We start from the raw sequence: 144179 nt of genomic DNA, 5'->3' as shown, positions 1-144179 counted from the left end.
ACTCCACTTTTTCCGTCGGGAAGTTTCCCATATACTCTTGGCTTGTTTTTGTGCAATCCTGTGAATAATGTCCTTCTCCTCCACATGAGTAGCATGCATTGGATAAAAATCTGGTCAGACCTTGTTCATCAGGGTCTTCTATATTTTCATTCATCACAGGTTCTTCTAGAATCTTCTTCTTGAGGGTTTCCTTCATTGCATCTTTCTGCTGCTTGACAGCTTGTTGCACCTTGGGGTAAATGTGACATTGAGCTGGGTAGTGGGTGATTCCTTCACAAAGGAAACAAGTCACCTGACTACTTGGGCACTCCTCAGCTGGGTGATTTTCTTCACAATGAGTGCACCCATCTTTGTGTTCTTCCTGGGTGTGTCCTATTTCTCCACAGATCTTGCATGCACAAGTCTTCTCCTTTGGATTATCATAGCACTTCTGAATGAGAAGGGATCTTAATAGAGTCTTCTTGAATTCGTCCCAAGTTTCTGCTCCACTAAATCCTTGTATGGCATGGTGCATTTTCCACCAGATAGCAGCACTTGGGGTAAAGTACTGGAGAGCGTGTTCCACTTCATACTTCCTTGAGATCAAGTTGCTCCTGAAGTGGTTCTCCATGTTCTGAATCCATATTTCAGCCTCCAGCTGGGTCATTGGTCCAGAGACTACAAGTCCAGCTTCATACTCCATCTGGTAGGGTTGAGGTTTTGGGGATGAGACGGGTAAGAGAGGGAGGGAGATACACACAATACAAACAATAGTTTTTGAGAATAGGTTTTATTTGTGGCCGTCGGAAAACACACACCAATGACGGCTCACAAATCATCGTATCTACCATGGGTATATAACAGGGGTTTGAACTTCTAATGGTCATATAAATATTCGAACGCTTCAGGGTCTTCGAATTCGTCGGGTCCTGACAGTCTTCAATTGGTGCAGCTTCAATTCTTCAAACGCATGGTGAAATCCTCTTTACTTTGAAGTAGAACTCCGTTGATTCATCATGAGGTCAAAGGGGTAAGGGGATTGTATAACTATTTGAGGTGAGAGAGAACATTTGAATAAATCAGAAGAGATGAGAAGTGAAAGGTGTTCTCGAAAATAAGATTTTTGAGAGATCCTATCCTAAGAAGTTTCCAGTTTCTAGGGTCACGTCCTACAGTCAACATGTGCTCTGATACCATTTCTTTAGCGACCCGACTCAAAATGAGTCAAGCCTCTGTGTATCTGTGCCATCCCTGGATCAGTATGCTGGCACACACAGTACATCAATGTATATATCAAAGTGCAATCACATGGAAATAGCGTAAAACTGATATATACCTTAAATATCTCAGCGGAAGCAGTCAAGGGAGTGGAGTCCCAATAAACACCAACGGCAAGTTGAGTGTAGACCGTAACCCTGAATCGTACTCTTACTCGTCGAAGAAAAATATTTGCAACATAAGACGTTGCAGCCGTGTAGGTCAACATATTGAATATGCCGGCAAGTCACATATGAGAGGGGGTAAAATATCATCTATACTGTATGCATATATGCCAGGTGGGGTTGTAAGTTTTTAGTTTTTGCATAAAGCAATTTTTTCCTACAACAAGAGAAGGCTAAAAGCAAAATATTACTACTTTGTTGGTTGTTAATGAGATGGTTCCGCCAACCAGTTCTCATACCCAAGTTATCAGTATTACCCTCATCAAATATATATAATGGTGTTGAGAATTCCAGATAACTTCAGTTCCTTTGGCTCAAGATGTCCATGACCATGGACACGGCTAATCGATTAGGTTTGAGTACTCTGCAGAGTTTTGCACACGTTCCCCACAAGATTTGATCGCCTTCGTTTATGTCCTCGCACATCAAGGTGTTTGAAGACCGGATGATCAAAAGATGGTCTTTCAACGGGTCCCTCTGAATCCCTGTCGGTGCCCATCCAATCCTACCGTTCTTCTACATCTGCTAGCACCGCCTTCCTAGAGTTACCACGTTGTCCAACCAAGCCAAAGCCCATAATGACCTGTGGCTGTGCAGGTAAGCCTTGGGTCTTGAAAATATCCGTCCGTCTCTTTGAGCCTGGGTGAAGCTTTCCGCAAGATGTCATGGCACATCTCCATGCATCCCGGGTCATCCACTAGTTTCTCCAGGGAGCCGTTCAACCGTCCTTCACCCAGAGTTGCATTGCATCACGAGGTCTTGAAAATCTTGACTTAACAGGTCTTGGTTATTAAATTATTCTCGCATCACTCGTGATATGCACTCAACCAGAATCCCGTCTACTCAAGCATAACAATATGAAATTTGTCGTCCCGGGCCAAGTAACGGGGTTGTTGGGCGCCTACCACATGATACTACAATATGTAACCATAATTTCCAAGTACCTACTCAGCATGTAATTGGGTATAGGATGGTAGAACTACAATGCATAAAACATAGGTAAGACATGATCAAATGACTTGCCTGGTGAGGTTGATGAAGAAGAATTATCGTTCTCGAGAAATAACTTGATAGACTATTTGTCACTCTCCGATGAAATCTATATAACAAACATATCATTCACATAAGCACTCATACTAGCAATCATTCTAGCAATCAAAACAAAAGAGAGAGCGAATAAGAATCCGAAAGAAACTTCAACTAAAACTAGGAGTCTTCTACTACATCAAACACTAAATAGTTTTTTTGTTCTAACTGAAAATAAAACTTTAAATAACAGAGAACTAATATATAAATTTAACCAAGATAAAATAAAGTACTTTTCACAAAACTATTTCAAAGTATTTCCAAACGGGAGTTGAAACACTAGAGAAATCAATTGCAAGTTATTAGGGAACTAGAATTGATTTTCTTGATAACAAATAAAAATAAAAATAAAAACTTGTTGCAAATCTACTGTTAACTAACAGAAACAAAACATAATATTTTTGAAACAAAAATAAAATACTTTAAAAACAACTAAAGAGAGAGCTATAGTCAAAATCCTAAAAAGAAGTGAAACAGAAACTGTTTCACATGAAAAAATGAGTTAAAATGCCCAAACAATTTTGAAATTTTTACCACTGATAAATAAGATCACTAGTGATCACTAGAAAAAATAATTAATTAAAAATCTATTTTTAAACTCCTAGAATAAGCAAAACAAGGTTTAAATTAAATCTGATCTAATTCAAATTTGAAAATTTCAAACATAGGCAAATAATATGTTTTCGAAAACTACAGGAAAATTGTGATCTAATGGAAAAATAATCAACCTCATTGGAGTTGTGGATCAAAAGTTATGAGCAAAAGCAAATTTGATCTGCCTCTGTTTTTTGAATTAACACTGAAAAACTGAATAGCTAATTAGTGAGCGGGGGTCCACGTGGCGTGTTGTGATTGGCTCTGGGGTGTGCGTTGCATGGGCTAAACAACGGATGGCTGCTATATAAGAAACCGCTTCGGATAAACTTACTAATAAAAATAACTGCTGGTTCTTTTAAAAGAACCGAAGGTGTATCTTCAGATCTAATCTCACGCGTAGGATTTTAATTGAACGGCTAAGAGAGGGGATGTGGTTGCTCAGAGAGGTGGCTGCCGGTGCTAGCTCTCCTCTGGCGAATAGGGACGTGGTGGTCGACGGGGACGAGGCTCCGGCGAGTCTCCGGCGGGTCCGACGGCACCAGAGGATGGCGGCGAGGCTCCGGCGTCCGAGAGAGGCGATGACGAGGCGAGAGGGAGCCGATCTAATAATTTTTTTTAACATTCCAAAATTTGGGATGTTACATAAAGTATCTTGGACATCTTCTTTGATTGTGAGCCCCCATTAATTATTTTCAAACTTGATCAAGTAGTTGACGTTGGACAAGCAAGAAAACGTAATGGTTATGTTTGCTTATATTCACATAGAAGTTATATTATCATGGATCCTCTAACATGTGGTGCTTGCTTTAGGTCATTTGATAGACCAAATATTCGCACTAAGTAGAGATACTACTTGTGAATCCATAACCTTTGAACCTAGTTTCTTGCGATGAGAGTCTATCGTACCTACCCATGGATTGAATAAGATCCTTCAAGTAAGTTGTCATCAGTGCACAAAGCAATAAAAATTGTTCCTAAACATTTATGATCTGTTATTGTATGGGAAAATAATATTTATATGATCTTCTGATGGTGAAGAAATAAAAGCGACGAACTGCATAATAAAGTTTGCTATCACAAGGGGCAATATAAAGTGACTTCCTTTTCATTAAAAGATTGCATATCCAGAAATAAAAAGAGCATGCCAACCTTTGCTTCCCTCTCGGAAGGGCCTATCTTATACTTTTATGTATTTATACATTTACTTTTATGCAAGAATCAATAATGTTCATTCCTATTTGAAAATATTAATTCTTTAGTTGGCAAGCATCATGTGGTGTGGCAAGATCCAAACACATATATCTAACTGGATATATGTGATCATGATTCGTTATTGTTGACATTATCCCTGAGATAAATAAGTTGGGAGGTGGAACATTAAGCCCTATCTTCCTATGTGTTTGATTGAAACTGCTTGTTCTAAAAGTATTCCTTGAGTGTGAGCAATCATGGAAGACTAAATGATAGTTGAGTATGTGGAATTTTCTAAATCAAAGCTCTTACATAGACCCTTCCTGAAATAAGATGAATTGTAACTGTTTGATGACGGAAAATGTAGTTTACTAGTTTTCAAGAAAGTTTATGGTCTATACTTTAACATGTGAATAGGTTGTTACTTGATCATGAGAAGTTCTATGAGAAAATAGTTGTTGTTTTATGGTGCTAGAAAAAGTGACATTGATTAAATTTATATACTATGCTAGCATTCAGACTTCATAAAGTATTTCTTTTATCATTTACCTAGTCGAGTACGAGTAGCAGTTAAGCTTGGGGATGCTGAAACGTCTCCAATGTATCGATAATTTGTGAAGTATTCATGCCAATATTCTACATATTTCATATACTTTTGGCAACATTTTATATTATTTTTGGGACTAACTTACTTATCTAGTGCCGAGTGTGAGTTCCTATTTTTGTCTGTTTTTTGTTTTGCAGAAAGTCCATATCAAACAAAGTCCAAATGCGATAAAAATTTATGGAGATTTTTTTGTAATATATGTGAATTTTGGGAGGAAGAATTAACACAATATGGTGCCCGAGGGACAGAGAAGCTAACAGGGTGTGACCAGGGGGGTGGTTGAGCCCTGATACCTTTTGACCATCACTTAAGTTGGTTGGGGTCATTCTTTTGCCGCAAGAAAGATAATTTTAAGAAATGGTGAATGGCCACAAGCAGCATTAAAAACAAGAGATAAACATAGATAGATAGATAGATAGATAGATAGATAGATAGAGAGATCCAATCTCGGAGGGGCTCTCTCCCCTACGGGAGCCATGGAGGGCAAGGACTGATAATCCCCAAGTACAAGGAATCATCGTAGCAATCTCTAAAGATGGAAGTGGTAAGTATGGAATGTTGAACCCACAAGGAGCTAAAGGTAAGATCAATATTCTCTCAAGTCCTATCTGCCACCGATACGACTCTACGTACACCAAACATTAGCTTCAATCTAGTAACGGGAAATAAAATTGCGTTGTGGGTATAAAGATGATAGATTTGCATGATATTGGAGAACAAAAATATGAAAATAGTCGCTACCTAAAAAAAGCTAGAATATATTGCAAATAGCAAGCATGGAATAATGATGGTATGGTTTGCGGAATCATCCTAGACAAGTGATAACAAGATCAGTAATCATTATTATAATTTAATTTGAGGGTGAGGCATGAGCTAACATACCTTCCATAATTGGATCATATGAACTTATGATTGGACCTCTATCAAGCATCCACGACTACCAGAAATCATTGAGGTAAACTCAACCATAACATTAAACATCAAGTCACCTTTGCTCACATACGCAACAATCCCCTTACTCGGGTGTAAGCTTCTGTTACTCTAGTCACCCACTATAAGAGAATCATGAACATATTGCAAACCCAAGAGTGAGAATTCCCTCATGTGTGCGTGACATGAAGGGCACCATAGGACAACACCAAAATAAAACATACACTCAAATCAATCAAGATCATCAATCAACCCAAAGGACAACATAAATCTACTCAAACATCATAGGATGGCAACACATCTTTGATTAATAATATGTGGCATGAAACAACATGTTCAGTTAGGGGATTAAAGTGGGGTGCACGAGAGTGGACCGCCATAGATGGATGAGGGAAGGTGGTGGAGACGGTGATGTTGATGAGGACGATCATTGCGTCGATGGTTCTCCCGCTGGCACTCCGGCGCCACCGAAAGAGAGAGTGAGAGACTCTCCCCCTTAGGCTTCTTCCTACATGGCCTCTCCCTATATGGGGAGAGGTTCTCCCCTCTGGTCCTTGGCCACCTTGGCTCCCAGAGGGGCGAGAGCTCCTTCGGGATTAGATACCTCTGTGTGTTTCTCTCTTGTTTTCGCCATTGTTTTCTCTCCGCATTGGTTTTTCGTTGATATTGAGAGTTCCCATGGTGAGGCAGAGAGTCTCTCATAATTTCTGAGGGTTTCTCTATTTATAGGATTTTTTTGGTGTTGGAATCACGCAAGAAAGAATTACGAGGGCCCCACAAGCCATCAGGGCCCTTTGACCCCCCCTCTGCGCGCCCTGATTGCTTGTTTTCCAGAAAATTCACCAAAAAGTTTCGGGCGATTCCGAGAACTTCCATTTTGTGCACACAAAAAATGTCACCATGGCAATTCTGCTGAAAACAGCATTAGTCCGGTTTACTTCTAATTAAACCATCAAAAGTGCATCAAAGCCATAGAAAAGTATTGTAAACATAGGTGAATATGGCATGAATACTTCATAAATTATCAATACGTTAAAGATGTATCAGCATCCCCAAGCTTAATTCCTACTCATGCTCGAGTAGGTAAATGATAAAAGAAATAATTTAGGAAGTGTGAATGCTAGCATAGTCTATAAGTTTGATCAATGTTACTTCCAATCACTTTTTTCTAGCATCATAAACACGAACTCTTCTCTTATAGAACTTCTCATGATCAAGTAAGAAGATATTCATATGTTAAAGTATAGACCATAAACTTTCTTGAAAATTAGCAAATTATGTTTTTAGTCATCAAACAATTACAATGCATCTTATTTTCAGGAAGGGACCATGTAAGAGCTTTGATTTAGCAAATTCTAGATACTCAACTATAATTTAGTTTTCCTGATAGCTAACACTCAAAGCATATTTTTAGAACAAGTCATTTCAATCAAACACGTAGGGTAGGGGCTTAATGTTCCGCCTCCCAACTTATTTATCTCAGGGATAGTGTCAACAATAATGAATCATGATCACCTATATCCAACTGGATATATGTGCCTCGATCGTTCCCTACCACATGATGCTTCCCAACTAAAGGATTAATAGATTGGAATAGGGATGAACATTATTGACTCTTGTATGAACGTAAAAATAGAAAAGTAAAAGATAGGCCCTTCGCACAGGGAAGGAGAGGTTGTCATGCGCTTTTCATTTTTGGATTTGCACTCTCTTAATTAAAAGGAACGTCACTTTATATTGCCTCTTGCGATAGCAATCATTATTATGCAGTCTGTCGCTTTTATTTCTTTGCCATCACAAAATCTTACAAAGCTTATTTTCCCTTACAATAAAATATCATCCATGTTTAGGAGCAATTTTTATTGCTTTGTGCACTGATGACAACTTACTTGAAGGATCTTATTCAATCCATATGTATGATGGACTATCATGGCAAGAAACAAGGTTTAAGGGTTATGGATGCACAAGTAGTATCTCTACTTAGTGCGAATTTTTGGGTCAGAAAAATATCCTAAGAAAGCACCACATGCTAGAGGATCCATGACAATATAACCACTATGTGAATACAAGCAAACATAACCATTACGTTGTCTTCCTTGTCCAATGTCAACTACTTGATCAAGTTTGAAAATAATTAATGGGGGCTCACAATCATAGAAGATGTTTAAGATAGTATATTTATATGTGAAATCTCTCTTCCTTAAATATTCTTTCATGAATTGATCAAGTGATCAATGTTATGTTTGCTAGCCTCCAATAAATTTTATTGCTTATACTTTTAGTATGTGAAGTCACTACTCCCCATGGGACAAGCATATGAAGCCTATATAATTTCATGTTTTATGAGATTCAATTCCTTAAACATTTTCTCTTAGGATATAAGTTAAGGACAAGAGTTATCATCAAACTACTCTCAACAAGATATAGGTGAAGTTCATAGAGCACTCTTCTATGAATATAGAGATACCAATATCCAAGCTCAAAATATATAAGTGAAGCACGCGAAGCATTCTATAAATCCATACTCAAAATATTTAAGTGAAGCACATGAAGCATTATATAACTGAAACTAGGATTATATCATACCAGCATGGTGCATAAAATAAAAGGGAATAGTAAACACAAAATATTCTCCAAGAATAGCACATGTGAACGAATGAAAACTTAGGATAAACATTGGCTAACAAATAATTGTTAACGAAGAGAGGTGGGATGCGTAGCATCCCCAAGCTTAGATTCTTGAAACTTCTTGTAATATTTACTTGGTGTGCCTTGGGCATCCCCAAGCTTGAGCTCTTGTATCCCGTTCAAATCTCTCATATCCCGGTTTCACCTAAGTCTCAAAAACTTCATCCACACAAAACTTTAAAAGAACTCTTGAGATAGGTTAGTATGCATAAGAATAAATCTATACCTCATGTACTACCAAGACAAGTTGCATAACCATTTTGAAATGTTAGGTACTATATACTATCATTTCCACAATTTATATCAACCAATATAAGCCATGAAAGCTCTAGGATAAGTAGATAACAAAACTATGACAACAATATATCCAAACAGAATAGTCTGTAGCAATTCATTTAAACGTTGTAGTTTTGTATGTCCAAAAATTCTAAAACTTTAGGAAAAGCTAACGACTTGGTATGCCAATACTGTATAAAACTTTCAAAAACTATGCACGTTCTAGTAAAATCTTATAATTAAAATACTACAACAAAAGTTTCTGTTTTTATATAGCTCACCTCACACAGGCAATTCAAGCATTCTAAAGGAAATACCTGGAACTTTTTAACATTCCAAACAAGATTATAAGTAACAACAAGCAAATAATAACAAAATAAAATTACGCTCTATGCAAAACACATATTATGTGACCAATAAAAATTTAGCTCCAAGTAAGATATACCGATAGTGTTGAAGATGAAAGAGGGGGTGCCTTTCAGGGCATCCCCAAGCTTTGACGCTTGAATATTACTTAGATATTAACTTGGTTTTGAATTGGCAATCCACAAGATTAGGTTCTTGATGCTCCTTATTCTCCGCATATCGGTATCTCACCCAAAACTTGAAAACTTCGATCACACAAAACTTAACAGAAACCTCGTGAGATTCGTTAGTATAATAGGCAAATCATACACTTTTGGTACTATTATAAATTGATTCATATTTAGTTATTGCATAAGGTACTGTTTCTAACTTCTCCATGGCTTATACCCCCCTGATACAATCCATGGGATCATCAAAACAAGCAAACTATGCAAGCAAAAACAGAATCTGTCTAAAACAAAATAGGTTGTAATGATCATCACAAATATCAAATTATGTAACACAAACAATTCTAAAAAATTAGGTGGACGTGGGAAATTTATTTGTAAATGTGGTGTAAGAAATTCAAATCAAAAATATGTCCCATTAAAATCATAGAAATTCTGCACTAGACGTCAAAGTTTCTATTTTTTGTAGTGCATCAATTATACTCATCATCCAAATCATCATAAGGGCTTTACTTGGCACATTATTGAAATCGGACATACAAAACATGATTACTACAATAGCTTAATCATGTGAACCCAAAAAATAGAAAGTTTACGTGTTGGGTTGTCTCCCAACAAGCGCTTTTCTTTAAAGCCTTTTAGCTCGGCATGATAATTTCAATGATGCTCACATATGTATAGTTGTTGAAACATGCGAAAGAGCATCATGAATATTATGACAATCACATTATTTTTATGGTACAGTGGTATATACAAGGTGATAATTATTTTTAATGAGAAACTTCCATGAAAAAATCTACATTTTTTCCATGAGTATGAACACAAATGTTCAAGATCGACCCTCACTTCTCCAATGCATAGCTTTCCAATCGCTTCTCTTATAGAAGACATGTAATATTACTGTGTTTTTATTTTATTTTTTTATTTGTTTCTCCCACAACTAAATAAATAAAATAATAAAACATAAACAAAGGAAAAAAAAACTACTTAGTTATAGAAGCAAACAAGCATACACGAAAATATTAACCCCACGCTATTGCTCCCCGGCAACGACACCAGAAAAGAGCTTGATAATCTCCAAGTGCAAGGAATCATCATAGCAATTTACAAAGGTGGAAGTGTGCTACTTCTTGAGCTTGCATTGGTTTCCCTTGAAGAGGTAAGGGTGATGCAGCAAAGTAGATAAGTATTTCCCTCAGTTTGTTGAGAACCAAGGTATTAATCAAGTAGGAGGAACAACCAAGACCCTAATCTTAGCACCTACACAAACAATCAAACACTTGCACCCAATGCCAAAAAGGGGTTGTCAATCCCTTCATAGTTATTTGCCAAGATGAGATGCGAATTAAAAGTAAAATAATAGTAAATAAATGACAACAATATATTTTTGGTTTATAGATGTGAAAGTATAATATGGAAAATAGACCCGGGGCCATAGGTTTCACTAGAGTCTTCTCTCATGGTGGAAAATAATACGGTGGGTGAACAAATTACTATCGAGCAATTGATAGAGAAGCGAATAATTATTAAGATATCCAAGGTAATGATTATGCATATAGGCATCACGTCCGTGTCAAGTAGATGGAAACGATTCTGCATCTACTACTATTACTCCACACATTGACCGACTCCTGCCTGCATCTAGAGTATTAAGTTCATGAAGAATAGAGTAACGCATTAGGTAAGATGAAATGATATAGAGGGATAAACTCAAGAAATATGATGAAAACCCCATATTTTTATCCTCGATGGCAACAATGCAAGACGTGCCTCGCTCCCCCTACTTTGTCACTAGGTGAGGACACTGCAAGATTGAACCCAAAACTAAGCACTTCTCCCATTGCAAGAATTACCAATCTAGTTGGACAAACCAAACCAATAACTTGAAGAGACTTGCTAAGATATGAAATCATGCATATAAGAATTCGGAGAAGATTCAAATAATATTCATAGATAATCTGAACATAAACCCACAATTCATCGGATCTCGACACACCGCAAAACAGTATTACATCGGGTAGGTCCCCATGAAGATCATGAAGAACATGGTATTGAAGAACAAAGAGAGAGAAGAAGCCAGCTAGCTACTAGCTATGGATCCATAGGTCTGTGGTGAACTACTCACGCATCATCGGAGGGGCAATGGAGTTGATGTAGACGCCCTCCATGATCGATTCCACCTCCGGCATATTACCAGAAAAGGCTCCGAACAGAAAAGTATTTTTTTGGTGTGGTTCTGGTATTGGGGGAATATTTGGGAATTTATAGGATGAAGATTAGGGTTAGGAAGCCTGCAAGGGTCCCACAAGCCAGGGGCGCCTCTCCTAGGGCGCGCCCTGTAGGCTTGTCGTCTCCCGACAGGTCTCCTACCCCCTTTTCCACGTCCGGCATGTTTCTTCTGGTCCAAGAAAAATCATTCCGGAGATTTTATTCCGTTTGGAATCCGTTTAATATTACTTATCTGCAATACTCAAAAACATGGGAAAAAATAGAAACTGGCACTAGGCTCTAGATTAATAGGTTTGTCCCAAAAATAATATAAAATAGCATATTAATGCATATAAAACATTCAAAACAGATAATATAATAGCATGGAACAATAAAAAATTATAGATACGTTGGAGACATATCAAAGTGGTAAGTATGGAGTGTCGAACACACAAGGAGCTAAAGGTAAGATCAATATTATCTCAAGTCCTATGTGCGAGAGATACGACTGTACATACACCGTACATTTGCTTCTATCTAGTAACGAGAAATAAATTTGCGTTGTGGGTATAAAGAGGATATCTTAGCATGATATTGGCGAACAAAAATATGAAAATAGTTTGTGCCTAATAAAGTTATAATATATTACCATATATTACAAATAGCGAATGTGGAATAATGTTGGTATGGTGTGCGAAATCATCCTAGCCAATTGATAACAAGATCGGTAATCATTCTTGCAATTTTATATGAAGGAGAAGCATGAGCTAACATACTTTCCGTACTTGGATCATATGAACTTATGATTGGATCTGTAGCAAGCATCCACAACTATTAGTAATCATTAAGGTAAACCCAACCATATCATTAAACATCAAGTGCCCTTTACTCCCATACGCAAACAACTCCCTTACTCGGGTTTAAGCTTCTGTCACTCTAGCCACCCACTATAAGCGAATCATGAACATATTGCAAACCCTATAGCAAGAATACCATAACGTGTGTGTGGCATGAAGGGCACCATAGGACAGCACGAAAATAAACATACACTCAAATAAATCAAGATCATTAATCAACCCAAAGGACAACATAAATTTACTCAAACATCATAGGATGGAAAAAAAATTGATTAATAATATGTGGCATGAAACACCATGTTCAAGTAGAGGATTAAAGTGGGATGCGGGAGAATGGACCGCCATAGATGGATGAGGCAAGGTGATGCAGACGATGATGTTGATGAAGACGACCACCGCGGTGATGGTTCCCTCGGTGGCACTCCGGCGCCACCGGAAGACTGGGGGAGAGAGTCTCCCCCCATAGGGTTCCTCCTCCATGGCCTCTGCCTAGATGGGGAGAGGTTCTCCCCTCTGGTCTTTGGCTGCCATGGCTCCCGGAGGGGCGAGATTATATCTCTCTCTCTCTGTTTCTCTCCTATTTTTGCTACTATTTTCTATCCAGATTGGTTTTTTGTTGATACAGAGAGTTGCGGAGGCGAGGCGAAGAGTCTCTCCTAATTTCTGAGGGTTTCTGTATTTATAGGATTATTTTGGTGTTAGAATCGCGCAAGGAGTTACAAGGGGACCACAAGCCATCATGGCCCTTTGACGCCCGTGGGCGCGCCCTCATGGCTTGTGAGAGCCTGGTGGGCCCCTTACGATGTTTTTTTGCTCTAATGTTTCTCATATATTCTGGAAAAAATCACCTAAAAGTTTCAAGAGATTCCGAGAACTTTCATTTTTGCACAAAAAAATGACACCATGGTAATTTTGGTGAAAACAGCGTCAGTCCGGGTTAGTTCTAATTAAATCATAAAAAGTGCATCAAAGCCATAGAAAATTATTGTAAATATAGGTGAATATGTCATGAATACTTCATAAATTATCGATACGTTAGAGATATATCAAGGACCAGAGGGGAAAACCTCTCCACATCTAGGGTGTGGTCATGGAGGAGGAAGCTTAAGGGGGGACACTCTCTCCCCCTCTCTCCCGGTGGCGCCGAAGTGCCACCGGGGGAATTATCGTGATGGTGATCATTTTCATCAACATCAACGGCTTCAACATCTTCCTCATCTCTTTTCAGTGATCCACTCTCCTGCACCTCGCTGTAATCCCCAATTTGAACATGGTGTTTCATGCCACATATTATTCTTCAATGATGTGTTGCCATCGTATGATGTTTGAGTAGATTTATGTTGATCTCGATTGGTTTGAGTGTATACTTTATTTTGGTGATGTCCTATGGTGCCCTTTGTGTCGCGCACACGTGAGGGATTCTTGTTGGAGGGTGTTGCAATATGTTCATGATTCGCTTATAGTGCGTGGCTAGAGTGACATAAGCTTACACCCGAGTAATGGGATAGTTTCGTATGGGAGTAAAGGGGACTTGACGTTTAATGTTATGGTTTGGTTTACCTTAATGATTTCTAGTAGTTGTGTATGCTTGCTAGACGTCCAATCATAAGTTCATATGATCCAAGTACGGAAAGTGTGTTAGATTATGCCTCTCCCTCATATAAAATTACACGGATGATTACCGATCTTGATATCAATTACCATACCATCATTATTACACACTCCCTATTTGCAATATATTCTAATATATTCTAACATTTTTTAGGCAGCGACTATTTTCATATTTTTGTTCTCCAATATCATGCAAAGCTATCCTATTTATACCCAGAATGCAATTTCATTTCTCGTTACTAGATAAAAGCAAATTTTCGGTGTATGTAGAGTCGTATCGTGTCACATCCCTGGATCCCTAACTAGGGTTTAGTATCCGTGCTCATCTTTTCTTCCATTGCATTCAAGAAATTGAAACAAACTCCAAAGAAGTGGTGAAACTCAAACCAAAAACCCTAGCCACTTCTTATTCAAAGGAAATTCAAATCTTGTCAAAATCAATGAACCCAAAATGGCCTTCTTAAAAGTTCAATATTTCTGATAAATATTGAAAACAAATTATCACGGGAGAAAACTATTTTTAAATCACTTTTGGCATTTTATTTAAAACCAGCAAGTCCCTTAATTCAAACTTATATTTGAATTCTAAAATATATAAGTTTTCAAAAATGTTGAAAACTTTATGGGTGATTGGAAATATTCCAACTAACACCCCACATTTTTCAAACTAATTTTAGTTTTGATTTAGTGCCAAAAATAAATGACAACAATGTCAGCAAGTAAAATAGAAAACAAAAAAACAGAAGAAAAGAAAACAAACCTAAACTACGCTCACCTGCGAGGCCTAGCCCACCAGGGGCACGGTCGTCTTCTTCCTCTGCCTTCTAGCAGAGGAGAGATCGACCACGGCGGCCACCTCCACCTCCTGCTTCGCCGTGGCATTCTCCGGTGCCCCCAGGACAGCGCAACAACGGGGATGACTTCCCCGAGCGCGTCCCTATCCATCCCCGCTCTCCATTCCTCCCCTCCTCTCGGTTTCTTTCCTCTCCTCCTGCCGCCATTGACAGGAGCTTGAGCTCGAGGAGCCCGAGCTCTCTGGCCACAGGGAAGCCCCCCCCCCCCCCCCGAGTGCTCCATCCTCTCCGCAACGTTGAGCTCGACGCGCACGTCAACGGAACCGTCCTCCCCGAGCCCTGCAATGCCCCCAGTGCCGCCGTCTTCAACCTCCGGCCGCCGACAAATCGACGATGGATCGTCGACTACAACCCCTCCCCGAGCAGTCTGAGCCCAGCTTCGTCTCCACCATGAGCTTGCGAGCATTTCCCCTCTGTTTCCCCTCTCTCTCCGGCACTCTAGCCACGGGACCGACAAGCCCGAGGTCCGGCAGCCGCCTCGGCTCGTCGCCGGCATGATCCGGCCACCTATAGCCCCTCCTGATGCCCGTAGTGGATGGGGCCGAGCCTGGGGATCATCCCAGTGCTCTCGGCACTTGATTCCGAGCACCACAGCAAGATCTGGTGCATCTCCAGCAAAGATCCGCCGCGGATCTGGTCGCCGCCGGTCAGTCTCCGGCGGGGGACGACGTGGCCGGCCTAATCCTGGTGGTTTAACGCTAATTAGCCACTCACAATGGGCCCTAGGAGTGGGTCAAACCCACTTAGGGGCTGGTCAGCGCGGGATTAACTCCTGAGACACTGACCAGTGCCCCCCACCTGTCAGGTTTGACCTAATCAGGTCGGTTGACCTGCTGACGCAGTGCTGACGTGGTTATGATGAAATAAAGATATTTTCTGATTTAAAAGAATTCGAGAAAATGCCCAAAACTTCTAAAAATCATAGAAAATAATCTGTAACTGCAATGAAAATAATTTATATATGAAAAAGTATCAGAAAAATCCAAGGAATCTGATTTTGATATTTTCAAACATGTTTGAAAATGTTAACATCACCAAACAGATTAAATGATGATTAGGATAACCTTATTATATAAATTGGGGTTGGAATTTGAAATCCATTTGAATTCCACTTCAAATATTATGACCAAACCAAGATCAAGCACAACCAGCAACCCAATATACCATCATAACGCATGCTAAAACAAGATTACCTGAGCATCAGGTCGAATAAATTAAAAGAGTATTTGAAAATACCTTGTTTGAAGTGATATTTGAATCTTGATTCAAATCAACTTCAACTTAAGAAATTGTAGCTACATTAGCCTACCACCTTTAATTTCCATGCCATGCTCATGCATCATCTTGTTGCATATGATTGTTATTGATTGATATTGTTTTACCGCTAGGCCCCGCTCCTCCGGATTCCACCGAATATCCGACTGGCGGATATTGTCCCTCTGCTGAGCAACAAGGCAAGCAACCAATTTTGATCATCCCGATAAATCCCATGTTCGCGCTCCTACTTGTATTTCTTGCATTAGGGCAAATGCTTTCACTGCTTTTACTACGTTAGTTGAACCCACTTCCTTTGCATGACCTGTCCTTGTCACAGTGAATAGCTGAACCTTGCAACCTAGCATACCTGGTAGATGCTTGAGCCATGATGTGCCTTATCCTGCTATGCATGGTATGCTTAGAGTTGTGTATGGTTTGTCATCTGGGTGATGAACAAAATTGTGAGAATGTGTTCAGTAAGTAAAGGTTGTGTGATGAACCTGATTTGGTAAAGGTACCGGTGAAAGGCTATGTAGGAGTACATGGCGGGTTGTTTCATTGGAACCGTCCTTAGGAACTGAGTTCCGTGTATGTAATCCAAGACTATATACTACCACACGTTGGGATACTTAATTGACCCTCTCGACTTATTAATCGCTTAGTACTCGGTCCAGGAGTTGCAAGTAGATTTTGGTCTTTATAGTCATGCTGGAGGCCGTGCGTAGCACTGACCTGAGAGGTGGGCTATGATGCGGTAGGCAGTGGTACGGTGTACCAAGTGGCACCCAGATGGTGGGCTTGGGAACCCTACGCACATCGTTTGGGGCCGTGGCGGAAACCTCGGCCGGACTTCCATACGGGTTACCCTCAGATAGGCGATAGACCTGGACTAAGTATTAGCGTGGTTAACGGTGGTGGCTGACTTCCTCGCTGGGCTTCCGATTGAAGGTTGCCGAGGTGCATGACGTGCACATGGCGATAAGTGGCGAGAGCGTGTGTGAAGAAGTACACCCCTGCAGGGTTATGATCTATTCGAATAGCCGCGTCCGCGGATATGGACTACTTGGAGATATATGTTGTTCATAGATAACTTTAATGGCTACTCATAAAATTGTCAAGATAAGCGAGAGTGTCGTGGACGGATTTTCCGTATGGAGACGGAATGATTCCACGATGGAGTATTGTTGTGGTGTTAGTGGACTCGTGTGCGAGAAATCAAAGTTGTCAAAACTATTTAAAAATGCAAGTTGTCTAGCCACGAGTCAAATGCTGGCTTTCCGCATGAAACCCCACAATTCCTTATTGATACATTGCATGAGTAGATAGCTTATCCTAAAGTCTTGCTGAGTACTTTTGTACTCACGTTTGCTTAATAATTGTTGCAGAGGTTGTTAATGACCCTAATGGAGGGTTCAATCTAGACATCGACGACGATGAGTAGATGGTATCCCAGCTACGATTTGGCCCTAGGATGGGTCTATAGATAGTCAGGCCATGTGCCTTTATCTTTCCATCTGTCTGTAGTTAGACAGCTTTACTCTTCCGCTGGTTTGTAAGAATTGCGTGTATGACTTGTGATGATGGGTCGTGAGACCCCTACCTTGTAATATTATGTGTGTGGCTCTTCCGAGCCTTCTAAATAAAGTTTGTATGTTTATGGTTATGTTGTGATGCCATCGATGTATCTATACATATAGGTATGCCATGCGTACGTGTGTTGTACTTGATATGTATGGGGTTCGATTACCTAGTCGTAGGCTTAGGAGCACTCTTTACAGTGAAATGCCCCTTTGTGATCCAACGAGCCATGGTAGTTCGCTACTGCTCCGGACACATTGGTTGACCGGCATTTGTCCTTCTTAGCTGCTGTGTCTGTCCCCTTTGGGGAATATCACGTGATGTAATGGAGTCCTTTTAGCTTGCTATGACTCGTCTACATTCTCTGGTGACCGACACCTGCTTTGCTGGGTCATGTATGCCTGTCCCTATGCGGAACCGCCGCTTTGGTTTATGACTAGACATGTCGATCCGGGTTCTTTGTCATTGGATTGCTAGTGACACAATTGCATACGCGAGTCAAAAGGCGCAAACGGTCCCGACTAAGGTAAGGCTGCAGCCGTGGGGATAACCGTGCGTGAGACCGCAAAGAGATGCGATGTGTTACAGGCTGTATTCCTATGGCTTAGGATCGGGGTCCCGATAGCGTTGGTATCAGAGCCTGACTGACTGTAGGATTACTAAGCCAAACTGGTCGAAGTTGAGTCTAGAATTGCTTTAGTTATATATAAGGGAATTGTTTGTGGAAGGGAACGTAATACTCTTGCTTCTCTTCTCAAGTTATTCTATTCTGGTCATCCTCGTCTTTTCTGCGGGGATTAAGGACTAGGTCACTTACCTTCCCTTCGGCTCGTGTTTCTGATCGGTAGACTAGAGGACAACTGGTCGAGAGTTATTCCGGGTTTCTTTTATCCCTAGGAAAAGTAAGTAAGTATTTATGATCAGAGAATTGAACTTGATAGTTGAGTGGTTACGCTATCCTATTTTTTTATGGGTTGTCTCAAAATTATTTTTGAGCATTTACAGCCGTTATGCTGCCCAATTTTGTCTTTAGAGCTCTAATGCTTTTGCATTACTATCTATTTTCAGATGCGTGGCCGTCCTTCTCGTCAGGTGGTTCGTCTCACTAGGTGCATTGATGTGTCGGGTCATACGACCATGCTAGTGAGGATGATGGCAGTGTCCGGTTACCGCTGGTACCCAGAGTACACAGTGGAGGAGCAGTACCAAGATTTTAATCAGAGCCAGTACCTCTGCACTGTTAGGGTATTTCCAGATTACCCTGGAGCTGAGGAGCCAATCCATTGGTCTTATGGATTGGGGGTCACTGTTGACATGGCAGTACAAGATGCTGCCTATTCAATGCTGACCATCATGAGGGCTAGACATGCACTGCTGCAGAATTCAGAGTTCTGCTATGTTCCTGCCTCTCAGCCAGGTGAAGAAGGATACCTTAGTGGTGTCTACTTTGATTCCTCTATGGAGGATCCGCTGTTGCATTCCACTGCTGAGATGCTAGAGAATAGAGACAGGGATGCTCGTGCCCTTTGTATGGAGCTCTACGCTACACATGCCCGTCTGTGGACGGCTTTGACGCAGCTGGCACCGGTAGTCCAGAAAGGGTATGGAGATATGGAGATCCTGAACCCTCATCTTCCGGCTCATGTTGACTGGCCTGCTATAGGAGGAGTCACCCCTCTTCGGGGACGTCTACTACCACCAGTCAGGGGACCAAGGCCACATCGGTGTCCTTATGGATCCCAGGGGTTTCAGGCTGGAGTGTTTCCTGATCCGCAGGTTGAGCTTCCAGGCCATGGAGGCAATCTTTATGAGATGTTCTATGCAGATGCCTGAACCGTGAGTGGAAGGATAGTATGGTAGTAGCTGTACTTTCACAGTCCTGTGTGACTTGTGAAGTATGCTTGTGTCGTGAAATGAATTCCGGAGGCATAGATAAATAATGTATAGGAAGCTTGGAAGCCTCTGATGAGTAGTTTCATGTTTTCAGTAGTTTGCTCTTCGGTTAAGGTTGTACTGAACTATGTAATGGTGTGTATGAACCATGATGTATATATAGCAGTTGCTTGTTACCATGTTGTTCGGATATTCATTTCCGCATTCCATGTGTTCAGTGCATTCTTAATCCATAGCTAGTATTGATGTTGATATTGGTCTAAGCTGTGAGTTTGTTTGTCAGGATGGTGTTCACCAGGTTGAACCGTGCCCCTGCTCATGAGCAAGGCGAGGGTAGTCAAGCATCGCAGGAGGAACTGCCTCACCCACCCTCTCTAGCGGAAGTTATGCTTGAGGCAGAGAGAAACAAAAGGGAGACCAACCGTCTGTTAGAGCGTATTGAGCAAAATACGGCTCGTCAGCCTAGGAATGCTACAGTGTCCCTCAATGACTTTGTGAAGCTGAATCCTCCAAAGTTCCATCACTCCGTCGATCCCCTCGACGCTGATGATTGGCTGTGTAGTATATCACGCAAGATTCGCTCTGCGAATGTTTCTGAGGCCGACAAGGTGACCTTTGCGGCGTACTTTCTGGAAGGACCCGCCAATCTGTGGTGGGAGAACTTTGAAGCTATGTGTCCTGCTGAACCAGCAGCCACATGGGCAGACTTTAGTGCAGCCTTCCGTCTGCACCATATTCCAGAGGGCCTGATGGACAGAAAGAGAGAGGAGTTCTGTGCATTCACCCACGGAAAGTTGACCGTGGATGCCTATAGCCGCGAATTCGGTAACCTCGCCCGCTATGAAACAGAGGAGGTGTCTACTGATGCCAAGAAGCAAGCAAGATTCCGTAAGGGTCTGAGCCCTAAGCTTCGTCGTGATTTGCGCCTCCACGAATGTACAAGCTTCCAAGCCCTGGTCAACAAGGTGATCAGTGCCGAGACTGGTCATACCGACTATGAAGCCACAAAGAAGCACTCTCGTGACTTTGGCTCGTCATCTGGTTCCGCTTTTCCAAAATGTAGGCTGTGGGTTCCAAATAGTTCTCTGCCGCGAAGATACACTCCGAGGCCATCCTTTGTGGCGCCTCAGACGAATCAGACCAACCCTCCAGCAAAAACCTATGGTGGTCCAGCTAGCAATGCTCCACCACGTGCCAATCAGGTGATCTGTTACAAGTGTGGAGAACCAGGGCACTATTCCCGAGAGTGTCCTCAGAATGTGGGTGCCAAGCAACCCGGAAAGTCCGTTGGGCAAGGCAAGTCGGGCAAAGCTTATTATGTAAAGCCAACTCCTGCACGTGGCCGTGTGAACTATCTTTCAGCAGAAGAAGCTGCAGAGGATCCCGACGTCATACTGGGTACACTCCTTGTTAATCATCACCCAACGTCTGTTCTTTTTGACACTGGGTATTCTCATTCCTTCATTTCAAAAAGTTATGCACACTTGCATAACATGTCTTTCTGTGATATGCCAATCCCATTGGTTGTCCAAATCCCTGGTAGTAAGTGGCAAACCTCCAGGATAACCTATGACAATGAAATTCTAGTAGACAGGCTAGTTTTTCTAGCATCATTGATAGCCCTGAAATCTTCGGATATCAATATCATCTTGGGTATGGACTGGATGTCAGCTCACTATGCCAAGATTGATACTCATTCTAGAAATGTTCAGCTTACCCATCCCTCGGGTGAGATAGTCAATGTCCCTACTCGAGTTGCCAAATGCCAAATCTATTCCCTCAATGCCAACCCTCTTCCAGAACTTGAAGACATTCCGGTAGTCCGTGACTTCCTAGATGTTTTTCCAGAGGAACTGCCAGGAATTCCACCTGACAGAGATGTAGAGTTTGTGATAGATCTTGTTCCGGGAACCGTTCCAATAGCCATAAGAACATATAAGATGGCACCCCTGGAGCTAGCCGAACTAAGACGCAACTAGATGATGCCTTGAATAAAGGTTACATTCATCCTAGCTCTTCTCCTTGGGCTTGTCTCGTCCTCTTCGTCAAGAAGAAAGACGGAACTTATCGGATGGTTGTAGATTACCGACCAGTTAACCTGATCACCATAAAGAACAAGTATCCGCTCCCCAGGATCAATGATCTGTATGATCAGCTCGTTGGATCCTCAGTCTTATCAAAAATGGATTTGAGGTTGGGATACCATCAAATCAAGATCAAGAACGTGGACATTCCAAAAACGGCTGTTGTCAGTCGTTATGGCCAATACGAGTACACCATCATGTCCTTCGGTTTAACCAATGCCCCAGCCACCTTCTCTCGCTTGATGAATTCAATCTTCATGGAGTATTTGGATAAATTGGTTGTAGTATACCTCGACGATATTCTCATCTACTCAAAGAACGAACAAGAACATGCCGAGCATCTAAGGCTGGTATTGATGAAATTTCGAGAGCATCGCCTTTATGCCAAGTTTTCAAAATGTGAATTTTGGTTACCAGAAGTGACCTATCTAGGTCACGTAATGTCTGGTAAGGGTATTGCTGTCAATCTCGAGAGAGTTCAAGTTATCCTTGATTGGACTCAACCTGAATCGGTTAAGCAAGTTAGGAGTTTTCTTGGTCTAGCGAGCTATTATCGCCGCTTTGTCGAGAATTTCTCCAAGGTTGCAAAGCCTCTAACTGAACTCCTCAAGAAAGATAAGAAGTTCGAGTGGACACCACAGTGTGAGCATAGTTTTCAGGAACTGAAAAGACGCCTAACTTCGGCACCTGTGTTCCTACCAGCAGATTTCTCTAAGGACTTTGTTATCTACTGCGACGCCTCGCAACAAGGATTAGGTTGCATTCTCATGCAAGATCGTCATGTGATTGCATACGCATCTCGACAATTGCGTCCACATAAGGATAATTATCCCACACATGATCTTGAGCTTGCAGCTATAGTCCATGCACTTAAAACCTGGCGACATTACCTTCTTGGTAATCGTTGCGAATTATTCACTGATCACCAAAGTCTGAAATATATCTTCACCCAGCCGGATTTGAATCTCAGGCAAAGACGGTGGGTTGAGTTGATCACGGATTATGACTTAGGGATAACTTACACCCCGGGGAAGGCCAATGTTATGGCTGATGCACTAACTCGTAAGTCTTATTGTAACAATTTGATGCTACAACGAGGTCAACCACATCACCATGAGGAATTTCGGAAGTTAAATCTTCATACTGTTCCTCAAGGATTCCTTTCTACCCTGGTGGCGAAGCCTACTCTTAGGGATCAAATCATAGCCGTGCAAGCATATGATAAGGGTATATCCCAGATCAAGGAGAATATTGCTAGCGGAAACGCTAGGGATTTCTCCATCAATGAGAAAGGCGTTGTGTTCTTTTAGAAACGTTTAGTGGTTCCTAAGAGCAAACGTCTGCGGCAATTGATCCTTAAGGAGGCTCATGATTCTCCTCTCACCATTCATCCTGGTAGTAATAAGATGTATCAGGACCTACGCCAGAGGTTTTGGTGGACTAGGATGAAGAGAGAAATTGCTGAGTTTGTTGCTAACTGCAATGTTTGTCGTCGAGTTAAGGCAGAACATCAAAGACCTGCTGGCACCCTTCAACCTTTAGGTATTCCTGAATGGAAATGGGATAAAGTTAGTATGGATTTCATCACCGGATTTCCCAAGACCAAGAAAGGAAATAATGCTATCTTTGTGGTCATTGACCGTCTCTCCAAAGTAGCTCATTTTCTTTTAGTTCGTGAGAGTATAACAGCTAGCCAGCTAGCAGAGTTATATCTCTCTCGAATAGTGTCTCTTCATGGTGTTCCTTTGGAGATTAACTCAGACCGTGGAAGTATCTTTAGTTCTCGCTTCTGGGAGAGTTTTCAGAATGCTATGGGGACTCACTTATCTTTTAGCACTGCTTTCCATCTTCAATCAAGTGGTCAAGTAGAAAGAGTGAATCAAGTCCTAGAAGATATGCTCCGAGCTTGTGTTATATCGTTCAGTATGAATTGGGAGAAGTGCCTTCCATTCGCCGAATTTGCCTATAACAATAGTTATCAATCAAGCTTGCGCAAAGCCCCTTTTGAAGTTCTCTATGGACGAAGATGTCGAACACCTCTTAATTGGTCAGAAACCGGAGAGAGGCAACTCTCTGGCACGGATAATATCCAGGATGTAGAAGAGCAGGTTCGCATTATTCGTGAAAAGTTGAAAATAGCCCAGTCTCGTCAAAAGAGCCAATATGATCGTCATCATAAGGCCGTGACCTCTGAAGTTGACGAGAAGGCTTACCTTCGGGTTACACCTTTAAAGGGTACCCATCGATTCGGTATCAAGGGAAAATTGGCTCCTCGTTACATTGGTACTTTTCGCATTCTTGCCAAACGAGCAGAAGTTGCCTACCAATTGGAACTTCCTCCGCATCTTTCCAAGGTTCATGATGTCTTCCACGTCTCGCAACTCAGGCGTTGCTTTTCGGATCCTATCCGTGAAGTGGACCACAAAACGCTTGATCTCCAAGATAACCTTTCATACCGAGAATACCCTGTGCGTATTCTTGATCAAGCTGAGCGTACCACTCGACGTCGAAACCTCAAGTTTCTTAAAGTTCAATGGTCAAATCATTCCGAAAAGGAGGCAACATGGGAAAGAGAGGATCGTCTCCGACTTGAGTATCCCGCGCTATTTCCGACGACTTCTAAATCTCGGGACAAGATTCTTTTGAGTGGGGGTGAGTTGTCACATCCCTGGATCCCTAACTAGGGTTTAGTGTCTGTGCTCATGTTTTCTTCCATTGAATTCAAGAAATTGAAACAAACTCCAAAGAAGTGGTGAAACTCAAACCAAAAACCCTAGCCACTTCTTATTCCAAGGAAATTCAAATCTTGTCAAAATCAATGAACCCAAAATGGCCTTCTTAAAAGTTCAATATTTCTGATAAATATTGAAAACAAATTATCAGGGGAGAATACTATTTTTAAATCACTTTTGGCATTTTATTTAAAACCAGCAAAGTCCGTGAATTCAAACTTATATTTGAATTCAAAAATGTATAAGTTTTCAAAATTGTTGAAAACTTTATGGGTGATTGGAAATATTCCAACTAACACCCAAGCATTTTTCAAACTAATTTTAGTTTTGATTTAGTGGCAAAAATAAATGACAACAATGTCAACAAGTAAAATAGAAAACAAATAAAAGAAGAAAAGAAAAAACCCTAAACTACGCTCACCTGCGAGGCCCAGCCCACCAGGGGCAGGGTCGTCTTCTTCCTCTGCCTTCTAGCAAAGGAGAGATCGACCACGGCGGCATCCTCCACCTCCTGCTTCGCCATGGCATTCTCCGGTGCCCCCAGGACAGCGCGACAATGGGGATGACTTCGCCGAGCGCGTCCCTATCCATCCCCGCTCTCCATTCCTCCCCCTCCTCTCGGTTTCTTTCCTCTCCTCCTACCGCCATTGACAGGAGCTTGAGCTCGAGGAGCCCGTGCTCCGTGGCCATAGGGAAGCCCCCCCTCCCCGAGTGCTCCATCCTCTCCGCAACATCGAGCTCGACGCGCACGTCAACGGAACCGTCCTCCCCGAGCCCTGCAACGTCCCCAGTGCCGTCGTCTTCAAGCTCCGACCGCCGGCAAATCAACGGTGGATCGCCGGCTACAGCCCCTCCCCGAGCAGTCTGAGCCCAGCTTCGTCTCCACCATGAGCTTGCGAGCATTTCCCCTCTGTTTCCCCTCTCTCTCCGGCACTCTAGCCACGGGACCGATGAGCCCTAGCTCCGACAGCCGCCTCGGCTCGTCACCAGCATGCTCCGGCCACCTATAGCCCCTCCTGACGACCGTTGTGAATGAGGCCGAGCCTGGGGATCATCCCAGTGCTCTCGGCACTTGATTCGAACATCTAGCAAGATCTGGTGCATCTCCGGCGAAGATCCGCCGCAGATCTGGTCGCCGCGGGCCAGTCTTCGGCGGGGGACGACGTGGCCGGCCTAATCCCGGTGGTTTAACACTAATTAGCCACTCACAGTGGGCCCTAGCAGTGGGTCAAACCCACTTAGGGGCTGGTCAGTGCGGGATTAACTCCTGAGACACTGACCAGTGGCCCCCACCTGTCAGGTTTGACCTGACTAGGTCGGTTGACCTGCTGACGCAGTGCTGACGTGGTTATGACGCAATAAAGAGATTTTTTGATTTAAAAGAATTCCAGAAAATGCCCAAAACTTCTTAAAATCATAGAAAATAATCTGTAACTCCAATGAAAATAATTTATATATGAAAAAGTATCAGAAAAATCGAAGGAATCTGATTTTGATATTCTCAAACATGTTTGAAAATGTTAACATCACCAAACAGATTAAATGATGATTAGGATAACCTTATTAAATAAATTGGAGTTGGAATTTGAAATCCATTTGAATTCCACTTCAAATATTATGACCAAACCATGATCAAGAACAACCAGCAACCCAACATACCATCATCATGCATGCTAAAACAAGATTACCTGAGCATCAGGTCGAATCAATTAAAAGAGTGTTTGAAAATACCTTGTTTGAAGTGATATTTGAAACTTGATTCAAATCAACTTCAACTTAAGAAATGGTAGCTACATTAGCCTACCACCTTTAATTTCCATGCCATGCTCATGCATCATCTTGTTGCATATGATTGTTATTGATTGATATCGTTTTACCGGTAGGCCCCACTCCTCCGGATTCCACCGAATAAACGACTAACGGATATTGTCCCTCTGCTGAGCAACAAGGCAAGCAACCAATTTTGATCATCCCGATAAATCCCATGTTCTCGCTCCTGCTCTTATTTCTTGCATTAGGGCAAATGCTTTCACTACTTTTACTACATTAGTTGAACCCACTTCCTTTGCATGACCTGTCCTTGTCACAGTAAATAGCTGAACCTTGCAACCTAGCATACCTGGTAGATGCTTGAGCCATGATGTGCCTTATCCTCTATGCATCGTATGCTTAGAGTTGTGTATGGTCTGTCATCTGGGTGATGAACAGAATTGTGAGAATGTGTTCAGTAAGTAAAGGTTGTGTGATGAACCTGATTTGGTAAAGGTATCGGTGAATGGCTATGTAGGAGTACATGGCGGGTTGTTTCATTGGAACCGTCCTTAGGAACTGAGTTCCGTGTATGTAATCTATGACTAGATAGTACCACACGTTGGGATACTTAATTGACCCTCTCGACTTATTAATCGCTTAGTACTCGGTCCAGGAGTTGCAAGTAGTTTCTGGTGTTTACAGTCATGCTGGAGGCCGTGCGTAGCGCTGACCTGAGAGGTGGGCTATGATGAGGTAGGCAGTGGCACGGTGTACCAAGTGGCACCCGGATGGTGGGCTTGGAAACCCTGCGCACATCGTTTGGGGCCGTGGCGGAAACCTCGGCCGGACTTCCGTGCGGGTTACCCTCAGATAGGCGATAGACCAGGACTAAGTATTAGCGTGGTTAACGGTCGTGGCTGACTCCCTCGCTGGGCTTCCACTTGAAGGTTGCCGAGGTGCATGACGTGCACATGGCGATAAGTGGCGAGAGCGTGTGTGAAGAAGTACACCCCTGCAGGGTTATGATCTTTTCGAATAGCCGCGTCCGCGGATATGGACTAGTTGGAGACATATGTTGTTCATAGATAACTTTAATGGCTACTCATAAAATTGTCAAGATAAGCATGAGTGTCGTGGACGGCTTTTCCGTATGGAGACGGAATGATTCCACGATGGAGTATTGTTGTGGTGTTAGTAAACTTATGTGCGAGAAATCAAAGTTGTCAAAACTATTTAAAAATGTAAGTTGTCTAGCCACGAGTCAAATGCTGGCTTTCCGCATGAAACCCCACAATTCCTTATTGATACATTGCATGAGTAGATAGCTTATCCTAAAGTATTCCTGAGTACTTTTGTACTCATGTTTGCTTAATAATTGTTGCAGAGGTTGTTAATGACCCTAATGGAGGGTTCTACCTAGACATCGACGACGATGAGTAGCTGGTATCCCAGCTACGATCTGGCCCTAGGATGGGTTTGTAGATAGTCAGGCCATGTGCCTTTATCATTCCATCTGTCTGTACTCAGACAGCTTTACACTTCCGCTGGTTTGTAAGAATTGCGTGTATGACTTGTGATGATGGGTCGTGAGACCCCTACCGTGTAATATTATGTGTGTGGCTCTTCCGAGCCTTCTAAATAAAGTTTGTATGTTTATGGTTATGTTGTGATGCCATCGATGTATCTATACATATCGGTATGCCATGCGTACGTGTGTTGTACTTGATATGTATGGGGTTTGATTACCTAGCCGTAGGCCTTAGTAGCATTCCTTATAGGGAAATCCCCCTTTGTGATCCAACGAGCCATGGTAGTTCGCTACTGCTCCGGACACATTGGTTGACCGGCATGTGTCCTTCTTAGCCGCTGTGTTTGTCCCCTTGGGGAAATGTCACATGATGTAATGGAGTCCTTGTAGCTTGCTACGACTTGTCTACATTCGCTGGTGACCGACACCTGCTTTGCTGGGTCATGTATGCCTGTCCCTGTGTGGAACTGCCGCTTTGGTTTATGACTAGACATGTCGATCTGGGTTCTTTGTCATTGGATTGCTAGCAACACAATTGCATACGCGAGTCAAAAGGCCAAAAGGTCCCGGCTAAGTTAAGGCTACAGCCCTGGGGATAACCGTGCGTGAGACCGCAAAGAGATGCGATGTGTTACAGGCTGGATTCCTATGGCTTAGGATTGGGGTCCCGACATATCGGTGGCAGATAGGACCTGCCCGAATATTGATCTTACATTTAGCTCCTTGTGGGTTCTACACTCCATACTTATCACTTCCATCTTTGGAAAGTGCTGCGATGATTCCTTGCACTACGAAATTGTCAATACCTCATCCGCTTTTAATAGTATTGGCTTTCCTATGGAATCAAATGTGATTTCTCGCACAATTCAAAAAGTCGAGTCTTAAAGCTTGTTGCCAATTGATGTTCCAAGCATCTATGGGGTCTCCTCAAAATCCTTTGCCAATCCGTTCATTGAACTCTTCCTGAAATATACTTAGTAGAATCATTAGTCCAATGAAATATATGTTGTTATTAATTACCAAAACCACCTAGGGAGAAGTTCTGCTTTCAATCTCCCCTTTTCGATAATTGATGACAACATATAGATCAAAGCTTCGATAAGGATATAAACAACATATAACATTGTCACTTTGAGAAGTATGTGATAAGTAAGAGCTCTTCCTAAATTTGTGCATTATTTTAAATTTGCATTTGAATGCAAATGCACAATCGATTAGGATCATGGGAGACTCTTCCATGTCACATACATCTTGGTGGTGCACATAAATGATATGAATGGATTACAATGCACATAACACCAAACATGAGTGAATGATCATAATATGAATATCAAAAGGATATGAAATAGTAACATCAATCACAAAGCATATGATCAAACACCACAAACTTCTAGACGAACAAAATATAGGCCAAATGTTTTAAAAATGAGAAGAACAACCAAAAATCAAGACTCTCTCTCGAATCCCTATGATCTATACAAATTCTCCCCCTTTGGCAACAAGTCACCAAAAATCTCGAAGGTATAGAGCAAAGCATCATTATGGTCATGGTCTCCTCATGCCCCTCTTGATTTTATAAATCCTCAAATATCCCAGAACCCAACGTGACCCACCAAAACACTTTTTCCGCCATTGAAGTCTCTGTTCCGTCGTGTGCCCATATGGAGTCGTTTTCATGTGCCGTGCCGGAGAAGGAATCTATCACGGAGGACCTATAGATCAACCTTGTTGATCCATGGTGATGTGTGAGTAGTTTACCACAGACCTACGGGTCCATAGTTAGTACCTATATGGCTACCTCTCTCTCTCTCTCACTCACTCACTCTCTCTCTTAATCTTCAATACAATGATCATCGGATCTTCACTTTGATCTATCTGATGTAATTCTTTTGTGGAGTGCGTTTGTTGGGATTCGATGAATTGTGGGTTTATGTTCAGCTTATTCATGATAAAGATTTGAGTCTTCTCTGAAATCTGTTATGATTCTTATTTGCATGATTATTAAAGCTTCGTAAATCTCTCTGATCTATTGAAATAGTTTGGCCAACTAGATTTATATTTGTTCAGTGAGAGGGGTGCGTTGTAGTGGGTTCAATCTGGCGGAGTCCTATATCCCAGTGACAGAAAGGGACAAGGACACATCTTTGTATTATTGCCACTAAGGATAAAATATGGTTTTAATCATATTGATTGAGTTCTTTGTCTACATCATGTCATTGTTCTCCAAGCATTAGTTCGTTTACTTAATACTCTAGATGCATGCTGGATAGCGGTCGATGGGTGGGTAATAGTAATAGGTGGAGGCAGGAGTCGGCCTATTGCCTTATGGACGTGATGCCTATATATACATGATCATTGTCATGAATATCACATAACTATGTGCTTTTCTACCAATTGCCCAAAAGTAATTTGTTTACCCACCGTATGCCTACAACATGAGAGATGCCATTAGGGAAAACTATGACCCCCGCGTCTATTCACTTATAACTTTACAAACGCTACAATTACCTCGATGCCTTTATTTACTTTGCAGTTTATCAAATTTCATGCACACGCTTTAGTTGCTTGTCAAATAACGAGTCCAAGGGGATTGAGAACCTTCTTGCCCGCATCGGGTGCAAGTGTTTGCTCCTTTGTGTGCAGTCGCTAAAGACGTGGGTTGGTTGTTACTCCTATTGGTTCAATAAACCTTGGTTCTCTACCGAGGGAAATACTTACCTATATTATGTTGCATCACCCGTTCCTCTTCATGGAAAACCCAACGTAGACCACAATCATCATTCACGAGAAGTCCTTTGGACTCGTGGAGTTAACACTAGAAGTGCTGATGGAGGCACGATAGAAGTAATTGTAGGTGCAGACACCGAGGGTCTCACATCCTAAGCAGGCACAACAGCAGATTGAGCCTGAGTCCTAAACTGATTCTCAACTGGCAGTGTGGCGATCTCATCCTCATCATCTGAGCTAGGTAATGGAACAACATCTAACTCTTGCTTCAGCTGATTGACCCTCGTGGTCAACTTAGTCACCTCGACATCAAGGTAATGAAATTTAGCCTCCACAATCCTCTCGAGACTCTTCTAGTTTAGCATAAGATCATTGATGTTCTTATCCATACCCTAAATGGTGCTGATAAGATAGTCCAACTGATCACATTTTGTCTTGAACACTCGAACACTAGTGGTTCTAGCTATCTCTGCGTGTGCCTGAGTCTCAATATCAGCGTGTGCAGTCGATGAAGTGGGATGAGAAGGATCCATCACCACAACATTATACTCAAAGTCTATTTGGAGGAGTAGGTGTTGCCGATCAAGTATATATTGGCTCTTTCAAATCCTGGAGTTGATGAGCATCGGAATGTGGGGAACATATCCACAAGATCTCTTCTGATGAATAGCTATTCTCTTGGTGGTTGATATCAACTACACAACCTTCTTCTTGTAGACTCGTGTTGGGCCTCCAAGCGTAGAGTTTTGTAGGACAATAGAAAGTTTCCCTCAAGTGGATGACCTAAGGTTTATCAATCTGTCGGAGGCGTAGGATGAAGATGGTCTCTATCAAGCAACCCTGCAATCAAATAACAAAGAGTATCTTGTGTCCCCAACACACCCAATACAATGGTAAATTGTATAGGTGCGCTAGTTCGACGAAGAGATGGTGATACAAGTGTAATACGGATGGTAGATATAGGTTTTTGTAATATGAAAAATATAAAACAACAAGGTAAAAAATAGTAAACAATGAGAAAAACGTTGTATAAATGCTTGCAAACAAGGCCTAGGGTCCATACTTTCAATGGTGCAAGTTCTCCCAACAATACTAACATAGTTGGATCATATATAAATCCCTCACGTGCGACAAAGAGTTCACTAAACTCCGACGTCACAAATAGCAGAGAACGAACGAAGAAATTATTGTAGGGTACGAAACAACCTCAAAGTTATCTTTTCTGATCAATCTATGAGCTATCCCTATAAGTGTCACGAACAGCCCTAGAGTTCGTACTAAAATAACACCTTAAGATACACATCATCCAAAACCAAAATGTCACCTAGATACTCCAATGTCACCACAAGTACCCATGGGCTTGATTATAAGATATGCATGACACAATTTCAGATTCATCATGTTCAATCCAACACAAAGAACTTCAAAGAGTGCCCCAAAGTTTCTACCGGAGAGTCAAGACGACAACATGTGCCAACCCCTATGCATAGATTCCCAAGGTCATGGAACCCGCAAGTTGATCACCAAAACATACATCAAGTGGATCAATAGAACACCCCATTTTCACCACGGATATCCCATCGCAAGACATATGTCAAGTGTTTTCAAATCCTTAAAGACTCAATCCGATAAGAAAACTTCAAAGGGAAAACTCAATTCATCACAAGAAGATAGAAAGGGGAAAACTCCATATGATTCATCTATATTAATAAAGCTCGCGATACATCAAGATCATGCCATCTCAAGAACATGAGAGAGAGAGATCAAACACATAGCTACTGGTACATACCCTCAGCCTCGAGGGTGAACTACTCCCTCCTCGTCATGGAGACTGTCGGGATGATGAAGATGGCCTCCGGTGTTGGTTTCCCCCTGCGGCAGGGTGCTGGAACAGGCTCCCGATTTCTTTTTCGTGGCCATGGAGGCTTGTGGTGGCGGAACTCCCGATCTAGGTTTCTTTCTGGGGTTTTTGGTATTTACAGGAATTTTTGGTGTCGGAAACACGCCAGGAAGGTTCCCGAGGAGGTCACAAGCCATAGGGGCGGGGCCTATGGGGGTGGCCCCGCCTAGCAGGCTTGTGGCCTCCTCATCCACTTCCTGGCCCAGCTCTTCGCTCCAGTATTTTTATATTTTCCAAAAATATTCTCCGTAAATTTTCAGCTCATTTCGAGAACTTTTATTTCTGCACAAAAACAACACCACGGTAGTTCTGCTGAAAATAACATCAGCTTGGGTTAGTTCTAATAAAATCATACCAAAATCATATTTTGTTGTAAACAAGGCATGAATACTTCATAAATTATAGATACATTGGAGACGTATCAGCATCCCCAAGCTTAATTCCTGCTCGTCCTCGAGCAGGTAAATGATAAAAGAAATAATTTATGAAGTGTGAATGCTTGCAAGTGCACAAGTTTGATCAATTATATTTCCAATCACTCTTTCTAGCATCAATATAAACCATGAACAATAGCTCATCTCATATAACTTTTCATGATCAAGTAACAAGCTATTCACATGTTAAAGTATAGACCATAAAGTTTCTTGAAAACTAACAAACTATGCTTTCAGTCACCAAACAGTTGCAATTCATCTTATTTTCAGGAAGGGTCTACGTAAGAGCTTTGATTTAACAAATTCCACATACTCAACTATCATATAGTCTTCCATGATTATTGACACTCAATGCATATTTTTTAGAACAAATAGCATCCATTGAACATAGAGAAAGATAGGGGCTTAAAGTTTGGCCTCCCAACTTAATTATCATATAGATAATTGTCAACAATAATAATTCATGATCAAATATATTTTTATGGATATATATGTTTGGATCTTTCCCCACCACATGATGCTTGCCAACTAATACTTTGAGGTTGTAATAAGAAGTTAACTCAACAACAATAGTAAATAACATGAAAGTAAATGGTTTGGCCCTTCGCAGAGGGAAGCACTGATCTGCATATGTGCCAGAGCTCGAGCTTTTAAAATAGAGATGAATAATAATTTTGAGCGGCATGCTTTCATTGTCAACATAACAACCGAGAGATCTCAGTATCTTCCATGCTACATACTTTATAGGAAGTTCCCAAACAGAAAGGTAAAGTTTTTACCCCCCTCCACCAATCAATCACACTCCACGGCGAGCCAAATCCATGGGTACCATCCATAGAAACAACAATCTCGGGGGAGTTTTCTTTCATTATATTTTGATTTGATTTTTGAGCATGGAACTGGGCATCCCGAATACCATCCACTTTCTCGTGAATGATAGTGAATCAACACATATCGTGGGAATAACCCACCTAGCATGGAAGATACTGACAACCCCTAGTCACTACATGAGCGATTCGGGCATACAAAAGATAATATTATTTGAAGGTTTAGAGTTTGGTACATGCAAATTTACTTGGAACGACAGGTAAATACCACATATAGGTAGGTATAGTGGACTCTCATGGCAACAAACTGGGTTTAAGGGTTTTTGGATGCACAAGTAGTATCTCTACTTAGTACGAAGTGTTGGCAAGCAAAAGGTTCGAAACAAGTACCACATGTTGGATGATCCATAACAATATAACTTCTATGCAAATATACCCAAACATAACTCATTAAGTTGTCTTACTTGTCCAACTTCAACTAATTTGCTCAAGTTTGAAAATAATTAATGGTGCTCACAATCATGGAAGATGTCCAAGATAGTATATTTATATGTGGAATATCTCTTCCTTCAATATTCTTTCATGAATTGTTCAAGTGACCAATGAGGTGTTTGCTAACTTTCAATAAATTTTACCACCTATACTTCTTATATGTGAAGTAATTACTCCCCATAAGCATATAAAACATATATAATTTCAGATTTATGATATTCAATTCATTCAACCATTTACTCATAGGATATAAGTGAAGCACGAAAGTAAATGACAAAACTACTCCAAAACATATAAGTGAAGATCAATGAGTAGTCAAACGATCGAGTAGCTATGTGAGGGCTCTCTCTCAATAAATATTTTCAGATCTTAAGTATTTTATTAAACAAGAAGCAATAGAAAAACATCACACCAAGAATAGCATGCATCATATGAACGAATTAAAAATTTAGGCTCAACATAGGCTAACCGATAATTGTTGATGAAGAGAGGTGGGATGCGTAGCATCCCCAAGCTTAAATGCTTGGGACTTCTTGAAATATTTACTGGGGCCTTGGGCATCCCCAAGAGTTAACTGTTGAATCTCGTTCAATCCTCTCATATCATGGTTTCACCTATTCTCAAAAACTTCATCCACACAAAACTCGAAAAGAACTCGTGAGATAGGTTAGTACACATAATAATAAATCAACGCTTTATGTACTACAAAGACAAGTTGCACAATAATTTTCAAACATTAGGTACTGCATACTATCATTTCCACAATTGATATCTACCAATATAGGCTATGGAAACTATAGGATAAGTAGATAACAAAACTATGACAGCAATCTGTCCAAACAGAACAGTCTGTAGGAATTTATGAAAACAATGTACTTCTGTAACTCAAAAATTATAAAAATTTAGGACATTCTATAAATTTTATATGCAAATAATGTGTAAAAATTTCAGAAACTTTCCACGTTCGAGTAAAATATGACAATTCAAACACTCCAGAAAAAGCTTATGTTTTTTACACAGCACACATCAAACATGCAATGCAAGCATCCTAATGCAATTGTTGGAACTTTTTATTGAAAAAAAGATTATAAATAACATCTAACAGAGAACAACAAAATAAAATGACGCTCCAAGCAAAACTCATATTATGTGACGAATAAAAGTATAGCTCCATGTAAGATATACCGATAATGTTGAAGACGAAAGAGGGGATGCCTTCCGGGGCATCGCCAAGCTTAGGCGCTTGAGTCTTCCTTGGATATTACCTTGGGGGTTCCTTGGGCATCCCTAAGCTTAGGTTCTTGTCACTCCTAATTATTCTCCTCATATCGGTGTCTCATCCAAAACTTGAAAACTTCAATCACACAAAACTTAACAAAACTTCGTGAGATGGGTTAGTATAATAAATAATGACGATTCACTTAGGTACTGTCAAGACAAGATTCATAATTGTTCCCACATGATACCTACTGTATTCTACTATTCCCATAATTTATATCACTGAATATAAGCTATGGGAACACTAAAACAAGCAAACTATGCATGCAAAACATAATCTGTCAAAAACAGAACAATCTGTGAAGATTTGTAGTGTAACTATACTTCCATGTCTCTAAAAATTCTGAAAAATAGGAAAATCCACGCAATTTGTATATCAATCATCTGTACAAATTTCAGATCAAAATCACGTTCTAGTGAATTTACAAAATTCCTGGACTGAGAGCAAATGTTTATGTTTTGGCACTGAACCAAGTCAACTATCATCCACACTATCCCAAAGGCTTTACTTGGCAATTTATTAAAATAAAAGGCATAAAACATGATTGCTACAGTAGCTTAATCATGTGAACACCAAAAAACAGAAAGTAAAAGTGCTGGGTTATCTCCCAACAAGCGCTTTTCTTTAAAGCCTTTTCCCTAGGCATGATGATTTCATTGATGCTCATATAGGAATAACAATTATAACATGCAAAAGAGCATCATGAATCTCATGACAAGCACATTTAAGTCTAACCCACTTCCTGTGCATAGGTATTTTGTGAACAAACAATTTATGGGAGCAAGAATCAACTAGCATAGGAAGTCAAAACAAGCATAACTTAAAAACTTTTAACACATAGAGAGGAAACTTGATATTATTGTAATTCGGACAAGCATATGTTCCTCCCTCATAATAATTTTCAGTAGCATCATGAAGGAATTCCACAATATAACCAACACATAAATCATTATTTTCATGATCTACAAGCACATAAATTTTACTACTCACCACATAAGCAAATTTATTCACATCAATAGTAGTGGGAGCAAACTCAACAAAATAACTATCATGTGAAGCATAATCCAATTGAAAATTAAAATCATGATGAAAAGTTTCATGGTTATCATTATTCTTTATAGAATACATCTCATCACAATAATCATCATAAATACGAGGCATGCTTTCATCATAATAAATTTTCTCATCAAAACTTGGGGGACTAAACATATCATCTTCATCAAACATAGCATCCCCAAGCTTGTGGATTTGCATATCATTAGCATCATGAATATTCAAGGAATTCATACTAACAACACTGCAATCATGCTTATCATACAAAGATTTAGTGCCAAACATTTTAATAACTTCTTCTTCTAACACTTGAGCACAGTTTTCCTTTCCATCATTTCCACGAAAGACATTGAAAAGATGAATCATATGAGGCAACCTCAATTCCTTTTTTTGTAATTTTCTTTTATAAAACCAAACTAGTGAAAAACAAGAAACTAAAAGATTTAATTGCAAGATCTAAAGATATACCTTCAAGCACTCACCTCCCCAGCACTGGCGTCAGAAGAGCTTCATTGACGGGATGGGAGTGCCGCTTACCTAGCCTCCCCGGCAACGGCGCCAGAAAAGAGCTTGATGTCTACTACGCAACCTTCTTCTGGTAGACTCGTGTTGGGCCTCCAAGCACAGACTTTTGTAGGACAATAGCAAGTTTCCCTCAAGTGGATGACCTAAGGTTTATCAATCCGTGGGAGGCGTAGGATGAAGATGGTCTCTCTCAAGCAACCCTGCAATCAAATAACAAAGAGTCTCTTTTGTCCCCAATACACCCAATACAATGGTAAATTGTATAGGTGCACTAGTTCGGCGAAGAGATGGTGATACAAGTGTAATATGGATGGTAGGTATAGGTTTTTGTAATCTGAAAATATAAAAACAACAAGGGAAGAAATAGTAAACAACTACCAAAATGTTGTATAAATGCTTGGAACCAAGGCATAGGGTCCATACTTTCACTAGTGCAAGTTCTCCCAACAATACTAACATAGTTGGATCAGATATAAATCCCTCATGTGCGACAAAGAGTTCACTCCAAAGTGACAAATAGGGGAGAACAAACGAATAAATTATAGTAGGGTACAAAACCACCTCAAAGTTATCTTTTCCGATCAATCTTATGAGCTATCCCTATAAGTGTCACGAACATCCATAGAGTTTGTACTAAAATGGCACCTTAAGACACACATCAACCAAAACCCTAATGTCACCTAGATACTCCAATGTCACCACATGTACCCATGGGCTTGATTATACGATACGCATCACACAATTTCAGAATTATCACATTAAATCCAACACAAAGAACTTCAAAGAGTGCCCCAAAGTTTCTACCGGAGAGTCAAGATGACAACATGTGCCTACCCCTATGCATATATTCCCAAGGTCATGAAACCCGCAAGTTGACCACCAAAACATACATCAAGTGGATCAATAGAACACCCCATTGTCAACACGGATATCCCATCGCAAGACATACATCAAGTGTTCACAAATCCTTAAAGACTCAATCTAATAAGAAAACTTCAAAGGGAAAACTCAATTCATCACAAGAAGATAGAGAGGGGAAAACTCCATATGATTCATCTATATTAATAAAGCTCGTGATACATCAAGACCGTGCCATCTCAAGAACACGAGAGAGAGAGATCATACACATGGCTAGTGGTACATATCCTCATCCCCGAGGGTGAACTACTCCCTCCTCGTCATGGAGACCGCCGAGATGATGAAGATGGCCTCCGTTAATGGTTTCCGCTCCGACAGGGTGGCGGAACGGGCTCCCGATTGGTTTTTCATGGCTGTGGAATCTTGCGGCGGCGGAAATCCCAATCTAGATTTCTTTCTGGGTTTTTTGGTATTTATAGGAATTTTTGGCATCGGAATCACGTCAGGAAGGTTCCCGAGGAGGTCACAAGCCACACGGGCGCAACCTAGGGGGGTGGTCGCGCCTAGCAGGCTTGTGGCTTACTCATCCATTTCCTGGCCCACCTCTTAGCTCCAGTATTTCTTATATTTTCCAAGAATATTCTCCGTAATTTTTTAGCTCATTCCGAGAACTTTTATTTCTGCACAAAAACAACACCACGGTAGTTGTGCTGATAACAACATCAGTACGGGTTAGTTCTAGTAAAACCATACCAAAATCATATAAAATTATTGTAAACATGACATGGATACTTCATAAATTATATATACGTTGGAGACGTATCAATGGTCTTAACAATTAGATCCATCACTCTAATCCTGGTGTGGTTATCCACTTGATGCAACATTTTGATGGAATAGCCTCGAATCTTGTTGTCATTTGGACATTAAAGTGTGCCTCATAATTATGCCGGTGGTAGTCACACGTGCTTGCAGAAAGTACATAGAACCAAATTTGTGGGTCTTCAGATATTTCTTGGGGATTGGTGTGTACATGTTGCTCATAGAGTTGTGATTCATCTTAGCATGTGAGTACACATCCAAATCTCCTTCTTGCACCTTTGGGGCTCCTAAGATGGCAGCCCACTCATCAATTATTGACTCATATCTGGTGTCTTCAGTCATACACATGATCTTTCCATGAGGATAAAAGTGAGCAGTGGAATTAAATTGCATGATCATCTCATCATTCCAGGTAGTCATCTCTCTACTAACAAACTCTTCAAGATCTATGAGCCTGAAGTTCTCGTGAACATGGGGACGTAATTCTCATTGGACTTGATGTACTTCTAGTCCACATATCCCATGTCACTGACTGTTGGGTTCTTGTCTAGCAATAGTCTCATAAAAGTCCTACACTTACTTGGTGTGGAATCTCGCATCCACATCAGTCCTTGTCCTTACAACATATGGATCATTGGATCTCCATCTCTCGAGACCTTGATCCTTCCTTTCATTAATGTTCTCTCCCACTGGATGGTCATCATTGTGTTCTAGGACGTGAGGTCTCGGTTACCTCAAAATAGCAGTCTCCTCATCTTCCTTTGTAGCATCGTTGGAGGTAGAACCCTTGTTCTTCTCGGCAGCAGGGATGTCTCCGGTGGTCTTCTTGGGCTTCGAGGCAGCTAGCTTGGTCTTGGGAGCTGAGGGATTTGCCTTTGAAGTAGACTTGCTAGGCATATTGACTCCTCGCGAGTGCGTTGGTCTCCCTCCAAGCTTAAAGGGTGATATAGCACATCGATGACAAGTATTTCCCTCAGTTAAGAAACCAAGGTATCAATCCAGTAGGAAGATCCACAAGACTATGTAAGCAGCATCTGCACACAAATAACAATTCCTCGTAACCCAATGCGTAGAGGGGTTGTCAAAGTAAGGATAGATTGACAGATGCAAATAAGAGTGATAGCAAATAGAACGCAACAAGGTATTTTGGGTTTTTTGATAATATAGATGTGAAAACAAAAGAGCGAATAAAGTAGAAAAGAAAATAGCAAAGTAGAGATTTTAAATAGATGATGTGAAGTAGATCCGGTGGTCGTAGGTTTCACTAGTGGCTTCTCTCGAGAAAATAGCAATCGGTGGGTAGAAAAATAACTGTTGGGAAATTGATAGAAAAGCAAATAATTATGATAATATTCATGACAACGATCATGTATATAGGCATCACGTCCAAAATAAATAGACCGACTTCTGCCTGCATCTACTTCTATTACTCCACACATCGACCGCTATCCAGCATGCATCTAGTGTATTGAGTTCATGGAGAAATGAAGTAATGCCTTAAGAACGATGACATGATATAGACAAGATCTATTCATGTAGAAATAGAACCCATCTTTTTATCCTTAATGGCAACGATACATGCGTGTCATGTCTCTTTCTATCGCTGTCGTGGTTTTTTCACGACAGATGTCCTTGTGAAAGAACTTAATACTGGAGCCATCGCACCTTGGTGGCGACTCAAAGGGGGTAAGCGGGAGAGACACGGCGATTTACCCAGGTTCGGCCCCTCGAGAGGAGGTAATAGCCTACGTCCTGCTTTTGTGTGTATTGATGTGGATTCGATTACAAGGAAGGCGTAACTCGCCTAAACCTAGCACTCGATGATTTCTAACCTATCCTCTGTCCCCCAGGACCTTGCCTTTATATACAGTCGATTCCCTAGGGTTTACAAGGATTCCTTCCTTTTTACAACTCGTGACCATTGCGATCTCTAAATCGCCATCTTCCAAAGCTGGGAGACCTGCCAAGAGCCATACTCATCGTGCGACCTTGATTCAGCCAAAACGAGGCCCAACTAAACACTTAGATGAGTCGCCCAATGGATAACCCGGCCCAACTAGGGCGGGTCATCCACAGGTTACATCCCCAACATTAGGCCCCAAATTGACTTGAACCTTTCTTCTTCACGCCAATACCTCTGCTCCATTGAAGGCGATTCATCCCCTATTTTTCTTCATTTGTCAAGAAATTGCACACCCGCCATCGCCCTTGGGAACTGACAACCCCTTAAGTCGCCAGATCATCACTAACTGGCCTTTTCTTATTCCTCTTTTTTCGGGAAGATCGCCACAACTCCAACGGATCCTTAGCGCATTATTATCCCGAAATTTTCGGCGCACATTTATAGCGAATCTTTTATCCCCCGGCGGTTCCCACTCATGGCGCCTCGATTCCAGCACCTACCTTGATAAATAGGCCGGGGGGGACATAACTGGCGCTTCCCACCTACCAGTCGTGTCACCTTCCTCCCCACCGGCGCAGCGAGAAAAACGCATAGTCCCGAGGAATCCGTCGCCGACCGTGCCTTCGGCCTTCACGCGAGGAGCTTCGGTGCTGCCTGTGGGCTTTCACCGTCGTCCATTCTCGTGCCGCAACCAACACATCCGCCATTGTCATCGTCGACTGCATCGCCGTCGGTCACCTCGCCATTCACCACGAACTTCGCCGTCGCCGGAAACCTCTTCGCTCGACGGGACGCCCGTGCTTCTCCAGCAAACCCCATCACCGTCGGCTCTTCTCACCCAACAACATCAGGTTAGGCTTCCACCTATCTTTAGGAGTAGATTTATTCTCCGCTCGAACTTCCGCCATTGCCGTATTCTTGAAGCTCCTTGCATATAGATGCTATCTGCTCTGAATCAATTAGCACGAGTATTGGTAGGATAGCTTATGTTCCGAATACTTTCATCTACTCGCTGCACTCGTGAATCTTTGAAAATAATGTTTTCACCAAGCGAAGGGCATCATCTGATAATAAACTGTCGCGACCAGTCATTTTCTCTAGGTTTTCGCGTCTGTCTGGTAGATCCATTCCTTATTTACTGTTTGCAAAAAGTTGTTTATAGTCTTCATCTCCTGGTACTTCAAATGAAACGCCCTTACCGTCTTTAGAACGTAGTCCTTAGGAGTAGCCACACTTCCATAAGTCGCCATAGTGACCCAACTCGGCCCTTTGAACTGGCGGGTCAAAACCCTTCCTTAATCAAAGTACTCGGCGGGTTAAATGAACTGATTTCATCCCATACAGTAGGTGTCCAAGGCATGTAATATCATACTTTACTTATTTGTAGCATGGGCGCCGTCTTCAAGAGTGACTGGCTTCCTACCAAGGTCGATGACTCCATATTAGCCGATTATGTGAAAACGGGCAGTTTGGATCCTCAGGATGTTATTGGCTGGCGCACTGGGTTCGGAGAAGATCTCCCTAACCCCAAAGAAGGGGAAATAATCGTTTTTGTTGAACACCTGGAGCGAGGTTTTAAGCCGCCCGGATCAAAGTTCCTTAGGGATGCCTTAACTTTCATGAACGTCCGTCTCCAGGATCTGGGACCCAATTCCATAAGTAATTTGTGCCAATTCCAAGTTCTCTGTGAGGCTTATCTGCGGATCGAGCCTTCTGTCCCTTTATTCTGGCATTTCTTTCATCTGAATCACCAAACGGAGTTCCACAATGGCCCCAGCTTGGAACTTGGTGGCGTCAATGTCCAACGCCGTAGGGATAGCCCATTCCCCTCATTCACCATGCCTAGCCATCCCAAAGAATGGGGCGAGTCTTGGTTTTACTGTCAAGAGACGTCTCCTGCTGGCGAGAACAAGCTTCTGGGTTACAGGCCAACTCGCCTTCCGACCAACTTCAAGCTTCCAGACAAGCTTACCGAGGAGGAGGAATCGGAATTCATCCCAATACTATCTGAATTAAGATCTTTGACGAACAACGGTCTTACCGGGGTCGACCTAATCTGCTGTTGGGTTGAATGGCGTATCCTCCCTCTCAGCCGCCGGGATGGTCTGATGTGTGACTTTGATGGCACCCTGGATCATCCTCAATGCTATTTCCGCACAGCCTTAACGGAAAAGAATATTGTTACCGTTATCAAAAAGCTGACTGGCGAGCCTGCGGGGAAATGCGGCCAAATCGGCCTTAAGCCTTTCTGCAAAATTAACCCGGCGCCCAAGGTAAACAAACCTAACCCGCCTTTGGTCTTTATTCTTTATGCTTCATTTGTATTGTGGTTTCGTAATATATGCCATTTCAGAAAGGCGATAAGTTCTGGTCCAGGAGGCCCAAAAAGCAGGCCGTGAAAAATGTCAAGCCGCCCTCAAAGAAAACCAAGGGTAAAGGCAAATCTGCTGCAGCTGAACCATCCGAAGTTGACGAATCTCAAGTCGGCGATGCACTTTCGGAGGTAAAAATTCGTTATCTTTTCACTCGCCACCTATTACTGTTAGCCTTTGTATTTATATCTCTCCCTTCCCTTGAAATAGAATGAAGATAACGAAAGCCAAGAGGACTCTGTTGAGGTAATTTCTGTTTCCTCCGATTCATCTCCTTCTCCACCTAAGCCGGCCAGGCGAATTTGTGGGAAAGTTCCCTTCTCACATCCAAATGCTTATTTGGAACCAAATTTCCTATTGAAGAAAGCACAGCATGCCTCAAACCGGAAAACACAAAGTCACTCCGACGATCTGGTGTCTGGCTTACCAGCAACGAACAAAAGAAAGCCAAGCGAGGTACTCTTATGAGTAGCCATTCTTCATGTTTCTTTGGATCATGTTTGTAACCCGCCTGTATTATTAACGTATAATTCTTTGCAGAACTCTCCTCCCACTTCCGGCGACTCAGTGATGTCGACACTTCCACGAATGATTCGAGCTCTGGGGTAAGTCTTTTGATAACCTTGCCTTGACTTTTGAGTGTAACGATCTTTTTCAATTCCTTAACGTGCTTATTCCCTTTTTTCAGGGCACAAGCCAAGAAGAGGAAAACCAGTGGATCAACTCCTGATGCAACTTCAGAACCCACGAAAGAATCAACTCCGACTCAAGACAATCCGGATCAGACTGAGCCTGCGACTCAAGTGGATCTTCCTGAGTCGCCGAAGGAAACAATGGATGCCCCTAAGCCGCCGAGCCCATTGATGACAACAGAAGACCCAGATGCTGTAGTTATTACTGGCTCTGGCTTTTCTAAACCGGCGGCGACAGTTTTGTCCAAACATGTAGCATCCTCCTCTCAAGCCATTCCCGAGTCTGGGCTCTCCAAGGCGAAACTTTCCGACTATGCAAATTTGGAGGTTAAGGAACTCTGCTCTGGCTTTGCAAGTCGCCTGGAGGCGAGCTATGAGATGGAGAAAAACCTGCTGAAGATGTTAAACAACAAACATGAGGTAAATTTTATTATACTTATATTATTCCCATTAACCCCCAAGGGCCGGGTCATCAGTAAAAAGATGAGCCGGGTCTTGAAAATTTAGAAAAAACTTCGCGACCAGTAACCCCTAAGGGCCGGGTCATCAGTAAAAAGATGAGCCGGGTCTTGAAAATTTAGAAAAAAAAACTTCGCGACCAGTAACCCCCAAGGGCCGGGTCATCAATAAAAAGATGAGCCGGGTCTTGATTTTTGTATAATTTCACCTGAAAAAATTATACATTAGCCCCCAAGTATCAGGGATATTGCTTTGCAGTAATTCTGAGACTTGCCCTTATTTTAAACTTTCAATAGGAAAACCTTGCTCAGACCGAATCGACGCTGGGCGATTTAAGGAAAAACTTAGCTGGACAACAAAACGCCCGAGCTAAGTCGGAGGAAAAATGTCAATTGGCCTTAGCCGAACTGGTAAAACTCAAGGCCGAGTTGAAAGAAGCCCAGACTGAACAAAATGCCGCCTTGAAGAGGGCAGAGAAAGCTGAAGCTAGGCTGGCCACTGTACAACAGGAATTGTCCGGCTTAAAGCGTCACATCTCCAACATGACGCAAGCCGTCTTTGGTAAGCTTTACTTAAACCTTTGATCTCCTCCTCTCTTTTTTGTTTTACTTATGATAAGTCGCTAATCATCATGATTCAGGTCCAAGAGCCGCCAACCTTCAAGAAGACTGTGTGTTGATGCTGAAGGCGATTTACACGTTGACAGAGCAATTGTACACATGCAGTGTCTTGACTGTTAAAGCTGTGATGGGTGCCAAAGAACCTATCACTTCCATCAAGAAGGTGCTTGGCTACTTATCCACACTTCCCCCTCAGATTGGCGAGTTAACTCGGTCAGCCGCCCAGAGAGGTATTCTGACTGCCCTGATGCGCTGTTTGGCATATGCTCCAGAAATCAACGTAGAAGAAGTAGCCGCAGGCTTTCCTCAGCTCAAGGACGATGGGTCCGAATTTGTTGAAGAGGACTATCAGCGAGTCGTCAAGGACTGTCGGCTGGCTGCAACTCAACTTGCCGCAAGCCTTGACTTAACAAAATACCAGGCGGCTTATGATGGCAGAAACAAGAAGGTCAGCCCGCCAACCTTCGTGACGACCAGCCTAACTCCTCGACGACCCAAGAATCCTTTCGACTTGGAAGCAGACCTGGCATCAATTCTGACTGATGAAGATGACTTTGCTGCTTTGGCCAAGTGCAATTGGGTATTGGGCGACTTGCAAATCGAAGTCGGCCAGAGCTCACATCAGGATGATCCCGAGGCGCCAGCAAAGTAAATTTTATTGAATTTGGCCTGAGAGCCATGTAATAGGTCCTTTTTCCGTAAGTCAGTACTGTTTTTGATGATACCTCTTGCAAGAACCTTTATATCGTCCTTAAGGCAATTTGAAATATTTGAACCGCCTTTTATAAGTCTTTTATAGCGCTTAATTCGCCATGGATGAAACAATTCTTATCACCCTCCTGTCTTAAGCTTTGAGAATAGCATATGTGAAAACAAACAAACTATAGATATTTTCAACAAGCATCAGAAAGAAAAGGCTTAAAACCTTCAGGGCTATGCCACAACGAAAAATAGCAACAGCAATTTCGTCGGCTCATAAGGTCGCGACAGGGGGAGGCGAGCCAAAAAGCTTGCGCACCAACCCTAAATGCAGGTTTCGTCGGCTCATAAGGTCGCGACAGGGGGAGGCGAGCCAGAAAGCTCGTGCACCCACCCTAAATGCAGGTTTCGTCAGCTCATAAGGTCGCGACAGGGGGAGGCGAGTCAGAAAGCTCATGCACCCACCCTAAATGCAAGTTTCGTCGACTCATAAGGTCGCGACAGGGGGAGGCGAGTCAGAAAGCTCGTGCACCCACCCTAAATGCAAGTTTCGTCGGCTCATAAGGTCGCGACAGGGGGAGGCGAGTCAGAAAGCTCGTGCACCCACCCTAAATGCAGATTCTGTCGGCTCATACGGTCGCAACAGGATGACACAATTTGCTTTTCAATGGAGAAGCCCCCAAGTCGGGGAATATTTTATTACTTCATAATGAAACCGAAAAACTTACAAAGTGTAGAGCTTAAGAGCTCAAGTGTAGTAAGGCCGCAAATGGGCAATATTCCAGGGGCGAGTCGACTCGGCCTCCGGGGTCGGTCGATTAGGCCGAATGTCCACCAAATAATAAGAGCCATTGCGGAGGTTCTTGCTGACGACGAACGGCCCTTCCCAAGGGGGTGCCAACTTGTGCATACCTGCTCGATCTTGTATTAGACGAAGCACTAAGTCGCCTTCCTGAAAGGTCCGACTCTTAACCCGGCGACTATGATAACGCCGCAGATCTTGCTGATAGATAGCCGAACGGGCCGCAGCCAGGTCACGCGCCTCTTCCAAGGCATCCAAAGAATCTTGACGCGCCAGCTCATTATCTTGCTCCACATATGCGACGACTCTAAGAGAGTCATGCCTTATGTCAGTAGGGAGAACAGCCTCTGCTCCATAGACCAAAAAGAAAGGGGTGAATCCCGTGGATCGGTTCGGGGTGGTCCGAATACTCCACACTACCGAAGGTAACTCTTCAACCCAACACCATGGAGTCCTTTCCAGGGGAACCATGAGTCGGGGCTTGATCCCTCGCAAGACCTCCTCATTCGCCCGCTCTGCTTGCCCGTTGGATTGCGGGTGAGCGACTGCAGAAATATCAAGTCGGATATGTTCTCGACGACAAAAATCCTGCATCGCCCCTTGGGACAAGTTAGTACCATTATCAGTGATAATACTGTGCGGATATCCAAACCGGAAAATTAGCTTCTTCAAAAATTTGATCGCTGTCTCCGCATCGCAAGCTCCAACAGGTTCCGCCTCAACCCACTTGGTGAATTTATCAACTGCCACCAATAGGTGAGTCTTCTTGTTGGAGGACATTTTAAAGGGACCAACCATGTCCAGCCCCCAGACCGCAAAAGGCCAAGTAATGGGAATCATTCTCAATTCTTGAGCCGGCACATGAGCATGCCTCCCATAACGTTGGCACCCCTCACACCGGCGAACTATGTCTTCTGCATCTGCATGAGCCGTCAGCCAAAAGAAGCCATGACGAAAAGCCTTTGATACCAAAGAACGTGACCCGGCGTGATGTCCACAGTCTCCGGAATGAATGTCATTTAGGATCGCGCATCCTTCTTCAGGGGAAACACATCGCTGAAACACCCCAGAAGCGCTCCGTTTATATAACTCGCCATTAATGATGACCATGGATTTGTTGCGTCGAACGATCTGGCGAGCCAAAACTTCGTCGGTGGGTAACTTGCCGCGAGTGAGATAAGCCAGATAAGGGAGAACCCAATCCAGAGTGACACGGAGAGCCGCCACGAGCTGAGACTCGGGATCCGGTATCGCCAATTCCTCCTCTGAGGGTAAAACCACGGATGATTTATGCAAGATATCCAGAAAAACATTAGGGGGAACCGGTTTTATCTGGGAGCCAAGTCGCGAGAGGGCATCAGCTGCCTCGTTGAGGCGCCGGTCAATATGGTCCACCCGATAGCCATGAAAATGACCCGCCACATCAGACACAGCTCGTCTGTAAGCCGCCATCATGGGATCCCGAGAGTCCCAGGTACCCGAAACTTGTTGCGCCACCAAATCGGAGTCAACAAAACACCTGACTCGCGTTAGGTTCATCTCTTTTGCAAGTCGCAAGCCGTGAAGCAAAGCTTCATATTCCGCCGCATTATTAGTGCAGGGAAACATGAGTCGGAGAACGTAACAGAACTTATCTCCTTGAGGGGATACTAACACCACACCAGCCCCCGAGCCTTCCAGCTGCCTGGACCCATCAAAGTAAATAGTCCAGTAGGTAAGGTCAGGCCGGTCTTCCGGAGCCTGTAGCTCTGTCCAGTCGTTAACGAAATCAACTAGCGCCTGGGACATGATAGTTGTGCGGGGAGTATATTGTATGTGATGAGACCCAACCTCTATCGCCCATTTGGCGATTCGCCCTGTTGCCTCCCGATTCTGGATGATGTCTCCAAGGGGAGCAGAACTAACCACTGTAATCGAGTGCTCCTGAAAATAATGCTTAAGTTTTCGACTCGCCATAAACACCCCATAGACCAGTTTTTGCCAATGCGGGTATCGCTGTTTGGAAAGAGTTAACACCTCGTTGATAAAATATACCGGGCGTTGCACTGGGTATTCCTTCCCTTCTTCCTTTCTTTCAACGACCACAACCACACTTACTGCCTTGGAATTTGCCGCGATATACAGAAGCATAGGCTCCTTTTCAGTTGGGGCTGCCAGGACCGGCGGGTTAACCAATTGGCGTTTCAGGGCCTCAAGCGCCTCGTCTGCCTCATTTGTCCACACGAATCGATCGGACTTCCTCAATAATTGATAAAGAGGAATCGCCTTTTCCCCTAGGCGACTCACAAAATGACTTAAAGCCGCAATGCGACCCGCCAGTCGTTGAACTTGATTAACATTTGCCAGCTTTCCGAGAGAGGTAACCGCTTCGATCTTGTCCGGGTTAGCCTCGATGCCGCCCTCCGATACCAAGAAACCCAACAGTTTTCCTGCAGGTACACCAAAAATGCACTTGGTAGGATTTAGCTTCATCTGATATACCCGTAAATTGTCAAAAGTCTCCTTAAGGTCTTTCAATAGTGTCTCCCCCTGGCGGGTCTTGATCACAATATCATCGACATAGGCATGGACGTTGCGACCAATTTGGTTGCGAAGACAATTCTGGATACAGCGTTGATAAGTCGCCCCCGCGCTTTTGAGTCCGAAAGGCATGGACACATAGCAAAAGGCCCCGAAGGGGGTTATGAAGGCCGTCTTCTCCTGATCCTCTACGGCCATTTTGATCTGGTGATATCCTGAATAGGCGTCCAGAAAACACAATCGTTCGCATCCCGCCACCGAGTCAATGATTTGATCGATGCGGGGAAGAGCGAAGGGATCTTTGGGACAAGCTCTGTTGAGATCTGTATAGTCAATACACATACAGAAAGTGCCATTCTTCTTGAGTACCAACATCGGGTTAGCCAGCCATTCGGGGTGAAAGACTTCCACGATGAACCCGGCGGCTAAAAGACGGGCGACTTCTGCTCCAATCGCCTTGCGTCGTTCCTCGTTGAATCTGTGAAGGTACTGCTGGACAGGTTTGCATTTTGGGTCAACGTTAAGATGGTGCTGAGCGAATTTTCTCGGTACACCAGGCATGTCAGAAGCTTTCCATGCGAAGATGTCCCGATTCTCACGGATGAATTCGATGAGCGCGTTTTCCTATTTAGGGTCCAGACCCGTCCCAATGGTGAACTGCTTGGATGAATCGCCAGGCACGAAATCGATTGTCTTAGTGTCATCCGTTGGCTTGAACTTGAGGGGCGACTCAGAATCTGTAGTTGGCTTCTTGAGTGGTGACATGTCCGCCGGGTCAACATTGGCCCGATGGTGTTTGAGCTCTTCCGCCGCACAGGCGACTTCCGCATAAGCCGCGTCCCCTTCTTCACATTCCTTTGCGATCCTTCTATCTCCATCAACTGTGATGGGTCCTTTGGGACCGGGCATTTTGAGCTTGAGGTAAACATAGCATGGGCGAGCCATGAAGCGGGCGTAAGCCGGTCGCCCGAACAGCGCATGGTAGGGGCTTTTCAGTTTGACCACCTCGAAGATTAGAGACTCCGACCTGTAATTCTGTGTAGTTCCAAATGCCACTGTGAGCCTGACCCGGCCAATGGGATAAGCCGACTTGCCCGGGACAATTCCGAGGAAAACCGTGGTTGAAGGCATCAAGTCTTTCTCCAATAGATTCATCCTCTGGAAGGTGTCGAAGTATAGGATATTGATGCTGCTGCCACCATCCATTAATACCTTTGACAGGGTGTAACCCCCCACTTGGGAGGCCACGACCAACGCCAGATCGCCCGGGTTATCTACTCTTGGCGGGTGATACTCTCTGCTCCATGTTATGGTCTGCTCAGACCAATGGAGATATCTGGGGATCGCCGGCTCAGATACAATGTACGCCCGGTGACTTACCTTTTTATCTCGCCTGCAAGCATTAGTAGTGAAGACGTGGTACTGCCCATTACTTAGCTGTTTGGGGTTGCTGCAGAAGCCCCCATTATCATCCTGGTCCTGTGGAGCCCCCTGTGGAGGCGGCTACTGGAAAGCTCCCGGCGGGTTGTACCGCCGCTGGTGGTGCACCGGGTACTGGCCGCCGCCTGGCTGCGGGCCTCCGTGAGCCCCCTGTTCGGGAAAGCCGCCGAAGGGGTTCTGTCTTTGGTTGGACGCGGCGAGTTGGTCCTGGCGCCGGTCTGGATCTTCGTTTTGGCTCTTCTTGGCTGCCTCCGCCCGAAATTCTCGCATCACGAAACAGTTTTCCCAAGAATGACTCGCCGGGCCGTCAGCCGTGGCATGGTGCGGGCAAGGGCCCTTGAGTAGCTCTTCATAGTTACGCGGTCTTTCCCACTGAAACCTCGATTCTTCTTTTTGCCGTCATTAGCATTGGTGTTGGCGACCAAGTCCGAGGGCTCCTCCTGCGGTCTACGCTTGCCATTGGTCCCCTGATTGTGACGGTTGCGCCCCTGGAAACGGGTGTGATTTTCGGATGACTCGCCCTTTTTGGGCGAGTTAACCTTACCATCCTTGCCAGTATCCTTAGTATCATCGGCCTCGGCATATCTAGTGAGGGTGTCCATCAGTTCGCCCATGTCTTGGACCTTCCGTTTGAGTCGCCCCAACTTCTGCACTAAGGGCTCGTAATGACAATTGTGCTCGAGGATAAGCACATCTTGTGCCGCCGTAATACCATCTGACGAATGAATAATTTTTGCAACCCGCCATGACCAATGGTGGGCCGACTCATCCGGGCGCTGAACACAGTGTTGTAGGTCGACAATCGTCATCGGACGTTTGCAGGTTCCCCGGAAGTTTTTGATGAAACGCTCTTTTAACTCGGCCCAGGACTGGATGGAATTGGGAGGCAAGTTTTTCAACCAAGTGCGTGCCGACCCCTCGAGCATCATCGTGAAGTATCTGGCGCAAACCGCCTCGTCTACGTCGAGCATGTCCATGGCAATCTCATAACCCTCGATCCATGACGCCGGTTCGAGGTCTGGTGTATAATAGGCACTTTCCTTGGTCCTTTAAAATCCTTGGGCATCCTTTCGTTCCGAAGGGCCGGGGACAATCATGGTACCCCAACTCGCCCTCCGCCCCCGACGAGGGGGGCCGGGGCGTCTGGGATGTTCGGGAGATCTCGGCCCGGCGGGTTGCGTTCGGGCGGGTTGTCCTGCGGGAATTGTCGCGGCCCACTGTTTACGGCAGGCTGGTCATCGGGCCTGCTCCTGGTATAACTTGCCTGAGGGGTGGAGTGCAACCTCTCGAGGCTATGCGAGAACTGGGCATTTTGAACCACCGCCGTCTTCAACATCTCGATGGCCTTCCTTGCTTCTATCTCAGCTGGGGTGTTGCCGTGAATCTGAAGAGACTCCAGGTGGCGAGTTGCGGCAAGCACGTTATCCACCGGGTTGGAGAAGTGGCCTTGAGGTGTCCGGAAACGAGGAATTTGATCCTCAATCGGCTGAGCCGGTGGGTTAGGTGGACGGCCCGGTCCTCCTGCCGGGGCGGCTCCCATCCCGGGGGTTCGTGGAGTGTCGAACAAACGGGTCAGATTAAGGTCATGGGGCAGGCGACCCTGGTGTCTCCGCTGATGGACGGCGTCGGACGCGCGCTGCTGTCTCTCGAGCCGCCAGTTGTCAGTGTTTAAGCACATTCTTTCGGCCGCAATTTGGGCTTGTCGAGTCTCGATCCTGGCGGACTCCATCTCAGCATCCTGGTGGGCCTTTGCTACCGCCTCTCTGAGCTTTGCTAACTCTGCGTTTATCTCCTCTTGGTTCTCTGGTGTGAGGGGAGTCGCCATTAGTCTCGTGATTTCCGCCGCAAAATTCACCAGGACTGCGGCTGGACTTCTGGACGTCTCGTCGGTCCCATCGCCTCCAGTAAGGTTTTGCGTGGGCTGAGTCGCCCCAGCCATGTAGATGGCAATCTGGCGGCGGGTTCGGTCAAGGACTTCCAGATCCATGCCCAGCGACAAGCCTCCGAGACCATCCCCATGAAGAGACCGGATGGAATCTGAGTCGCCCATGGACGATTCATCATCCGAGTTGACCGGGGTAGTTTCCTGAGTCGCCAAGTGCTCTTGCTCCTCCGATCCCTGCGTGAACCCCACAAAGACCGGGCGAGTTAAATTTTGCGTTATGACTGGGCGGACGTACCTGGCCGGCTCGACGATGTCGGTGGAGATGTCCGGCTCAGGAACGGATGATCCGATCATGCCGATGAAGATGTTGATCTTGCCGAAGGGGACCCTGTAGCCAGATTCAATCGAATTCGCTTCAGGTCCCCATCGCTGGTTGTCGATGTAGGTTATCCCGCGGCGGCTCCGAGTCATGAGCGTCGTCGCATAACTCCCAAACCCTGGTAGGGCTCCCTTTGAGAACTCAACTCCGCCGTGCATAGGCCCCACGGTGGGCGCCAACTGTCGTGGTTTTTTCACGGCAGATGTCCTTGTGAAAGAACATAATACTGGAGCCATCGCACCTTGGTGGCGACTCAAAGGGGGTAAGCGGGAGAGACACGGGGATTTACCCAGGTTCGGCCCCTCGAGACGAGGTAATAACCTACGTCCTGCTTTTGTGTGTATTGATGTGGATTCGATTACAAGGAAGGCGTAACTCGCCTAAACCTAGCACTTGATGATTTCTAACCTATCCTCTGTCCCCCAGGACCTCGCCTTTATATACAGGTCGATTCCCTAGGGTTTACAAGGATTCCTTCCTTTTTACAACTCGTGACCATTGCGATCTCTAAATCGCCATCTTCCAAAGCTGGGAGACCCGCAAGAGCCATACTCGTCGTGCGACCTTGATTCGGCCAAAACGAGGCCCAACTAAACACTTAGATGAGTCGCCCAATGGATAACCCGACCCAACTAGGGCGGGTCATCCACAGGTTACATCCCCAACAATCGCTGAGATTGAACACTTCAAGATCGAACCCATGACAAAGCACCTCCTACCATTGCACGATAAAAATATCAAGTTGGCCAGACAAAAACCAAATATCAAACAAGAAATACGAGGCTATAATAATCAAGCATGAATATGTTTTCATAGATCTGATCATAAACTCACAATTCATGGGATCCCAAGAAACACACCACAAAAGAAAGAGTTACATCATATGAATCTCCAAGAGACCATTGTATTGAGAAACAAAATGAGACAAACAGTCATCTTGCTACTGCCTACAGACCCGTAGGTCTGATATGAACTACTCATGCATCATGGGAGGAATACCAATGGAGATTGTGAACCCCTCCATGATCGTGTTCTTCTCTCGAAAAGGCTCTAGATTGGTTTTCGTGGCTTTGGAACTTGCGGCGGCTGAAACGATTTTTCGTCGACTCCTCTTGGGTTTCTGGAATATTGGGGTATTTATAGAGCTCACACGCAGTGAAGAAGCTTCCATAGGGTCCTACTAGACACCAGGCCGCGCCACAGGACTCTGGCGCCCTGTGGTGTCTAGTGGCCCTCCTGGGCCTTGGCTGCTGCTCAATCTTGGCCCCCAAGTTTCCTTCTGGTCCAAAAAAAATCTCCGTAAAGTTTCGTGGCAATTGGACCTCGTCTGATATGGATTTTCTGCGAAGGAAAAGTAGCAAAAAATAGCAACTGACACTAGGCACTATGTAAATAGGTTAATCCCAAAAATTGAAATAAAATTTCTATAAAATGATTATAAAACATCCAAGAATGATAACATAACAACATACAACAATCAAAAAATATAAAAAAGGATTATCAATTCTTCCACAGTTGCTTCACGGTCCGGTTCCTTTCCATCACCAAAGTATTCACCTTGCAGACCAACACGAACAACATCCCAAATGGTAGGGTTAAGAGAAAGAATATGCATTTTCATTTTATGCTTCCAAAGAGCAAAGTTTTTACCATCAAAATTTGGACCTCTAGAGTGACAATTTCGTTCACTATACGCCATACTATCCTAGGTTGTGAAACCAATGCAATGGAGACCAAAGCTCTCATACCACTTGTAGGATCCAAAGTATGTCTAGAGTGGGGTGATTAGACTACTTGACCAAATAAAAACTTACCCTTTTCCCAGTTTTAATTGTGGGAAAGTTTTACCAGTTGTTGTATGTCAAACACACCCTACACATGCATGTCTAAGAGTATAGCAGCGGAAAGTAACGACATGCACATATAAGTAGAGGGTAGGGATAGGAAGATGAAATGCAAAGGTTGACACAATGATTTTTGGAGTGCTTCTGGTAGGTGGTGCTATCGTACGTCCACGTTGATGGAGACTTCAACCCACGGTGGGTAACAGCCGCACGAGTCCACGGAGGTCTCAACACATGGAGGGTCCATGGAGAAGCAACATTGTCTATTCCATCATGGCTTACATCCACGAAGGACTAGCCTCACTCGGAGTAGATCTTCACGAAGTAGGCGATCTCCTTGCCCTTACAAACTTCTTGGTTCAAATCCACAACACGTAGTAGGAGGCTCCCAAGTGACACCTTACCAATCTAGGGGGCACCACCCTCCAAAAGGTAATAGATTCGGTAGAATGATCAACTCCTTGCCCTTGTGCTTCAAAAGATAGTATCATCAACACTCAATCACTCTCTCACAGATTTGGCATGTGTACAAGAGATTGATTGGGTGGAAAGCAACTTGGGGAGGCTAGAGATAAAGTATCAAATGGATGGATTGGAATATCTTGATCTCAACACATGAGTAGGTGTCTCTCTCTCAGAAAAATGGATCTGACAAATGTATGTGTGCTCTGAGTGCTTACTGTGCGAATGAGAGGTGGTGGATGGGTATATATAGGCATCTCTCAAAATCTAACCGTTACAATATTATTGCCCAACTCGGTGAAACCGAAGTGAATCTCGGTGGCACCGATTTGCACAAAATGTGGCAACTTTCGAATTCTCAGTGAGACCGATATAGGAATATCGGTGGTACCAATATGGTGACCTAAGGAAGTTCCCAAATCTCAGTGAGACCGATTCCAAGACTGAAAAATTCTGCTTCTTTAAAATGATATAATAGAAACGTGGTCATTGGTTTTCGGTGGCACCGAATGGAATGTTGGTGGTACCGAGATTCTAGGGTTTGGCAAATGGTTCTGTGTAGTGGAAAGTCAGTAGGGCCGAATGGAAAAACTTGGTGGCACCAATTTTGATGTTTAGGCTTTGGACAATGAACTTTTATGGGAGAATTTCATGAGTATTTTTGGTGTCTATCTCCAAGCACTTGAGCAATGAGATTATCATAGTCACCTCATGCCCTTTTAAGAGTATTAGCTTTCCTACGGACTGAAATGTGATTTCTCACAAATATAAAATCCAGGGTCTTGTAGCTTGAAGCTTGGCCAATCCTATTCCTTTCCTTGTATCCAGGGGTTCTCCTCACAATCGTCTAGAAAATGCATCTTTGAATTTTTTTAAAAATATACTTGGATAAGATCATTAGTTCAGTGACACATATGTTGTGGTTAATTATCAAAACCACCTTAGGGGTAAGTTGTGCTTTGAGGAGCAACCAAAGATTTTTCTCCTCCTCTAGCAGATTCACGAGCTCTCACCGCATCTGGGCTTGAATACTCCTTTCTCACAGTCTTCCTCTTGGAAGTTGGATCATCTGGGATGAAGTCTTCATCCTCTTCATCTAAATTGAGCTTCTTCCTTGCCCTGGTGGCTGCCTTGGGCAAGCCGTGAGAACTGGGGGTGCCTGGGTCCGACAGTCTCCTCTCAGGACTAGTGCGTGAATCAACTTCCACACTCTTCTCGCTGTATGCATTCTGGCTGTTCCCAGAAGCTCACATACTGACAAGCTGACCCTATGAATAGATATAGAGGACTAGGAAAAGACTAGCATCACAAAACATAGACCATTTGCAAAAATACGAACTCAAAATCTTAGTCTTAAGTTTCTGATAAGTGGATTTTAGGTCCATGGAGTTTAAGTTTTTAGAGTCTCTGAGATAGACTATCTATTAAACACAAACCTGGTCACCCTTTTTGATTTCACCAAAAATAAAAACTCGGTCTCACTGAGACAGTTCTCAGAAACCCTAGACTCTGAATTGATGACATTGATCTGTACCAACTCGATGACTCTAAGACACATAACGGAGACCTAAACCTAAAAAAAACTTGTTCAACTAATCTAATGGAATCTTTCTTTGGATAGAAGCATTGAAAATTGTGGTAAGATGATGAGTTGAGGTAGAACTTGATGAAGTAGTGCTAGTAGTGGCCTTGGGAACCCACTTGACCATGGCTTGGGATTCTTATTAAAATGAGTCAATCTCCTCTTGAAGCTTTTCCTTACTGAAAGGACATGTATGTCGCCCAGAGGAGGGGTGAATAGGTGCTTTAAAACAATTACGGTTTATGCTTGAACAAATGCAGAATAAAACTAGCATTTAATTAGTCAAGCACAAAACCTAAAACAACTAGGCTCACCAATGAGCACCAACAACTTATGCTAAGCAAGATAAACAACTAAATGATAGCAAGATATATAACAAGAAACCATATGGCTATCACAAAGTAAAGTGCATAAGTAAAGGGTTCGGTAAAAGATAACCGAGGCACGGAGAGACGATGATGTATATCGAAGTTCACACCCTTGTAGATGCTAATCTCCGTTTGGAGCAGTGTGGAGGCACATTGCTCGCCAAGAAGCCACTAGGGCCACCGTAATCTCCTCACGCCCTTGTACAATGCAAGATGCCATGATTCCACTAAGGGACCCTTGAGGGTGGTCGGTACAAATGGCAACCCTTGGGGACATCACCGAGCCCATAAAATTTGGCAACCCTTGGGGGCGGTTACCAAAATCGTACAAATTGCTCGAGGTAATCTCCACAACCTAATTGGAGACCCCGAATCTTTACACCACAATGACCGAGCTTCGAGTCACCACCAGATGTCTAGGGCACCAACGCAACCAAGAGGAACAAGCTCTAGGATACCAAGTACGCAAGAGTAATAAGCTTCTCAAACTTCACTACCACGTATCACCGTGGAGAACTCAAACCGATGCAACCAATGCAATAGGAAGAAAACAAGGAGTGGTCAAATTCCTCATCCCAAATTTCATCACAACAACAAAAGCTATGGAGGAATATGAAAGGAAGAACAAGGAGCTCACAAGAACTCCAAGGTCAAGATACAAGGGTTTCCCCTCGCATAGAGGAGAAAGTGATTGGTGAAAACATAGATCTAGATCTCCTCTCTCTTTTCCCTCAAGAACTAGCAAGAACCATTGGGAATTGAGACTTAGCAAGATCGAAGAAGGTCAATAATGGGGTGCAAACACAAGATCAAAGGATAGGAACCATTGGGGAAGAAGACCCCCTTAAATAGACCCCCCCCAAATCCAACCGTTATGCACTCAGACTGTGCATGAGCAGTAGTACCGCTCAGGCGAGCGGTACTTCCGCTCGCATGGAAGTTTCAATCCACAACATGCAACATAGAGGCTCTAGGAGACGATGGAGACGTCGGAGCGGTACTAACGCTCCCACCAGCAGTACTACCGCTAGGTGTTGCAAGTGCGGGTGAAACTATGGTAGTGGAGAAAAGCAAGGCAGTACTACTGCACAAAGCGTACTACCGCCCATTACTGTCATTATACTACCGCTGAACAAACAACAAAATATAAGCGATACTCCAGTAGTACTAAAGTTATGCAGTATCGCTGGAGCGGACGAGGGAGTCCGGGACTAAGGGGTCCTCGGCCGCCGACCTATCTATATGGGTCGGAATCATGGGCTGCTTTGTGACTATCATTGAAGGGTCGGACTACGAGATGACGATGTGTTCAGGATGGAAGCTTCCGAAGCCTTGGTGTGTGCTCCAAGGCAAGATTATAATATCAACATGTTTATTCCTTGTTGTAACTGACCATATGGATGCCTAGTCACCTAGCCATGGGATACCCGGCCCGGTCGGCCCAACCTGACCCGGCCCGAAAAAGCCCGACCCGACCTTGCCCATGGGCTGGGCTTGGGCAAATATTTTGAGCCCCTCGCGCTCACCGGGCCGGGCTCGGGCCTAGAAAAACCCAGTTTTATGACTACGTTGGGCCGGGCCGGGCTTTTTCGGGCTCAGGTCGGGCTTGGGCCCAAAATCTAGGCCCGACGGTCGGGTCGCGCCGGGCCGGGCTCGGGCCTACGTTTTGTACCACGAGTTTTTTTGGCCCGGCCCAAGACCCGGCCCGACCCGAGTTTTGCCCAGTTATAATCCCTAGGTACCCGTGGTGTCTATATAAACCAGATAGTGTTAGTTCGTATAGGACATCGACAACATCTATAGTCCCAGGGCTTAGACCACAACATAAGATCTCGAGGTAGATCAACTCAATAATCGATACTCCATCATCAATATAAACAAGAGCAGGACGTATGGTCTTACCTCCATCAAGAAGCCCCAAACTGGGTAAACATCGTCTCCACTATTCCTATTACCATTGATCCAATATCCACAACTCAGGATCCCCTACCCAAGATTTTCCGGTTTTGACACTGACATTGGTGCTTTCATTGAGAGTTCCGCTGTAGGGTCGCCAAATGATTGATGGATCGCCTAATCATCAACAGTGACATCTTTAAAAGGGACGTCTTTGTCTCTAGACAGATCTTTGCATTCGGTAGCATCATGTTGCATGATGATCCGACCGGCCATCTTGGCCTGGTCAGAAACCTTGCCCCCGATCATCAGACCAAGTTTGGTAACCTAGAGTTTGCTGCCAACTCCCGAGGACATCTAGCCCTGACTAAGCTTTCGACTCCCCTCGAAGAACTCCTGAGTCTCGTCGCTAGTGGTGGATCACGCCACTTGGGTGACTTCCACCATGGGTTCGGCCTCAGGGACCGGACCTGTTGATACACTCAGACCACCTTCAATGGAAGACTGCCCGGGCACAGCTTCAAGCACCCATGGAACAACGATACTGTGGATTGTCCCCGCGCACTCCAAGGGCATGGACTCCACAGACATCTCATGATTAAATGAGTTACTCATCCGGATCCAAGCCATGGGGATAAAACAACGTCCAATCTTTAGTTTATGATCTGATTCGGCTCATACCCGACGATAGGGAAATTTATGTCCCACCTATCACACATTTGGTCGCCACCATCGAGGGCCCGACAGAAGGTTCGCCGTGCCAACCACCCAAACAAAGTACGGTTTACGTTCAGGTTTACAATCATCAAGATCGACCCTCCAATCCGAAGTCCGGACTTCACTCCGGAAAATATTCGGGGTTGAACCTCGATTCGGTGCACGACCGAGATTCCATACGACAATGTCCGGTTAATAGTCTGGACCTTTAGCTCGGCACGCCGTATTCCATGATGGCCACCGAGGTTTCAAACTCACATCCCATTGGGTTGCAAAGTTTTTTCCCACCCACACCCAAGTCGAATGCTCTCTATGTAATTCCGGGAAACCCAGTATATGGGACCTATCACTCGACAAACAACAGCCAGGGGAAATAGTCCAACACTTTTGGGCTAGATTCCTCGTTACTAAAAACTAGATGATGGACTACAGTGGCCAGGAAACCATAGCAACCTTCCGGCATAGTTGTCACAATGAAGGAATCCTAAACGCCCTTTCCCTTTGCCACATACAAAAAATTACCGAGCTATCGACCCTCATAGGGAAATACCGTGCCATGGAAAGCGTTTGGAAGAATCAATGGTTGTGCGTAAATCCAATCTATGATGAAAAAGACAAAGGAACTCAGAGGAAGCGCACCCCCATGACGGTTGGTGAAATATGAGCCCATAGAGAAAAAGAATAAACCCCTTGCAGGATCCAGAACCTTCATTTCAGAGTATTGGACAAACTGTGCCCCATACACTCCGCCCTGCTGAACACGAACTCGATTCACAACCTTCGAGCTTGTTGGGTTGTTAGGCAAGTCGCCAAAAGCAGAGAGGCCATCCTCGGAGTCCTACCCTCAAACAGACGACCAACAACACCATTGTATAACAACATCGAGATCCTAACAATCTATGAGATGTTTCCCTCTAAGGATGAGACAAAGAGATCTCTTGGAGAACTCGACCAAATATACCAGGTGGTAGTGACGAATTCATGGAAAAACATACCCATGACATTTGGTGGAGCAGACGAGCTGAGAATCCACTCCGACCGAACACCTGTCGCCCTGTTCCTTAACCCCATAGTAGCTGGCTTTAGACTTGAAAGTGTGTTATATCGACTAGAGGGGGGTGAATAGGAGATTTTTAGAATTTCATCGCTGTGGAAATTCCTTTTGAGGAAATTCCTCACCGATGAATAACTTGCAGCGGAAACAGGAGATGATCAGGAGTGCAAAGTTTTACTACAACAGTTTTCTCAATGAGGATGATGAAAAACAGTTTGCACAGTACATATGCACAGAGTAAGCAGGTGAGGATTAACTAGCGTGAAGAATTTGAGGTTGAGGAAATTCAGAGAAAGTCTTCAACAAATTCTTCAAACAGAGACAATGAAAATCTTCAACATACAATATTGAGGAAATGAAAGAGTTGAAGAAATAGAACCCGTATCACACTGAAGACAATTGTTGATGACCCAGTTCCAACTGCTGTGACAGTCGTATGTCTGGTTTGGAGTGGCTTGATATTGAAACCGAGGGACACACAGTCCCTACCATATTGTCCTTGAGCAAAGGACACACAATCCTCACTCAACTCTCGTGGTAAGTCTTCAGGGTAGACTTCCAAACCCTCGCAAACTCGGTCACCCGGGGATCCACAATTGACTGCTGGATTGCTCTAGACCATGGCGCCTAACCATCTGGAGGATGCATAGTCCTCAAAGATAAAAGGCTTCAGTTCCACACATGAACAAATTATTCAGTGATGCTCAATCACTTGGTTTTTGGTTTGTGGTTTGGTGTTTGGGGTATTTCCTCACTGATGATTTACTCTCGAAGACTCTGAGGAATTTGGGTTGCTCTAAATGACAAGTGTGAGTTTATCACGGAGCAGCCAACCAGCTAATGGTTGTGGGGTGTGGCTATTTAAAGCCTGGGAGCATCCCGACATGAGTTGACATAAATGCCCTTAAATATTATGACCGTTGGTGTGGATAAGGTCGATGAGGTGGCGCAAATTGCGGCAACGGTCAGGACTCTCAACTCCGAGAGTCCTCATGTCTCTCATATTCCTCACTTGAGGCTTTTGTAGGTTTAGGCTTGGGTTGAGCATCATGAGGAAATTCATTCCATAGTGTTACCTTGCCCCCCTTTAACATTAAAGGTGTTCTTATGACTCAAGAGTGAAGAAAATGAAACATAAAGAATAAATATTCATGCTTCAAAGTCTTCAGACTGATTTTCTTCAGGACACACCGAGTTCCTCATCTTCAGTATCTTCATGAGGAATATCAATTTCATCGCAACTTCTTCGCGATCCAAATCTTCAGCATAAGACCAATTTCTTCAGTCGAAGATATACATTTTTAGGGGTCGATATTCATCGTATAACTCAAACTCCTCATCGACTTATAGATCATGTGTACACTCATGAACACATTAGATACTTAACCTATAAGTCTTCAAACCACCAAAATCACTAAGGGCACTAGATGCACTTACAATCTCCCCCTTTTTGGTGGTTGATGACAATTAGGTTAAGTTTTCAATGGGGATAAAGATATGAAGTGTAAATACTCAATTGAGGAATTTGGAAACAAGATACTGAGAGACTACCCGTGAAGATGTGTACACTTTTGAGGAATTTTCTTTTCACAGCAAATGCACATTGATGATTTATATCATGGAGATCCCCCCTGTATCTTGTAAATCATGCATACATATGACATATAATATGAGGAATTTGAGAATGCATGATGAGAAATGGTATCTGACGAATTTCAGCATGCATGCATTAATATTTTAAGGAATAAGCATGCGAAGAAAAACGTTTAAAAGCGTGAGAGTACCATCGGGCTTAAGTTACAACTCATTACATAAAACACTTTAGAAGAACCAAGAGTTTGTAACTTAATAGAGTTTATAAGCCCCAAAATTTATCCCGTGTGAAGACTGGAAGTGCGTTATATCAACTAGAGGGGGGGGGTGAATAGGAGATATTTATAATTTCATCACTGAGGAAATTCCATTTGAGGAAATTCCTCACTGATGACTAACTTGCAGCGGAATAGCAAAGGACCAGGGTGCAAAGTATCACTACAACAGTTTTCAAGATGAGGAATATGAAAAACAGTTTGCACAGTACGCAGGCACAAAGTAAGCAGGTGATGATTAACTTGTGTGAAGAATTTGAGGTTGAGGAAATTCAGAGAAAGTCTTCAGCAAATTCGTCAAACAGAGACAATGAAAATCTTCAACATACAATATTGAGGAATTTAAAGAGATGAAGAAATAGAACCCGTTTCATAGTGAAGAGAATGGTTGATGACCCAGTTCCAACTGCTGTGACAGTTGTATGTCTGGTTTGGAGCGGCTTGGCATTGAAACCAAAGGACACACAGTCCCGGGACACACAGTTCCTATCGTATTCTCCTTGAGATAAGGACACACTGTCCTCACCCAACACTCGTGGTAAGTCTTCAGGGCAGACTTCCAAACCCTCACAAACTTGGTCACTCGGCGATCCACAATTGACTGCTGGATTGCTCTAGACCATGATGCCTAACCGTCTGGAGGATGCACAATCCTCAAAGGTAAAAGGCTTCAGTCCCACACAGGAACAAATTCTTCAGTGATGCTGAATCACTTGGTTTTGGTTTGTGGTTTGGTGTTTGGGGTATTTCCTTACTGATGATTTAATCTCGATGACTCTCAGGAATTTGGGTTGCTCTTATGACAAGTGTCAGTTTCTCGCGGAGCAGCCAACCAGCTAATGGTTGTGGGGGCGACTATTTATAGCCTGGGAGCATCCCGATATGATTTGACATTAATGCCCTTGAATAATATGACCGTTGGTGTGGATAAGATCAGTGATGTGGTGCGAATTGCGGTAACGGTCGGGACCCTGAACTGTGAGAGTCCTCATGTCTCCCATATTTCTCACTTGAGGCTTTTGGTAGGATTAGGCTTGGGTTGAGCATCATGAGGAAATTCATTCCGAAGTGTTACTTCGACCCCCTTTAACGGTACGGTGTTCCTATGACTCAAGAGTGAAGAAAATAAAATAGACATAATAAATCTTTATGCTTCAAAGTCTTCAGATTGATTTTCTTCAGGACACACCGAATTCCTCACCTTCATGAGGAATATTAATTTCATCGCAATTTCTTCGCAATTCAATTCTTCAGCTTCAGACCAATTTCTTCAGCCGAAGATATACATTTTAGGGGTCGATATTCATCGTATAATTCAAACTCCTCAGCGACTTATAGATCCTGTGTACACTTATGAACACATTAGATACTTAACTTATAAGTCTTCAAACCACCAAAATCACTAAGGGGCACTAGATGCACTTACAATCATCCCCTTTTTGGTGGTTGATGACAATTAGGTTAAGTCTTCAACGGAGATAAAAATATGAAGTGTAAATATTCATTTGAGGAATTTGAAATCAAGATATAGAGAGACTCCCCCTGAAGATGTGCATATCTTGAGGATTTTGCTTTTCGCAGCAAATGCACATTGATGATTTATATCATGGAGTTCTCCCCCTGAGTCTTGTAAATCATGCATACATATGACATATAATATAAAGATTTTGGGAATGCATGATGACAAATGGTATCGGAGAAATTTCAGCATGCGTGCATTAATATTTTGAGGAATAAGCATGCAAAGAAAAACGTTCAAATGCGTCAGAGTACCATTGGGCTTAAGTTGCAACTCATTACATAAACACACTTCAGAAGAGCCAAGAGTTTGTACCTTAATAAAGTTCATAAGCCCCAAAATATATCTTGCGTGAAGACTAACTCTCAGATTTCTCCCCCTTTGCCATCAAGTGACGAAAAGGGATAAAGCTGAGGACTAACGCCCCATGAAGACATTCACTTCTTGGGAGTTGAGGAAGATGCGTGAGGATTCTTGGGTGCGGGCTTCTGTAAGTGCATCTAGTGCCCCTTAGTGATTTTGGTGGTTTGAAGACTTATAGGTTAAGTATCTAATGTGTTTATAAGTGTACACAGGATCTATAAGTCATTGAGGAGTTTGAGATATTTGAAGAATATCGACCCCTAAAAATGTATATCTTCAGTTGAAGAAATTGGTCTGAAGCTGAAGAAATGAATCACGAGGAATCTGCGATGAAATTGATATTCCTCATGAAGACATTGATATTGAGAAGATCGGTGGTTCCTGAAGTAAATCATTCTGAAGAAACTAAAGCGTGAAGATTTAAGTTTTCTGTTTTACTTTCTTCGCATTTGATGAATAGGAACACCGTACTGTTAAAGGGGGTCAAAGTAACGCTATGGAATAAATTTCCTCATGATGCTCAACCCAAGCCAAATCCTACCAAAAGCCTCAAGTGAGGAATATGAGTGACATGAGGACTCTCACAGTTGAGGGTCCCGACCGTTTCGATAGGCACGCCAAGTCACTGGTCTTATCCACTCCAACGGTCATATTATTTAAGGGCATTAATGTCAAATCATGTCGGGATGCTCCCAGGCTATAAATAGCCGCCCCCCACAACCACTAGCTGGTTGGCTGCTCCGTTAGAAACTGACACTTGTCATAAGAGCAACCCAAATTCCTCAGAGCCTACGAGAGTAAATCATCAGTGAGGAAATACACCACCCACCGAAACCACAAACCAAACCTAGTGATTGAGCATCACTGAAGAAGTTGTTCCTGTGTGGGACTGAAGCCTTTTACCTTTGAGGACTGTGCATCCTCCAGACGGTTAGGCGTCATGGTCTAGAGCAATCTAGCAGTCAATTGTGGATCGCCGGGTGACCGAGTTTGTGAGGGTTTGGAAGTCTGCCCTGAAGACTTACCACGAGTGTTGGGAGAGGACTGTGTGTCCTTAGCTCATGGAGAATACGGTAGGGACTGTGTGTCCCGGGACTGGGTGTCCTTTGGTTTAAATACCAAGCCGCTCCAAACCAGATGTACAACTGTCACAGCAGTTGGAACTGGGTCATCAACAACAGTCTTCACCAAGAATCGGGTTCTAATTCCTCAATTCTTTACATTCTCTGTATTATGTGTTGATGACATTCACTGTGACTGTTTGAAGAATTTGCTGAAGACTTTCTCTGAATTTCCTCAACCCCAAATTCTTGACTTGAGTTAATCATCATCTGTATTCTGCATGCCTGGTTACTGTGCAATCTGTTTTCATAATCTTCACTCTGTAATACTGCTGTTGTGAACGATTGCACGACTGATCCTTAACTATTTCCGCTGTAAGTTAGTCATCAGTGAGGAATTTCCTCAGTGATGAAATTCTAAAAAATCTCCTATTCACCCCCCTCTAGTCGATATAACGCACTTTCAATTGGTATCAGAGCAAGGTACTCCCTTGTTCTGTGTGATTTTGGTTTAACCACCTGGAGTTTTAGTTATGTCGACTGCAGGCATGTTTAAGGTGACTGCAGCATGTCCTACCTACGAGGGAAAGAATTTTCCCTTCTGGAAGAACAAAATGCAAGTGCATCTACAAGCTATAGACAATGATCTCTGGTATATTGTGGAAAATGGTGTCCCCATCATTTCTGCTAGCGTCACTGCAGCTGATGTGAAGAAATTCAAGCAACTCGATTCTCAAGCGAAGAACATCATCTGTGGTGATCTGAGCCCTGGCCAGTTTGGAAGAGTAAGTGCCTTAGGCTCTGCATCACTGATCTGGGAGAGACTGTGCAAGGTAAATGAAGGAGTATCAACCCAACGCGACTCTCGTGTTGATATTCTTCGCAATCTCTTCAATCGCTTCAAGAGACATGACAATGAAAGCTGCCAAGACACCTTTGATCGCCTCACTGACATATCAAATGAACTGCAAGCACTGGGAGCTCGAGACATCACTGATCATGAAGTTGTGAAGAAACTGCTGAGATCTTTGGATTCTTCATTTGACACTTTAGATCTGATGATTCAAGAAAGACCAGACTACAAGATGCTAGATCCTGCTGATATCCTCGAAAGGCTAAATACTCATGAATTCCAGCTAGAAGAAAAGAGAGATCTATATGGACAAAGCTATTCCAGACCACGTGCACTGAAGGCAAGAGCAATTTCCTCATCTGAAGAAGAAGACACAGATGACAGCAGTTGTGACCCTGAAGAATTTGGTCAGGAACTTGCACTGCTTGTGAGGAAATTCCAGAGATTTACACGATGAGGCCAGTTCGGTAAATCATCAAGAAGAGACATGAGGAAATCAGAATCTGCATCTGAGGACTACAAGAAACGGACCTGTCACAAGTGCAAGAAATCAGGTCATTACATTGCTGATTGTCCTCGCTGGGGAAAGGAATCAAAGAAGAAGAAATACAAGGATGACAGTTCTGATGACTCAAAGAAGAAGAAGAAATCTTCAAAATCCTCATCTTCAAAGTCCTCCTCACACAAGAAGACTAGCTTCAGAAAGGCTCGGGCACTTATTGTCAAGGAAATGGATTCCGAGGCAGAATCAGAAGAATGTGATGATGAAGAAGGCTCTGGAGAAGATTCAGAATCCGGACAGGCTAGTCTTGCACTAGCAACCAATTTCGTCAGCAAGTCAATCTTCAATCTTGAAGAAAATGAGTGCACCATCCATACTGATGACTATGCTGATGACTTCGCTCCAACCTATTGCTTCATGGCAAAAGGTTCAAAGGTATCACATAATGCCTCCTCCTCTGATTCAAGTGACTGTGAACATGATGATTACAAAAAACCCAGTTACAGTAAACTTGCCATCATTGCCACTAAACAACATACTGCTCTGGAAAAGCTTCAAAAACTGCTAGACAAAAGTGATGATCTGTTGAATGATGAAATGAATCTTAATCAAATCCTCGCCGATGACATGAAAAATCTTCAGTCTAGATTTGATATTCTTCAGGATCGTTATGATACACTCCTCACTGATCATGAGAAGCTTTCCTATGAATTTCTTCAAAGGAAGCTTGATCTTGAGAAGCTGAGGATGTCTTATGATGATCTTCGTATGGAAAATGATTCATTACTAGCTCAACAGATCAGCGCTAGTCAAGTTGAATTTATTCCTCCATGTCTTAAATGCATTGATCGTGAAACTGCTAATTCTTCACCAGAATCTTCAAATGCTACCACTGCTACAAATTCTTCAACTGCACCTCTTGTGTCTATTTCCTCACTTGAGGAAAACACAAATTTCACTGATGAAAATGCAGGGTTGAAGGAATTGTACGTGACAGGCATGTACAAAAGCCTCAAAGGACATCAAATCCTTTGTGATGTGCTCAAAAAGAAGATCTTGAACAGGAACCCGAGGAAAGAAGGAATTGCCTTTGAGAGGAAATTGAATGCTGATGGATCTTATTGGAAACCTGAGCAGTATCCCAAAACCTCATGGGTTGCTGCTACTGGGCCTCCTTTTGATCCATCTAATCTAACCGGCTTCTCATGTGAATTATCCTATTCCTCGGATGAGTCATTTGATTCCAACTATAAACTGTTCAAAAATCAATCTGGTGAAGTATTTGCTCGATATGTTGGAACTAACTGCAGGAATGGCCCTCCTCTGAGGAAAATCTGGGTTCCCAAAAGTTGTCTTGAAAATCTTCAAGTGAATGTCCTCATGACATCACCTCTGAAGAATCTGAACCCCAGATCAAATTCCTCAGGAGGACCAAAGTCTTCAAGAGGATCAAAATCCTCAACTGGTCAAAACTATGCTTGTACCCATGCTTATGCGTCTAACATGCAGGGAAACCACAAGGAATATGATTATGAGTGCTACACCTCAAATCATTATGTTCATAAATCCTCAAACCAGTTCTCTGCATACTCATATGAGTACTTTAACCCCCTACTGTTAAGAGAAGTGCATTAGCTTCAATGCAACCTTTCTCATATGGTGCTCGCAGGATGATGAACGCTTTGCCACCCCTTCAGATGTGGGCGGTGAAGAAATCAAACTAATCACTTCTGCAGGTCAGGTCTCCAGATGAAAATCATCATCTGAAGAATTTGCTGGAGACCTGAGGAAATGCTTGATAGGACGCAAGCTAATGATTGATGAAATAGAAATATTTCACACGTCCTTACATTTCTGTATGATGAAATTACTGAACTGATGAAATTAGTATCATATTCTTCAAATCTGAAGCATATGAGATGGTAAGCTGTACTAATTCATCTGCAGGAAGACAAACCCAAAAATACTGAGTGGGTTCTCGATAGTGGCTGCACACATCACATGATTGGTGATAAAAGCTTACTGATGAATATGCCACTAACTTCATCACCTCTGAAGAAAATCACATATGCTGACAAAGGTAAAAGCAAGGTATTGGGACTTGGCAAAGTAGCTATTTCCAAGGATAGGCATATGGACAAAGTGATGCTTGTTGAATCCCTTGGTTTTAACCTCATGTCAGTCTCTATGCTTTGTGATCTTGATATGATTGTTATCTTTGGTAGATGTAGATGTGTAGTCATCATGGAATCTGACAGATCCAAAGTGTTCGAAGGTGTAAGAAGAGGGGATTTGTACATTGTTGACTTCTCTACAGGTCCTCAACCAGCCACTTGCTTACTAGCAAAAACCTCAGAAGGATGGCTGTGGCACCGAAGACTAGGTCATGCAAGCATGAGGAATTTGCACACACTTGCAAAGAAGAAGCATGTCATTGGCATCGAATCAGTCAAATTCCTCAAGGATCATCTCTGTGGTGCTTGTGAATCTGGGAAAATGACCAGATCCAAGCATCCCTCCAAAACCATCATGACCACTACACGTCCATTTGAATTGCTTCATATGGATTTATTTGGACCTACTCACTATGCAACACTAACCAATGCAGCATCTCTATATGGCTTTGTCATAGTTGATGATTATTCTAGATACACTTGGGTGCATATTATAGTATATAAAACTGAAGTGCAGGAAATCTTCAAACGATTTTCTTCAAGGGCCTCGACGAACTTCGGCATCAAGATCAAACATATCAGGAGTGATAATGGAACCGAGTTCAAAAACACTAGTCTTGATGATTATCTTGATGAACTTGGTATTACTCACGAACTGTCTGCTCCTTATACTCCTCAGCAGAATGGTGTCGTCGAAAGAAAGAACATGACTCTGGTTGAAATGGCAAGAACTATGCTTGAAGAATATCAGACTCCTCGTCGCTTCTGGCCTGAAGCAATCAACACTGCATGTCATATCATCAACAGGGTATATCTTCACAAATTCCTCAAGAAAACCTCATATGTACTCCTCACTGACAAGAAACCCAATGTAAGTTATTTCAAAGTCTTCGGTGCAAAATGCTGGATTAGAGATCCTCATCATAGCTCAAAATTTGCACCTAAGGCACATGAAGGTTTTATGCTCGGTTATGGAAAGGACTCGCACACCTACAGAGTCTTCAACAACTATCACAACAAAGTTGTTGAGACTGTAGATGTGCGGTTCGATGAAACTAATGGCTCGCAAAGAGAGCAATTGCCTTCTGATCCAGATAAGCTGTCTCCTGAGGAAGCAATAAAGCTTAAGCCTACTGAAGACATTGTCCCCACTGAGGAAATTGGTGAAGAAACGATCCCCATCGCTGATGAAAGCCAAGAAGATGCTCCTGAGGAAATTGCAACAGCACCACTTCCTCAGCCCAGACAAAATCCTCAACCAGCTCATCCGAGGATTGCAAATGAAGTTGAACTTGACAAAATCCTCAACGACATCAACACGCCAGGCCCTCTCACTCGCTCAAAAGCTTCACACTTAGTTAACTTTCGTGGGCATTTTTCTTTTGTATCTATCACAGAACCCTCAAAAGTAGCTGAGGCTTTTCTAGAACCGGAGTGGATCCAAGCCATGCAAGACGAACTTCTTCAATTCAAGCTGAATGACGTATGGGAGCTCGTCAAACGACCAGATCCTCGCAAGCATAACATCATCGGCACCAAGTGGATTTTCCGAAACAAGCAAGATGAGGACGGTCAAGTGGTGAGGAACAAGGCACGACTTGTAGCCCAAGGCTACACCTAGGTTGAAGGAATAGATTTCGATAAAACTTTTGCACCTGTTGCTAGACTTGAAGCTATTCGAATTCTACTTGCTTATGCTAATCATCATAACATCATCTTATATCAAATGGATGTGAAAAGTGCAGTCCTGAATGGTAAGCTTGAGGAAGAAGTATATGTTGCTCAGCCCCCAGGTTTCGAGGATCCAAAGAATCCAGACAAAGTCTTCAGACTCAAAAAGGCTATGTATGGCCTCAAACAAGCCCCTCGGGCATGGTATGATACATTGAAGGAATTCCTCATGAAGAAAGGCTTCAAACCTGGTTCACTCGATCCAACTCTTTTCACAAAATCTTATGATAATGAGCTGTTTGTATGTCAAATATATGTTGATGACATCATATTTGGTTGTACTGACAAAAGATATAGTGATGAATTTGCCTATATGATGAGTGAAGAATATCAGATGTCCATGATGGGGGAGCTGAAATTCTTCTTAGGTCTTCAAATTCGTCAACAAACAATGGAATCTTCATATCACAGGAGAAATACCTCAAGGATGTTCCGAGGAAATTCGACATGCATGAATGCAAAGGTGCCAAGACTCCAATGCCTACCAACGGTCACCTCGGCACTGATGAAAATGGTAAAGATTTCGATCAGCAGGTATACCGTTCTATGATTGGCTCTTTATTGTATGTATGTGCATCTAGGCCAGACATAATTCTTAGTGTTTGCATGTGTGCACGTTTTCAAGCAAAACCGAAGGAATCACACCATAAGGCTGTGAAACATATTCTTCGATACTTAGCTCACACACCAACAGTAGGATTATGGTATCCCAAGGGCTCCAATCTTCATCTGGTAGGGTATTCTGATTCAGACTATGCTGGTGACGGTGTGGATCGCAAGTCAACATCTGGCACATGCCATTTCCTCGGAAGATCACTAGTTTGCTGGTCCTCAAGGAAGCAGAACTGCGTATCACTCTCCATTGCCGAAGCTGAGTACATTGCTGCTGGTTCTTGCTATGCTCAATTGCTATGGATGAAGCAAACCCTCAAGGACTACGGCATCAACATGAAGAATGTGCCTCTCTACTGTGACAATGAGAGTGCTATCAAGATTGCCTACAATCCAGTGCAGCACTCGAAGACCAAGCACATCCAGATTCGTCATCATTTTCTTCGGGACCATGTCCTCAAGGGCAATATCCTCATCGACCATGTGAAGACTGATGATCAACTGGCTGATATCTTCACTAAGCCCTTGGATGAGAAAAGGTTTTGCAAGTTGCGGTGTGAGCTAAATATCTTAGAGTCTTCAAATGTTTTGTAAAAACATGCACACATCCTAACACTTATGCAAAGTTGATGACTTAGATGTGCAACACATGATGAAACGATTTTCTTCAACCAATGAAGAAAGTCACTCTGAATGTGAAGAAATTAACGAAGAAATTGATTCTCAGGGCCCTACGACAATTGTACGCGGCGTCTGTAATCAACATTCTTATATGGTGGGTAACGCCACCGCCCAATGTGAAATTCCTCAAGTTGATTTTCTTCAAATGATCAATTTCCTCACAATGCATTTTTCTTCAAAACAGCTGTTCTTCATTGTGATGATCTATTGCAAAATCTTCAAAAACACTTGATGACTTTCATTTGCCTAGGTAGACTGTGATTTCTAGTCCTCAACAGCATTCACTTATTGCTATTTCTTCAAGTTGATGTTTCTGCTAAGTGAATGTGATCGGACCCGACTTTCCCTCTATGCTATACTTATCCAGTCCATTCAATACTTCATATGCGTTCTACTTGAAACTTTGTTCAAAATCCTCACTGCATCCTTGTCAGCTGATGATTTTGTAACAAAAATCCTCAAATCTTCAAAAATTGTTTTCTTTAAAAGGAACAGTAACTGAACCCCCACTTCCCATGATCGGATAACCACGATCTCCACTATCTCAACCGCATCGTACAGGAGCTACACGTGTCCAGCGGAGACGTAGAGGCAAGGGCTATTTGGTCCGAAACTTTCGCGCCAAACAGTAACTTTCGGGCTATTAAATATGTCCTTATCCCCCTCGGTATCATCTTCTTCGCCTCATCGCTCTCCTGCCACAACACACCGAACCCTAGCGCCACCGCTGGTAGTCTTGTCGCCGGCAAGGAAGAGCTTCACTGCCTCAACCTTCTCGCCGCCAGGATCACGCCGGAGTCGGAACATCTACGTCCGCCGCCACCGTAGACGTCCTCTGCTGCCAAGTTAGGGTGCATTGGACACTTGACTGAAGAGCCTCTCCAACGCCACCTTTTTGTGTTCTTCGTTCGCACCTTCCAGGGTAAATATATCCCATTTTTACAGCAGATTAGATCTGAAATTTTACCTCTCCCATGTGAAATCTGTTTTTCCTCAAAATACGATGCGCACATGATTCCTCAAACACTATCCATCACCACAATCATTGATGAACTAGCTAAGCATATAAGATTTTCACGAGATTCCTCAATTGTGCGAATTTTCGGATCTGTACAACTCTGGAACCCAAGAACAGTATGCTTAAGCAAATTCCTCAACCACTGGTTATATTCCTCAAACTGTCAAACTTTTTCATTTTCTTCAAATCTGAGAACACATATGACCTCTCCAAATTCCTCGCAACTATACTCTGTTCACAGGTACACACATGTCAGCTGATGAATCTCTCGGTTCTCATCACATTAACTCATTTGCAGCATTTCTGGAAGAAACTCTTCAAGGTTCATCAGAATCTTCAAGAGTTCAAAATCATCAGCAAATTCCTCGTCTGAAGAAAATGGAGGAAGAAAGGAAACAGAAGGGAGGAAAGAAACTGGAGCAGAACACAGCTGTTGATATTCCTGATGACATATACATGGACTATTGCACGCCTGATGACGAACCTGAGACAATGCCTAAAAGAAAGATTAGGCTGCAGAAAATTGAACGCAGATGGGCAAAGGAGTGGAAGGAGTACAGGTTTGTGACCCCAAAATATGCGATGAAATTCGCTTTGAAGCCTCCTGGCAGAAGGGCTCCACTTGAGGATCATCAAGTAGCTCATCCCTCAAGTCTTATGACACTTGATGACTACCCAGATGAAAAAGAAAGGCATCTGGCCAAGCTCAAGAAGCAAGCCAAAACATCAGTGAAGAAATTTAATGAATCCTCAGGTGCTGCCTCCGGTGCTGCTCATTCCTCAGCAGCAGAAACTTCAGGCTCAGAGATTCCTCAAAAGCAGTCTGCGCCATCAAAGCCAAAGGCTCCAAAGCCTCAAGAGAAGTCTGGACAGGCTTCTGTCACAAAACCCTCAGCTCTAAAACCCTGAGCTCTAAAACCCTCAGCTCCAAAACCATCAGCGCCAAAACCCTCAGCACCCATCTCATCTACACCAAAGTCCTCAGCTCCACCTCCAAAGCCAGTACAGAAGAAAGTCGTGAAGACTACGACTGCCAGCTCCAGCTCCTCACTCCCAGCTGCAACTAGCTCGGAGACAAAGTCTTCAACTCCCCTTGTGAAGACTTTGACAACTACTGAACCTGCACCTCTGCCCCGCCCCAGCAAAATCATCGCAGTTCCGTCTGCATCAGAGGGAAGTGATGAGTATGATGATGAAACTTTGCAAGCCATCACCAGAAACAAGCAAGAACGGGTAGCACAAGCATCAGGCAGTGCTATTCCTCTGGCATGGACCCCAAGGTCCTCCTCGACTTCATCAATGTATGGTATGAAGACCCAAACACACCCATTGATGATTTGCAACTTCCTCCTGGCGTCAGCCACATGGTGGCTACCTTCATAAACGAAGCCAAGTGGAAGGAACAGAAGGCCAAGCAGGCAAAGATTGCAAAGGCCAGAAAGGAGAAATTCCTCAGGCAAAATGTCCTCAAGCTGACGCCTGAAGCATTGGTGTCAACCCAGGCAGAGCTGCAAGTCTTGACTGACAAGTGTGAGAAACTGTCAGACCGCACAAGCATCAAACGCAATTTCATCAAGCTAGCCACTAGTGCTGTTGATGACTACAACAAGCGACACCCACAACCAGCACCAACTCCTCAGCCCCTGGTTGAACAGCCAGAAGATGCATCTCCTGATGAGGAGGAAATTCCTCAAAGTGAGGAACAACACCAAGAGAGCCGAGCTGATGAGCCGACCATTGAAGAAATCATCACCAAGACCACCACAGATGAAACTGCAACCCATGATGCAACTGCTACTGATCCAGCTGCTTCACCAAAGCAGGCTGATGACTCTGTTCCAGCTCGTTCCTCACTGCCAGCTGAAGAATCTGTCGAGAAAACACCTTCACCAAAAGCTTCAAAGGTGAAGAAGTTAATCCCGTCTGCATCAGACGCGAAAAAGACAAGAGCTGCTGAGAAGGAAGCGAAGAAGAGAAAAGCTTCCTCAGCAGAAGAAAAGATTGAGGCAAAACGCCTCAAGGAAACTGAAGAATCTGCCCCTCTGGACCCGGTGCCTCTAAATGTTGCACCTTCATATGAAATGGTCATCATTGGTGACCAAACTACAAGGGCAGATGAGGAAATGAAGGATGCTGCCTGTGAGGAGCATACTGATGAGGAAATACAGATTGATGACAGTCCTCAACCTCATATTCCTCAGAAAGAGACTACTCAAGCTTCAGCTGCAGCAGCTGATGAATCTGCTTCTGCCACAAAGTCAGCTGATGAAAAACAAGCTGAAGAATATGTCCAGTTTGAGCAGGCTCCTCCCACTGAACAGGCTGACCAAACTCCTCAAGCTGAGGAGGAAGAAGAAATTCCTCAGCCTGAAGCTCAACCAGAGCAAGAAATACCAGCTGATGAAATTCCTCAACCTGAGGACACTGCTGAAGAAAATGTTCTCGCCCCTGACAATGAATTCATTGTGCTCAACCCAGAGACTGCCATGGTTGTTTCCCCACCCATTCCTCAGCACACTATCCAGCCAGTTCAGCGCCAGCCATTCTCGAAGCGGCCCAAGTTTCAGAAAGAAAATTTCTTTGAGGAACGCATGTATTTCATCGGAGAGAATCCTTATGACAAGCCTCAAATGAGGCATATGAATTTTTGGACAAGGACTCAGATGAACTACTATGCTTCTGTGCTCTGTGGACGCAACAAGATATTCCAGCACAGGCACATTCCTCATGATGAACTTGAAGAAATTCCCTGCATGGAACCAGTCCTCAGTGTACTCCATGATGCAGGTTTGCTCCCTATGTGCTCCGACATATCAGATTGGAATATTGAGCTTATTCTTCAGTTCTATGCAACTCTGCACATCTCGAGCAATGCTGATGACATCAACACTTGGGTGTTCGACTGGATGACCCAAAACACTCACTACAAGGCTCCAGCGTCTGAACTCCTCAGAGAACTGCCCGTACCAATTCCTTCAGAAGGGCAGTGAAGCTTTATGGTGAGCGTGAGCTACCAAATGGAATGATGGAAGTCCTCATGAAGCCTTTGGCTGCAGGAAAGCCCTCAAGAACCACATTCCTCGTCCATGAGCTCAAGTACACACCCCGGTCTGTCTACCGCATTCTCTGCAGTGTGCTCGCGCCCATCAAAGGCCATGACGATGAAGAAGATGTCGTCGGCCTCATGAATAATATCCTCTTCAACATCATTCACGGTATCCCCATGAATGTCCATGATTTCTTCTTGAGGACTTTGGCTGACAATGCAATGTGCCCCTATGATCACAAAATTTATGCACCATGGATCATGAGATTCCTCAGGACAAGGACAGGCATCAACTTCCATGCAGACATCCAGAACCATGTTGGTTATATGCCTCCTATCCGGGTTAACAAGAAGACTTTCGAGCCCATTGAGGGAAAAGGAAAGTCTATGATTGATGAAGGCAGCAGGCCTCTTGATGGTCAATTTAAAGAGCCAGATGCATATTCCTCATGGGACGATACTGAGACTCGTCCACCAAGCCCTGTTCCTCCTCGCGTGCTAAACACCAGAGAGCTTCTCCTCAGTCTTCATCAGAAGGTGGATCACAACCACAAATGGGTCAAACGCCAGTTTGGTGCCATTGTGAAAACCCTCACTGAGACACAGAACTCTGTGAAACTTAATCATCACTATCTGCATGAGGTTTTTGATCGCACCTGGGATACCCTTGCACATCTGAAGACCCAGACTGAGCTTGAAGAATTGAACTTTGAGCAGGACTTTGACTGGTCGTGGCCTCCCAAGAAGAAGTTCAGGCCCATTCCAGTACCAGATCTTGAAGACAGCTCCTTCTTGTCCTTCCGCACCGCCGAATCTGATGAGGAACAACTCGACACCGCAACAGGCCCAAGGAAGAAGACTACACCCAAGAAGCGCCAAGGATCTTCATCCACCGCCAAGAAATGAAGTCTTCACGGGCGTTAGTCCTCAATTTGTCCCTTTTTGTCACTTGATGACAAAGGGGGAGAAACTTGAGAGTTAGTCTTCAAACGGGATTTATTTTTGGGGCTTATGAACTATATTTAAGTTACAAACTCTTGGCTCTTCTGAAGTTTTTATGTAATGAGTTGTAACTTAAGCCCGATGGTACTCTGACGCTTTTTGAACGTTTTTCTTCGCATGCTTATTCCTCAAGTTTTAATGCACGCATGCTGGAATTCGTCAGATACCATTTGCCATCATGCATCTTCATTTTCTTCATATGATATGTTATACGTATGCATGATTTACAAGATTTAGGGGGAGATCTCCATGATATAAATCATCAATGTGCATATGCTATAAAAGCAAAATCCTCAAGGTATGCACATCTTCAGGGGGAGTCTCTGTGAATTTTGTCTTCAAATTCCTCAATTGAGTATTTACACTTCACATTTTTATTCCCTGTTGAAGACTTAACCTAATTGTCATCAACCACCAAAAAGGGGGAGATTGTAAGTGCATCTAGTGCCCCTTAGTGATTTTGGTGGTTTGAAGACTTATAGGTTAAGTATCTAATGTGTTTATAAGTGTACACAGGATCTATACGTCATTGAGGAGTTTGAGATATTTGAAGAATATCGACCCCTAAAAATGTATATCTTCAGTTGAAGAAATTGGTCTGAAGCTGAAGAAATGAATCACGAGGAATCTGCGATGAAATTGATATTCCTCATGAAGACATTGATATTGAGAAGATCGGTGGTTCCTGAAGTAAATCATTCTGAAGAAATTGAAGCGTGAAGATTTAAGTTTTCTGTTTTACTTTCTTCACATTTGATGAATAGGAACACCGTACTGTTAAAGGGGGTCAAAGTAACGCTATGGCATATATTTCCTCATGATGCTCAACCCAAGCCAAATCCTACCAAAAGCCTCAAGTGAGGAATATGAGTGACATGAGGACTCTCACAGTTGAGGGTCCCGACCGTTTCGATAGGCACACCAAGTCACTGGTCTTATCCACTCCAACGGTCATATTATTTAAGGGCATTAATGTCAAATCATGTCGGGATGCTCCCAGGCTATAAATAGCCGCCCCCCACAACCACTAGCTGGTTGGCTGCTCCGTTAGAAACTAACACTTGTCGTAAGAGCAACCCAAATTCCTCAGAGCCTACGAGAGTAAATCATCAGTGAGGAAATACACCACCCACCGAAACCACAAACCAAACCTAGTTATTGAGCATCACTGAAGAAGTTGTTCCTGTGTGGGACTGAAGCCTTTTACCTTTGAGGACTGTGCATCCTCCAGACGGTTAGGCGTCATGGTCTAGAGCAATCCAGCAGTCAATTGTGGATCACCGGGTGACCGAGTTTGTGATGGTTTGGAAGTCTGCCCTAAAGACTTACCACGAGTGTTGGGCGAGGATTGTGTGTCCTTAGCTCAAGGAGAATACGGTAGGGACTGTGTGTCCCGGGAATGGGTGTCCTTTGGTTTAAATACCAAGCCGCTCCAAACCAGATGTACAACTGTCACAACAGTTGGAACTGGGTCATCAACAACAGTCTTCACCAAGAATCGGGTTCTAATTCCTCAACTCTTTACATTCTTTGTATTATGTGTTGATGACATTCACTGTGACTGTTTGAAGAATTTGCTGAAGACTTTCTCTGAATTTCCTCAACCCCAAATTCTTCACTTGAGTTAATCATCATCTGTATTCTGCGTGCCTGCTTACTGTGCAATCTGTTTTCATAATCTTCACTCTGTAATACTGCTGTTGTGAACGATTGCACGACTGATCCTTTACTGTTTCCGCTGTAAGTTAGTCATCAGTGAGGAATTTCCTCAAAAGGAATTTCCTCAGTGATGAAATTCTAAAAAATCTCCTATTCACCCCCCCTCTAGTCGATATAACGCACTTTCAGCTTCCTCCTTGGACCAGTGGCAGTGTCTTCTTGGTCTACATCACGTTCTGCATGCGAAATGAAGAAAATGAACTATCCTCAAGGTCTCGAACTGGAATTGGCTTGAATTTCTTCTTGGGTGGCCACGACCAGTCAAAGTCTTGAGTAAACTCCAATTCATCAAGTTCTTGTTGAGGCTTCAAATGAGCTAGTGTGGCCCAGGTGCGATCAAAAACCTCATGAAGATAGTGACGATTAATCTTCACTGCGTTCTGTGTTTCGTTAAGGGTTTTCACAATGGCACGTAATTGACGTTTGACCCATTTGTGATTGCGATCGACCTTCTGGTGAAGACTGAGGTGTAGCTCTGTTTTAGTCATCACCCTTGGGGCAACTGGGCTAGGCGGCTCTTGAGTTTCAGCATCATCCCATGAAGAATATGCATCTGGTTCACGAAATTGGCCATCAAGGGGCCGACTGCCTTCATCGATCACAGACTTGCCTTTTCCTTCAACTGGCTCGAAAGTCTTCTTTTTGACTCTGATCGGAGGCATATATCCAATGTGATTATTGAAATCAGCATGATAGTTGATGCCTGACCTGTGTCTGATGAATCTAATGATCCATGGAGCGTAAATCTTCAGGTCGAAGGGTGACATAACATTGTCAGCAAGAGTCCTCAGGAAGAAGTCGTGAAGATTTATGGGGATGCCATGGATGATGTTGAAGAGGATATTCTTCATGATGCCTACAACATCTTCATCATCATGGCCCTTGATTGGAGCAATGACACTGCACAAAATCCTGTAGACAGTCCTGGGTTCATACTTCAGATCTTGGACCAGAAAAGTCATTCTTGGTGGTTGATCCTTGGCCAAAGGCTTCATGAGGACTTCCATCATCTTATTGGGCAATTCCCGTTCATCATACATCTTCCCAGCATGTTCTAAAGGAATTGAAACCGGAAGTACTCGCATCAGCTCATTTGCAGGGGCCTTGTAGTGTGTGTGTTGCGTCATCCAATCCAGTACCCAAGTGTTGATATCTATTGGATCTCCAAAGATGTGCAAATTTGCATAGAATTGAAGAACGATGTCGCTGTTCCAATCATAGATATCAGTGCAAAGTGGCAGCAGTCCGGCTTCATGAAGAACGTTGAGGACTGGGGCGAAGCAAGGAATTTCTTCTAACTCAACATGAGGAATATGCTTGTGCTGAAATATTTTGTTTCTTCCACAGAGCACAAATGCATAATAGTTGAGCTGAGTCCTTGTCCAAAACTTCCTGTGCCTGATGTGAAGTTTGTCATAACGTTTGTCGTTGATGAATTACATACGTTCTTCATAGAATGATTTCTTTTGAAACTTTGGCCTCTTTGAGAAAGGCTGATTTTGCATAGGCTGAAGATTTTGCTTCTTCTCTTGAGGAGACACGATCATGGCAGTCTCCGTGTTGACAACCACAATAGCAGTTTCTGTATTGGGCGCAAGAGCATTTTCTTCAGCATGTTCCTCAAATTGAGGAATTTCGTCTGCCTGTGCTTCAGGTTGAGGGTTTTGCTCAGGGTGAGTATTTTCTTTGGCCTGAACCTCAGGTTGAGGGTCTTGCTCAGGATTAGGATTTTCCTCGGACTGAGGATCTTCTCCTTGGTTTTCCTTAGCTTGAGGAATTTGCTTGGATGAGGAGCCAAATTCTTTAGCTGTTGCAGCTGATCCTTGAGCAGGTTCTTCAGGCGTCTTGAGAGGAATGAAGGACTGAGGAATATCATCAATTTGAAATTCCTCATCTGTGTGTTCTTCAGAATCAACATTTTTCATTTCCTCATCAATCGGATTCTCCTTATCTTCACTTTCAAAGGGAATCATTGTGTATGATGGAGCTACCTTCAGAGGCACAACATCCAATTGAGCATTTTCATCAAGAGTTTTGAGGCGCTTGGCCTCTGATGATTCTGGGGTTGAAGAACCTTTTCTTTTCTTCGCTTCTTTTTCAGCATCCTTGGTTTTCTTCACGTCTGATGCAGACGGAACCATTTTCTTCACCTTTGAGGATTTAGGTGAAGATATTTTCTCTTCAGGAGCTGGTGCAGTATCAGTCCTTGCGGTTTCCTTAGCTGAAGCATTTTCTTCAGCTGGAGCAGATTCATCAGCTGGCACAGATTCATCAGCTGGAATGTCCTTAGGTATTTCCTCAATAACCAGTACATCAGCATGAATTTCTTGAGGCATTTCCTCAGCAGGGATTTCTTCTTCATCATCTTCCTCAATGAGCTAAAGAGAGTAGCTGGGCTCAGGCTGCTTTGGTTTAGCTGGAGGAGCAGCTTTCTTGTTGTATTCATCAATAACATTAGTAGCAAACTTGATGAAACTGGACTTAAGACTTTGACGGTCAGATAGCTTTGAGCACTTATCTATCAAAGTCTTCAGTTCAGTCTGGGTGGACACAAGATCTTCAGGCGTGAGGTTGAGGAGATTCTACCCGAGGAATATCTCCTTCTTCAGTTTTGCATCCTTAGCTTGCTTGGCTTGCGTCTCCTTCCATTTGGCCTCATTGATGAATGTGACCACCATATGACTGATGCCTGGGGGAAGCTTCAAATCATCAATAGGTGTGTTTGGGTCATCATACCAGACATTGATGTAGTCCAGTAGAACCTTTGGATCCATTTCAAGAGGGATTGAGCTGCCTGAAGCTTGTGCAACACGTTCCTGCTTGTTCCTGATGATGGCTTGAAGAATTTCATCATCAAACTCATCACTTCCTTCTGATGCAGAAGGGACATTGATGACTTTGCTTGGGCTTGTTTTGACACCCCTTCCAGCAGTCATGTTAGTCTTCAGAGGTGTAGGTGAAGACTTTGTCTCTGAACTTGTGGCAGAAGTCACTGAGGAACTAGAGTGAGTAGTCTGATGCTTTACAATCTTCTTAAGTTCAGGCATTGAAGCCTGTGTGGTTGCTGAGGGTTTTATAGCTGGAGCAGCCTTCTGAGGCAATTGCTCTTTAGGCTTTGAAGCCTTTGGTTTCTGTGGTGCAGTCTTTACTTGAGGAATGGCTGTACCAGAGGCTTCAGCAGCAGAGGAGGTGGCTCGAGTGACACCAGCAGATTCCTCATTGCATTTCCTCACTACCGCTTCTGCTTTCTTCTAAAGTTTAGACAAGTGTTTGTCTTTCTCCTCAGGATAATCATCAACAGTTTTGATGCTTGAAGGGTGTGCTACCTGATGATCACTGAGAGGAGGCCTTTTGCAGGGTGGCTTGAGGGAGAATTTCTTCGCATACTTGGGAGTGACGAAGCGATACTCCTTCCACTCCTTAGTCCACATGCGCTCTATTCTTTGAAGCATGATTTTCCTCTTTGCCATGGATTCTTGTTCATATGGCGTGCAGTAGTCAAGGTATATATCCTTAGGGATATCAATTGCAGTGTTCCGTTCCAGTTTCTTTCCGCCCTTTTGCTTTCTGTCATCTTCCATTTTCTTCAGCTGAGGCTTTTGCTGAGGAATTTGAACTCTTGAGGATTCTAATGACCCTGGCAGATTTTCTCCGAGAAACGCTGCAAATGAGTTAAGTTGATGAGAACTTAGAGATTCATCATCTGACATTTTTGTACGTGTGAACAGAGTATAGGTGCGAGGAATTTGGAGACGTCATATGTGTTCTCAGATTTGAAGAAATTGAAATGTTTTAAAGTTGAGGAATTTGACGAGTGGATTGAGGAATTTGTCTAAGCACTCTGATCTTGAGTTCTAGAGTTGTGTAGATTCGAAAATTTGCACAATTGAGGAATCACGTGAAGAATTTTAGTGGCTTAGTGAAATTCATCAAGTGTTTGAGGAATAGAGACTGATGGACACTGAGGAAAAACAGATTCCATGAATCTAAGGTAAAATAGTAGATTGAAAGGGACTGTAAAAATAGGATTTTATTTACCCTATATAGCAAGCACGAAGAACAAAAGATGTAGCAATAGATGCTCTTCGGTGCGAGTCCACTGCGCCCTAACATGGCGACAGAAGACGGCTACAGCGGCGGCGGACGAAGATGTTCCGGCTCCGGTGTGATTTCGACGTCGGAGAGGTCGAGGCAGTGAAGCTGCTCCTCATCAACGACGAAACTGCTAGCGGTGGCACTAGGTCTTTGTTGTAGCGGAGAGAATGTCGAGAGAGAGAACGAAGAGTTTTGACCGGAGGGGGGAAGGATGTATTTATAGCTCAGGTGAAAACTGGCCGGCCGATTCTTTCGGACCGAAGAACCCTTGCCCTTTCATCTCGACATGACACGTGTAGCCAGAGTTAAAGCGGTGGAGATCGTGCTTATCTGACCGTGGGAAGTAGAGTTCAGTTACTGTGTAACAATATAAAAATCATTTTTGAGGATTTGAGGATTTTGTTGCAAAATCATCAGCTGAGAAGGATGGAGTGAGAATTTTGAACAAAGTTTCAAGTAGAACACATATGAAGAATTGAATAGATGGGGTGAGTATAGCATAGAGGGGAAGTAGGGTCCGATCACATTCACTTAGATGAAATATCAAGTTGAAGAAATAGCTATAAGTGAATGCTGTTGAGGACTTTGAAGTCACAGTCTATATATATATATATATATATATATCTAGGCAAATGAAAATCATCAAATGTTTTGAAGATTTTGACTAACTTAAGGATTTTGTGACAAAGCGTCATGTGATGAATTTCATCTTTGAAGAAAATCAACTTTGAAGAAAATCAACGTTGGGTGGTGCCGTGATCCACCGTATAAGAATGACGATTTCTGGCGCTGCGTACAATTGTTGTAGGGCCATGAGAACCAAATTCTTCATTAATTTCCTCACACTAAGAGTGATATTCTTCATTGGTTGAAGAAAATCGATTCTTCATGTGTTGCACATCTAAGTCATCAATTTTGCATAAGTGTTAGGATGTGTGCATGTTTTTACAAAACATTTGAAGATTCTAAGATATTTAGCTCACACCACAACTTGCAAAACCTTTTCTCATCCAAGGGCTTAGTGAAAATATATGCTAGTTGATCGCCAGTCTTCACATGGTCGATGAGGATATTGCCCTCGAGGACATGGTCCCGAAGAAAATAATGAGGAATCTGGATGTGCTTAGTCTTTGAATGATGTACTAGGTTGTATGCAATCTTGATAGCACTCTCATTGTCACAGTAGAGAGGCACATTCTTCATGTTGATGCCGTAGTCCTTGAGGGTTTGCTTCATCCACAGCAATTGAGCACAGCAGGATCCAACAGCAATGTACTCAACTTCGGCAGTGGAGAGAGAAACGCAGTTCTGCTTCTTTGAGGACCAGCAAACTAATGATCTTCCGAGGAAATGACAATTGCCTGAAGTTGACTTGCGATCCACACGGCCACCAACATAGTCAGAATCAGAATATCCCACAAGAAGAAGATTTGAGCCCTTGGGATACCATAATTCTAGTGTTGGTGTGTTAGCTAAGTATCAAAGAATATGCTTCACAGCCTTATGGTGTGATTCCTTTGGTTTTGCTTGAAAACGTGCACACATGCAAACACTAAGCATTATATCTGGCCTAGACGCACACAAATACAGTAAAGAGCCAATCATGGAGCGATATACATGCTAATCGAATTCTTTACCATTTTCGTCAGTGCAGAGGTGGCCGTTGGTAGGCATGGGAGTCTTGGGGCCTTTGCGTTCATGCATGTTGAATTTCCTCAGAACATCCTTGAGGTATTTCTCCTGTGATATGAAGATCCCATTGCGTTGTAGACGAATTTGAAGACCTAAGAAGAATTTCAGCTCCCCCATCATAGACATATGATATTCTTCACTCATCATGTAAGCAAATTCATCAATGTAACGTTTGTGAGTACAGCCAAATATGATGTCATCAACATATATTTGATACACAAATAGTTCGTTGTCAGAGGATTTTGTGAAAAGAGTTGGATCGAGTGAACCAGGTTTGAAGCCTTTCTTCATGAGGAATTCCTTCAATGTATCGTACCACACCCGAGGGGCTTGATTGAGACCATAGAGCACCTTTTCGAGTCTGAAGACTTTGTGTGGATTCTTTGGATCCTCAAAACCTGGAGGATGAGCAACATATACTTCTTCCTCAAGCTTACCATTGAGGAATGCACTTTTTACATCCATTTGATATAAGAGAATGTTATGATGATTAGCATAAGCAAGTAGTATTCGAATAGCTTCAAGTCTCGCAATAGGTGCAAAAGTTTCATCGAAATCAATTCCTTCAACCTGTGTGTAGCCTTGGGCTACAAGTCTTGCCTTATTCCTCACCACGTGACCATCCTCATCTTGCTTGTTTCGGAAAATCCACTTGGTGCCGACGATATTGTGCTTGCGAGGATCTCATCTTTTGACGAGCTACCACACGTCATTTAGCTTGAATTGAAGAAGTTCGTCTTGCATGGCTTGTATCCACTCAAGTTCCATGAAAGCCTCAAAAAAAATTGAAGGTTCTGTGATAGACACAAAGGAAGAATGCCCACAAAAGTTAACTAAGAGTGAAGCTTTTGAGCGAGTGATAGGACCTGGCGCATTGATGTCATCCAGGATTTTGTCAAGTTCTACTTCATTTGCAATCCTCGGATGAGCTGGTTGAGGATTTCGTCTGGGCTGAGGAATTGGTTCTGGAGCAATTTCCTCAGGAGCATCTTCTCGATTTTCATCAGTGCTAGGAATGACTTCTTCAGCAATTTCCTCAGTAGGAACAATGTCTTCTGTAGCTTTGAGCTTTATTGCTTCCTGAGGAGACAACTTATCTGGATCAGGAGGCAATTGCTCTCTTTGCGAGCCATCAGTTTCATCGAACCGGACATCTATAGTTTCGACAACCTTGTTTGATAGGTGTTGAAGACTCTGTAGGTGTGCGAGTCCTTTCCGTAACCAAGCATAAAACCCTCATGTGCCTTAGGTGCAAACTTTGAGCTATGGTGAGGATCTCTAATCCAACATTTTGGACCGAAGACTTTGAAATAACTTACATTGGGTTTCTTGTCAGTGAGGAGTTCATATGAGGTTTTCTTGAGGAATTTGTGAAGATATACCCTGTTGATGATATGGCAAGCACTGTTGATTGCTTCAGGCCAGAAACGACGAGGAGTATGATATTCTTCAAGCATGGTTTGTGCCATCTCAACCAGAGTCCTGTTCTTTCTTTCAACGACACCATTCTGCTGAGGAGTATAAGGAGCACACAACTCGTGAGTAATACCAAGTTCATCAAGATAATCAGCAAGACCAGTGTTTTTAAATTTTGTTCCATTATCATTCCTGATGCGTTTGATCTTGACGCCGAAGTTCGTTGAGGCCCTTGAGGAAAATCGTTTGAAGACTTCCTGCACTTCAGTTTTATACAGAATAATATGCACCCAAGTATATCTAGAATAATCATCAACTATGACAAAGCCGTATAAAGATGTTGCATTTGTTAAAGTGGCATAATGAGTACTTCCAAATAGATCCATGTGAAGCAATTCAAATGGACGAGTAGTAGTCATGATAGTGTTCGAGGGGTGTTTCGATCTGGAATAATCATCAACTATGACAAAGCCAAATAAAGATGCTGCATTTGTTAGAGTGGCATAATGAGTAGGTCCAAATAGATCCATGTGAAGTAATTCAAATGGACGAGTAGTAGTCATGATACTCTTCGAGGTGTGTTTGGATCAGGTCATTTTTCCAGACTCACAAGCACCGTAGAGGTGGTCTTTGAGGAATTTGACTGATTCGATGCCAATGACGTGTTTCTTCTTCGCCAGCGTGTGTAGATTCCTCATGCCTGCATGACCAATTCTTCGATGCCACAACCACCCTTCTGAGGTTTTTGCTAGTAAGCAAGTGGCTGGTTGAGGACCTGTAGAGAAATCAACAATGTACAAATCCCCACTTCTAACACCTTTGAAGACTTTGGATTTGTCAGATTCGATGATGACAACAAATCTATATTTTCCAAAGATAACAACCATATCAAGATCACAAAGCATTAAGACTGACATGAGGTTAAACCCAAGGGATTCAACAAGAATCACTTTGTCCATGTGCATGTCCTTGGAAATAGCCACTTTGCCAAGTCCCAATACCTTGCTTTTACCTTTGTCAGCATAAGTGATTTGCTTCAGGGGTGATGGAGTCAGTGGCATATTCATCAGCAAACTTATGTCACCAGTCATGTGGTGTGTGCAGCCACTTTCAAGAACCCACTGAGTACTCTTGGGTTTGTCATCCTGCAGATGAATTGGTACAACTTACCATCTCATATGCTTCAAACTTGAGGACTATGATATCAATTTCATCAGATAGGAATATCATCATAAACAGTAATTATAAGGACGTGCGAAATGTTTTTCATTTAAGCAAAGTTAGCTTGCGTCCTATCAAGCATTTTCCTCAGGTCTCCAGCAAATTCTTCAGATGTTGATCTTCATCTGGAGACCTGACCTGCAGAAGTGATTAGTTCAATTTCTTCACCACCCACATCTAAAGGGGTGGTAAAGAGTTCATCATCGTGCGAGCACCATATGAGAAAGGGGGCATTGAAGCTAATGCACTTCTCTTCAAACTAGGGGGGTTAGAGTACTCCAATGAATAGGCAGAGAAATTCTTTGAGTATTTATGAACATAATGATTTGAAGAGTAATGCTCATATTCATATCCCTTGTAATTTTCTTGCATGTTAAAAGCATTAGCACAGGTACGAGCATAGTTTTGACGAGTTGAGGATTTTGATCCTCTTGAAGACTTTGGTCCTCCTGGGGAATTTGATCTGGGGTTCAAATTCTTCACAGGTGGTGTCATGAGGACATTCACCTGAAGATTTTCAAGGCAACTTTTGGGAACCCAGATTTTCCTCACGGGTGGTGCATTCCTGCAGTTAGTTCCAACATATCGAGCAAATAGTTCACCAGATTGTTTTTTGAACATTTTATAGTTGGAGTCAAAGGACTCATCTGAGGAATAAGAAAATTCACATCCAAAGCCTATTAGATTGGATGGATCAACAGGAGGCCCTTTAGCAGCAACCCATGAAGTTTTGGGTTACTGCTCAGGTTTCTAGTATGATCCATCAGCATTCAATTTCCTCCCAAATGCAATTCCTTCTTTCCTAGGGTTCCTGTTCAAAATCTTCCTTTTGAGCACATCACAAAGGGTTTGGTGCCCTTTGAGACTTTTGTACATGCCTGTCACATACAATTCCTTCAACCCTGCATTTTCATCAGTAACATTTGTGGTTTCCTCAAGTGAGGAATTTGATACCACATGAGCAGTTGAAGAATTTGTAGCAATAGAAGCATTTGATGATTCTGGTGAAGAATTAGCAGTTTCACGTTCAATGCATTTAAGACATGGAGGAATGAATTCAACTTGAGCGGTACTGATCTGTTGAGCGAGTAATGAATCATTTTCCATACAAAGATCATCATGAGAAATCCTCAGCTTCTCAAGATCAAGTTTCCTTTGAAGAAATTCATAGGAAAGATTATCATGATCAGATAGGAGTGTGCCATGACGATCTTGATGATTATCAAATCTCGACTGAAGACTTTTCATATCTTCAGTGAGGATTTGGGTAAGATTTATTTCATCATTCAACAGGTCATCACTTTTATCTAGCCGTTTCTAAAGCTTTTCGAGGGCAGTTTGTTGTTTAGTAGCAATGATAGCAAGTTTACTATAACTGTGCTTTTATAAGCATCAGGTTCATAGTCACTTGAATTAGAGGAGGATACTGCTCAGGTTTCCAGTATGATCTATCAGCATTCGGTTTCCTTTCAAAATCAATTCCTTCTTTCCTCGGTTTCCTATTTAAAATCTACCTTTTGAGCACATCGCAAAGGGTTTGATGCCCTTTGAGACTTTTGTACATGCCTGTCACATACAATTCCTTCGGCCCTGCATTTTCGTTAGTAACATTTGTGGTTTCCTCAAGGGAGGAATTTGATACCACATGAGCAGTTGAAGAATTTGTAGCAATAGAAGCATTTGATGATTCAGGTGAAGAATTGGCAGTTTCACGTTCGATGCATTTAAGACATGGTGGAATGAATTCAACCTGAGCGGGACTGATCTCTTGAGCAAGTAATGAATCATTTTCCATTCTAAGATCATCATGAGACATCCTCAACTTCTCAAGATCAAGTTTCCTTTGAAGAAATTCATAGGAAAGTTACTGATGATCAGCCAAGAGTGTGCCATGACGATCTTGAAGATTATCAAATCTGGAATGAAGACTTTTCATATCTTCAGTGAGGATTTGGGTAAGATTCATTTCATAATTCAATAGGTCATCGCTTCTGTCTAGCAGTTTCTGAAGCTTTTCAAGGGCAGTTTGTTGATTAGTTGCAATGTTGGCAAGTTTAGTGTAACTGGGTTTTTTATAATCATCAGGTTCACAGTCACTTGAATCAGAGGAGGAAGTGTCATTCGGTACCTTTGAACCTTTTGCCATGAAGAAATAGCTTGGAGCGAAGTCATGAGCATAGTCATCAGTGTGGATGGTGTTATCATTTTCTTCAAGGTTGAAGATTGACTTGCTGACGAATGTGGTTGCAAGTGCAAGACTAGCGTGTCCAGATTCTGAGTCTTCTTCAGAACCCGCCTCTTCATCACATTCCTCAGATTCTGCCTCAGAATCCATTTCCTTGCCAATAAGTGCCTGAGCCTTTCTGAAACTAGTCTTCTTGTGCGATGAGGACTTTGAGGATGAGGATTTTGAAGATTTCTTCTTTTTCTTCGAGTCATCAGAACTTTCATCCTTGTATTTTTCTTGTTTGATTCCTTCACCCAACGAGGACAATCAGCAATGTAGTGACATGATTTCTTGCATTTGTGACAGGTTCTTTGTAGTAGTCCTCAGATAAAGATTCTGATTTCCTCATATCTCTTCTTAAAGATTTACCAAACTGGCCACATCTTGTAAACTTCTGGAATTTCCTCACGAGCATTGCAAGCTCTTGTCCAAGTACTTCAGGATCACCAATGCTGCAATCCAAGTCTTCTTCTTCAGATGAGGAAATTGCTTTGGCCTTTAGTGCACAAGGTCTAGAATAGCTTGGTCCATATAGATCTCTCTTTTCTTCTAGTTGGAATTCATGAGTATCGAGTCTTTCAAGTATATCAACAGGATCAAGCATCTTGTAGTCTGGTCTTTCTTGAATCCTCAGAACTAAAGTATCAAATGAAGAATCAAAAGGTCTTAGCAGTTTCTTCACCACTTCATGGTCAGTGATGTCTGGAGCTCCGAGTGCTTGCAGTTCATTTGATATGTCAGTGAGGCAATCAAAGGTATCTTGGCAGCTTTCATTGTCATGTCTCTTGAAGCGATTGAAGAGATTGCAAAGAACATCAACACGAGAGTCACGCTGAGTTGATACTCCTTCATTTACTTTGGACAACCTTTCCCAGATTAGTTTTGCTAAGCCCAAAGCACTCACTCTTCCATACTGACCTTTGCTCAGATGGCCACAAATGATATTCTTCGCTTGAGAATCAAGTTCCTTTAATTTATTCACATCAGCGGAAGAGATAGTAGCAGTGATGATAGGGACACCATGTTCCACAATATACCAGAGATTATTGTCAATAGCTTGTAGATGCATCTGCATCTTGGTCTTCGAGAAGGGAAAGTCCTTTCCTTCGAAGGTAGGACATCCTGCAGTAACCTTGATCATGCCTGCAGTCGATGTAACTAAAACTCCAGGTGGTTAAACCAAAATCACACAGAACAAGGGAGTACCTTGCTCTGATACCAATTGAAAGTGTGTTATATCGACTAGAGGGGGGGGGGGGGCGAATAGGAGATTTTTAGAATTTCATCACTGATTAAATTCCTTTCGAGGAAATTCCTCACTGATGACTAACTTGCAGTGGAATAGCAAAGGATTAGGGGTGCAAATTATCACTACAACAATTTTCAAGATGAGGAATATGAACAATAGTTTGCACAGTACGCAGGCACAGAGTAAGCAAGTGATGATTAACTTGCGTGAAGAATTCGAGGTTGATGAAATTCATAGAAAGTCTTCAGCAAGTTCTTCAAAGAGAGACAATGAAAATCTTCAACATACAATATTGAGGAATTTAAAGAGTTGAAGAAATAGAACCTGTTTCACAATGAAAACAATGGTTGATCACCGAGTTCCAACTGCTGTGACAGTTGTACGTCTAGTTTGGAGAGGCTTGGTATTGATACCAAAGGACACACAGTCCCGGGACACCCAGTCCCTACCATATTCTCCTTGAGCTAAGGACACACATTTCTTGCCCAACACTCGTGGTAAGTCTTCAGGACAGACTTCCAAACCCTCACAAACTTGGTCACCCAGCGATCCACAATTGACTGCTGGATTGCTCTAGACCATGACGCCTAACCGTCTCGAGGATGCACAGTCCTCAAAGGTAAAAGGCTTCAGTCCCACATAGGAACAAATTATTCACTGATGCTCAATCACTTGGTTTTGGTTTGTGGTTTGGTGTTTGGGGTATTTCCTCACTGATGATTTACTCTCGATGACTCTGAGGAATTTGGGTTGCTCTTAAGACAAGTGTCAGTTTCTCATGGAGCAGCCAACCAACTAATGGTTGTGGGGGTGGCTATTTATAGCCTGGGAGCATCCCGACATGATTTGACATTAATGCCCTTAAATAATATGACCGTTGGTGTGGATAAGATCACTGATATGGCGCGAATTGCGGTAACGGTCGGGACCATCAACTGTGAGAGTCCTCAAGTGTCTCATATTCCTCACTTGAGGCTTTTGGTAGGATTAGGCTTGGGTTGAGCATCATGAGGAAATTCATTACGAAGTGTTACTTAGACCCCCTTTAACAGTACGGTGTTCCTATGACTCAAGAGTGAAGAAAATAAAACAGACATAATAAATCTTCATGCTTCAAAGTCTTGAGATTGATTTCTTCATGACACAGCGAATTCCTCATCTTCATGAGGAATATCAATTTCATCGCAATTTCTTCGCGAATCAATTCTTCAGCTTCACACCAATTTCTTCAGCCGAAGATATACATTTTTAGGGGTCGATATTCATCATATAATTCAAACTCCTCTGCGACTTATAGATCCTGTGTAGACTTATGAACACATTAGATACTTAACCTATAAATCTTCAAACCACCAAAATCACTAAGGGGCACTAGATGCACTTACAAAGACTAACTCAGATTTCTTCCCCTTTGTCATCAAGTGACGAAAAGGGACGAAAACTGAGGACTAACGCCCCATGAGGACTTTCACTTTTTGGCTGATGAAGATGCGTGAGGATTCTTGGTGACGGGCTTCTTCCTTGGGCCAGTAGCAATGTCTTCTGGCTCTTCATCAGATTTTGCAGTGCGGAATGAAGAAAAGGAACTGTCGTCGAGGTCTGGAACTAGAATTGGCTTGAATTTATTCTTGGGAGGCCATGACCAGTCGAAGTCCCGAGTAAACTACAATTCATCTAGTTCTTCTTAAGTCTTAAGATGAGCCAGGGTGGCCTAGGTATGATCAAACACCTCATGAAGATTGTAGTGATTTTTCTTCACTACATTCTGAGTATTGTTGAGGGTTTTCACAATGGCACTGAATTGACGTTCTACCCATTTTTGATTGCGATCGACCTTCTGATGAAGACTGAGGAGTAGATCTATGTTAGTCATTATCCTTGGGGCAACAGGGCTAGGTGGATCTTGAGTTGAAGTGTCATCATATGAAGAATATGCTTCTGGTCCACGAAACTGTGCATCAAGGGGCCGACTTCCTTCATCGATGATAGATTTTCCTTTTCCTTCAACAGGCTCAAAATTCTTCTTGATGACTGTGATTGGAGGCAGATATCCAATGTGATTGTTGAAATCGGTATGATAGTTGATGCCTGACCTACGTCTGATGAATCTCATGATCCAAGGAGCATAAATCTTCATGTCGAAGGGCGACAGAGCATTATCAGCCAGAGTCCTCAGGAAGAAGTCATGAAGGTTTATTGGTATTCCATGGATGATGTTGAAGAGGATATTTTTCATGATGCCTATGACATCTTCTTCATTATCATGGCCTTTGATTGGAGAGATGACACTGCACATGATCCTGTAGACAGTTCGTGGTTCATACTTCAAGTCTTGAACCAGAAAGGTAGTTCTTGGAGGTTGATCCTTGGCCAAAGGCTTCAAGAGGACTTCCATCAGTTTGTTGGGAAACTCCCGTTCATCATACATCAGCACAACTTGTTCTGAGGGAATTGAAGCTGGAAGCACTCGCAACATTTTAGTGGCAGGAGCTTTGTAATAATTGTGCTGAGTCATCCAGTCCAGCACCCAAGTGTTGATATCCTTCGGGTCTCCAGAGATGTGCAAAGTAGCATAGAACTGGAGAATTATATCACTGTTCCAAGCAACTATATCAGTGCCGAGAGGCAGCAGTCGAGCTTCATGAAGAACATTGAGGACTAGGGCGAAGCAAGGAATTTCTTCCATCTCAACATGAGGAATATGCATGTGGTGAAATATTTTGTTCCTCCCACAAAGCACAGAGGCATAGTAGTTGAGTCGAGTCCTTGTCCAAAACTTCCTGTGCCTGATGCGAAGCTTGTCATATGGATTGTCGCCAATGAAATACATATGTTCTTCATAGAACGCTTCCTTTTGAAACTTTGGCCTCTTCGAAAAAGGCTGATTTTGCTTTGGTTGAAGATTATGCTGCTGTTCTTCAGGAGATACTATCATTGCTGTTTCAGTGTTGACCACAACAATAGCAGTTTCGGTATTGGGGGCAGGAGCATTTTCTTCAGCCTTTTCCTCAGGTTGAGGATTTTCTTCAGGTTGAGGATTTTCCTCGCCTTGAGGAGTTTGCTTGGTGGAGGAGGCAAAATCTTAAGTTGTTGCAGCTGATCCTTGAGCAGTTTCATCAGATGTCTTGTTAGGAATGAAGGACTGAGGAATATCATCAATTTGAATTTCCTCATCCATGGTTTCTTCAGATTCAACATCTTTCATTTTCCTCATCTTCTTGAGGAATGACATAGTCAATTCCGAAGGGAATAAGTGAATATGATGGAGCTACCTTCAGAGGCATAGTATCCACTGGAGCACTTGAAGACTCTGTCTGAGTTAAATAGGGGCGCCTGGCGTGTGATGATTCTGAGGTCACTAAAGCTTTTCTTTTCTTCACTTCTTTCTCAGTAGCATTGGTTTTCTTCACGTTGATGCAGACGAAGCCATTTTCTTGATCTTTGACGATTGAGGTGAAAGAATACTCTCTTCAGGAGCTGGTAAAGTATCAGTATGTCACATCCCTAGAATTCCTTTTGATGATTAGCAAGATTGTGCTCATGTTTTATTCTTGCATTAAAAATGTGAAAATAGGAATCAAACAAAAACCCTAGCACTTCTATATTCAACTCAATTCAAATCTTGTGATAAATCAATGAACCCAAAATGGCCTTCATAAAAGCCCACCCTTTTTGATAAATATTGGAAACAATATTTGAGGGGTGGATTTCTTTTTCAAAATACATTTGGCATTTTATATATCTCACAAAAGCCACTGATAATATCCAAATAACGGGTTTTAAATATCTCTGGTTATTATAAAATGTTGAACTATTTTTATTGACTTGGAAATATTCCAAGTAACACCCAAAATTATTTTCACTATTTTAGGAATAGTTTGGAGCCAAAAATAAAATGAAACAAATGCCAGAAAGGTTAAAACAGAAAATAGAAATGAAAAAATGAGAAAAACCTTACATGTCGCTCACCTTGGCCGAGCCCACCATCTCTCATGTCGTCTTCCTCCTCGACAGTGTGCAGCAGGAGGTGGCCACCGCTTCCTCCGGCGAGGGCACGCACCTGGGTACCTGCCTGGCCTCCCTGTCATGCTGGCGAGGTAGATAATCTTCCCCGCAACCCGCTCCAACCCTCTCCCTCTCCCGATTCGCTCTCTTGCTCCACCTCCTCTCGTCCGCCATTAGAGCCGAGCTCGAGCTCGAGCTCACCGACGTCTCCGGCCACAACAAGCCTCCCCGAGCACGCCATCGTCTCTGCCTTGTCGAACTCGTTGTCTACGCCGAAGGAATCAAGCCCCTGAGCCCTGCAACGCCCCAACGTTGTCGTCTTCTTCCTCGGATTGCCGATGTTCCCCGCCGTTGTTCTCTCTCTCCAGGCCATCCCTGAGTCCGCTCTCGACGCCTCTCCAATCCCCGTGAGCCCCGGATGCTTTTCCCCCTCTTTTCCCCATCGATCCCGAGCTCTAGCGCCCGATTCCACCGGGGCCAGATGAGATCCGCCGCATGTCGGTGAATACTCACAACATAAGCCATGGGTAGGCTAAATATGGTAGGAACCGAAGTGGCACCGGAGGGCGCTGGGGGCGAGGTTGGTACAAGCATGGAACGCACGATGTACCCAGGTTTAGGGCTCTCTGTAGAGATAATACCCCTAGTACTGCCGGAGTGTATGATGTATATGGATGGGATTACAAGTTGCTCTTGGAGCTGTATCGGGGAAGAGGAAGAAGGAGCAGCCGGCTCGACTCTACCTCTTCTATGTGGTTAGTGTGTGTGTGAGTAATAAGTTGACCGACCCTCTGCATGGAGGGGGCCGGGGGGTTTTATAGACGAACCCACTGGCCTACAATATGGATAAAGGGTAAAAGAGTGGGACCCGGCTGGCATCCTCGCCGGCTGGCCAGGGGGCCCACGGAGGTCTTGTCTTGCCGCTTGAGGGGCCCGCCGGCTGAGAGGTCCCGTTTGGCTGTGGGACCTGCCAGCTAGCCAATGAGGCTCTCGCGTAAGATTGACGCAGGACATGTATGGTACATCCGGCGTCGCCCAGCGATATTCGTCATGGGCAGACAGTACGACCGCCTCCACTGTTCCCACGTCGAGTGCAGTAATGGAGTGGGAGTTTGATGGGGCGACACTATGCAGGGTGATGGATCAGAGCCGGGGGAGGTCAGCAGCGTGGCCGCCGACACTGGTAACCGCCGTGCACTCTGATCCAGTACCTTTGCTGACGCGTAGCCACCTTTGATCATAGGCTCGTCATGACCTACGATCTGATGTGACTTGAGATCCCGAGCCGACTAGCCTGCTCGACTAGCCGGCCTGGGCACGGCCGCCTCGCCCCTAGCCGGCTGGCTTGGTCTAGGCGGCCAGGGAGAGGTAGCCATCTCGCCTCTAGCCGCCAGGTGTTCCCTGGCCGGCCAGAGAGTGGGCCATCTCGCCCTCCAGCCGGTAGGTGTTGCCTAGCCGGCCAGTGGACTTGGGCTTCGTAGAATTGTTTTGGTCATTCCTTCGGGGCTGAAGATAAAGGAGCAGGCTCGTTGAGCCTACCCCGGGGTTATCCCCCCGACAGTAGTCCCCGAAGCTGGAGAGGCACGCCGCTTGGGAGCGGGAGGCCTCACCGGCTTGATTGTTTGTCGTTGTATTCCTGTCGCCGCTTGCGGCAGGGGATGCCGTCTCGAAAGCCGGCTCGCTTCCAAGCAACGCCTTGGCTTCATCGTAGGCTGCGCAAATCGCACCACGTGCCAGGCTCGGCCTGACGTGATGATGGTTTATGCAGGTGAGGGGACCGGGCCTGGGCCCTGCCCCCCGCCACGACGCCCCCTCGACCGCCGTGCAGAGTATCCTCTGCGGATTTACTCCGCGACGGTTGGGTTTCGAGAAACGTTACCGCCTGTAATACACGGGATTAGTGGGGCTCTGCACGCACCGGACCCCCTCCCCACGATCCTTCGTGGGGTTTAAATGGGGTGCGGGGGTATCGACGAGGCCATCCGCCCCCTTGTCGCCCCGCATCGATGCCCTCTTCCTCCCTGAGCCCAGAGAGCAAGAGACCGTCTGTCTTTGTCTTCTTCCTCTCCATTGTCGTCGCGCTACCCGTTGCCACCAGTCTTCCCAAGCATCTGTCTCCCACAGTCATGGCGAGCGGCTCCTCTTCGAAGAAGTGCTCGTCCCACGGGGCTTGGCTTGGCAGCGAGATTTGCGACGGCCACATCAAGGCGCTCCGCCACTGCCGGATGTTGCCTCCTGCCTCTCTCGTGACCGTGCGGATCCCCGACGCCGAGACCGCCCCGATGCCGCGGGAAGGAGAGATCGCCGTGTTTGATGAGCACTTCTACAGGGGATTCGGGCTTCCGGCGAGCATCTTCTTCTCCAACTGGCTCATCTTCTTCGGCCTGCATCCGCACCACCTAGCGCCGAATGCCATTCTCCAGCTTTCCTCCTTCGTCGTCCTGTGCGAGGCCTTTTTTGGGATCGAGCCTAGCCTCGACCTCTGGCAGAGCTTATTCTTCCTCAAGCAGCAGTCCAAGAAGATGGACAAGCCCGAGATGGACAAACTCGATAGGCCTCGTCCGATGACGCCGTGCGGGGCTGCACTGGTGCACCCTCGCTCGAAGTCCGGCTTCCCCCAGATGCCACTTCAAGAATCCATCAAGAAGTGACAGAGAGGCTTCTTCTATGTGAAGAACGCCACCCCCGCACACGACGCCCTCAACATGCCTCCATTCGACATCGAGACTCCGATGGCAATGTTGAACTGGCAGGCGAAGTATCTGAAGCCGATTCCCGAGGTGGCACAGATCGGCGCCTACCTCAATAGCTTGAAGGGTCACGGCCTCCTGGGCCGCGACCTGCTTACCATCATGATTTCCCGCAGGATCTTGCCCCTGCACAGGCGTCCCCATCTAGTTTGCCAGATGGGCGGCCGGTATGATCCTTGACGGATCTCCACCAGGAACTTCACAGCCATCGCATTGGCGCGGGGTGTGAACCAGATTTCCACCGCCCACATGGACGATGGTGGGTACTGGGAGTGGGGGCTGGCCCCTCACGACAGGTCCCATCTGCCTCCGATGGTAAGTACTCTCGTTGAGTCTATTCTTCTTGTTTTTCTTGTAGTCGATCATCTTTTTGAGTCGGTCGCCGACTCGATGGTGCAGATGTTCGAGAAGCTGCAGGCACTCAACCCGCCGGCCCCCGACGTGGTGACGTCTGACGCCTCGGAGATCGAGGACGAGGGCATGATCGAGTCTCTCTCTACCGCCTCCGAAGGTTCGGAGGATGCGCTGGAGTCGGAGGCCAGGGAGCCGTCTGATGAGCATCTGAAGCCCTCCAGTGTTGATTGGACGGATGATGATGAGACACCGCCCTCCATATCTGGTGCAGCCTTCGCGGAAGACTCTGACGGGGTGGAGGAGGTCACCAGCCCGCCCCTGAGCACGGTCGCCGCCATGCGGCTGAGGCGGCCGGCCTTGGCGAGGCGACGGGGAGGAAAGGCAAGGGTGCCACAGCTTCCAGGCCGGTTCCCAAGCGAGCCGCGACAGGTCCTCCAGTCGGAGTACGAGCACGCAGTGCTAAGAAGCGTCGTGCTGGTGTCGGCAGGAGGCAGTTTCTCGTCGTCGCGGGGTAAGGGTTCCCCTTCATTCTTTTTGCTTTGTCTTGCGTGAAGACATGTTCCTCAATGCGCTACTTACCAGGGAGGCGGAGGACGTAGAAGAAGACATCGCCTCCGCCCCTGAGCGAGCCGGCTGGGCAGCGGCTGACGCTGCCCGGAAGGAACTTGAGGAACAATCCGCCCACCGCTGGGATGTGGCCGCGGAGAAGATGACCGAAGGCCAATCTCGGACCAGCTGGGTCGAGAAGCCTGTGGAGGGGCGTACGAAGGCTAGACATGACCCCTCCACACGTGCTTGTGCGGAGGAGCCAGCTAGCGAGGCGGCCCCGAGGCGAGCCTGGAGGACCGAGGCGACCAAGCCGTCTGAGCCGGACGCCTCTGCACTAGTGGACCTCGAGGAGATCCCTGAGTCGCCGAAGGCCGAGGCGGCGGACGACGCGCCGGAGCTAAACCTGGATGCGCCAGAGGTGGCCCTAGATGCGCCAGAGGTGGTCATGGACGCGCCGGACGCGGCCAATCCACCTCCTGCTATGGAGATGGTGTCGGCCGCCACAACGACACCTGGAGATGGCACCATCGTCATCTCCAATCGTGGTCCGGCTACTCCAGGAGCCGGTCCCAGAGCCGGGAGCCGGCCCATGAAGGCTTGGCGAGCGGCCAACCTTGAGCGCCAGACGCTGCCCGCGGGCACCATACTCCAAGGCGTCCCGGAGCTCGTATCGCTGTTCGCCAACAGCCGATACAAGGTGGAGCAGGTGGCCCGCGTGGCGGGCAGCCACTTGGAGCGTCTGGAGGAGCGCACCAGGGTAATTGCTTCGTCTTTTGCCTCCTCTTTGTCTTCGATTTTGATTTTTTTTCTTCTTCTTCTTGAATCAGTGGGGGCGCGCCTGCGCACCCACTGGGTGTAGCCCCCGAGAATCGGGCCGGCCAAGCATTGGCTGGGCCGAATCTCTTCGAGCTTATCTCTTGGTTTGCTTTTTTAGTGGGGGTGCGCCAGCGCAACCACTGGGTGTAGCCCCCGAGTATCGGGATGGTTATGGATTAACCATGCCGAATCTTACTTTGCTTTACTTTGTTCGTAGGATCTTTATGATGCCCAGGTGCAGGCATACAACATGCTTCTAACATCCCAAATTTCCTAATTTGGAATGTTTTACAATTGTAGCTAGGCATCTATGCATATTGAATAAAATAAAACTGGCATTGGAATCCTTTTGATTTTGCTTTGCAATTATATTTTCTTTTTCTCCACTCAAGAAATGCCGGGAGATATATTTTGTCAAACAGTAAAGAGAGGAGGAACATGACCCTCCAAAACCAGAGGCACTTTTGAATTATTTTGAGCCAAGTAAACCAAAACTTTATTGAGAAAATATTTGCAAAAAATGAAATAAGGGTTTTAGGGTTTTTCTAAAAAAACATTTTTTAAGTTTTTATTTTGGCCTTGGAAAAATGTTAAACGTGTAGAGATTTTTTTTCTGTAAATTTTGGTATATAATACCCCTATTTTTGGATTTTATTTACTTTCCTATTTATTTGATTTAGTTTACGTTTTTTGGAAAATAGGAAAGGTAGTTTTTTTGGAAAGCGCCCCACGCGTCGTATAGCAATCGGGCCGATCCCCCCTCAGTCGGGATCCAGATTACTTCTGGATCGGCCAACCGACGTCGCCTCCTCTCCCCTTCTCTCTCTCGCCAGCGGGCCCCGCGCCCGACCGAGCCCCCCAACCGGCCATCTCCTTCCTTCCCCACCCCCGATTTCTTTCCCTCGCCGGAGCCGGCCGATCCCCTCCCGGATTTCCCTCCTCTTTCCCTCCTGAGCTCACCCCTCCCCCTATAAAAGCTCCCCCACCCCTCCGCACCCCGTTCCCCTCCCCAAACCCGAAGCTCCTTCGCCCCACGCCTCCCCTCGCCACCTCGCCGGAGTTCGGCCACACCGAAGCTCCTCGGCCTCCCCTGCTCGCCCCCGACGTCCTCTTGCCTCGCCGTCGCCACCAGAGCTCGCCGGAGCCCCGCCGCCACCTCCCCGACACCTCGGACGCCGCCGGAGCTCGTCAGAGCCCCAACCCCGACCTCGCCACCTTCTCTGCCCCGCCGGAGAAGACCCCATCGCCGGCAGCCCCTCAGTGAGTGATTGTTCTGGTGTGTATCCCTTGCAACAGCGCCAGAAATACTTTTGCTACCTCAAAAAGATCCCCGACAACGGTGCCAGGAAGTAGTTGTGTCGACGGCACCAGGAATCCTTCAACTACGGCTACGCCTTAAGGGACTTCCTAGGCAAGTATGCAAAGGATTTCCCCCGTGGCCTTGGAGCCTTGCGTTGGTGTTCCCTCGAAGCGGAAAGGGTGATGTAGCGCAGCGACGGTAAGTATTTCCCTCAGTTTTAGAACCAAGGTTTCAATACGGCGGAAGAGTATCTCAAGATCCTGCACAAACACAAAAGCTTGCACCCAACGCTATGAAGGGGTTGTCAATCCCTTATAGATTGTTTGCCAAGTGAGAACTAAAACAACAAAGTAACAAAGCAAAGTAAAAGCGGAGTTGTAAACGATGGATGTGAATAGACCCGGGGGCCGTAGTGTTTACTAGTGGCTTCTCTCATGAAAGCAAGTAGACGATGGGTGAACAAATTACTGTCGAGCAATTTATAGGACTGTGTAGAGTCGTGACGATATCTATGCAATGATTATTTCTATAGGCATCACGTCCGAAACAAGTAGACCGATACTTTCTGCATCTACTACTATTACTCCACATGTCGACCGCTATCCAGCATGCATCTAGTGTATTAAGTCCATAAGAACAGAGTAACACCTTAAGCAAGATGACATGATGTAGAGGGATAATCTCAAACCAATGATAAAAACCCCATCTTTTTACCCTTGATGGCAACTGCTTGATGTGTGCCCTGCTGCCCCTACTGTCACTGGGAAAGGTCACCACATGGCAGAACCCAAAACCTAGCACTTCTCCCATTGCAAGAATCACAGATCTAGTTGGCCAAACAAAACACAAGACTCAGAGAGACTTACAAGGATATCAAATCATGCATATAAGAAATCAGCAAAGACTCAAATATATATCATAGATAATCTGATCACAAGTCCACAATTCATCGGATCTCGACAAACACACCGCCAAAGAAGATTACATCGGATAGATCTCCATGAAGATCATGGAGAACTTTGTAGTGAAGATCCAAGAGAGAGAAGAAGCCATCTAGCTACTAACTACAGACCCGTAGGTCTGAAGTGAACTACTCACGAGTCATTGGAGGGGCGATGATGATGATGAAGAAGCCCTCCACCTCCAAAGTCCCCTCCGACAGGGTGCAGGGAAGGGTCTCTAGATGAGATCTCGCGGAAACGGAAGCTTGCAGCGGCAGAAAAGTATTTTCGAGGCTCCCCTGATTTTTTGCGGAATATTTGGGAATATATAGGCACAAGACCTAGGTGAGGGGGCGGCCAGGGAGGCCACAAGCATGCCCACCGCCGCTTCCCCCTGGTGGTGGAGTGGGGGCTTGTGGGCTCCCTGGAGCCCACCTGGCTTGGCCCAAAGGACCCCTGGACTTCTTCCGCTCGGGAAAAATCATTTCGGGGTTTTTCTTCCGTTTGGACTGCATTCCAAAACAAGATCTGAAAAGGGTCAAAAACACAGAAAAAACACGAACTGGCACTTGGCACTGAATTAATATGTTAGTCCCAAAAAGATATAAAAAGTTACATAAAACATACAAAGAAGGCAAGATAACAGCGTGAAACCATCGAAAATTATAGATACGTTTGAGACGTATCAAGCATCCCCAAGCTTAACTCCTGCTCGTCCTCGAGTAGGGAAGTGATAAGAATGAATTTTTGATGCTTTCATGCTACCTAGCATAGGTGTCCTTTGTAATTCCTCTTATGTGACGTGAAAGTTCAGATCCAATAGATTCAAAACAATAATTTTCTATTGACGTGGAAACAATAATAATTCAAGCAAACTAGCAAAGTAATCATGAACTTTCAAAATAACAAGGCCGAAAGAAAGTTATCCCTACAAAAGCATATAGTCTGGCTATGCTCTATCATCATTGCATAACGAATTTAAATCATGCACAACCCCGGTATTGGCCAAGTAATTGTTTCACACCTTTACTTTCTCAAACATTTTCAACTCTCACGCAATACATGAGCGTGAGCCATGGTTATAGCACTATAGATGGTGTGGAATGTGGTGGAGGTTGCAAGACAAAAAAAGGAGAAGATAGTCACAATAACTAGGCATATCAATGAGCTGTGGAGATGCTCATCAATAGATATCAATGTGAATGATTAGGGATTGCCATACAAATTATGCACTAGAGCTACAAGCATGTGAAAGCTCCTAAAGAAAACTAGTGGGTGTGCATCCAACTTGCTTGCTCACGAAGACCTAAGGCAATTTTGAGGAAGCCTATCATTGGAATATACAAGCAAAGTTATATAATGAGAATTTCCCACTAGCTATATGGTGGTGACAAAATGAGAGACTCTCAATCATGAAGATCATGGTGCTCAAAATGCACAAGTGTGGAAAAAGTGGTAGCATTGTCCCTTCTCTCTTTTTCTCTCATTTTATTTATTTTGGTGGGCTCTTTGGCCTCTTTTTTTATGGGCTTCTTTGGCCTCTTTTATTTCCTCACATCGGACAATGCTCCAATAATGATGATCATCACACTTTCAACTCAAAACTTAGAGCAATTATGACTCTATATGGAATGCCTTCGGTAGTGTACCGTGGCAATGATCTAGCATGGCATAGACATCAATGGAAACATCATGCTAGCTATCTTATGATCATGCAAAGGCAATGTAGACATGGTGGCACATATCATGGCGGTAGTTGCATGGCAATATATCTCGGAATGACTTTGAAAAAGCCATAGTAAGTAGGTATGGTGGCTGTTTTGAGGGAGGCTAATGGTGGGTTTTGTGCACCGGCGAAAGTTGGGCGGCACTAAGAAGATAGTGATTGTGGAAGGTGAAAGTGCATCTAAACCATGGACTCAACATTAGTCATGAAGAACTCATATACTTGTTGCAAAAAATTTATTAGTAATCAAAACAAAGCATTCAACGCATACTCCTAGGGGAAGGGTTGGTAGGTATAAACCATCGCGCGATCCCGACTACCGCGCAAAGGATGACAATCAATATACTAATCATGCTCAGATTTCATCACATAGCAGTTCCCTATACGTGCATGCTACGGGAATCACTAACTTCAACACAAGTATTTCTAGATCCACAACACCTTACTAGCATGACTTCACTATTACCATAACCACAACTCAAAACTAATTGAGATGAATCAAACTTCTCTAACTATTCAATGCACATGAAGGTGGAAGTTTTCGTGTCCCTTTGGATAACTACCCCTTTTGAGACAACTTTCAGAGCATAGATCAACTACCAAGCCACGCACCGTTGCGCTCTAAAATATATAAGTGAAGCACACAGAACAAAAGGTATCTAGCTCAAAATATATAAGTGAAGCACATGTGAGGTGAATTGTCTATAAAAAGATATAAGTGAAGGTCGACAAAATCATGGTGTGTGCATGTCTCTCTCTCTAGGTGTGCAGCAAGGATGATTGTGACACAACAAAAATAAAAGACTCCTACGATACAAGACGCTCCAAGCAAAAACACATAACATGTGGTGAATAAAAATATAGCCCCAAGTAACGTTACCGATGGATTGAAGACGAGAGAGGGGATGCCTTCCCGGGGCATCCCCAAGATTAGGCTTTTACGGCATCCTTAAATCTCTTGGGGTGCCTTGGGCGTCCCCAAGCTTGAGCTCTTGTTACTCTTTATCCTTTTGTCCATAAGGACTTCACCCAAAACTTGAAAACTTCACAACACGAAACTTAAATAGAAACTCGTGATAACATTAGTACAAGAAAGCAAACCACCAATTCCTTAGGTAGTGTAGCAAACTTAAATTCTACTTGTAAACGATGGATGTGAATAGACCCGAGGGCCGTAGTGTTTACTAGTGGCTTCTCTCATGAAAGCAAGTAGACGGTGGGTGAACAAATTACTGTCGAGCAATTGATAGAACTCTGCAGAGTCGTGACGATATCTATGCAATGATTATTTCTATAGGCATCACGTCCGAAACAAGTAGACCGATACTTTCTACATCTACTACTATTACTCCACACGTCGACCGCTATCCAGCATGCATCTAGTGTATGAAGTCCATAAGAACAAAGTAACGCCTTAAGCAAGATGACATGATGTAGAGGGATAATCTCAAACCAATGACAAACACCCCATCTTTTTACCCTCGATGGCAACTGCTTGATGTGTGCTTTGCTGCCCCTACTATCACTGGGAAAGGTCACCACATGGCAGAACCCAAAACCAAGCACTTCTCCCATTGCAAGAATCATAGATCTAGTTGGCCAAAAAAACCCAAGACTCGGAGAGACTTACAAGGATATCAAACCATGCATATAAGAAATCAGCAAAGACTCAAATATATATCATAGATAATCTGATAACAAGTCCACAATTCATCGGATCTCGACAAACAGACCGCCAAAGAAGATTACATCGGATAGATCTCCATGAAGATCATGTAGAACTTTGTATTGAAGATCCAAGAAAGAGATGAAGCCATCTAGCCACTAACTACGGACCCGTAGGTCTGAAGTGAACTACTCACGAGTCATTGGAGGGGCGATGATGATGATGAAGAAGCCCTCCACCTCCAAAGTCCCCTCCGGCACGGCGCCGGTAAGGCTCTCCAGATGATATCTCGCGGAAACGGAAGCTTTGCGGCGGCGGAAAAGTATTTTCGAGGCTCCCCTGATTTTTTGCGGAATATTTGGGAATATATAGGCGCAATACCTAGGTCAGGGGGCGACCAAGGAGACCACAAGCACGCCGACCGCCGCCTCCCCCTGGTGGCGGAGTGGGGCTTGTGGGCTCCCTGGAGCCCACCTGGCTTGGCCCAAAGGCCCCGTGGACTTCTTCTATTCGGGAAAAAATCATTTCGGGGTTTTTCTTCCGTTTGGACTCCGTTCCAAAATCAGATCTGAAAAGAGTCAAAAACACGGAAAAAAGAAGAACTGGCACTTGGCACTGAATCAATAAGTTAGTCGCAAAAAGATATAAGAAGGTACATAAAACATACAAAGAAGGCAGGATGACAACGTGAAACCATCAAAAATTATAGATACATTTGAGACGTATCAGTGAGCACCCGACCCCCTCCCGTAGCCGTCCGATCTAGATTTAACGCATCGGATTAGAACCACCGATACCCCTTCGGTTTTCAAACAAAACCAAATTGTTTTTCTTCACTTAGCATTAGCCAGAGGGTTTTCGGTTAGATTACGGCCGTTCGCTAACTAAGCCACCGCAGCGCACACCCCTAACCAATCAGGAGCTGCCACGTACCCCCCTGTTCGTTAGGTTAGTTTTATTTTTTCTGTTTTAGTTTTAAAAACAGAGAGAGTTTTAATATTGTTTCCTTTGTTCTAGGACTCCAATGGAGTTGATTCTTTTTGCAATAGATCAAAATTTTCTTGTAGTTTCCGAAAACATATTATTTGCCTATGTTTGAAATTTCAAAATTTGAATTAGAACAAATTTAGTTTAAATCTTGTTTTGCTTATTCTGATAGTTTCAAAATAGCTTTTAATTTAATTTTTTTGATGTTGTTTCCTAGTGATCATATCTTTCAGTAGTTTAAGTTTCAATTTTTTTGAAGCATTTTTACCTGGGGTTTTACCAAAAACAGATTATGTTTTGGTTATGTTAAGTGAATTTCTTCACTTTGTGCTATGGTGTTTATATGTTAGTGATTTTATTTTGTTTGTTAGTGATTGTAGTGTTTATTGTGTGTATTTTGTTTGTATCGATAGATCACCCAGAGTGTGAAGCTTGCTAATTAGAAGCGCTTGATCATGACAACTATCAGCAAGGCAAGTCACGTTGATCATACTATTACCCATCTTTTCTATGCATTATAGTTCTATCTTTCTTCGCCCAATTGCATGTTGAGTAGGTACTTGTAAATATTGGTTACTTGTGGTAGTATCATGTGGTAGGCACCCAACAACCCTGTTGCTTGGCCCGGGACGACAAATTCTATTTTGCTATGCTTGAGTAGACGGGGTTCTGGTTGAGAGTCTATCACGAGTGATGCGAGAATAATTTTAATAATCAAGACCGGTTAAGTCAAGACCTTTCAAGACCTCGTGATGCAATGCAACACTGGGTGAAGGACGGTTTAGATGGGCTCCCTGGACAAACCAGTGGACGACCCGGGATGCATGGGGAAGTGCCATGATATCTTACGGAAAGCTTCATCCAGGCTCATAGAGATGGACGGAGGCTTGAAGACCCAAGGCTTACCTGCACAGCCACAAGCCATTATGGGCTTTGGCTTGGTTGGACAACGTGGCGACTCTAGACAGGCGGTGCTAGCAGATGTAGAAGAACGGTAGGATTGGATGGGCACCGACAGGGGATCAGTGGGACCCGTTGAAAGACCATGTTTTGATCATCCGGTCTTCAAACACCCTGAAGTGCGAGGACATACTCGGAGGCGATCAAATCTTGTGGGGAACGTGTGCAAAACTCTGCAGAGTACCCAAACCTAATCGATTAGCCGTGTCCACGGTCATGGACAACTTGAGCCGAAGGAATTGAAATTTTCCAGAACTCTCAATACAACTTAATAATGATGTCGGTATTATTGACAACTCGGGTACGGGAATTGGTTGGCGGAACCATCTCGTTAACAACCAACAATGTAGTAATATTTTGCTTTTAATACTCTCTTGATGTAGGAGAAAACTTGCTTTTCGCTAAAAAACTTATAGCCCCACCTGCCATATATGCATATAGAATAGATGATTATTATTTCACCCCCTCTCTTTGGTGACTTGCCGGCAAATTCAATATGCTGACCTACACGGCTGCAACGTGTCATGTTGCAGAGTACTTTTCCGACCAGGAGTGAGGCTACGATCTATGCTCGGTGATATGCCCTGGAGTCAGATGGACTCGTCTACTTTTGACGCTTCCGCTAGTCTTCGTTAGTTATCTCATGAGTTGGCCTTCAGCCACTTTATTGTAATTCATTATTGTAATAAAGTACTCGATATGAGATTTCGATTAATAAAGCTGTGTGATTGAACTCTCGATATATATATTGATGTACTATGTGTACCAGCATGATATTTGGATGGTACGGAAACACCAGAGACTTGGTTATTTCAGGCCGGGTCGCTATAGATATGGTATCAGAGCACACGCTGACCGTAGGACGTAACCTCTAGGAATGGAAAACCCTTAGGAAGAAAACTATTTTTCTTATGTCTATAAATCTTCTATTTCCTTTTCTACCCATTTCTGACTTCTCTCCGATTTTCCAATATTTTTAGATGGTCACCTTCATCCCCATTAAGGTCACGGAGTTTTGCCAGCCCGACGCCACTATGCCTTTCGGAAAGGAGCTGATGCAGATCACCAAGGACTTAAGGATTGCTCTGCCGACTATCACTGGGAAGCCTACTTCGTCTTTCCCGGAAGATTCACGCTACAGGATTGAGGTGCACATCCCCGGAAGGACATTCGAGCCGTGCACTGAGCGTGTGTACTTCAAGTTCATCGCACCCAGCTGGATTCTCGGAAGGGACATGGCGGTCCATTGTGCACTCGGACGTATCAAGGAAGTGTATAGAGGCTTCCCTATTTCACCGGACCTATTCATGGTATCCCGGAGAGGAGAAGATGGAGAAGTCATCTCAATCAATACCAAATACGCTCTCCTGTCCTATGCCCAGACCTTGGAGACGCACAGCGGGACTCTGGAGCATCGTGTGGTCAAGGACACCAGGAAGATCAAGCAACTGTCGCTCCGCGAACTCGAACTCGAAGAAGCAGCCCTAGAAGCCCACTATGGGCACGAATTGGAAGTGAAGGAGTTCTTGGAGAAGATCGAGAAGCTGAAGGCTCGTGTCGCATATCTGGAGGAAGAACTGGACATGGGCGAGAACCTTCACCCTGAAGGAGACGTAGCCCCCTTGATCAGCAATGAGGAGGACTACGAAGCAAGCTCCACCGACGGACCCACCACCATGCTCTTCTGAAGAGGACACTTAGACTAGTCCACCAATTTATCTTATCGTAAAACGCTTAGGCCGATGTTTAGGTTATCAAAACTTGTATCCCCGTGTGTGAACCTTTTGTGGTGATAATGAATAAAAAATGTGTGGTGTGATACTTGTTTGTTGCATTTCATATGGGTAGTGTAATTACTCTTTAGACCCTTGTTCTATGCTAATCCCATCCCTCTACAAACACCAGATGCCTCCGAGACGTGACCCTGCTTCCAACTTCCCGCCGGAACTCACACAGTTGATTCAGCAACAGAATGCCCTAATGGATCTGATCATTCAGAACCAGAACAATAACAACAACCATCATCCACCCTAGGCCGACAATCTCACCCATTTTCTGAGGTTGAACCCCCCGACTTTCTCCAGTAGCATTGAGCCCATTATGGTAGATGATTCGCTCCGCAAGATGGAGCGGGAAATAATCACTGCTGGATGTACTGAAGCTGAGAAGGTGCGCTTTGCCGCGAATCAACTTGAAGGCCCCGCAGCTGCATGGTGGGAGAACTAAACCACCACTTACCCCATCGGTGGAGTCACCTGGGAGCAATTCAAGCAAGCCTTTCGCACCGCTCATGTCTCAGCTGGGGCCATTAGTCTGAAGAAGCGTGGGTTTCACAACTTACGCCAGGGAAATCGCTCTGTGGCTCAGTATGTTGATGAATTCAGCATGCTCGGCCGTTATGCACCTGGAGATGTGGCCGATGATGCGGCCAATCAGGAAAAGTTCTTGGAGGGACTCAACGATGAGTTGAGCATTCAGCTGACCGTAGCCAAGTTCAACAACTACCAGGAGCTGGTATATAAGGCCCTCATCTTGGAGGGGAAACATCAGCAGATGGAGAACCGCAAGACGAAGTATGGCAATGGGAAGTTCAACTCCGGCACTCAGTAGAAGCCTCGCTACACCCCCTATTTCAGGAATACCTGGACTGGATCCGGTAAGTTTGGAGGACACGTCCAGCACAACTATGGAGGCCACAACCATGGAGGAAATGGGAACCACCGCAACAACAGCAACTTCAAGAATGGCAATGGCAACTAGCACCCTCCCGCTCTAGCTCAGAAGGACCTGACTCGTATCACCTGCTTCAAGTGCCAAAAGACGGGACACTATGCCACTGAATGTCCCCAGAACAAGCAGGGAAATGGAAACGGCAATGGCAACTCAGCAGCAAGGAAGCCAAATCCTTTTCCCCGAGCTCAGGTGAATCACATTGATGTTGAAGAGGTCTATGATCACCCTGATACATTGGTTGGTAAGTTCCTGTTAAATTCACGTCCATTATTGGTACTTTTTGATTCTGGTGCAACGCATTCATTCATATCAAGGGTAGCTGTGGAAAAGTATAGTTTGCCAACTAGAACCCTCAGCCAACCTATTAAGGTCAGTTCTCGAGGAGGCATGATGACAGCTGGGATAGGATGCCATGCTTTGAGTCTCAACATTGGGAACCATATGTTTCCCACCAACCTCATCGTATTAGAGTCTCAGGGATTGGATGTAATCCTAGGCATGGATTGCTTGACCAAGTATGAAGGAAATATTGATTGTGCCCTTAAGTCTATTTTGCTCACCACCCCCGAGCAAAAGCGGATTAAGTACGTATCCCAGCGCCCGACACGAAGTAAACGGGTAAACTCTCTCACAGGAGTAGTTCAGGAGGAAGTGCCAGTTGTACAAGACTTCCCAGATGTATTTCCGGAGGAATTGCCGGGCATGCCACCAGATAGAGAGATTGAGTTCCTGATTTAGCTATTGCCCGGAACAGCCCCGATGTCCAAGAGACCCTACCGGATGCCCGCAAATGATTTAGTAGAAATCAAGAAGAAAATTAAGGAGTTATTGGACAAAGGGTATATCCGCCCAAGTTCTTCACCTTGGGGAGCCCCAGTGCTTTTGGTTGAAAAGAAGGATAAATCCTTGAGAATGGTAGTCGATTATCATGCATTGAACGACGCGACCATCAAGAACAAGTATCCCTTGCTGATGATCAATGACTTGTTTGACCAATTAGTTGGAGCCTGAGTATTCTCCAAGATCGATCTTCGCTCAGGGTATCATCAGCTGAAAATTCGTGAACAAGATATACCCAAGACAACCTTCACCACCCGGTATGGTCTGTATGAGTACACGCTCATGTCATTTGGATTGACTAATGCTCCGGCATATTTCATGAATCTGATGAACAAGGTATTTATGGAATACTTGGACAAGTTTGTCGTGGTGTTCATCGATGACATACTGATATTCTCCAACAATGAGGAGGAACACAAGGAACACTTGCGTCTGGTTTTGGAGAAACTTCGAGAGCATCAGCTGTATGCGAAGTTCATCAAATGTGAATTTTGGTTGAAGGAAGTTGGATTCCTCGGACACGTCATTTCAGGAGAATGAATAGCAGTGGATCCTGCCAAGGTTGCAGCAGTTACCGACTGGGTAGCACCCACTTCAGTTAAGGAGATCCGCAGTTTCCTCGGACTTGCTGGATATTACCGAAGGTTTATTGAGAATTTCTCAAAGATCGCCAAGCCCATAACAAAGTTGTTGAAGAAGGAGTACAAGTATGTTTGGACCAAGGAATGTGAAGCCAGTTTCCAAGAGTTGAAGAAACGTCTGGTTACAGCCCCAGTGCTGATATTGCCTTACATTCAGAAGGATTTCTAGGTTTATTGTGACGCTTATCGTCAAGGACTTGGAGGAGTGCTCATGCAAGAAGAAAACGTTGTAGCTTATGCATCCAGACAGCTCAGAACCCATGAGTTGAATTATGCCACGCATGATTTGGAACTAGCAGCCGTAGTGCACGCTCTCAAGACCTGGAGACATTTCCTGATCGAAAATAGTTGTGATGTTTACATTGATCACAAGAGCCTGAAATATATCTTCACGCAGAAGGAGTTGAACCTCAGACAAAGGAGATGGCTAGAGTTGATCAAGGACTATGACATGAGATTGTATTATCACCCAGGGAAGGCAAATGTTGTAGCCGATGCTTTGAGCCGTAAGAGTTATGTGAACACACTCATAGCGGGAGGATTACCCCAGGAGTTAGTCGATGATCTTAGAGAGCTCAAATTGGAGATAGTCCCAAGAGGACATGTGGCAACGCTGGAAATTCAGTCCACCTTGACCGAAAAGATCCGCAAAGCACAAAAATCAAACAAGGAGATAGCTGAGATAAAGCAGAAAATGAATGACGGGGAGGCTAAAGGTTTTTGTGAGGATGAACATGGAACTATATGGTCTGAGGACCGTATCTACGTGCCCAATGATCCTGAACTCAAGAAGTTGATACTTCAGGAGGCCCATGATTCCCCGTACTCGATACACCCAGGCAACACCAAGATGTATCTGGACTTAAAGGAAAGTTTCTGGTGGACATGAATGAAAAAGGATATTGTTGAATTTGTAGCAATATGCGATGTTTGTCAGCGAGTAAAGGCTGAGCATCAGAAGCCAGCAGGATTATTCAACCATTGCCAATACCCGAGTGGAAATGGGAGAAGCTTGGTATGGACTTCATGAGAGGATTACCCAGGACCCGTTCAGGTTATGATTCTATCTGGGTAGTGGTCGATCATTTGACCAAGGTAGCTCACTTCATCCCCGTGAAGACTACTTACATGAGTGCTAAGCTGGCCAAAATATATATGACCAGGATCGTATGTCTACATGGAGTACTGAAGAGTATTGTGTCAGATAGAGGGACCGAGTTCACGTCAAAATTTTGGCACCAACTACATGAAACCTTGGGAACGAGATTGGAGTTCAGTACAGCTTTTCACCCTCAGACCGACGGACAGACCGAGAGAGTCAATCGGATTCTAGAGGACATGTTGAGAGCTTGCGCACTAGACTATGGGTCTAGCTGGGACGACAATTTACCTTATGCCGAGTTCTCATACAACAACAGCTATCAGACCAGTCTGAAGATGGCCCCTTTCGAAGCTCTATACGGAAGGAGGTGCAGAACACCATTGATGTGGGATGGTGTTACAGACCGACAACTTTTTGGTCCCGAACTTATCCGAGATTCTGAAGAGAGGGTCAAGCTGATTCGTGACCGACTCAAGCTTTGTCCAGACAAAAGAGTTATGCGGACAGAAAACGCAAGGAAGTAACATATGAAGTGGGAGATCGAGCATACCTTCGGGTGTCTCCACTTCGAGGAATCAAGAGATTTGGTGTAAAAGGAAAGTTAGCACCCCGATTCATTGGCCCCTACAAAATTCTTGAACGTAGAGGCGAAGTTGCATATAAACTGGAATTGTCGGAAGGATTGACCGGAGTTCATGATGTCTTCCATGTTTCCTAGTTGAAGAAATGCCATGCTGAGATGGCTGATGTTCCGTTGAGAGATACAGTGCCCCTAGAGGCCATACAGCTTGACAGTGATCTGACGTATGAGGAGAAACCCGTCAGGATTCTCAAGACTGCCAACAGAGTTACCCGCAGCAAGATCATCAAGTTTTGCAAGGTTCTGTGGAGTCACCACACCAAGGAAGAAGCCACGTGGGAACGAGAAGAGGATCTTCGTCGAGACCACCCACACCTATTTTCTAGCCAACCCGAATCTCGAGGGCGAGATTCATCTTAAGGTGGGTAGGTTTGTAACATCCCAAATTTCCTAATTTGGAATGTTTTACAATTGTAGCTAAGCATCTATGCATATTGGATGAAATAAAGCTGGCATTGGAATCCTTTTGACTTTGCTTTGCAATTCTATTTTATTTTTCTCCACTCAAGAAATGTCGGGAGATATATTCTGTCAAACACAAAAGAGAGGAGGAACATGACCCTCCAAAACCAGGGGCACTTTTGAAATATTTTGAGCCAAGTAAACCAAAACTTTATTGAGAAAATATTTGCAAAAAAGGAAATAAGGCTTTTAGGGGTTTTTTGAAAAAAACATTTTTTAAAGTTTTTATTTTGGCTTTGGAAAAATGTTAAACGTGTAGAGATTTTTTCTGAAAATTTTGGTTATAATACCCCTATTTTTGGATTTTATTTACTTGCCTATTTATTTGATTTAGTTTCATTTTTTTTGAAAAATAGGAAAGGTAGTTGTTTTTAGGAAAGCGCCCCACGCGTCTTATAGCAATCGGGCCGATCCCCCCTCAGCCGAGATCCAGATTACTTCTGGATCGGCCAACCGACAGCGCCTCCACTCCCCTTCTCTCTCTGGCCAGCGGGCCCCACGCCCGACTGAGCCCCCCCCACCGGCCATCTCCTTCCTTCCCCACCCCCGATTTCTTTCCCTCGCAGGCGCCGGCCTATCCCCTCCCGGATCTCCCTCCTCTTTCCCTCCCGAGCTCACCCTCCCCCTATAAAAGCTCCACCACCCCTCCGCACCCTGTTCCCCTCCCCAAAGCCGAAGCTCCCTCGCCCCACGCCTCCCCTCGCCACCTCGCAGGAGTTCAGCCACACTGAAGCTCCCCGGCCTCCCCCTGCTCGCCAACGACATCCTCTCGCCTCGCCGTCGCGACTAGAGCTCGCTAGAGCCACGCCGCCACCTCCCCGACACCTCGGACGCGCCGGAGCTTGCCAGAGCCCTAACCCCAACCTCGCCACCTTCTCTGCTCCACCGGAGAAGACCCCATCGCTGGCAGCCCCTCCGTGAGCACCCGACCACCTCCTGTAGCCGTCCTATCTAGATTTAACGCATGGGATTAAAACCACCGATACCCCTTCGGGTTTTCAACAAAACCGAATGGTTTTTCTTCACTTAACATTAGCCAGAGGGTTTTCGGTTAGATTACGGCCGTTCGCTAACTAAGCCACCGCAGCGCACACGCCTGACCAATCAGGAGCTGCCACGTACCCCCCTGTTCGTTAGGTTAGTTTTATTTTTTCTGTTTTAGTTTTAAAAACAAAGAGAGTTTCAATATTGTTTCCTTTATAACTTTTGTTCTAGGACTCCAATGGAGTTGATTCTTTTTGCAGTAGATCAAAATTTTCCTGTAGTTTCCGAAAACATATTATTTGCCCATGTTTGAAATTTCAAAATTTCAATTAGAACAAATTTAGTTTAAATCTTCTTTTGCTTATTCTGAGAGTTTCAAAATAGATTTTAATTTAATTTTTTTGATGTTATTTCCTAGTGATCATATCTTTCAGTAGTTTAAGTTTCAATTTTTTTAAAGTATTTTTACTTGGGGTTTTACCAAAAACAGATTCTATTTTGGTTTTGTTAAGTGAATTTCTTCACTTTGTGCTATGGTGTTTATATGTTAGTGATTTTATTTTGTTTGTTAGTGATTGTAGTGCTTATTGTGTGTATTTTGTTTGTATCGATAGATCACCCAGAGTGCAAAGCTTGCTACTTAGAAGCGCTTCATCACGACAACTATCAGCAAGGAAAGTCACATTGATCATACTATTACCCATGTTTTCTATGCATTATAGTTCTACCTTTCTTCACCCAATTGCATGTTGAGTAGGTACTTGGAAATATTGGTTAGTTGTTGTAGTATCATGTGGTAGGCACCCAACAACCCTGTTGCTTCACCCGGGACGACAAATTCTATTTTGCTTTGCTTGAGTAGACGGGGTTCTGGTTGAGAGTCTATCACGAGTGATGCGAGAATAATTTTAATAATCAAGACCGGTTAAGTCAAGACCTTTCAAGAACTCGTGATGCCATGCAAATCTAGGTGAAGGATGGTTTAGATGGGCTCCCTGGAGAAACTAGTGGACGACCCGGGATGCATGGGGAAGTGCCATGACATCTTGCGGAAAGCACCACCCAGGCTCAAAGAGATGGACGGAGGCTTCAAGACCCAAGGCTTACCTACACAGCCACAAGCCATTATGGGCTCTAGCTTGGTTGGACAACGTGACGACTCTGGACAGGCGGTGCTAGCAGATGTAGAAGAACGGTAGGATTGGATGGGCACCGAGAGGGGATCAGAGGGACCCGTTGAAAGACCATGTTTTGATCATCCGGTCTTCAAACACCCTGAAGTGCGAGGACATACTCGGAGGCGATCAAATCTTGTGGGGAACGTGTGCAAAACTCTACAGAGTACCCAAACCTAATCGATTAGCCATGTCCACGGTCATGGACAACTTGAGCCGAAGGAATTGAAATTTTCCAGAACTCTCAACACAACTTAATAATGATGTGGGTATTATTGACAAGTCGGGTACGAGAATTGGTTGGCGGAACCATCTCGTTAACAACCAACAATGTAGTAATATTTTGCTTTTAATCCTCTCTTGATGTAGGAGAAAACTTGCTTTTCGCTAAAAATTATAGCCCCACCTGCCATATATGCATATAGAATAGATAATTATTATTTCACCCCCTCTCTTTGGTGACTTGCCGGCATATTCCATATGCTGACCTACACGGCTGCAACGTGTCATGTTGCAGAGTACTTTTCCGACCAGGAGTGAGGCTACGATCTATGCTCGGTGATATGCCCTGGAGTCACATGGATTCGTCTACATTTGAAGCTTCCGCTAGTCTTCGTTAGTTATCTCATGAGTTGGCCTACAACCGCTTTATTGTAATTCATTATTGTAATAAAGTACTCGATATGAGATTTCGATTAATAAAGCTGTGTGATTGAACTCTCGATATATACATTGATGTACTGTGTGTGCACCAGCATGATCTTGGGATGGTACGGAAACACCAGAGACTTGGCCATTTCAGGTCGGGTCGCTACAATCCTGCGGGCTCAGAACCAGGCGGCTGATGGCCAGGTCGCTGAACTTCTGGCCCGGCTAGGCGAAGCCGTTGTGGAGCGGGACGCCTTGCGCGAGGCGGATGGTCGGCTCCAGCAGCAGCTGGCTCTTCTCCATACGGAGAAGAAGGAGTTCGAGGCGGCCCGTCAGGCTGAGCAGGAGCAGCGGCGCGCTTCCCTGCAGGAGAAGGACACCTCCCATGCTGTCGACATGGAGCGTCTTGAGGCGGTTCATCTTGAGGAGATGAAGCTCAAGGACGCTGCCCTGAAGGAGAAGGAGGAAGCCCTGATCCAGAAGCAGGCACAGCTGGCCAAGGCGCTGGATACAGCCGCGACCCTCCAGGAAGAATTCTCCCGCGTCACCCAAGGGAGCAAGGTGCGGGAGCTCGAGGCCCTGGAGAAGGCCCACGAGACTGACGACCACTTCGACCATGAATCCTATTTATTTTGTCTTGAGTTTTCTTATTTGCCGCCTCCTCTTCTTACTCTTCTTTGCGCCCCTTCCCCTATCTCAGGTCTCCTCCCTGAGACACGGGACGCAGCCGAGACGGCCGTCGAGGTGAGCCGCGAGGAGCGTTGCGTGGTCGGGCAGGAGGTGGACGTCACCTCCGTTTGGAGCGTGGAGGAGACCATGATGGGCCTTAGAGCTCGCCTGCGTGCCTTGGGCGAGTCCGTGGAGTGGCTCCAAGTCGCAGGCTCGTCGATGATAAAGGCTCTATGGCCTGATGCCGTGGAGCCGGCGTCGATGAGCCGGCTCTTCCGCTGGCTTGCGGCTGGCGATGATCGCCTCGACGCCTGGCGTGCTCCGGCCACGCATGCTGGAGCCTACATGGCCCTGGTCTTGTCCAAGTCCTGGTACCGAAACCTGGACTTGGGCAAGCTCGTCGCTAAGCGCGACGGCTCGGAGGGGGAGTTGCAGGCCGTGAAGGAGCAGCTGTGCATGAGAGCCAGCGACATCGCCTTGTACGCCGCCTGGGCTGAGCTCAACTTGGAGCGGGGTGAAGACGGCAACGTGATCCCTGAGGATCTGCACGACCTTCAGCCCTATGATGCCGAAGGCAACTCCGACGAGGCGGCCCGTGAGGTGGAAGACGCCGCCTCCAGCGGCGAGGTGATACGTCTCCAACGTATCTACTTTTCCAAACTCTTTTGCCCTTGTTTTGGATTATAATTTGCATGATTTGAATGGAACTAACCTGGACTGACGCTGTTTTCGGCAGAATTGCCTTGGTGTTATTTTTGTGCAGAAGTCAAAGTTCTCCAAACGTCCTGAAAATTTACGGGGAGCAGTTTTGGAAAATATCAAAAATATCTGCGCCAAGTTCCACCTCAGGGGGTGGGCCAGTGGGCCACAAGCCCCTGCTCCGCCACCAACCCCTGGAGGCGGTGGGCAGGCTTGTGGGGCCCACAGGCACCTGCCGCCCCCAACTCCAGCTCTATAAATTGTCTTTCATCCCAGAAAAAAATAAAAAGAGAAGTTTTCGTCGCGTTTTTGATACGGAGGCGCCGCCACCTCCTGTTCTTCATCTGGAGGGCAGATCTGGAGTCCGTCTTGGGCTCCGGAGAGGGGAAATCGTCGCCATCGTCATCATAAACCTTCTTCCCTCTCCAATTCCACGAAGCTCTTCGTCATTCATTAGTAATCTATTCGTAGGCTCGCTGGCCGATAATGAGTAGGATGAGATCTATCATGTAATCGAGTTAGTTTTGATGGGGATTGATCCCTAGTATCCACTATGTTCTGAGATTTGATGTTGCTACTACTTTGCCATGCTTAATGCTTGTCACTAGGGCCCGAGTGCCATGATTTCAGATCTCAAATTATTATGTTGTCACCAATATATGTGTGTTTTAGATCCGATCTTGCAAGTTGTAGTTACCTACTATGTGTTATGATCCGGCAACCCCGGAGTGACAATAACCGGCACCACTTCCGGTGATGATCATAGTTTGAGGAGTTCATGTCTTCACCAAGTGCTAATGCGTTGGTCCGGTTCTTTATTAAAAGGAGAACCTTAATATCCCATAGTTTCCTTTTGGACCCCGCTGCCACGGGAGGGATGGACAATAGATGTCATGCAAGTTCTTTTCCCTAAGCACGTAGGACGACACACGGAATGCATGCCTGCATCACATTGACGAACGGGAGCTAGCCACATATCTCTCCGTGTTATAGCTGTTGCATGATGAATATCATCCAAACAAATCACCGACCCATTGCCTACGAGTTTGTCCTACTGTTGCTACTGCTGTTACTTGTCTTGCTCTGCTGCTACTACTACTACTGTTGCTACTGGTGTTACTTGTCTTGCTCTGCTGCTGCTACTACTGTTGCTACTGTTGTTACTTGTTTTGCTCTGCTGCTACTGTTGCTACTACGGCCGCTAGCTAATGTTGCTACTTGCTACTGCTGTCACTACTGCTGTTCCTTGCCACTGCTATTGCTCGTTACATGGTCGTTACTCGCTACTTTGTTGTTACTACTGTGCTTGCAGATACTAATCTTTCAGGTGTGGTTGAATCTGACAAATTCAGCTGCTAATACTTGAGAGTATACTCTCACCTCCCGTCGTGCAAACCAACAAATTGGGTCGAATACTCTACCCACGAAAACTGTTGCGAACCCACACGATGGTGGGCCATCAACAACATTCTTCCAGTTTTATTGCCGGGGAGTGCTATCAGCATTCTTCTGGTGCCGTTGCAGGAGAAGGTTTGTTGTCATAAGCATTCGTCTAGCTAACGCCAGAGATTGCAGGATCAGCCCTTTTCTGGAGCCATTGCCAGGGAAGCACAGCTGACGTCAGCATTTTTTTGGCGCCGTTGGCGGGGAGGTATTGCTATATTCTGTGAGTCACTTGGGATTTATATGTGCTCATGACTATGAAGAATCTGAAGGATCCAAAGACCAAAGTCTTGCCCTCAACTACGAGGGGAGGTAAGGAATTGCCATCTAGTTCTGCACTTGATTCACCTTCAGTTATGAGTAAGTTTGCGACATCACCTCCTGCTAGAAATCTTGATATGTCGCCTGTGCTTGATGATACTTGTGATACTACTGCTAGAAATGCTATGCTTGATACTGCTAGAGATGTTATGCCTGATACTGCTAGAGATGCTATGCTTGATACTATGCCTTATGATGCTATGCTTGATACAGCTAGAGATGCTCCTTTGCCTGATGTTCCACTAGGAGTGTTCCTTGATGCTCATATTGCTAGAGTTACTGCCAATGCTCGTGATGCTTCTGAAATTGCCGATGCTATTGAGATAGAACCTGCTTTTGCTCCTGCTAGATCTTGCTCTACTAGATATGAATTGCCTGATATACCTGAGGGTTACGTTATGGAGGGAGAGATAGCTGAGGATTTTCTTGCGTGTAAGGATGCCTATGACGCTGAGAAATTAATTCTCAAGTGGAAGCAAAAATCTCGGGAAGTTAGGATGAAAAATGATCCGAAGTTTGCCACTTCGCCTATCTTTGTCACCGATAAGGTTTATGAATTCTCTGTCGACCCTGAGATAATCTCTCTAGTCGAATCTGATCCTTTTCACGGTTATGAGTATGAGACGGTCATAGCCCATCTTGCCAAACTATCCGAAATAGCCAACCTTTTCACTAATGAGGAGAAGATCCGCCACTACTATATCCTTAAGCTCTTTCCTTTCTCTCTAAAGGATGACACTAAAGCTTGGTTCACCTCTCTTGCTACTGGATGTGTGCGTAGTCCCCAGGAGATGGTCTATTACTTATATGAGAAATATTTCCCTGCCCATAAGAAGCAAGCTGCCTTGCAGGAAATATACAACTTCGCTCAACTCCAAGAAGAGAGTCTTCGACAAGCTTGGGGGAGGCTCGTCCACCTACAGAATGCTTTGACTGATCACCCTCTCAAGAAGAACGAGATACTTGATATCCTCTATAATGGACTTACCGATGCCTCTAGAGACTACCTAGATAGTTGTGCCGGTTGTGTTTTTAAGGAACGAACTATAGAACAAGTTGAGACCCTGCTGAATAACCTCTTGATCAACGATAATGCTTGGACTATTCCCGAACCACCTCCTAAGCCAACTCCTATGAAAAGAGGTATTCTATTCCTCAGTCCCGAAGATATGCAAGAAGCCGAGAAATATATGCAAGAGAAGGGCATTAGATCTGAAGATGTCAAAAATCTACCACCTATCAAAGAGATCCACGGTATCGATAACCCGGTACAGGTAGTAGAAGTGAATTCTCTACGTAGGTTTGATGAGAGTGATATTCCTTTTGATAAACCTGCTAGCCTATGCTTTGATGAATTTGACAACTTTGTTGCCAAACAACAGAGTTTCAATGATTATGTTAGTAAACATTTGGAACAAAGTACTCGTATGCTTAGCCATCTAAGTGCTTGTGTAGATAGAAATGTCGATGCTCTAAAGCTTCTGAGTAAACATGCCTCTATGTTTACTACTCAGGTAGAACAAGTACTTAAAGCTCACAATGACTTGCTCAATGAATTAAATGACAACTCTGTCAGAGTCATTACTAGAGGAGGCAAAATGACTCAGGAACCTTTATATCCTGAAGGTCATCCTAAGATAATTGATCAAGATTCTCAAGGAATCAATGCTGATACACCCAGTCATCCTAAGGAGAAGAAGAAGGATGATAGAAACCTGCACACCAGTTCGCCAAATACTGTCACACCTGAAGAACCTAATGATATTTCTGCGTCTGATGCGGAAACACAATCAGGTGATGAACATGAACCTGGTGACAATGTGGACAGTGATGTTCATAATAATGCTCAACCTAGCCATGATGAGGATGTGGAGATTGAACCTACGGTTAATCCTGATAATCCACAACCTCAGAGATACGACAAGAATGACTTTACTGCTAGGAAGCATGGTAAAGAAAGAGAGCCATGGGTTCAGAGACCTATGCCCTTTCCTCCTAAGCCATCCAAGAAAAAGGATGATGAGGATTTTAAGCGCTTCGTTGAGATGATAAGACCCGTCTTTCTGCAGATGGGGTTAACTGATATGCTCAAGATGTCTCCGTATGCCAAGTACATGAAAGATATCGTGACTAATAAACGGAAGATACCAGATCTTGAGATCTCCACCATGCTTGCCAATTACACTTTCAAAGGTGGAACTCCTAAGAAACTTGGTGATCCCGGAGTGCCCACTAGACCTTGCTCTATTAAAGGAAACTACGTAAGAACTGCCTTATGTGACCTTGGAGCCGGTGTTAGTGTTATGCCGCTTTCTCTTTATCATAGACTTGAGTTGGATAAGTTGACACCCACTGAAATTTCTCTGCAAATGGCCGACAAATCAACTACTTTCCCTATCGGTGTTTGCGAGGATGTGCCTGTTGTGGTTGCTAACACCACTATCTTAACAGACTTTGTTATCTTGGATATTCCCGAGGACGATGCCATGGCTATCATCCTCGGAAGACCCTTTTTGAACACTACAGGGGCTGTTATAGATTGCAACAAAGGCAATGTCACTTTCCATGTCAAGGTAATGAGCACACAGTGCACTTTCTGAAGAAATGATATCTAGTACATTGCATCAATGCTATCGAAAAGACTTCATCAATTCTCATTGGGAGCTTTGAATGCCCTATTCCTCGTGTCAAGATGAAGTATGATTTTCTTGTTGGGAAGATACATATCCCCGTTGAGGTGATTTAGTGGTTATTCGAAAATTCTCCATTCTCTCTTGCGATTCGAGAAAGTTTTGTCATAAGGACTTGATCAACCCCATTGACGGATTCCTTTCGATGACCATGAGATGGGTGAATCAAAGAGTCACATACCTCTGTTTTGAGTATTCTTTCTCTTTTTCTTAGAAGAAAAATGATAGAATTAGTTTAGTTTTTCCTGTTTTCTATTTTAGCATCTCGGAGAAAAATACCTCGAAAATAAAAGTTCTCCGATGGTCCTAAAAATTTAGTATGATTTTTTCTGGAATTTTTGAAAATTTCTGGGCCTGAGAGCTGGTCAGGGGGACTGACCAGTGGGCCACAAGCCCCCCCAACGCCACCTACCCCCTGGTGGCGGGGTGCAAGATTGTGGGGGCCATAGGCATCCCCTCCACTCATTCCAGCTGCCAGCCTCTTCTTCCACCTCCAGAAAAAATTGTTTTGCAGCTCAAACCCGTGTTCTTGCTCATTTGGCTGTGATTTTCGATCTCCTTGCTCAAAGCACCATTCTCTGAACCGTTTTGGGGAAATTACTCCTTGGTAAGTGACTTCTCCATTGGTCCAATTAGTTTTTGCTCTAGTGCTTTATGCTTCGCGAATTCTTGCTACCTTGGTGACCCTGTTCTTGAGCTTGAAAGGTTGATTTTAGCTGGTCCCAAGTAGTTTTAGCGCGTGATACGGTCTCTAGGCACTAGTAGGAGTAGTTGCTACAAGTTGGGTTGATCCTTGTTCACTTTTGTTTCGAAGTCTCTAAAAATTTCAGAATTTCTCAGAGCTAGAAAAAGGAAAAGATGAGGAGGTTCTTGAGAGGCTCTTCAAGCCGTAACCCCATGGAGGATGAGAAGAACCACTCCAAGTACGTAGTGCCTCGAGTCACAGAAGTTCGAGCGTGCGAGTGGCCAAGTGATGAATTTTTGCGCGCCACCGGACTTTATGAAGACTTTTATTAATTGGTGGAGAACGCAGGTCTTACTACCTTCGTTGAAGATAAGTGCCCACAATATCTCCTCCTCACCAATATTTTCGTTCAAAGCTTCAACTTTTATCCGAGGAAGAATCCTCACATGGTTGAGTTCATGATATACGATGTTCCCCAGTGCATGACGATGCAGGATTTCTGCAATGTATGCAAATTACCTTATGTTGGGGATATCCGTGACCCTCGTCCACGGGACTTGGAGGATTTCATTGGTTCTATTGCTGTTCGAGAGGAGAGAGGAGTGTCTCGCGCTAGAATTGCTAGCATACATTTTCCTGTGCTTCGGTACTTCTCACTATTTGTGGGAAAATGTTTGATTGGCCGTGGGGAGGCTGGATCACTTAGTTCTCCAGACCTTGCGGTTTTGCGTGAAGGCCTTTATAACGATAAGACTTATAGCTTGGGCGCTATAGTAGCTCAACAGTTGAACCTGAACCGTTCTAAAGGTGTTGTCTATGGAGGTATCTATGCTACCCGTCTTGCCAGACACTTTGAGATACCGATTAGACTGGGAGAGGAAGGAGAGGTGCTTCTCCCTGAGAGATATCTAGATTATGATAGCATGGTTCGCCATGATTTTCTGGATAGAGATGCTAGTAGACGGATGATTTATAACCTGGTGTTTAGTCAGGGTACTCGAGAGACTATTACTTTGCCTGCTCCTTCTTTGTATCATCTTCATGCAGGTAGGTACACTATTATGCCCGCGGACATCTACTCATATTGGGGCTTGGCCCAACCACAGGCACCCGTGCCCGAGGCGCCAGTCGAGTACCAGACGCTAGTTTATTAGTGGGAGCCATAGGAGCTCACATAGCAGTGGCATCCACAGTCTGCTCCGGAGTATCCTGGAGCTGGTTATTTCCCACCTTGGGAGTAGACCAAGCTAGGCCAAAAGCCTAAGCTTGGGGGAGTATGTGTTCCCACCAACTTTACATTCATGCTTATGCTTTCGCTTTGTTAGCCGGTGTTTACACTTTGCCACTGTATTATACATGCTAGTTTCTTTTCGTTTTCTTGTTTTCTTGTTTTGTGTCCTCTCGAGAAAACCCAAAAAGATTTTTCTTTCTTCTTTTGCTTGTTGGGAGCTTTCCCGTGTAAATAGTTTTCTTTTTATTTGTGTCAAGGTAGAAGATATTGGTTACAATGCTTAGTGGTTCTTACATGCTTACCTGTTTAGCTTTCAAAGAACCATATTATTTTGTTTTCTCCTTTGTGTTTGCCTGTAGATTCAGCTTTGTCCAATGCGCTTATTATCGTTTTCATCGTTCGATCGAGCAAATGAAAGGCAACAATGATGATATTTGATGAAGTGACTGAGACTGAAAAGCTGGTATGAACTCTATCTATTTTGTTTTTGTAAATATGACTAGCTTGTCGACCCATATTTAGCTTTGTTGTGAGAGAACCATGTTTGCAATGACAACTTAGGGATCATAGTTTCTGATGCCATGCTTATTTAGCTGAGAGCTTATAATGGTTTGTCTTGACTGCCAACATAGATTTTGAGATGACTATGATGTAGTATGATAGGATGGTATTCTCCTTTGAATGATTCAAGTGGCTTGACTTGGCGCATGTTCATGCATGTAGTTGAAACAAAATCAACATAGCCTCTATGATGTTCATGTTCATGGTGATTTATATCCTGTTCATGCTTGCATTTAATGTTAGTCAAACTCATTGCATCTTGATGACTATTGTCGCTCTCTAGTTGGTCGCTTCCCAGTCTTTTGCTAGCCTTCACTTGTACTAAGCGGGAATGCTGATTGTGCATCCACTTCCATAAACCCAAAAGTTTTTCCATGAGAGTCCACAATACCTACCTATTTGCGGTATCTACCTGTCGTTCCAAGTAAATTTGCATGTGTCATTCTCTAAACCTTCAAGAAATAAATCTGTTTTGCATGCCCGAACTGCTCATGTGGTGACAAAGGGCTATTTGTCGGGACCCCGATCCTAAGCCATAGGAATCCAGCCTGTAACACGTCGCATCCCTTTGTGGTCTCACGCACGGTTAACTCCACGGATGCAGCCTTACCTTAGCCGGGACCGTTTGCGTCTTTTGACTCACGTATGCGATAGTGTCACTAGCAATCCAATATCAAAGAACCCGGATCGACATGTCTAGTCATAAACCAAAGTGGCAGTACCGCACAAGGACAGGCATACATGACCCAACAGAGCAGGTGTCGGTCATCAGCGAATGTAGACGAGTCGTAGCAAGCTACAAGGACTCCATTACATCGCGTGACATTTCCCCAAAGGGGACAGACACAGCAGCTAAGAAGGACATATGCCGGTCAACCAATGTGTCCGGAGCAGTAGCGAACTACCAAGGCTCGTTGGATCACAAAGGGGCATTTCCTTGTAAGGAGTGCTACTAAAGTTCACGACTAGGTAATCGAACCCCATACATATCAAGTACGACACACGTACGCATGGCATACCGATATGTATAGATACATCGATGGCATCACAACATAACCATAAACATTCAACCTTTATTTAAGAGGCTCGGAAGATCCACACACATAATATTACACATCAAGGGTCTCACGACCCATAATAGCAGTCATCCAGTTACAAGCCAGCGGAAGAGTTATAAACTGTCTGTATACAGACAGGGCAACTAGAAGGCACATGGCCTGACTATACTACAGATCCAACGTAGGGCCAGATCGTAGCTGGGACACCAGCTACTCGTCGTCGTCGATGTCTACGAAGAACCCTCCATTAGGGTCATTAGCAACCTCTGCAACATTTATTAAGCAAACATGAGTACGGAGGTACTCAGCAAGACTTTAGGAGAACTAACTACTCATGCAAGGTATCAAAAGGTATTGTGGGGTTTCGTGCAGGAAGCCAGCATTTGACTCGTGGCTAGACAACTTGCATTTTGAAATTAGTTTTGACAACTTGATTTCTCGCACACGAGTCCACTAACACCACAACAATACACTATCGTGGAATCATTCCGTCTACATACGGAAATGCCGTCCATGACACTCACGCTTATCTTGATATTTTATGAGTAGCCATTGAAGTTATCTATGAACAACATATGTCTCCAAGTAGTCCATATCCGCGGACGCGGCTATTCGAATAGATCATAACCCTGCAGGGGTGTACTTCATCACACACGCTCCCGCCACTTATCGCTATGTGCACGTCATGCACCTCGGCAACCTTCAAGCGGAAGCCCAGCGAGGGAGTCGGCCACGACCGTTAACCACACTAGTACCTAGTCCAGGTTTATCGCCTATCTGAGAGTAACCCGTACGGAAGTCCGGCCGAGGTTTCCGCCACGGCCTCAAACGATGTGCGCAGGGTTCCCAAGCCCACCATCCGGGTGCCACTTGGTACACCGTGCCACTGCCTACCGCATCACGGCCCACCTCTCAGGTCAGCACCATGCACGGCCTCCAGCATTACTATAAACACCAGAAACTACTTGCAACTCCTGGACCGAGTACTACGCGGTTAATAGGCCGAGCGGGGTCATATTTCAGGGCCCAGCATGTGGTAGTATCTATTCTTGGATTACATACACGGAACTCAGTTCCTAAGGACGGTTCCAATGAAACAACCCGCCATGTACTCCTACACAGCCTTTCACCGGTACCTTTACCAAATCAAATTCAACACACAACCTTTGCTCACCGAACACATTCCACATTTCTGTTCATCTCCCAGATGACAGACCATACACAACTCTAAGCATAGCATGCATAGCAGGATAAGGCACATCATAGCTCAAGCAACTATCAGGTATGCTAGGTTGCAAGGTTCGGCTATTTACAGTGACAAGGTTAGGTCATGCAAAGGAAGTGGGTTCAACTAATGTGGCAAAAGCAGTTGAAGCATTTGATCCTAATGCAATAAATAAGTGCAGGAGCAAGAACATGGGAATTATCAGGATGATCAAAAGGGTTCCTTGCCTTGTTGCTCAGAGGAGGAACGATATCCGTCAGACGGATATTCGGTGGAATCTGGGGGTGCGGAGCCTACCGAAATGAACGGCAACATTCAATAACAATCATATGCAATCAAAATGATGCATGAGCATGGCATGAGAATGCAAAGTGATAAGTTATTATTTTCAACATGTAATTGGTTTAGAGTTGATTTGAATCACATTCGAATAGCAGTTCAAACGGGGTATTCTCGGATACCGGTTTAATTGATTCGACCTGATGCTCAGATCAAATTGATGTTAACATGCATGAAATGTCATGTTATGGTACTGATTTGTAATTAGGGCAGTGTGTGATCGTTGCATATATAATGAAATTTGAATATTTTTGCAAATTCCATTTATAAAGTGATTATAAGGATTGAATTATTCCTTATTTCACAATTTAGGGTTATGTAAATTTTTCAAACATGGTTGAAAATAGCATAATCAGAATCCTTGAATTTTTCTGATACTTTTTCATATATAAATTATTTTCATTGGAGCTACAGATTAATTTCTATGATTTTTACAAGTTTTAGGAATTTACTGGAATTATTTCTATACTGGAAATTCTATTTATTGCATCACGCTGACGTCAGCAGGTCAGCCGACCTGTTCAGGTCAAACCTGACAGGGGGGGCCCACTGGTCAGCCTCTCTGGGACTAATCCCGCGCTGACCAGCCGTAACTGAGGTTTGACTTGGCCTTGGGCCCACTTGTCAGCGAGTGATTAGGTCCCTAAGCTGCTGGGTTAGCTTGCCACGTCGACCCCCACCGGAGGGTGGTCGCCGGCGACCAGGCCCGCGGCGGAGGGCTCGCCGGAGGCGACCTAGACGGCGCTGCACCGCACCAAAACGCACGCGGTTTGCAGCTACAGCATGCTCGCGAAGTGGCCGATCTGGCAGGACCATCTGGGGAGGCTAGGGTCGCCGGAAGAGGTGTCGGCGACGAGCCGGAGCAGCGGCCGAAGCTCGGCCTTCTACGAGGGGTGGTTCTAGGGCACGGGGAGGGCAGCTGGAGGGCTCGGCACGCTCCTGGAGGCTCCAGGAGCTCGAATCCTAGCTCGGGCGCGTGGATAAGTCATCACAGCGACGGCAACGACATGGCCGGCGGCGAGAAGCTCTCGGCCTTGGTGGGGAACTAGGATACGATGCACAGGAGAGCGTGGGGCGAGAGGGGAAACGACGACGAGCTCACGGCGGTTCCGATGGCGCTGAAGAGGGGCTCGGGGATGCGCCGGAGGAAGCGAATCGACGGGAGAGGTCCGGCGGCCGGAGGTGGAAGACGACGGCGTTGTGGGCGTTGCAGGGCTCGAGGAAGCTTCGGCTTCTGCACAGATGACCAGGGCGACGAGGCGGAGCTAATGGCGTGCTCTGGGAGGGGATCCTATGGCCAGGGGCACGGGCAGCTCGAGCTCGAGCTCGGCTCCAATGGCGGCAGCGGGGAGGAGGAAGAGATCCGGGCGGAGGAAGAGAACCGAGGCGGGGAATGGATAGGGGAGGCTCTGGGGAGCTTATCCCCGTCGTCGCCAGCGCGAGGCGGCGGCCAGGCAGGCACGCAGGTGCGTGGCCGCGCCGGAGGGGGCGGCGGCCACCTCCTGCTGCCTACTGGCGCGAGGGAGGGGATGAGCCAGGGATGGGCCGGGCCAGGCTTAGGCGACAGGTAAGGTTTTTACTTTTTTTTCTGTTTTTGTTTTTCTGTTTTGCTAACTATTGTTTTGCTATTTATTTCAGCTCCAAAACAAAAAGTAAAAACTATTTTAGACCTCCTGAAATATTGTTATAATATTCCCAACCATTTCCAAAGTTTTCAACATTTTTGAAAATTTATAGTTTCTGATTTCAAATTTAAAGTTTGAAACCAGTGGCTTTTTGCATTAATTCAAAAAGCTTAAGGTGTCAAGAAAATAGTTTTCTCCAATGCTCATTTACTTTCATGATTTATCAGAAAGTTTGAACATTTCTTGAGGCCATTTTGGGTTCATTGATTTTGAACTATTTTGAGATTTCCTTTAATTGAAATGGTGGCTAGGGCTTTGAGTTTTTCCTTCGCCACTTTGTTGCTTTTGTTGAAACTTCTTAGATGCAAATGCAAAGAAGACATGAGCACAACGCTATCTTGCTTAAGGGTTAGGGATGTGACAACTCACCCCCACTCAAAAGAATCTCGTCCTGAGATTTAGAAGTCGTCGGGAATAACGCAGGATATTCAAGTCGGAGACGATCCTCTCTTTCCCAAGTTGCCTCCTTTTCAGAATGATTTGACCATTGAACTTTAAGAAACTTGAGGTTTCGACGTCGAGTGGTATGCTCAGCTTGATCAAGAATACACACGGGGTATTCTTGGTAAGAAATGTTATCTTGGTGATCAAGTGTTTCGTGGTCCACTTCATGGATAGGATCCGAAAAGCAACGCCTGAGTTGCGAGACGTGGAAAACATCATGAACCTTGGAAAGATGCGGAGGAAGTTCCAACTGGTAGGCAACTTCTCCTTGTTTGGCAAGAATGCGAAAAGGACCAATGAAACGAGGAGCCAATTTTCCCTTGATACCGAAACGATGGGTACCCTTCAAAGGTGTAACCCGAAGGTAAGCCTTCTCGCCAACTTCAAAGGTCACAACCTTATGATGACGATCATATTGGCTCTTTTGACGAGACTGGGCTGTTTTCAACTTTTCACGAATAATGCGAACCTGCTCTTCTGCATCCTGGATCATATCCGGGCCAAAGAGTTGCCTCTCTCCGGTTTCTGACCAATTAAGAGGTGTTCGACATCTTCGTCCATAGAGAACTTCAAAAGGGGCTTTGCCCAAGCTCGATTGGTAACTATTGTTATAAGCGAATTCAGCGAATGGAAGGCACTTCTCCCAATTCATACCGAACGAAATAACACAAGCTCGGAGCATATCTTCTAGGATTTGATTCACTCTTTCTACTTGACCACTTGATTGAGGATGGAAAGCAGTGCTAAAAGATAAGTGAGTCCCCATGGCATTCTGAAAACTTTCCCAGAAGCGAGAAGTAAAGATACTCCCACGGTCCGAGTTAATTTCCAGAGGAACACCATGAAGAGACACTATTCGAGAGATATATAACTCTGCTAGCTGGCTAGCTGTTATACTCTCACGAACAGGAAGAAAATGAGCCACTTTGGAAAGAAGGTCAATGACCACAAAGATAGCATTATTTCCTTTCTTGGTCTTGGGAAATCCGGTAATGAAATCCATGCTAACTTTATCCCATTTCCATTCAGGAATAGCTAGAGGTTGGAGGGTGCCAGCAGGCCTTTGATGTTCTGCCTTAACTCGACGACAAATGTCGCAGTTAGCAACGAACTCAACAATTTCTCTCTTCATCCTAGTCCACCAGAACCTCTGGCGTAGGTCCTGATACATCTTAGTACTACCGGGATGAATGGTGAGAGGAGAATCATGAGCCTCCTTAAGGATTAACTGCCTTAGATGTGGGTTCTTAGGAACCACTAAACGATTCTGGAAGAACACAACACCTTGATCATTCATGGAAAATTCTTTAGCGTTTTCGCTAAAAATATTCTCCTTGATCCGTGATATACCCTTGTCACGCTTTTGGCCAGCTATAATTTGATCCTTAAGAGTAGGCTTCGCCACCAGGGTAGAAAGGAATCCTTGAGGAACAATGTGAAGATTCAACTTCTGAAAGTCCTCATGGAGATGTGGTTGACCTTGTTGTAGCATCAAATTGTTACAATAAGATTTACGACTTAGTGCATCGGCCATAACATTGGCCTTCCCCGGGGTGTAAGTTGTCCCTAAGTCGTAATCCGAGATCAACTCAGCCCACCGTCTTTGCCTGAGATTCAAATCCGGCTGGGTGAAGATATATTTCAGACTTTGGTGATCAGTGAATATTTCGCAACGATTACCCAGAAGGTAATGTCGCCAGGTTTTTAGTGCATGGACCACAGCTGCAAGCTCAAGGTCATGTGTGGGATAATTATCCTCATGTGGACGCAACTGTCGAGATGCGTATGCGATCACATGACGATCTTGCATGAGAATGCAACCCAATCCTTGTCGCGAGGCGTCGCAATAGATAACAAAGTCCTTAGAAAAATCTGGTGGTAGCAACACAGGTGCGGAAGTCAGGCGTCTTTTTAGTTCCTGAAAACTATGCTCACACTGTGGTGTCCACTCGAACTTTTTATCTTTCTTGAGGAGTTCAGTTAGAGGCTTTGCAACCTTGGAGAAATTCTCGACGAAGCGGCGACAATAGCTCGCTAAACCAAGAAAACTCCTAACTTGCTTAACCGATTCAGGTTGAGTCCAATCAAGGACAGCTTGAACTCTCTTGGGATTGACAGCAATACCCTTACCAGAGATTACGTGGCCTAGATAGGTCACTTCTGGTAACCAGAATTCATATTTTGAAAATTTGGCATAAAGGCGATGCTCTCGAAGTTTCATCAATAGCAGCCTTAGATGCTCGGCATGTTCTTGTTCATTCTTCGAGTAGATGAGAATATCATCGAGGTATACTATGACGAATTTATCCAAATACTCCATGAAGATTGAATTCATCAGCCGAGAGAAGGTGGCTGGGGCATTGGTTAAACCGAAGGACATAACGGTGTACTCGTATTGGCCATAACGAGTAACAAAAGCCGTTTTTGGAATGTCCCCGTTCTTAATCTTGATTTGATGGTATCCCAACCTCAAATCCATTTTGGAGAAGACTGAGGATCCAGCGAGCTGATCGTACAGATCGTTGATCCTGGGGAGCGGATACTTGTTCTTAATGGTGACCAGATTAACTGGTCGGTAATCTACAACCATCCGATCCGTTCCGTCTTTCTTCTTGACGAAGAGGACGGGGCAAGCCCAAGGAGAAGAGCTAGGACGAATGAAACCCTTGTTCAAGGCCTCATCTAATTGCTTTTTAAGTTCGGCTAGCTCCAGGGGTGCCATCTTATAAGGTCTCCTGGCTATTGGGATAGTTCCCGGAACAAGATCTATTACAAACTCTACATCTCTGTCAGGTGGAATTCCTGGCAGTTCCTGTGGAAAAACATCCGGGAAGTCACGGACTATCGGAATGACTTCAAGTTCCAGAAGAGGGTTGGCATTTAAGGAATAGAGCTGGCATTTGGCAACTCGATTAGAGACATTTACTATCTCACCCGAGGGATGGGTAAGCTGGACATTTCTAGAATGAGTATCAATCTTGGCATAGTGAGCTGACATCCAGTCCATGCCCAAGATGATATTAATATCCGAAGATTTCAATGCTATCAATGAGGCTAGAAAAACTAGCCTATCTACTAGAATTTCATTGTCATAGGTTATCCTAGAGGTTTGCCATTTACTACCAGGGGTTTGGACAACCAATGGGATTGGCATATCACAAAATGACATGTTATGCAACTGTGCATAACTTTCTGAAATGAAGGAATGAGAAGACCCAGTGTCAAAGAGAACGGATGCTGGGTGATGATTAACAAGAAGCGTACCCAGCATGACGTCGGGATCCTCTGCAGCTTCTTCTGCTGACACATAGTTCACACGGCCACGTGCAGGAGTTGGCTTCACATAATAAGCTTTGCCCGACTTGGCCTGCCCGACGGACTTTCCGGGTTGCTTGGCACCCACATTCTGAGGACACTCACGGGAATAATGCCCTGGTTCTCCACACTTATAGCATATCACCTGGTTGGCACGTGGTGCAGCATTGCTAGCTGGACCACCATAAGCTTTTGCTGGAGGGTTGGCCTGATTCGTCTGAGGCGCCACGTAGGATGGCCTCGGAGTGTATCTTGGCGGCAGAGAACTGTTTGGAACCCACAGCCTGCGTTTTGGAAACGCGAAACCAGAAGACGAGCCAAATTCACAGGAATGCTTCCTTGTGGCTTCGAAGTCATTATGACCAGTCTCGGCACTGATCGCTTTGTTGACCAGGGCTTGAAAACTTGTACACTCATGGAGGCGCAGATCTCGACGGAGGTCAGGGCTCAGACCCTTACGGAATCTTGCTTGCTTCTTGGCATCAGTAGACACCTCCTCTGTTGCATAGCGGGCGAGGTTACCGAACTCGCGGCTATAGGCATCCACAGACAACTTGCCCTGAGTGAAGGCACAGAACTCCTCTCTCTTTCTGTCCATCAGGCCCTCTGGAATCTGGTGCAGACGAAAAGCTGCACTGAAGTCTGTCCACGTGGCCACTGGTTCAGCGGGACGCATAGCTTCAAAATTCTCCCACCACAGATTGGCGGGTCCTTCCAGGAAATACGCCGCAAAGGTCACCTTGTCGGCCTCAGACACATTTGCCGAGCGAATCTTGCGTGAGATGCTGCACAGCCAGTCATCAGCGTCGAGGGGATCGGCGGAATGATGAAACTTTGGAGGATTCAGCTTCACAAAGTCATTGAGGGACACTGCAGCATTCCTAGGCCGTCGAGCCGTATTCTGCTCAATACGCTCTAGCAGTCGGTTGGTCTCCCTTTTGTTTCTTTCTGCCTCAACCATCACTTCTACCAGAGAAGGTGGGTGAGGCAGGTCTCCCTGCGACGCTTCACTACCCTCACCTTGCTCATGAGCAGGGGCACGGTTCAACCTGGTGAACACCATCCTGACAAACAAACTCATAGCTTAGACCAATATCATAACAATACTAGCTATGGATGAAGAATGTACTGAACACACGGAATGCGGAAATGAATATCCGAACAGCATGGTAACAAGCAACTGCTATATTTACACCATGGTTCATACACACCCTTACATAGTTCAGTACAAACTTACTCGAAGAGCAAACTACTGAAATGGTGGAACTACTCATCAGAGGCTTACAAGCTTCCTATACATTATTTATCTAGGCCTCCGGAATTCATTTCACATTACTACCATACCTCACAAGTCACGCAGGACTGTGAACGTACGGCTACTACCACACTATCCTTCCGCTCACTGCTCAGGCATCCGCATAAAACATCTCATAGAGATTACCTCCATGACCTGGAAGCTCAACCTGCGGATCAGGAAACACTCTAGCCTGAGATCCCTGGGATCCATAAGGACACGGATGTGGCCTTGGTCCCCTGACTGGTGGTAAGAGGGGTCCCCGAAGAGGTGTGACTCCTCCTATAGCTGGCCAGTCAACGTGGGCCGGAAGATGGGTTCTAACAGGGTTCAGCATCTCCATCTCTCCATACCCTGTCTGGACTACCGGTGCCAGCTGTGTTAAAGCTGTCCACAGACGAGCACAGGTAGCATAAAGCTCCATGGGGAGAGCACGAGCATCCCTGTCTCTGTTCTCTAGCATCTCAACAGTGGACTGCAGGAGTGGATCCTCCATAGAAGAATCAAAATAGACTCCACTTAGGTATCCCTCTTCACCAGGCTGAGAGGCCGGAACATAGCAGAACTCTGAATTCTGCAGCAGTGCATGTCTCGCTCTCATAATAGTCAGCATTGAATAGGCAGCATCCTGTACTGCCATGTCAACGGTGACCCCCAACCCATAGGACCAATGGATTAGCTTCTCCGCTCCAGGGTAGTCTGGGAATACCCTAACCGTGCAGATGTACTGGCTCTGGTTGAAGTCTCGGTACTGTTCCTCCACTGTGTACTCGGGGTACCAGCGGTAACCGCACACCAACATCACCCTGACCAGCATGGCCGTATGACCCGGTACATCAATGCACCTGGTCAGACGTACCACCTGACAAGAAGGACGGCCAGGCATCTGTAAATAGAGAGTAATGCAAAAGCATTAGAGCTCTGAATGCAAAATTGGGCAGCATAACGGCTGTAAATGCTCAAAAACAAATTTGAGACAACCCAAAATGGAATAGTGTAACCACTCAACTATCAAGTTCAACTCTCTGATCATCAAACTTACTTCCTGCTTCCTAGGAATAAAAGAAACCCAATATCTCTCGACCCGTAGTCCTATAAGCTACCGATCGGAAACACGAGCCTAGGAGAAGATGAGTAACCTAGTCATTAATTCCCGCAGAAGAGACGAGGATGACCAGAATAGAATAACCTGAGAAGAGAACAAGAGTCTTACGTTCCCTTCCACAAACAATTTCCTTATATATAACTAAAGCAATTCTAGACTCAACTTCGACAAGTTTGGCTTAGTAATCCTACAGTCAGTCAGGCTCTGATACCAGCGCTGTCGGGACCCCGATCCTAAGCCATAGGAATCCAGCCTGTAACACATCGCATCCCTTTGTGGTCTCACACACGGTTAACTCCACGGCTGCAGCCTTACCTTAGCCGGGACCGTTTGCGTCTTTTGACTCACGTATGCGATAGTGTCGCTAGCAATCCAATGTCAAAGAACCCGGATCGACATGTCTAGTCATAAACCAAAGTGGCAGTACCGCACAAGGACAGGCATACATGACCCAATAGAGCAGGTGTAGGTCATCAGCGAATGTAGACGAGTCGTAGCAAGCTACAAGGACTCCATTACATCGCGTGACATTTCCCCAAAGGGGACAGACACAGCAGCTAAGAAGGACACATGCCGGTCAACCAATGTGTCCGGAGCAGTAGCGAACTACCAAGGCTCGTTGGATCACAAAGGGGCATTTCCTTGTAAGGAGTGCTACTAAAGTTCACGACTAGGTAATCGAACCCCATACATATCAAGTATGACACACGTACGCATGGCATACCGATATGTATAGATACATCGATGGCATCACAACATAACCATAAACATACAACCTTTATTTAAGAGGCTCGGAAGAGCCAGACACATAATATTACACATCAAGGGTCTCACGACCCATAATAGCAGTCATCCAGTTACAAGCCAGCGGAAGAGTTATAAACTGTCTGTGTACAGACACGGCAACTAGAAGGCACATGGCCTGACTATACTACAGATCCAACGTAGGGCCAGATCGTAGCTGGGACACCAGCTACTCGTCGTCGTCGATGTCTACGAAGAACCCTCCATTAGGGTCATTAGCAACCTCTGCAACATTTATTAAGCAAACATGAGTACGGAGGTACTCAGCAAGACTTTAGGAGAACTAACTACTCATGCAAGGTATCAAAAGGTATTGTGGGGTTTCGTGCAGGAAGCCAGCATTTGACTCGTGGCTAGACAACTTGCATTTTGAAATTAGTTTTGACAACTTGATTTCTCGCACACGAGTCCACTAACACCACAACAATACACTATCGTGGAATCATTCCGTCCACGACACTCACGCTTATCTTGACCATTTTATGAGTAGCCATTGAAGTTATCTATGAACAACAAATGTCTCCAAGTAGTCCATATCCGCGGACGCGGCTATTCGAATAGATCATAACCCTGCAGGGGTGTACTTCTTCACACACGCTCCCGCCACTTATCGCTATGTGCACGTCATGCACCTCGGCAACCTTCAAGCGGAAGCCCAGCGAGGGAGTCGGCCACGACCGTTAACCACACTAGTACCTAGTCCAGGTTTATCGCCTATCTGAGAGTAACCCGTATGGAAGTCCGGCCGAGGTTTCCGCCACGGCCTCAAACGATGTGCGCAGGGTTCCTAAGCCCACCATCCGGGTGCCACTTGGTACACCGTGCCACTGCCTACCGCATCACGGCCCACCTCTCAGGTCAGCACCATGCACGGCCTCCAGCATTACTATAAACACCAGAAACTACTTGCAACTCCTGGACCGAGTACTACGCGGTTAATAGGCCGAGCAGGGTCATATTTCAGGGCCCAGCATGTGGTAGTATCTATTCTTGGATTACATACACGGAACTCAGTTCCTAAGGACGGTTCCAATGAAACAACCCGCCATGTACTCCTACACAGCCTTTCACTGGTACCTTTACCAAATCAAATTCAACACACAACCTTTGCTCACCGAACACATTCCACATTTCTGTTCATCTCCCAGATGACAGACCATACACAACTCTAAGCATAGCATGCATAGCAGGATAAGGCACATCATAGCTCAAGCAACTATCAGGTATGCTAGGTTGCAAGGTTCGGCTATTTACTGTGACAAGGTTAGGTCATGCAAAGGAAGTGGGTTCAACTAATGTGGCAAAAGCAGTTGAAGCATTTGATCCTAATGCAATAAATAAGTGCAGGAGCAAGAACATGGGAATTATCGGGATGATCAAAAGGGTTGCTTGCCTTGTTGCTCAGAGGAGGAACGATATCCGTCAGACGGATATTCGGTGGAATCCGGGGGTGCGGAGCCTACCGAAATGAATGGCAACATTCAATAACAATCATATGCAATCAAAATGATGCATGAGCATGGCATGAGAATGCAAAGTGATAAGTTATTATTTTCAAAATGTAATAGGTTGAGAGGTTATTTGAATCACATTCGAATAGCAGTTCAAACGGGGTATTCTCGGATACCGGTTTAATTGATTCGACCTGATGCTCAGATCAACTTGATGTTAACATGCATGAAATTTCATGTTATGGTACTGATTTGTAATTAGGGCAGTGTGTGATCATTGCATATATAATGAAATTTGAATATTTTTGCAAATTCCATTTATAAAGTGATTATAAGGATTGAATTATTCCTTATTTCACAATTTAGGGTTCTGTAACTTTTTCAAACATGGTGGAAAATAGCATAATCAGAATCCTTGAATTTTTCTGATACTTTTTCATATATAAATTATTTTCATTGGAGCTACAGATTAATTTCTATGATTTTTACAAGTTTTAGCAATTTACTGGAATTATTTCTATACTGGAAATTCTATTTATTGCATCAGGCTGACGTCAGCAGGTCAGCCGACCTGTTCAGGTCAAACCTCACAGGGGGCCCCACTGGTCAGCCTCTGTGGGACTAATCCCGCGCTGACCAGCCCTAACTGAGGTTTGACTTGGCCTTGGGCCCACTTGTCAGCGAGTGATTAGGTCCCTAAGCTGCTGGGTTAGCTTGCCACGTCGACCCCCACCGGAGGGTGGTCGCCGGCGACCAGGCCCGCGGCAGGGGGCTCGCCGGAGGCGACCTAGACGGCGATGCACCGCACCAAAACGCACGCGGTTTGCAGCTACAGCATGCTTGCGAAGTGGCCGATCTGGCAGGACCATCTGGGGAGGCTAGGGTCGCCGGAAGAGGCGTCGGCGACGAGCCGGAGCGGCGGCCGAAGCTCGGCCTTCTATGAGGGGCGGTTCTAGGGCACGGGGAGGGCAGATGGAGGGCTCGGCACGCTCCTGGAGGCTCCAGGAGCTCGAATCCTAGCTCGGGCGCGTGGATCAGTCATCACAGTGACGGCAGCGACATGGCCGGCGGCGAGAAGCTCTCGGCCTTGGTGGGGAACTAGGATACGATGCACAGGAGAGCGTGGGGCGAGAGGGGAAACGACGACGAGCTCACGGCGGTTCCGATGGCGCTGAAGAGGGGCTCGGGGATGTGCCGAAGGAAGCGAATCGACGGGAGAGGTCCGGCGGCCGGAGGTGGAAGACGACGGCGTTGCGGGCGTTCCAGGGCTCGAGGAAGCTTCGGCTTCTGCAGAGATGACCAGGGCGATGAGGCGGAGCTAATGGCGTGCTCTGGGAGGGGATCCTATGGCCAGGGGCACGGGCAGCTCGAGCTCGAGCTCGGCTCCAATGGCGGCAGCGGGGAGGAGGAAGAGATCCGGGCGGAGGAAGAGAACCGAGGCGGGGAATGGATAGGGGAGGCTCTGGGGAGCTTATCCCCGTCGTCGCCAGCGCGAGGCGGCGGCCAGGCAGGCACGCAGGTGCATGGCCGCGCCGGAGGGGGCGGCGGCCACCTCCTGCTGCCTACTGGCGCGAGGGAGGGGATGAGCCAGGGATGGGCCGGGCCAGGCTTAGGCGACAGGTAAGGTTTTTCCTTTTTTTCTGTTTTTGTTTTTCTGTTTTGCTAACTATTGTTTTGCTATTTATTTCAGCTCCAAAACAAAAAGTAAAAACTATTTTAGACCTCCTGAAATATTGTTATAATATTCCCAACCATTTCCAAAGTTTTCAACATTTTTGAAAATTTATAGTTTCTGATTTCAAATTTAAAGTTTGGAACCAGTGGCTTTTTGCATTAATTCAAAAAGCTTAAGGTGTCAAGAAAATAGTTTTCTCCAATGCTCATTTACTTTCATGATTTATCAGAAAGTTTGAACATTTCTTGAGGCCATTTTGGGTTCATTGATTTTGAACTATTTCGAGATTTCCTTTAATTGAAATGGTGGCTAGGGTTTTGAGTTTTTCCTTTGCCACTTTGTTGCTTTTGTTGAAACTTCTTAGATGCAAATGCAAAGAAGACATGAGCACAATGCGATCTTGCTTAAGGGTTAGGGATGTGACACTATTGGTATCTTGCATGCTAGGAGTGTTATCCTCGACATGTGTTTATTCACATTGATTCACGAGAAAGGGGCCGGTATTTGGGATGCCCAGTTCCATGCTTAAATTGAAAACATAACTGTAAAACAAGACTCCCCCCGGAATGATGTTAGTACGGACGATACCCGAGGATTCGCCTAGCCGTGGAGTGTGATTGATTGGTGGTGGGGGAGTTAAAACTTTACTTTTTTGTTTGGGAACCGCCTATAGCATAAGTAGCATTGAAGATATTGAGAACTCTTGGTCATTGCGTTGACAATGAAAGCATGCCACCCAAAATTATTATCTCTGTTTTCAAAGCTTGAGTTGTGGCACCTCTGCAAATCAATGCTTCCCTCTGCGAAGGGCTTGTCTATTTATTTTCCTGTCGAGTCAGCCTCCTCTTATATAAGCACCAATTAGAGATCACCTCTGTCATTTTTATGCTTTGCTTTTGATTGATATTGAGAATGACTATGACTAGATCTTCGTTGCAATGAATTACAATGTTTAGTCAGCCCTTGATCTTTGAAAGTGCTCTGCATTTATGTTTTGCGGTCTCAGAAAGAGCTAGCGAGATACCACCTATTCATATTGCTTCATGCTTGCTTTGATTGAAGTGTTGGTATTTGAAACTCATTATTATTTGCTCGTTAGCTGATATGCCATTGATATTAGTTTACCGTGAGATCTTTGTGTCGTTTGCTTATGTGGTTAACTTGTGATCTTCCTGAAATTCTGGTTATGAGTTAGACATAGTTGCAACAACAAGATCAAACAGAGTTTGTCAAAGTTTTTCTTTCTCTCTCAGTTTGTCAACTGAGTTGCTTGAGGACAAGCTAGGTTTTAAGCTTGGGGGAGTTGATACGTCTCCAACGTATCTACTTTTCCAAACTCTTTTGCCCTTGTTTTGGACTATAATTTGCATGATTTGAATGGAACTAACCTGGACTGACGCTGTTTTTAGCAGAATTGCCTTGGTGTTATTTTTGTGCAGAAATAAAAATTCTCCAAACGTCCTGAAAATTTACGGGGAGCAGTTTTGGAAAATATCAAAAATATCTGCGCCAAGTTCCACCTCAGGGGGTGGGCCAGTGGGCCACAAGCCCCTGCTCCGCCACCACCCACTGGTTGCGGTGGGCAGGCTTGTGGGGCCCACAGGCACCTGCCGCCCCCAACTCCAGCTCTATAAGTTGTCTTTCGTCCCAGGAAAATATAAAAAGAGAAGTTTTCGTCGCGTTTTCGATATGGAGGCGCCCCCACCTCCTGTTCTTCATCTGGAGGGCAGATCTGGAGTCCGTCTTGGGCTCCGGAGAGGGGAAATCGTCGCCATCGTCATCATCAACCTTCTTCCCTCTCCAATTCCATGAAGCTCTTCATCCTCTGGGAGTAATCTATTCGTAGGCTCGCTGGGCGGTGATGAGTAGGATGAGATCTATCATGTAATCGAGTTAGTTTTGATGGGGATTGATCCCTAGTATCCACTATGTTCTGAGATTTGATGTTGCTACTACTTTGCCATGCTTAATGCTTGTCACTAGGGCCCGAGTGCCATGATTTCAGATATGAAATTATTATGTTGTCACCAATATATGTGTGTTTTAGATCCGATCTTGCAAGTTGTAGTTACCTAATATGTGTTATGATCCGGCAACCCCGGAGTGACAATAACCAGAACCACTCCCGGTGATGATCATAGTTTGAGGAGTTCATGTGTTCACCAAGTGCTAATGCATTGGTCTGGTTCTTTATTAAAAGGAGAACCTTAATATCCCATAGTTTCCTTTTAAACCCCGCTGCCACGGGAGGGACGGACAATAGATGTCATGCAAGTTCTTTTCCCTAAGCACGTATGACGACACACGGAATGCATGCCTACATCACATTGACGAACATCAGCTAGCCACATATCTCTCCGTGTTATAGTTGTTGCATGATGAATATCATCCAAACAAATCACCGACCCATTGCCTACGAGTTTGTCCTACTGTTGCTACTGTTGTTACTTGTCTTGCTCTGCTACGGTTGTTACTACTGTTGCTACTGCTGTTACTTGTCTTGCTCTGCTGCTGCTACTACTGTTGCTACCGTTGTTACTTGTTTTGCTTTGCTGCTACTGTTGCTACTACTATTGCTTGCTACTGTTGCTACTACTGTCGCTTGCTACTGTTGCTACTTGCTACTGCTGACACTACTGCTGTTCCTTGCCACTGGTATTGCTCGTTACACTATCGTTACTCGCTACTTTGTTGTTACTACTGTGCTTGCAGATACTAATCTTTCAGGTGTGGTTGAATCTGACAAATTCAGCTGCTAATACTTGAGAGTATACTCTCACCTCCCATCGTGCAAACCAACAAATTGGGTCGAATACTCTACCCTCAAAAACTGTTGCGAACCCACACGATGGTGGGCCATCAACAACATTCTTCCAGTTTCATTGCCGGGGAGTGCTATCAGCATTCTTCTGGTGCCGTTGCAGGAGAAGGTTTGTTGTCATAAGCATTCGTCTAGCTAATGCCAGAGATTGCAGGATCAGCCCTTTTCTAGAGCCATTGCCAGGGAAGCATAGCTGACGTCACGAGGCATATGCCGAGTTCGGCAAGGAAGGAGGCGAAAGCCCTCATGGAGGAGACGGAGCCACCGCCTCGGGAGCAGCCGGCGATTGTGAAGCCACCACTTCAAGAGCTGCAGCCGGGGCGACGAACGAGGCCGCCGCCTAGTCGGTCTTGTTTTTTTGGTTGTCTACAATGAATTTTCAGCCCAACAGTTCTACCCACTAGGGGGTGTGTAATGAACTTTGGTCGTGGGCCAATGCTTTTGAATGTATGAATTTTGCATTATATTCGTAATACCATGTGTGCTGTTTTATATATTCATCTTTTGATTCCTGCTTGGCTTCTTTTTCCCCTACTCCTCTACTTCCTCTAGCATCCACCCCGCTAGCCCGACAGCCAGGATCCGGTCTGTGACTGGGTCGAGGCTTCCATCTTTGGGAATATAGGGGTTAGATTTTTCTAAGCCATCAAGACTTAAAGACTCAAACATAAACTAGCAGAGGCCAGCTAGAATGGGATCATAAAAGATCAAACCAACCCGAGCCGGAAACCTTTTTGTAGTCAAAGTTTTCATGTATCCGGCCTTACCTAGCGTCGCCTCGCTAGCCGGACAGCCGGGAGCCGGTCCGTAGCTGTTACGAGACGACCAGGGATCGGTCCGGCGTACACTATGTGCTTTTCTACAACATAAGGAAGCCGTCCGGGCGGCTAGCAAGCCCCCGAGCCTATTAGAGCCGGTCAAGGGACTCCCAGAATGAGTGAAAACTCTAGATATGAATCTAAAAAGAAGCATATGTGCATGCTCTTTTCATTGCATTCATTAGAAATCCCTGAAGAGGGAGAAAGATACATATGTGCATGCTCTTTCCATTTTTTTACTTGCCTTCTAGCAATAGAATGGGCGAAGCAATGCAGCGTTCCATGGACATTCCGTCTCCTAGCCGGAGTCGTCCCTCTTGCACTTCCTTGGCTTCTGGGCATCGATCAAGTAGTATGCATTGTTGTGCAATGCTCTACTGATGATGAAGGGTCCCTCCCATGGGGATGAGAGCTTGTGCTGGCCGGCTGTGCGCTGGATTCTTCTGAGCACCAAGTCTCCTTCTCTGAAAGAGAGAGGCTTGATCTTCTTGCTGTGGTAGTACCTCAGCTTCTGTTGATAGATTGCAGTCCGGCTCAAAGCCAGATCCCGTGCCTCCTAGAGGAGATCGACATCGTCTTCTCTTGCATCCTTTGCCTACGTTTCTGTGTATAGGGTGACCCGAGGCGAGTCGAACTCGATATTCGTAGGGATGGTAGCCTCGGACCCGTATACCAGAAAGAACACAGTGAAGCCGGTTGACTGGTTGGGCGTGGTGCGGAGACTCCACAGTACTGTCGGCAACTCTTTGATCCAGCAGCCGCCTAACCTGAAAAGTGGTGCCACCAGTCTTGGCTTGATGCCGGCCAGGATTAGGACATTGGCCCTATCCACCTGGCCATTGGACTGGGGATGTGCCACTGACGCCAAGTCGAGCCGGATGCCTACCTTGGAGCAGTAGAGTGCCAAAGCGCCCTTGGCGAAGTTAGTGTCGTTGTCGGTGATGATGCTGTGGTGGATGCTGTATCGGACAAAGATGTCCGTGATGAACTTGACAGTCGTGGGGCCATCAAGCTTCTTGATGGTCCTAGCCTCGATCCACTTGGTAAATTTGTCGATGACCACTAAGAGGTGAGTCATGCCACCGTGAGCCGTCTTCAATGGCCCCACCATGTTCAACACCCAGACGCGAAAGGCCATGACAAGGGGATGGTTTTGAGGCCTGAAGGCGACATGTGGCTCTGCGCACCAAAGTGTTGGCAACCCTCGCATTTGTTGACCATGTCCACGGCCTCCTCGAGGGTCGTGGGCCAGTAGAATCCATGGAGGAATGCCTTTGGCACCAGGGTTCTAGAGGCGGCATGATGCCCGCACTCCCCCCTGGTGAATGTCTCTGAGGATCTCCTATCCCTTTTCTGATTCGACGTAGCGCTGGAACACGCCAGTCACGCTACGCCGAACTAGCTCGCGATTGATGATGGCGTAGGCTACAGATCGGCGCTGGATCTGCCTCTCCTCCGCCTCCTCTTGAGGAAGTTCGCCGCGAAGAAGGAAGGCCAGGATGGGTTGAGCCCATGACGGAGCTGACACAAGGGCTGGCTCCGTCTCAACCTGAGTGTCGAGGGCTTCTGCAGGCCCTGCGCTTGATGAAGCAGTCGCGGGCTCGAAATTTTGTGTCTCTGATGCCGTCGTGGCAGCCGGCTCACCGTCTACCTCCATGACGTCCACCCACTGGGTGTCGAGACGACAGGATTCAAGGCTTGGCGGAGCCGGATTTGTTGTTGTAGCCGGTGAAGTAGTCGTAGCCGGCGAAGTGGTTGTAGCCGGTGCGGCAACTGGAGTTGACAGAGCCAGTGTAGCCGGCACAGGAGCTGTAGCCGGTGCAGCTCGCATGGCCAACGGAGCTTGCACCGAGGAATCAGCTGGCACGAAAATTGATGCCGACTCTGGAGATGGCTTGATGGATGGCTTGTGTAGCTGCTCGAGGGAGACGCCGGCTGGGATGGCTTGTCTCGTGGAGCCAATCTTAGCCAATGTATCGGTCGCCTCGTTGTCTGCCCTGGGAACGTGGTGAAACTCGCAACCCTCGAAAGGGCCGCTGAGCTGTCGGATGAGGAAGCGGTAGCTTGCCATGTTGGCATCCCTGGCGTCCCATTCGCTAGAAACTTGCTACACCACGAGGTCTGAGTCACCGAAGCAGATGAGCCGCCGGATGCCAATCTCCTTGGCGAGCCGGAGACCGTGAGCAAGCGCTTCATACTCAGCGACGTTGTTGGAGGCGGCAAA

This window comes from Hordeum vulgare, chromosome 7H (assembly GCF_904849725.1).
Source record: "Hordeum vulgare subsp. vulgare chromosome 7H, MorexV3_pseudomolecules_assembly, whole genome shotgun sequence".
Lineage (NCBI taxonomy): Eukaryota > Viridiplantae > Streptophyta > Magnoliopsida > Poales > Poaceae > Hordeum > Hordeum vulgare.
The sequence above is the reverse complement of the archived record's forward strand: the minus strand, read 5'-3'. Positions refer to the sequence as shown.